A 144,179-nucleotide genomic window follows, 5' to 3' on the forward strand; every position below is an offset into this window, starting at 1 on the left:
TGGGAGGTAGCTCCCAGACTGAGGCACAGTAAAGTTTATTAAACACATCAGCTGGTTTGCAGCAGACCATTACTGAAATGCTATATTCCAGCAATGAGAGATCAACAAATAGGCCTGGGAAATAACAAGCAAGAGGACTTTGGTCTTTTAAACCAGAGAGCATTATGCAAACGTCGTAGGAGGAATTTATCAAATCTCTTACAACAACTGAGGGGCTCTATATTTAACTTTGCGAGAGCACTTCGGAGAAGTATTGGCTGTGGTTTCCAATTTGGCTCTGAGAGCAGTCTGGTGGCTGCGAGGCAAACTTCTGGAGTCCCCGGTTAACTAAAATGAAACAGCTGCAGAGTGTGACACACTGAGAGCGGTGGGCCGTAAGGAGGAGGAGTTTTCATGAATGAAGCCAGTGGGAGGGGGAGGAGAGAGGAAGCGAGCTCTGGGCCGAGCACTACTACGTAGGTGTGTCATTAAAGGGGTTTGGGGGGCGTACAAAGCATGGGTGTGGACTCAGACATGGGTCATATAAGTTCAGTTTGATTCATAGTATAAGAGAGGAAACGGTGTTGTTGTTTACACTGGCTCAGGGTGCACAGCAACCCACTGTGTAATTTGTAGTGTAGTTTGCACAGATCTGCCCCCAGGGAGCCATGAGAGGCCGTCCTACATCGGCTGTTCCCCCACTGCCAGAGCCCTGCGTGTCCCAACACTGCACCGCCGACAGAGACAGAACAGAGCACCACTTGGACCACGCAAAGGGATATTAAAGTCTGATGCTGAAATTAAATTTCAGAGTCTGACTTTAGATGAACTTCCAAAGCTATCTAGCAGCCCTCTTGCACTCGGTGCCAGAACAATATCTGTATAATTAATAACCACAGGAAGAAAGAGAGAGAAATACACTTTCCAAGGCCAAACCAGAGCCATGTGTATGATGGTATGGAGCGCACACACATTGTTTGGCTTGGTGAGACAAAAGAAAATGCACTATAAAATACTTTCTGCTGAATCTGTGGAAAATTGCAGAGAGAAGCAACACGTTCTTTGCGTCTACCTGTCCAATCAGCGCCAGGAAGCTGGGCAGGGACGGCATCCAGCTGGTATTAGGGTGTGAGTCACAATCACAACACAATATGGTCATTGTCCAGTATACTTGTTCTCTATTATTACATATGCACAGACCTTTCTAGTCCAATAATTTGTAGAAATTAAAAGTCACAATGTGGAAACGGACAACTATCCATCCTGTATCTCACATGTACAGTACTTTTTTTACTTATCCTTCATTAGCCTTCATCTTATAGTTTTATACACCAAAACCACATTATTATATATTAAAATATAGTTTTTAACCAAGCAGGAAGCTGGCAAGCCATTTTTTTTTACACCTTCTGATTCCTGTAAATAAACAGCTTCTCTCTGAGATGGAGCCAACATTCTGTTTTAGTCCTATAATGCAGGTCTTCGGCGATGGTTACATCTGCATAACATATGCCAACGGTATTTTACAGTGGTGTGAGTGCATAGCTTACATTTCTAGGATGGGTGGTCTCAGTGGTATTTTAAACCATTATTTTTATTAACCCTGGCATTCTTTGCACCCCGCTTGATCCCTTTTTCCTCCTTAATTTCTGTTTTTAAGCATCTTGTTGTTTAACTCGCCTGCGTGTTTTTCTTGTTGCTTCTAACCATTTTTAAATGTCAAGAATAATAACGCCTGAATTAAACTTTGTCAACCCAGCCGTGTTTTACCCCGTGCCGAGATGCTTGTGCTGTTCTTGTTGGTGTGTGGCTGTCTGTCTCTCTACCCTCCTCATGCTCTCTTGATCAATATGGTGAGCCAGTGGTCATCATCATTGGGAACTGACACACACGAGTGCATGTGTATGTACACGCTCGCTCACGTGCACACACACGCCGTGGCCTTTTAAACCTCTGTGGCTCCCAGAGTAAGCAATGGCACATAACCCATAGAGCACATAATCCATCCGGCTTTGATGAATGGATTTAACATCCATTTTCAGACCCATACAATGCCCCTGTATGAATTTTATCAGCGTACAGTGACAAATAGCAGTTCTGTTCTCGACTAAGAGCCCTCATTGTTCCTCGGACTAAGAGGCATGCAGATGTCACCGCCTCGGCCAGGCTCCCCAGAGTGACTTGTTTGGAAAAAATAAATGTAACGGGCTGTAGTCTGACATCATTGTCTCAACAATATAAATGCCTATTTTGTCAGCACATAATCGGTATAAATGTATGACTTGATACTATTTTGCCGGAGAATAATATCCAGGCTGTGTCCGCCGTGGGGGGTTTAATTGTGCATGTGCTGTTGCTTTTTCACAGCCACAGGTCTCATGAAATAACATTTCTGCATTTTCTTTAAATAAAAGGCGTTAAGAATATGTCTTTGCTTGAGTGATTCAATCTTACATGCAGAATTATTACAGCTCCCGAAGAAAATCCGAAGCAAGAGCATGTGAACATTTAGTTGGCATCCTCTCAGGATTCATTTGGAAAATTGCAGAGTTGAAGCACCGTCTTTACTGTTACCATACCCAGAGTCTGTTGACTGTAATATCAGTAGGCTATAAAGCACTGATCAGGATGGCATGACTGGCTCCCGGATCTGGGTGTCCTGGCACTGAATAATGCAGCTTTTTCCTCTGAGGCCCTGTATCCTTTAGGCCCTGTCATTGAAGATGCCCTCTCATCTCATCTCTCACTGACACATGGAAATGTTCCCCAAGTAAGAGTTTACATCATTCTGAGAGGCTCGGCGATGAGGTTTTTACAATGGTAAACGGCCTGGCCTAAGTGGCGAGCATCTCCCTCTGAGTATGTCTCCTGAGCGTCCTCCTAATGACTCAGAAAATATGCACGCCGCTCCATTTATGGGCAGTAAAAACAGCCATGCAGCCGCATGCTAACAGACTGTGAAGAGCGCCATAAAAAACGGTCTCTGTCATATTCACTTACAGCATAGTGCAGACTGGCAGCTCAACTGGCTATCATAACATCCAGGAGGACTGTCACTGAGCTCGGCTCTACCTCTCTGCCCATCACGAGCAGCCAAACATGAAGTAAAACAGCAGGCGTGCCCTCCCCTGCTACAGAGGGTGACATGAACTAGCAGCCCCGCACATAGGAAGTGACATAAACAAGCAGGCCCCAGAGAGGAGGGCCATCAGTGGCGATGATGAGCGACTCTCTGGATGCTCCTTGACATGCGTGGCTGCAGCAGTGAGCGGGCGAGGGGAGCAGAGGAGGGAGGCAGCGGGTGTAGGGGTGTAGGGGTGGGGGGCGGGTGTCATAGGGGGCATACGGTAGAACTGTGCGCACAACTGCATTATCCGCCTGATTTAGTTATGACAGCTGGTGCCCAAGAGGAACGCAGCAGTAGGGGATAGGATCGCCCAGGCTGCAGACAAATGATGATGAAGAGATCACTTTAAAGAACAATCTCCATAATATTTCATGCTCGCTCGGCAGCTCCCAAGCAGCCCGGGCTGCAAGGCTAACTGCTCTATCAATTGATTTGATTCACTGCCGGAGCTACTCCTCGCACATAGTATTTCAAATAAATGACACAGCAGATAGGAATGATATCTACATCAATATTAACCCTGAAAAGAACTAATGGATGCCGGCTGCAATTTGCGCTGCATCCTGAGTAATGCATGGGCGGCAGAAGGCAGGTGATGGAAGAGTTATAATTCAGGCTTTCCCTGCCTCCCCCGAAGGCACAAGAGGATACAATTTGACCTACACCCACCCCACCCAACACAAATATACAAGCTACATCTTTCCTCCTCCCTGGGCAACCATTTGTTTTTGTATTTATAAAGCACATTATGGCAGACTACGCTAAACTAAACCATCTCTCAGGCTTGTGGAACACAAAAGCAGTTTATCAGATAAATCACCCTTGACCAGTTAGCTATTAGAGCAGCCAGGAAGTGGAGCCCGGGCACGTATGGTGCTTATAATGATAGCACAGTTGCCTTTTATTAATGCGTGGACATGATGCATGCTCCTAGTGTTGCAGTGGTTTAACATGGCTCAGCACTCTTTAACCTGATCCCACTTACTAACCTGCTGCATTATGAATTCAGATCAGGTACACGGATAGATATACAGATTATACCCGATAAAAAGACTGCAGTGGCTTTCCATACAGGGGGTCATGACAGGAGACGGAGGCCTAAAGCGTGGTATAGTTCATCTTTTGAATTGTATCATATAAAGAAATAAAGATGTTCCTCTCAGCGTAGCAGGTTAACAATTGTAATGGATTCATTTATCAGAGTTTTTTTTTATTCCCACTGTCAATAAACTGCATTTTAAGAAGCACACAGACAAGACGTACATGTTACATCTCAAATTATTTTGGTCAGTTGGTCGAGTGTTTTATTCCTCACTGTGAGATACATTTGGGTGGCGACACTTGTCTAAAGGTGCTGCCAGGACATTCATTAGCCTGGATGATGTTCACTGAGTAGCTACTGATCACTCCCGTCCCTGATATCTGACCCCTGCCCTAGTAAGAAGAGAGCTCAACCACACACATACACACACACTTACACACAGACAGTGAGAGGTTTGTGGCTTGCCGATAAGGTGGTGATTAATCACAGTGCTGATGAGAGTGTGTAGGGTTTCCATCAGTGATGCTTAATGAATGTCATAATAATACGAGCATCTCTGTTTGCTCAGGTCAGCGAGTGTTGTGTTGTGTGTGTGTGTGTATGGAGGCTGAGCTTTATGTGCATTTGGGATAGGGGGGTGGAGGAGGGGAGGCTGCGCCTTAGCCGAGACCCCCACCGCTGAGCAGTCTGCTAATGAGTCCACCAGAGACCCACCCAATACCTTTGATTGTGATGCCATGGAAGAGAGGGGAGCAGTGCAATCTTTAGCTGGATTAAGTATCTCTTAAGGAGATCTACTTTCAGCCACAAAGTTATCAACCCTTGAGTGTGTATTAATTAGGCCTATTGCAGAGGCGAAGCGGACGAATTTTCAGTATTCCCTCTACTCTCCTGCAGACATGCATGCGCACGCCAGCGTGCATGTACAGCAAAGAGTGGTCTAATAGCCTCTTGCAGACGTTCACTCCCACACAAACACAAGCCTCTGGTGCTGTTAAACAGTGCAGCGTATATCATACGGAGGGAACGCTAACATGTTTAAAGTGAAGCCTACACCTCAGTCTACATCTAACAGCATGTTGTTGCACTTTTTAATTTGACACCCCATTACATCCTCATCTAAATGCTACATCCACACATCTGCATGCATGTTATGGTATTGTATACATCATCCTGTTCTCATTAGTAGGGCTTTTGATATGAAGTGATGCATTATCTATGTACCGGGCAACAGTTGATTAACTGTGGGCCGGTAATATGTTTAGCCCCACTTAGAGCAGCCTGGCTTTGATGTAAGTACATATTTCCTGGTGAAGGGGTTGTTATAATTTCAAACATTCACTGACTCATCATACAGAGGGCCGACATTGTTGCGGTTCACTTGCTACTTTTTATCTCTTACATGTGTTTCCTGGACTTGTAATCCACTATTTTCCTCATCCCTGCAAGTCATCAAGGAAACGTCTGTTAACGGGCCTGCAGGTATATTGTTTACCTTCATATCCTGTATGGCTAAAGCCCTTCTGATATGCTCAAAGACGGTATTGCATGAAGCATTGATATTCAATCCAGTTGCACTCAGCCCCCGCCCCCAATCTCCATCATAACCCGGATGTTTAAGAAGCATGTCCAACTGGTATGTTTTGACTTGGTTTAAGTGGTGTTTAATGACAGTGGACTGGCTGGTCTGTTCCGGAGCTGCGTTAAGAGTTTCTAATCAAGCGTTCTGCTCCATCAATAATGCAACGCCTTGGATCCCACGGAGGACTTAATTGTGGGTGTAGGGTCTGATAGGGAGAGCCTTGGCTAGGGGTGTCTAGTTGCACTCTTTAATTAGAGACCCCCATCATGTCAAGAGCAGGAGCCCTGGGTGTTTACTATGCAGCAACATGGCCAGCAATACTTTGGCAAGAAACCTACTGTAACCCTGCCATCATCTACTGCTCATAGAGTGTATACTGGGAGAGAGAGAGAGAGAGAGAGAGAGAGAGAGAGAGGAAAGGATGAAGATAGTCTACACATTTTGTCTGGTTAGTTATGGGCTTATGTTTTCATTGGTGAGGCTATGGAATTTTGTTGTACAAAACTGGTTGTTTATAATGACACTGTGGATTTTTATCCCACTCAAAGTCAGAATTAAATTGTATCAAGTAGCCTAAATATGTATCTCGTGACATGAGCAACACCCAAGTGATGATCAGCTGGACATTGGGAGAGAGAGCAGCCTAATTAAGGAAATCAGACACACTATCTTATGTCATGTTGGGCTGAAGAATACAAGTTAACATAGGAAGCTCCAAGTATTACACTGGTGATACAATTTATCGAATAGTCATCAGAAAATGTTGCAGTAAGTCTAATTTGACTGTTTAATATTCTTTATATTCAAACTAGCACTGAGATGAAAATATCATCTCTTTGTTTATCTGACTTCTCTAACCCATGATGAAAGGAAACATTTTTAAATCTTCCTAAAACCACCCCCAACACTTTACCCCTTCCATTAAACGTGGCAACATTGCAATGTGACACTGCGATTAAAACAAAACAGAAAGTCGGCCATTAAAAGTATTTTGAAGAGAAGTTCAAGTAAAGAAGAAGAATCTCTTCAAGAATCCCTGAGACAGTTGGAGATATATTATTAGTTAAGTCATTTTCAAATATTAGAATGTTTGTATTGGTAATAGTATACGTTATAAAATAATGTAATTAAAAGTAAAAACAGTACATTCATTCAAATTAATGTTTGGTATTATATTATTTGGTAGCAAGTCTGAGACAGTCAATTCGTTATGCATAAAGTATGGATAAATAAAGTAAAAAGTACCTTCCCAGTGACAAGTACTTGTTCATTGGAGTGACTATCATGTTTGTTCATTTAGTATTCTTGAAGAGTCGGCTTCGATAAACTGAGTAAATGAGAGGGAAAAAAAATACACATTTTAGGTAACGATAAAAATATAACAACAAAAATGTTCCAAAACGCAATTTCTCGGATATCGCTCCTTCCGTGGGTATTAGTCCCCTGATGTGTTTTCCTGTCAGTCATGGTTATTAGAGCAATTAACGATAAGAGGCAAATATTCCACTTCTGGAGTCTCAGCTTCATGTTTTTTATAAAATCAATATGCCCCCTGGCCCTTATCTTCCATCCTAAAGAAAAATGACAGAACAAATTTGGTGTATGATGGATGATGGTGCCTTTATGTGGCTCATGTAATGGAGCTGATGATAAGGAGTTGAGTGGACTTCCAATTAGGAAGCTTCTTCTATAGCGATTATGGATTAGTGTGTTGTTTGAAATGGTGACCATTGAATTGAGTGACAGAAAAAATGGGAGCAAAATGGGGGCAATGGGTTGAGTCTGTCTCTTTTAATATGTCCGACACTGAAACGTGACCTGATTTTAGCCGACCTGAAGTGCTGGTGAAATGCGGGGATGTATGCTTTTCTCAGTGAGAAAAATAAAACTACATATTACATAATTTGTGTCATGTAAGGCCTCCCAAATCCTCTCACATTTGACCTGGGGGCTGTAGACGCTGTGATCCATCTTAATGGTTGTAAGCTGTAAAGTGGTCAAGATGGAGAGCTGCAGAAGGAGATATCTTTCAGTGTCTAATCATTCTATCAAGCCACGACGTGCTTTGTGTTTGTGGGGCGTCGGAGGTGGAGGGAGACCCCGGCCATCAGGTGTCACACTCAGCGCCAATGAATGGACAATGGCTATCCATCAATCTTCCATGCCGGCTTGTCTTGCGGCCTGAAACCAACTACAATGTCCATCTCAAAGCAATTTTATCCCTTCAGTTGACTCATTCATCAGCCTGACCTCATTTGCAATCCAGGCTGGTTCGCTGAAGAGAGAAGGGTTGGATTCAAAAGAGAGGATGGGTGCAAAATATGGAAGTTGAGGGAACCACCAACCAGTTGTCCAAAATGTAGCTTGGAGCACAGTGACAGTCTTTATCTAAGTACCATGGTGGCTCATTTATTTCATTGAGCATGGATTGTTTATCAGTCAGCCCGAACAGACATGTATTTGAGTAGCTGGAGGGACGTTTAGAGGGGTTTCTATTCAGCGACGCTGTAGCACAACCATGTACATCGCCTTCAGCCAACTGACCTCGTCGGGTCATCAGGACTTAAGTAAGAGTGAAAGTCGCTTTAAATGGAGCAGGGCTCCCAGGGACACAGCCTTAGCTGAGCAGCTGCTGCCGGCCGTTGACTATTACTTTTCCAGGGGCTGACTTTGATGTTTTAACAATCCATACATATTGATTCAGACTGATAATAAACAATTTGATTAGCCTCTTTCTATAGGCTGTCATTTCAATCACTTTCAGAGCTCCGATGGAGTGGAAGTGAGGGGCTGTGGACGGAGGGAGGGATGAGGGGAGGGCAACATGGAGACGGAGAGACAGAGAGAGAAGGCAAAGCTGAAAGAGAGGGTGAAGGGCTACAGCCCCCTCCTCAGACAGAAAAAGGAATCCAGCCCTGATTAGGCCTCTGCCTTTGGTGAATTGGACAAGACAGCTGAGCTGCCAGGTTATTAACTCCCTCAGAAAATTCTCAACCCTCTCTCAGGCCGGCCTGAATACTGCGATCTGGATCGATAAGCAATCTCCGGTGTGTACCAAATGCCTGCTGGATTCATTTGTCTCCCAGCACCCTCTCCCTCCGCTGGACAATACACCTGCACAACTGAGCCCCCCTCTTGCCTCTCCTCTTCCCTCCCTTCTCTCCTGAGTGTTGTTCTCCCTCCTCTCCCTCTTTCTTCTCCCCCCCTCCCTCCTTCCTCACCTCTCTCACGTTCACTCACTGGAGTCTCTGTCACTTTTTAAATAATGACCCTGGGGCTGAAGGAACAACTGCCTACCTCTATTTCATCATGGTGAGACCCTCTCCTGCAGGCCTGGGTGACCAAGCTGTCTAGGGGAGAGAGTGCGGGGGGAGAGAGACTGAAAGAGAGAGAGACGAGCAGTAGAGGGGGGTTGCCCACGGCGATGGGGAAGGTGGGGGCCACAGCAGCATCATGACTGACAGCACAGATGTCACCATCAGAGCTCAATCTAAGCATATAAATGACCAGCCCATGGCAACTTTATAGTAAACATGAAAACATACAAAGTAGCTGTTGTTATGGTTGATATCATACAGACAGAATACACATCTGGCAGGTACTCGTTATGTGATGCCGTGCATTAAGAGTCAGCCAAGCTTCCTGTCTATTTGTCTATTATTGAGCTGTTTTGTGCTGCCAGTGTGGGAGTTTCTTGATTCTAGTGAGAATATGTAGCTCCTCTGAGAAAAGCTCTGAGCACTGTGCTGAGAACTGAAACGCGTTAATGTGCTGAGGTTCAGAGTTGCCAATATTGTCCATTTCCATCACACATTTAGTTCTCAGAGAAAGAAGCTCTGAGACTGAGCTCATACACGGAGGAGCTCTCTTACACTCAAAGCGAGCCATTCTTTGTGTCGGAGAAAAGATGGATTTACATAGTGATTGTGTTTGCTGATTTGGCAAAGCTTCAGCTGATAACTTTTAGTGATTAGCTGAGGCATTGATCTCCCGGATGGATTTATTGATGGGGGTGGGTGTCTGAAGGTGGGGGTTGAGTTGGTGGGAGAGGAGGAGGTGATATGAGAAAACAGTGGGAAGCCAAGCGAGGTGGACAGTGGATGAGCTTGATGTTACCTGCCTTTACTTGTTGGCAGGGTTTTCCCCCCCAAAGGACTTAAAAGCCATGCTGTTTCTCATATAGCTCATTTCTGTGGTTTGTCTTTTGCTATTGTCTTTCTATTGTCTCTGTGTGGCTGCAGTATTGCGACCCCAGAGGGAATTGTCTGTCAGCATACAATAAAGGCAAGGCCTGCGACCGAGGACTCTTTCTCATGGCTAATTGTCAGAGACTATGCACGCCACTGAGAAAAACGCAGCCTATGAAGGATAAACCTGGCGGATGTTTAGATTTTCTTATCACTGTAATCGCTCAGCAAAATCAAACTGGAGCTGCGGAGATGCTTATAAGCAGAGCGACAGAGAAAAACAGTGAGGGAAATGCAGTTATTAAAAGGAGCTCTGTAAATATTTGAGAGGACTTTACTGTAGCGAAGAGAAAAACACTCATCGCACAGGCTGCCCGTCAGTAAGCAGGGATGTAAGATAGACCAAACAGGAAGTCCCCCCCCCCCCCCCAAAAAAAATGGGAGTTTTTAATTAGTCAAGATGGCTTACTCATCAGGGGAAAAAAGACAAAAACATTATGAAACAAAACAAAAGATTACAGGCTATGAGATCATCAAAGACAATTTGAAATAAAAAAAATTGGTCTGATAACATGCTCTTTTGATTGGTATAATTGCAGTCCTTCATAGCCACAGCATTATCCCTGTCATGTGATGAGTCTGATTCCCGAGTAAGCCCCTTTCATCTACTATTGTTCTGAAATGTACAAACTGGTGCTGTCAGTGAATAGAGCCAGCTTTGTACCTTTATCAGACATTTTAAACTAGTTTAACCTCCTCTGTAACTCTATCCCAGCAAGCACTTTTTTCATTAGCGTTCGTTTCCCCCTTTCTTTTCAAGGTCGTGTGTAATGTGGAATCTATAAAATTCTCAATGAAGAAGTTATTTGAATTCTTAGATTTTAATGACTGAGCTTAAAAATTCCCATTTGAGACCTGCAGTTTTAAAATGATCCTCCAATGTGTATGTCAGCAGATGGAATTACTGAGGGTAATGACTCTCACGCCATGCCTCTCTGTCTGTCTGTCTTTCTCTCTAACACACGTGCAGTACGCACACACACTCTCTCCCCTACATTTTCTGGAAAATGTATTTATTGCCAATAATCTTCGAACTCTCTGCTTTAGTCTTCTTTCAAAGGTGTGTTGTTTGATTCTTTTGAGCAGTTCATTAAGTTTCTCATTAAATATCAGGCAGTAAAACTTATTTTTTGCTTTTCTTTCAATGGCAGACTTAGATTACTGATAAAAATGTTGGATATTATCTTTAAAAAAATTATTAAAATCAAAAGGAAGTATAAGTAAATGCTGCAATTGGTGAATGTCGTGTGCTCTTCTGCCAGGTGCTGAGAGTCTTGATCCTTGTGGGTGCACTGGATGAGGAAAACTCTCTCCCTCATTGTCCCCCTCCTGACAGTGACGGTAATGCGTGAGTAGGTGAGCCGCCCTCAGGCCTCTGTACATCCACGTCCACCTCAATATAAATCAGCACTTGTCATCACAGGCTCATATCACACGCACTGATCCCACGTCCCCTCCACAAGCGTGCAGATTCCTCATTGTTGTTCGATACCATCCGAGACGCCAGTGGCCAGAGCATTAAACCTGTCCAGTCTCACCGGCGGTGTCTCCCTCTCTGTGTCGCTTTGTTTTCTCCCTCCGAGACCTGTAGGTGCTCCCGCACGGTGAAGCTAAACAGATGTGACTGCATTAGATTCAGCCCGGACAGCAGCACACCTCTGCTGCCCTGAATGCATTCTATAATTATCCGCCACACCTTGTAACAGGAAGTCAGCTCATGTCAAAAGTGCAAGCGAAAGCTAGGGTCACTGTCAGGAAAATGAGCCTGATCGTGACAAGAGCCAAAGCAGCTGCAGAGGAGTGAAATAAGATTTAAATAGTGCTGCTGCAAACATGCAGTCTGAATGCAACATTCGCATCATTTCTGCCACCGAATGATGCATTTGTATTGTAAATTAATCGATCAGATCATTGCATGTGATTCTGATTCGTAGTGTTGCTATCATACACTATTGATAGTTCGTGATAGCTCTGATCAATCTATTCTTTACCCGCATCAGAAACGTGACATCACGGCAGAATGTGAAGATTTTATTGAACGCAAATGTAACATCCATGCTAGTTCCTCCAAGAGGCTGTACTTAGACGCAGCAATGCTAAACGAGCAAAATGCTAACACCAGCCTGCACAAATGCTCCCAATGATAATGCATTGATGTGAATGCATGTGCATTCCAGCTTAGTTGAGCATGTTTCATGACCATTCATACAATAGATGTTGAGATGTTTCACTCAAAATCACATAAAAACCACAATGTCAACCTTATGGTGGCTCGAGAGGAAGAGTCAGGGGATCATCATTGGGATCCGTGTTCTGTGTACAAAATGAAAGGTCATTCCATCCAATGATTGTTGAGACATTTCAGTTCATACCATCCCTAACTACGTCATTACGGTTAAAACAGATTTGGTAAAACTCTGGTCGTCATGGTGCAATGCACAATGCATGTGAGTACAGTTACACTATTGACTAAAAGAGATCAGTCAGATGCCCTGGGACTGTTAATACCCAACGTCCGCCAGTGAGAAGCATCCATTTGGACATTTACTGCGCTGTATGGATTGAATTGATTTGAATAAAGTTAATTTCAAATTAAAGACCCAATACATTCAATAAATTATAGTCTGTTGTACGTAAGTGCTGCATTAATGAATATCATCAAGAATTAGAATGAATTTGATGCCTCAGCGATTATTTGACGGATAAGGAGCCGCGGCCTTGGCCTGGATTCATCCAGCCACTCTGATTGTGGCCACTGATTGATTTTTAAGTTAGGAAGAGGCAATCAGTAAATACCATCCAATCAGAGGCCAAGAACATAGAAAAGATTAGACAATTTGAGGTAATCAATGAAAATATTCTCTGATTTGTAGCCGCTCAATTACGGCCATATATCAGGCATCAGAGTGTGCAACTTATCCGCAGTAAAACAAAGGCCAGCGACAGGCAAACTATAAGAGATGAATTAAAGTCCAAGGGAGGAAGTGCCGACTGGCGTGGTAATGAGACAGAATTACAGGCCACAGATTCCTCCCTGCTTCCCTTGCAGAGGCTGTCAACAACTAATGGGCTGCAGCGAGAGCTGCTATCCGTCATCCTGCTTCCTGTCCACATATTTACTCACTTATTTATCGCCTTGATGCAATATCATCATTTTTTATGTTTAACGCCCTCCACTCCCATCCGACACAGACTCATTCTTCAGAGGACAGGATATGGGTAAAGACAGGATGTTGCCCTTAGTTAGTCAACCTTAATTAGCATTAGAAATAAGGCAATCTCAGATTCTGGAACTGCGTCTTGATGAACAAATGTGATACTGTATCAAATTGGGCAACTTCTTTTTTTTGGTTTCCAGCAAGGTGAGAGGTTTTCTTTTCATCATACTTGTATCTGGCATCGAGATATCAGAACAAGCAGCCTTGTGGCTAGAGGCATCAAAGTCTGACTCGATCATCGTAAGGTGCTCTGGTTAAGTCTATGTTGCAGAACTGTAGACAGTCAACTCCTCATGAATCTCTGACCGCTTGTCTTCATGGAGGATGTTCCCACTTAGGACGCTGGAGCTTCATGCCGTCTTGGCAGGGAGTCGAAGCCCCCGTGCTCCGCCTTAATGGACTGACTAGACAGATGATCATGACAGCGACCCATGCAAGTGCTTTTGATTCTATCATCCGCCGTGAGGTCGGGGCTGCTTTATCAGAGGAATTACCTAAAGTGCCTTTTATTTCATCATCCAGAATGTCAACAAGACGCCATTCTTTTAATTTATACACACCCCAAATAATCACAGCTTCATACATCACACAACTGCCTCTGAGAAATCATTGTTAGGAGACTAGGTTTGACTCTGCACCTGGGTGCAGAGTCATTAACCCACGCCATGGTTTGAGAGCAAGGTCATTATAGAACGCTCCTGCAACGTTTGTCTGAGAGCAGCTTTTGTTACTTGACCCTCTACTTTATAAGACTATCTACACAGACAGAAGCGTGCATCAATACACTCATTTCCTTCTCCCCTGGGCAGCTACGAAGAGTCAAAGAAAGTATTGTTCAACGATAACCCACCTCTTAATAGTTAACTAAATTATAAAGACTCTTTTCTCAAGATGTATTTCCTTAAGTGCAGCTCGTCAAGGGTTCCTTCCTTGAAAGGCTATGGTATAAGACAGGAAATATATTATCTGCAAATAATGATTTCCTGTCGCCCGCTTAGAATAGCACGTTGGTGTTTGCAATAGGTGTGATATGTTTTCATCCGTGTAAAAGTACACAAAATGTGCCTAAAAAAATAAAGAAATCCAATTAGAACTAACACTTAATTACTTTAAATTGATTCCAACGCAAATAAAATTGCGGCTGCCGTCATACCAGATTCAACTCTCCTATTATTTCTATGAAGAACCGGGCCGGACATTGACTCGAATATATCAATCTGCTTGAAGTCTGACATGCAACATCACAAGATGTTCTAATGTCCAGCCAGATTAATGGCACATGACATTAACAAAGGTTAATGGCAATAAAATATACTGTACCTCTAAAAGTGTTAACTTGTGGAATGAGGTTCTTAGCCCGCTATAGTGACGCTATAGCGTGCTGCAGGATTGAGTCCAAACATTTGCAATGAGTTAGCATATTTGCACTTCCGATGACCACAATATAAAAATACGTAACTAAATACCCCTACCATGAATTTTTAAGCGTTTTAAAAAAGGCCGTTGCTCAAGCTCATGCAACTGTGTTGTAGTAGTTCATTTTTTAAGTATATCATGCAGAACAAGACGTGAAAGAAACTTGTGTCAAACTCCAATGGAAGAATCCCATTGGTCTTTCGTAGAGGGAACCTGAGCGAAGCTACCTTGACCTACAAAGAGAGGTCATCCCTTCAGCACCCTGTAGCTCCTGCAGTTTGTGATTATGTGATTTATTATTATATACCTCCCCTTCCACTTGATTTTAGCCTGTGCAAATGTTTTCCCAGGCGCAATCCTGCTCCTTTCATATGAGTGTATCATATGAGTGACAAGTTACCGTTTCATGGCAGTTCTGTTTTACAAAGTCAGCAAACAGATTTTGAGTGAGCTTTACCTCACCACAGTACTGTGTAAGGACGATATGGGAGAAGGCTGTTTGGGGCTGCTCATTTGGGAAATTACATTTGAATCGGAAGTGGGGTATTGCTCCTCATCTAAAATGAGTTACTTTGAGAGGAAAAAATAGAATCAGAACACATTGTTTTCACTTGATACACATAGTTTTGCAGGATGACATTGAAGAGGCGTACTCACAAATATACAAGGAACAAAGGACCTCACATATAGTGCAGACGGATAGTGCAAAAAAAACCCTATGACGTGAATTAATCATGTTGGGGGAGGCATGTGCTGGTACAGTACTGACTCCTCTGACTTTGCTTACCCTTGGAAAGCTTTCGGCGCCCTATGATCCAACATCTGAAGAGCTGATAAAAACCCTTCAGTTGCCTCAAAGCAGCTGCGAGGCTTAACATTGTCAAAAAGGGTTTTTTATTTCCCTACCGTTTCGACCTCCTGTGTATATTTTATTGAGCTGTTCTCATCCCACAGCGGTGCGCGGCAGCTATAAGCTGCCGCAAAATGTATTTCGAAGCTCATTAACACAGGATGTGCATGCTTGGAACATGTAGCATCTTTTTTCAGAGACACTTGTGAAAGAGTGCGAAGGCGATGGCGAGGAGCTCAGAAATCGTTGTTTTTTGATATTCAGTGAGCTTTTCATCTTTTTTTTTTTTTGCTGCAACACCACATGAGAGGATTAGGGAAGTTAATGAATTATCCTCACAGGAGCCAAGACAGTATGTGCAAGCTGCACTATCCCACGTCTCATAACATGGGGCTGTTTGAATTTATTGAACTGAGGGCTGACTTTTTCCCACACTAATCTGACCCATTTCAAGTTTATACCCAGTCCCTTTGTAATTGAGATGACAATGTGAAAGTATTTGTAATCTTTGTAAGTCAGAAATATCATTAAACTTAACTGAGAGTGAAGGTCGACTGTCCATAATGTCCTCACTACCTACTCTACAAGATGCTAGATATCAACAACCGTTTCTGTGATCAAATCAAGGCCTTAATGTGTGTGTGTGTGTGTGTGTGTGTGTGTGTGTGTGTGTTAGTGGGGTCTACGGACGAAGCATCCCCTGGGCAGCTAATGTTGGAGATGGTATGCTCCTGAACTTCCGTTAAGTGAAAACAGTCCACAAACGTGAAATATCACTTTAAGATGTTGCCTCTCGCCATTGCCGTCTGTTTGCTCAACCCCCAGAGGCGGCCCAGTATCAAATGCACCAGCACAAATGATAATAACACAGCAAGACCTTTCTATTTTTCCAAATTAGGTTGAGCCTCAGATCTGGTGCCCTTGAGGCCGGCACAGAGGCTCTAATTCTTCCCTGAAGATGTTTCTCTGCAGTTTTCTATCATATAAAGCAAATATCCAAAATGTGATTTGAATCCTGGAAAAAATTAAAGCTGAAGGGCGCCAGAAGGAGGAACAGTGACAACACACCAGCTCACTCGCCTTTCTTTTACAGGCATCGATTGAGTCCGTTTAGCTCACCGTCAGATGGCTACACTGCGAAGCAAACCCGGGAGAGGCTGTGCCCAGAGTCACTGAGCAGCAGACCAAACTGCCCCAGGGGTTAATTGAAGTCCCTCAAGTGACTCAAGTGCCCTCTCTTTAATGGGTCAACCCATAAAATGTTGGATTTCTGAATAGCAATGGGGAAAAATGTATCCTCTTATGGGCCTTTTTTCTCAACGTTCATGTCCTTGAGCGAAGGACTCGGATGTGGCCGGACTTAAAAACACTTCACTTCAGAACTTGAATAACAAAAGAAACATCTTGAACAGGGTTAGACTGATAATTATATGGCTGTGACGCGTTTCCTGTGAATTATGTTTTCTTTTTTGTTACCACAAGTATCTCTGTAATAAGGCCAAGTGGATGGTGCTTAGCTAAAGGTTGGGCAGCCTGGGAAAATCATGGTGAAACTTGACCTGGACTACTTTTGGCCCCAAAGGACTATTTTAACCATTTAGGTCTCATGTTGGTTCGCTTCCTATTTGAGACTAAAATGAGTCAGAATGTGATTAGCCTAGCTTAGCATTAAGATTGGAACCATTCTTAGGTTGCTAATAAGCTAGAAAAGAACTAATCTGCATCTGTCCAAAGTTTAAAAGTGGGCGACCGGCATCTCTAATGCTCCCCAATTGCATCTCACTTGTTTTATTCATTCACAAACAGAAATGTAAAATCACGTTTGTGGGTTCACATTTTGCTTTGCTCAAAGAAACCTCCACATTTTTGAGGAGGTCGCCTTAAAATGCCGCATAGGCGATACCACAGAAATCTTATTCTTATTAATCTTAATCTTATTCTTTTAGCTTTTTAGCTTTGTGTTGCTGCATTAGCTTGATGTTTTTACGATGAAGCATTTCAAGAGCACTCATTTCTCTGATGCAGGTTATTAGATTCCATTCCATTCTCCAAAACGTTTATCCTATTTAGGGTTGAGGGGGCGCTGGAGCCGACCCCAGCTGACATTGGGTGAAGGCAGGGTTCACCCTGGACAGGTCGTCAGTTTATCTCAGGACACACATAGAGACAGACAACCATTCACGCTCACATTCCCACCTATGGGTAATCTAGAGTCTCCAATTAACCTGAGCTACAAGTCTTTGGACTCTGGGAGGAAGCCGGAGAACCCGGAGGGAACCCACGTTGCCACGGGGAGAACGTGCAAACTCCACACAGAAGGACTTGCTGTGAGGTGACAGTGATAGCCACCGTGCACTACTGGTTATTGAATTACTAACAATATTTGTATTTGTCACAAACAAATACTGAACAAGCATATTTTTTCTTATTTATTTGTCTTCAAGCTTAAATTTATAAAGATGAATGTCAATATAACTTTTCACCCAAATGTGTAATGTATACATATTACATAATCATTAATAGTATAACTTTTAATAATCAACTTTTTTTAGCCCATGACATAGAACACCAAGGGTTGAACATGTTTGATCCTATGACTGTCTGATGTTATTATAGCCTTCTGTTATATAATTACACCTTTAAAAAACATCAATGCATACCAGTCACAACGACTGTTACAGTCCAACTGTAACATGACCAGCGGATCTCAGCGCTGTGCGCAGAAACAATTTTAATGGCAGTGCTACGTAAAAAAGCAGTGGAAGAAAGTTTTGCCATTTCTTCCCGCTCTGGCAGTGCTTCACGCTGTACATTATGTTGTAAAACTGTAACTTCCGACAAACAGCTGTTTTTTCCCCTGCTTCCTGCTTCCAGTTTTTCTTCAATGGCAACCTAAGCTAATCACTTCTTCACTCTATTTCTGAGGTGAACGCACAGACATGCGAGTGGTATCACTTATCTCATCTAACATCCAGAAAGAAAGGGAAACGTTTCTTTAAGATCTACAATCAAGGTGTTCATGAGCGAGGAGCTGATCCTTCAGCTGTTCCAATGGAGAGAAAAATAGAAGATTATGTTACTACTCCACAAGCCATGAAAGTATACGCACACATATATTAATGTGAAGAAAGTGTTACTGGAACACATCACATGTGCTTAGTTACACTGAATAAATATGGTTAAAAAAATACAAAAGGAGAGGTTGATAGTGTTCAATAAGGAAGCCTATAGCTTTGCAGTGTCGACACAGTCTCCAGAGCTCCACCATCTATCAGTTTCAATCAACGGCGATTCCCTTTTGCTACATTGAATCAGAGGTATCTGCAAATGAAATCTTAAATCTTTAAAAACTAATTTACTTAATGTCTTACCATTCCAGATTAAAAGCTCTGTCTGCAATTATATTAGGCCAGTGATTACCAAGTCCCATGATTTACTCTGCGACTCTGGAGGGAGCGTGTGCATTTGTTTGTACTTGTGTATTTGTGTATTTCTTATGTACCTATTCATGCAAGTTAAGCATTGTTTGTGTGTGTGTGTGTGTGTGTGTGTGTGTGTGTTTGGTGGGGTCAGAGATGACTTTATTGGACTGCGTTGAGAATGCCTTCCTTGCATCCCTGTCATTTGTTGGAAGATAATGTTGCCATCGATTCGTAAAAAATGCTTGAAAATGAAATGAGAGTCTCTCATCCCACTTAATCAAGAGAGCCTATTGATCAGGTTTCTAATGAAGGATCATTTAGATAGGGTGGGGAAGAACAGGCCGGCGTATCATATCATGTCAAGGAGAAATAGGATGTCTTTATCTGAAGATTCTCGGATATCAGTAAAAGCGAGCCTTCCATATCTTTATAATGGAAACCTGCTCCGCTGTCTCATTATCTAATGTTCTCCGCTGAAAAGGATATTCCAAATATATTATACAATGGAAATACTTTCTGCATCGTGCCCTTGATTTGCCCATCTAAATAGCAGCAAAGTCCCTCATTTTTTCTGTGTTAAGGTTTCATTAGATCTCAAAATCAATACGATAGCAGTGCTTTTTTTACATTTCGCATTTTTAAAGAATTACATTAGAAACCCTCTAAATCAGTATGATTGACGGTATATGTTACCTTCCTATTTTTCCTGATTATCTCCAAATGCTTTAGAACATAGCTCACAGCCAGGATATATCTTTACGCGTTGATGTGATTGGTATGTTTTAACGACACAAAGTCAATACAATAAAAGTTATGGGCTCATACTGTACCTGTAGGCCTGGACTGAAGACTTCCTGCCAGTGTGATTAGCATGTGGTGTATTTAGCGCTATTTCTTTTATTTTTTATATCTTGGACTTAATGAGTAATGAAAGTTTGTACGGATATGTTTGACATGTTTGTACAGATGGTTTTCCTTTTGCTGGCTTTAAAATGGCAACCACAATTAGACTTTTCATTCTAGCCGTTGCAGAGTTTGTCTGATTTTAGGGTGACATCGTGATTTCTTTGGGAACAATTTACAACTAGTAGTAAGATGGGTCAGTTCAGTGAGATATTTATGGGGGTCAAAGGTCAGCAGTTAGGCTTGTCCTCCGAAGTGCCCCCAAAACAACACATGTGACAAAGCCTTGTTGTAGTAGAAATATGACAGGAGAAAAGGGGGAATTCAGGTGACATTACCATTAGGATGAGGTAGGGAGAGATGAAGGGATGAACTCTAATCATTCTGCCGTCATCCTGCCAATAGGGACGTCAGATCAGAAAACACTTACATGTTGTTATTCAGGGTTTGGCCAAAGTAGCTAGAGGGCATGAAGTAAAGGAACCATGACACTGAGGGAAGTGAGTGATGTCCGTCTCACAAAAGACGGTTATGGACTCACCTCTTTTTTTGTTTGTTTCTAAGGGCCTCTCACATGTCCTTGTATCCCCGCAGTTAGCACTCTTGCGTAAAGTTTAAATCCGTAATGCACTTCCCGTAAAGGCAGAAAGTGTCATTCACACCTAATGGCGGCGTGTTAAAACACAGAGAGCGCAGCCTCCAGGGGTCCATATACTACACAGAGTGCATTGACCACTGGGACTGCATCCAGAAGGGCACTGTGTTGTGATCAAAAGACAGCAGTGGTGCTAGCGCGGATGGGAGACCAGTATCAGCTCTCATTATGGCTGCGAGATATCCATTTGAGGATTTTTTTATATGTGTATCCTATTAGGCAGTTTAAGTGCTTTTTGATAATTGTGCTTTGTACTTTTACAGCACTTCAGTCTATTCCCAGTTCAATTTACTCTTTTATCGGACGTTTGAAATATTGATCTCTGACAGATAAAAGCAAACACCATAATCTCACTCGGGTGAGCTGGTGAGTGAGTGAGAGCGCAGTGCGAGAGGAATACACCGGGGACAGGTCGCCCCTCCAACCCCTCACTCGCTTTTATTACCTTTATTCGTCAACAGAATTTGCTTACTGCTCTGGGATGTTTATGTAAAGCACCTGCACACTGATGGGTGGTTGATATGACCATATCTCCCAGTGCCTCCCCAAGCCCACCCGTCTCCTCCCCTTTCATCAACCCCCCCCCCATGACATTTTGCAAAATGCAGCGCAGGGGCTCCCGAGGTGCTTCTGATGATTGCCGCTGCTTAAACTGCTGTCATTGCTGTCAGGATAACAGTGATTTATCTCCATAGCACTTTATGGAAGTTAGTGTTTTCTGTTAACCTGAGCGCTGAAATGCTGCTTGGTGCTGGCTTGCAGTCACATTAACCTGAATCAATCACGTCTTGATTTTTCCATAAAAGAAAAACCCTCTGTAAATAACACTGGAGCGATTGGCGCATTGAATACACTAAGCCCAATAGCAGCCCCGCTGAGCTTTGTTTGATGCGCGGATATCATTGTTACCTGTTTCCAATATCCTTGTGCCAACGCAGGGATTTGATGCTTTCACTTGTGCGTATCATTTTTTTTCAAATGAGGCAGCTGTTAATACCAGTATTGTCAAGAGACACCAACTAAACCTACGGTGGGAGGCAGAGAACCATTAAAACCCCAAAGTTTGAAATCACAATCTTGCTGAGGTGAAACAATAATGCACTCTGATTGTGTATGAAGCAGTATATTCTTGGGTGTGAGCTGAATCTGTTCAGTTTTAGATGGCAGGTTCCTCTTGAGATAATAGAAGGCGCTGTTTTGATGTTTAAAGCATTGCTAATCTCCTAAAGCCTTAGGCTACTCATCCCACTGCATATTTGCAGGCCTGTCAGTTTGAGTGGGGATGCAAGAAGATGGTCCTCCGAGCAAATGAATTTTGTAAAACTTTTGCCTGTTTTTCGTTGCTTTTTTTTTTTAGCTTTGCAGACACTATTTGAGATTTACTGCAAACATTTGACCACCGGCCTGGTGTATTGACTGCGTTTGACAAGCGTAATCCTTTTCTTCTTTCCAGTCACTTCCATTCTGCGATCAATCAGAGCATCAATGCCCTGTAGACTGCTATGAAGTGCAGACGCAGTGTTCGATCATGAGCCAGGCACCTTGTGGACTTTCACTATAATATAGTGATTGATTCATCTTCAAAGATATCGTAAGTGGTTGGCTGGGCACGGTATATAATGCCTTTTGTTGACTGCAGCCTTTCCTCTTTACCCAGCTTGCAATCCTTTAAAACAGCAACACAAGCACACACATCAAAACTCAACCCAAGACAAATACACTGCTTTTTGATGTGATGCATTGCCGCTCGCCCCTTGAATTTTTCTTGCGGGACAGAACTTTGGTTTGAAAAATGATGAATTCTCAAGTAGCGTACAAACAGAAGATGTTCTTTGGATTTTACCATTACTTTCCTGTTGGAAAATTGAAAATTTCAACCTGAATCGCAATTGAAAATTGTTCCAGATTATTCTGGCAGTAACCCTGTACTTTAAGGGAAAGTTTCAGTAGACCTATACTTTGGATAAACACAGAATAACGCCAAATAATAGACATTGAAGTTTCGGTGCAGACCAGGCGAAACCCATAGGTCTGCAGTAGCTTTTATGTCCATTTGAGCTGGTGTGTGTTCAGGTCGGTTTCCCTATTTTAGCTGTGATACTCTTGATCCCCACCGTGACCTGTAGTTTAATGCCACATTCATTTCACCAGAAACCAAAAAAGGTGCTATCACTATGTATCTTTTTTCACCTATGGTCAGCCAAGTGAGAAATGAGGACGGGGGATATATTTTCTAGCATCATCCTGAGGGCAAAGGGTCACAAACCTGCTCTTTGTCATCTAATATCAACACGATCAGCACATTAGAAAAGCTCAATCCTGAGGAAATGAACACAGCATTGAGCTCACACAATACAGCCATAACAGTGAACACTTGTTCTCTTACTGATATGTTCATGTTCGTCTGGAAGAGGTGTATTGGGGGTGGGGATGTGGGTGGGAGAACCGTTGCATTGCAGAAGTATTAAAGGAAGTGTAGTAATTACAGCCCAGGCAATGTCAGTGACCTCTAGATTGCACTATCTTGTCTCCTTTGTGCCTGCCGTTGCAGCCCGCCTCATTGAGTGAAATTGTATCTTTTCACTTTGGCTCTCTCAAAAAAAATGTGCATGGTATTGGGAGCCAGTGAGGCATGATGTTTTTTTGCCTTTTCTCCACCTCCTTCTCTCTCCAGCCTCCCCCAGCTGCCCCTCTCCTCCATCCCCACTGTCTTACTGGGAGGTATTTCATGAACAGCTGGGTCCCGGGAGAGGAGAGGTTAGTGGAAGAGGCGCGCTGTGTATAATTCAATGATGATCAGGTGTGTGTGTGCGTGTGTGCGTGTGTGTGCGTGTGTGTGTGTGTGTGTGCGTGTGTGTGTGTGTGCTTGCGTGTGTGTGTGGCCCTCCCCCTCTATTGGCAGGTGTCAGGTGACGGGCAGGCCATGTCACTGGCTGTCAGCTGGCTCTCTATTGGAGCAGTCACACTGTTCACAGCATTACCATAAGCTGATGAAGAACACTCAAGCCCGTCTCAGCACACACACTTCGGTCTGCAGCTCACAAGGGAGATTCGGACCATGTCACCTCCAAAGCAGATGAATCTGAACACCCATCTTTTTTTTTTTTTTGCTCCCTTTTGGGCTGGATGCATTTTGCAAATATTGGCATCATATTTTAGTATGAAAACCTGAAGTTATGTCAGACAGCTGCCAAAGTATACAATATTTCATCAATACAGCTGCACATTTACATTTGTTCACAGCTTTGTTTTCGTGATCGGTATTCTTGTTCAAATACCCTTTTTTTTTTTTTTTTACTTAGATACAGAAAGCAAAATCCAAATAAATAACTAATGTCTTGTTTTGCTCGAACAAAAGATAAAGTAAGTAATCACAGAGAGAATCTGGGACAACGGAACAAACCCGCTGAGAGAACAATTAGTCGATTAGTTGATTGACAGTAAATTAGCATAGATCTGTTTTGATGATACATTTTTTAAAGCATTTTTAAAACAAAAGCTGCCGATTATTTTTCTTATTTACTCATTTCAAACTTGTTATCTTTGTGTTTTGGACTTAAACTAAACAAGGAGATGAACGTAAAGAACAACAGTTTTTACCTCAAATGTTTCACATCTAGTGTGTATGATCTGGCAGATTCTACCAGCGAGGATGCAAATTACAACCAACTGAACTGAGAACTACGGCGGCCGACGTGAAAATGTGGAAACAGTGTTCGGTTTGTCTTTACTGGGCTACGGGACAAACAAGGGGGCCGGTTGCATGTAGATAGAAATGGCTCATTGTAAGCTATCGAAAACACAACAATGCTTATTGTCAGGTTATTATAACCTAAAGGAAGCATACTTATTAACATGATATTACATTTTTGACAATAGATCCCCCTAAATGCTACGCACCTTTCTTTCAAAATCACGTGTTAACAAATCTGTACGTGTCACACACATACAGTGAGGACAATTTAGAAATGTACCTGCATTTTTAAATGTATCAGAAAATGCACCATTTCAAATGTGTTTCAAATAAAAATGTGTTTAAAGCTAATGAACACTATGAAATATAATGTTAACGAGCAAGCTGTCTAAAATTCTGTACAATATCCAAAATTGTACATTTGATATGGGAATTTTCTTACGTAAACAAATGTCCTTAAAGGTTTCATTTCAGATATATCCTTCCTGACTCTTTGACCCTCCGTTTAACACAAGTTAGCCTCCAAAATGTGCTCACTAAACCCCACATGCTTGATTATCTTGTGTAAACACTGAGCCAATCCGCCGGTTACCAAGGCCGGTAATAGGCAGATTGGTTCAGAGGGGGTTCAAAGATGGTCCCGCATTAGTGCTACCTTTAGCATGCTAATTGCTATTCTTCTCCTCAGTGGGGATCCTGTTTGAGATGGAGGACCATGTGAACTGCGCTTGATCCCTATCCGCTTAACTGTCAACATGCCCGGACACGGGGAGGAGAGGAGAGCTGACACCGACACTAGTCAGGGATCTAAAAACACAACTCCTTTCCTTTCATTTTTCCTTTTCTCTCAGAAAGATGTTATCTTATCAGCTCCATTGGTCTTGAGAGCCGGTCCTCCATCGCCTCGTGCTGAAATAACCACCAACGAATAGGTTCAAACACAAACATGCAACATGATACTGTAAAATAAATATGAATCTACTGACCTTATGCACTGATTTTATCTTTTATGGTGAGTGCGAATTTCATTCGCTTTGTAGGAGAAGTTAGAATATCTATATTGCGATCAACATACAAAATAGCCTTGCTTCGGACAACTTGTAGTCTAAAGCTTCACAAAATGTTCCATTTTCTAAATACACAAAAGCTTATGTAGTCCATTAAAGCTTTCTAAACATCCACCGTGGTCTGTTTGTAGCAGGAGCACAATCCCTCTCCAAGAATGATTAATGCCTCTAAAAGGAAACCAGACACTTTTGAGGCTAAATGGCACACACAAAAAAAGAATTTGTTAAAGTTTTAAAAGGGGCATGGCTAGTGGCAGCTCTGATCGATTGCATTAGCTGTGACAAAATACATAAAAAAGGGAATCAATGCTAATAAAGTGAGCTCAGCGTTGCAAAGAAAGCCTCTTCCTCCTCCATTCACCTCCAGATCCCTTGTCTTGCTTGTCCAGTCATATGCGAGACATGGTTGACTATCAGTGACACACGGTCCAGGTCAGGGATCACATCTATTAACAATTATTAATGGCCAAGGTTCCAGCAAAACAGCAGCCATTGAAAATGAAAAGGGACACAAATACAAAACTAAAGTCACTCTTCACTGTGAATATAAACGTTCCTTTTCGTATTCTACGACACCATTACACATGGTTTTTTACCAATCTGATAATTCTATACCATTTCTATACTATAAAAGAGGCAAGGTAACAATTTAATTGTGCAGTATATGAAGTATAGTGTACCGGTAAATGGCGTGCAAAGTGATGAACATGTTTGTCATGTTGTTTTTTTCCGATGCTAACCACTGGGACTCCACTCTACATAGCTGCGCTGACGTCTCCCTCTCTTAAGTCTCAAGCACATGTTAAACTGACTGCATGACTGTGTTCTCAAAAAATCTTGAAAAAGCTAGTTTGCCTGGGAAAGCACACACTGGTTGTATGCGTCCAAATAGTGAAACAGGAATCCCAGAAATGGTCATGTTGGTAGTAGGAATCAAGAAATGGAAGCTTGCTCTGTTTTTGTTCTAATTAAATAATGAATGTGGATACATTAGATAGTGTATTAGTGTAAAAGTAACTGTAAAGTTATGGAACATAATGACATATTCCATATGAAGTATACCATGCTATATGGTTCATTGTGTTATTTGTTTAATGTTTGTTGTCACTGCAGTTCACTGAAATATTAAAAGTCTTATGTAACCTCGTTGTTTTGTATCTAGTTTACATGTGCATAGTGCAGGCCAACCAGGATCTACACAGAGGTCAAGTTACGCAAGACCTGTTTGATTTAATCTACGTTCATGGAATAAATGTTCATGGAAATTGAATGAACTCTACTTGTGACTTTGTTTAACCCGAGATTTTATTCACGTTACAAGACTCAGACATACATTGTTAGCATGTGAACCGTAAAACTTGTTATACCTTCAGCTTCCTTTTGCATAAATATAGATTCAACTCATTCATTATATTCTAATGTATAAGCACATATGAAAGGCATTCACATTACAATGTGGAGTACAGCCACGAAAAAATCAACAACAAAAAGTTTTAAAAGTGTACTGAAATCGATCCAAAAGGATCTGACCTTAAATTATTACCCTTGAACTTTGAAATCTCTTATGTTTGACATGTTTTCTGATAATAAAGGAACAAAAAAGAAAAAGAAAACTGCAACTCCACTGGTGTATGTAGTCTACCTTATGATAACAACAGGATGTATTACAGCTCAGTCTGGAAGCACCATATTCAATGTTCATCCTTATGAACATAGCTTTATATGCGTGAGTGTGTGTCATTACCACATAAAAGCATATACATACTGGCTGTGTTTGTGTATTCATGTGAGCTCTGTCTGATCACAGCTTGTGATCCGGAGCACAGCGCCCCACAGTGGACAAACCTGGAACAGTGTCCCAGCGCTTCCACCCTCCTCTAGATGCATGTTCCTCTTCTCCGAGGTGGACATCACATTTACATAAAGGTGCGACCCCTTTTCCGCCTGTGATCATCAACACTGTTTATCGTTTGATCAGCTATGATTGATGCTCTGTTAATACAAATTTAACTTAGCGTATTTTCCATGCCAAGGGACCCATGAAGAGGTTCAATTACAGAGCAATCTCATTAATTCGAGAGCTTATTACGGGGAGAGGGGACAGCGGGCTTCTTTTTATTTATTTTTAATTCTGGAATGCAGATGTGTAAGGGACATAATTAGTAGATAAGAGTCCTAATTGGATCCTGCTGTGTGGCTGCAGAGGGTGTAGCCCTCTCTATGTTTTACAAGTTCCACGGTGTGGAAGAACACTTTTTTATAACCTGCTCGCACACACGCACCATCCGTCACCCACAATGTGTGTGTGTGTGTGTGTGTGTGTGTGCGCGTGTGTGTGTGGGTGGGGGGGAGTCCTCCACATTATTGTTTGCAAAAGGTCGCCGCTGCAGCCGTATGACACTTGACCAACTTTGCCTTTTGGTTTTATATGTGTTGAAGTAGTTGTTTGCATATGCATATCATTTGCATTTAATGGTAGTGTAATTTGCTTTTATCAGACGACTAGTTGATCAAGTTTAGTTAGATGAGCAAAGTAATAGAAAACCGCAGTACAGAGTCAAGTGGACATGTTTTTTTGGTTGACAAAGAATGCAGGGTGAAAACATCAAAAGCTCCTGTGCCCCTGCTTCACGGCACTGTTGTAACGTTTTTATGACTCAGGTTCTTTTACCCTGGCCATTTCTCCATGGCCGTGTAAAACGTCAGAGAGGTGGAGGGCTCCACAGATGCATATCAAAAGGCCGACCACCCCCTGCTCTGGCACAAATAGCCGGCTTCATTGCCCTTGTTAGATGGCCGTGTTATTAAAGCATGTCTGTCTCTCGGCCTCTGCAGAGGGATCTTAGCCAATGCAGAGCAACCGCCCTCGTCTTAGGGCAGATACAAGTCTGACGGCACTCGTCACGGTGGTCCACCCACTTCTGTAACTCCCTCATTCACCTCCCTTCTGCAAGGAGTGTGTGCTGTGCGGCAGACTGACGGCTCAGGCCCAGCAGTGGCACAGCAGGACAGGGAGGCAGGAGCGGGGAGGGAGGAGGCGGCAGCTGGGTGTGGAGAGGGGGGGCGTGTAACCCCAGCTCTGGGGTGGCGGATCTCCCCCAGCTGTGCCCATCTGAGGGGAAAAGCGGCCCAGAGGAAGCTCCATTAGTTCCAGGGACGGCCCGGGCCCTGAGTGGCCGTTGGCAGCACCAGAGCAGAAACATACTCTCCTTCTCTTCCAGCATCGGCGACCCTCCACACTCAATTACTTCTCCGGGAAAGAGGTCCATGGACAATGAACACCTCTGGAGCACTGATTTATAGTTAACACAAGTTTCTTCTTATTCTCAGTGAAATAAGCTTTTGGAAAAAAAAGTGCATTGGAATTGTACTTGAGTCTTGCTTACGCGATGGCCAAGGCCCTGAAAGCCATTTACTGCATGTTTCTCTTTGATGTAGGCCGCTGACTGTGAACTGTGTCACGCTAGGACTTTGTTCCAAGTACTGTATCACTGAAAAAGCAATCAGTCGAGGAAGTCTTACCACATGTCATTTCTGTGGAAGCTGAACCGAATGTATCTGATGACCGTGTCCTGTCTTCTACAGTGCAACACCTGTGAAATGAAGCTGATCCAGTATCAGTATAAATTAAGTGCGAAGAAGAATATTATGTTTTCTAAGCATTTGAACTGCTGGAGAACAAAAGTTCTTTGGCACACTTTTAGAAAGAAGTATTGTGTTAACATCAAAGTCAGACATGCTCTCAGGAGCTCCTACCCACACTGAGTGTTTCAACAGAGGTTGATTCATTCACATCTGGGTGTTTCTTTGGCCAAAATGAATCAGAAAATGTCTGTATTTTGGGAGCTGAGATGTCTCATTTCATCCCCTTTAGAACAGCGAGGGAGGAAAAAGAAACACAGAAAGGCCCAATTGGCAAACGAGGACCTCGGTTGACTACTAACCCATATCTCTGTTACAAATGTAGTTTATCTCTCACACCCCCAGCCTTTACAGTGAGGCCACTTCCCCCATAAAAATGGACAAGGACACAGATTTGTGTCTGCTCTGTGGCCTGTCTGTGACTCACAACAGCTTTTATCTCACATCTATCTGTTCACCCGGAGATGTTGTTGCAGTATTTTACATGTGACACTGTCATACGAGAACATGTTTTCTTCATGCTAAATATCATATGTTCGCTGCATCACTTCAAGCCTGATGTTGACGATTTATTCCTGTTTTTCTTCTGAGGAGAAACACTAGAAGTCTGTGTGTGTGCAGCGGGACATGATGAATTGTTTCAGTTATTTACATACATCCAACATTATGTCCGTATGATAAACTTCTCGGTTTTCAAGGGTCAGATTTTTGTTTTTTTAAACGTCTATCCTTGTGTTTCTTTGAAGGTAGAACATGTTAGCCATCTCCCCCATCTTCTTGGTTTTATTTGTCTGTTGCTCCTTTTTTTTGTGTGTGTGCAATGGATACCAACTACTTTGGCTTTGTTTTCTGTGTCTCCACGCAAACTCGGTTTGTGTGTGTTTGTTTATGTGTCTCGTAAGTCTTGGCCAAGCAATCTTAGCCTGGGTGCCTGCTGTGCTGTCTGTCATTCTTGCTTCCATTGACATTCAGACTGAGCAGCTGTGCGTCTTCATGTTTTTCAATTAGACGTCACTTCAACCCCCCTGTTTGGAATTTAAAGGGCTCACTTTCCTTGTTTTCACCCTGGCAACATATAGGGAATAGAAATCCGTAATGTGAAGGTATAGATAGCAAGATAGCAATATAGATGCATACTTTTTTCTCATGACCTTTCACTTTAATCAGAACTTGTGATGTTTGTTTGTCTGTGTGTGTGTGTGTGTGTGGGAAGACACAGAGGGAAACGAGATTGAGGTACACATGAATGACTGAAGGGCTCTGTGGTAGTAGAAATCAAAAGCACGTGGATTTTATTTTGACAGGGGAAAAAAAAACGCTTTCTGTTTGAACATTTCTGAGAAGGAAGTGGCAGCAGATAATCAGAGAACATCAAACTCCTCTCAACAGGTGCTCCTTCTCGGCGCTGGGGAAAAGGTCGAGCACCCCAGAAGTGGGACTAAATAACCAAAAAGGCTTGCGTGTTTTCCAATCACAACAGATGTGTCATTTACGTCCCCGTCACTAGGCGTGACCTGGACCCAGACTGAGCCCCGAGGAGACACGCTATTGATCCGCACATCCAAGAAAGCCAGCTGCCATTAAAGCCATGACAGTGGAACTGTACGGCATCGATCGGTAGCGCCGGGACCCCACCATATTATTTATAGAGGAGAGCTCCATCCACTACTCTCTTATGTCTGATAATTGATGGCAAGTGGGGCCTTGCTTCCTACCCTGACCCCGACAAACTGAAAGTCAGATGGATTACATCTAACACAATTATGATTGATATTATCAGATTACGCCGTGCACGACAAGTCATGCTGGGCGAGCCGAGCTGAGGTCGTCACTCTTTCGGGTTGTCTCACTTAATTCCTCCTGTGGGATAAAAAAGTGCGGCAGTGGTGAAGAGGTGAAGGTGCATGTGGTTGTGTACAATATTGCGGCGATAAGTAATGAGTTGGTGCGCATGTTAGAGGTCCCAATGAGCAAAATAAAGCTCAGGAATAGAACCTCATCAGCTTTTGAACTTAAGGATGGAGATCCCCATATCTTCCATATCCATGAAGTAATTCACAAGATTCATGTTACTACTGATAGTTTCCACCTGGTTTGAAGGCTGCGAGGCGATAACGGCTGCAGAAGGAGTGAATATATTCTCTGCTCGACTCAAGTAAATGAATAGGTTTGCTGAACTCTAAGTTGGTGCATTCCCTTATTGATTTATTCCCACCACATTCATATGAACTTCCCGAGCTTGTCCATGCTCATTCGCCTGACTGTGAAACCTCTATTGTAGGGAAGGTGGGCTCAAAGTGCCAGAGAGTGACAGCAGGAACCAGCACAGACCCCTCCTGTCCCATCAATGACCAGCATACAGCTCTCAATCCATTTCTTTATATGTTATTATTATGTGGTTTACTTGCATTTTTCCTCTAATCCAATTACTCCAGTTGACTATAATGCAATTAAGACATGGTTTATTATTCAATTAAAGGGCATCTCTCTCTCCCGCAAACATGCAATGCTTGCCCTTAAAGGCCGTCTTTATGGTTCAGAAGTTTCTGCGTTCTGTGGAGATCATCGTGATCGGGAATTGAATTAACGTGACAGAAAGGGTAGCTCGCTACGAGACTTAAATTGTAACGACAAGCTAGTTAAAATTAATTTTCCGCTCTGATTGGATTTAATGTTATCATCATTGCTTCACAGATATGTCCGTTCTTCATTCATATTGGAGACAGAGAGAGAGAGAGAAAAAAAACATAAATCTCACAAATTGGTTCCCGTCTCTTCTTGTTAAAGTGATGTAGATTTATGGCTCGGCCGCAGCACAAGGTCTCAACCGCTTTCCTCTCCTTACCAACGTCAGCTTCATAAATATACCAACAACAGTGTTTCATTCTCCAACAGTCACAGCAATTGCACCAAATTAAATTAAATCTGCATCTGCCTGCTGATGATTTTTATGTCCAATTCATTAGCAAAACTAACATTCTCATTAGATACTGAGAGTGGATGTGTTGCTCGGTGGAGCACTTGACGAAATGCCTGCTGAGTGTTTTAGTAGGAAATATGTTTGATATTGTAATCAGCACTTGGCTTCCCACTTATGAACTCATGGTTGTGTGTCTTTTTGTAATTATACATCTGTAATTCCCCACTAAGGAGCCGGTTTAGATGTACGGGTTAAGGCGAATGGCTGTGTTTACATCAGGGTTAATGTTAAGAGGAGGCATATGGCAGTGAGGGTTAGTGTTATGTAATGTGCTAAATTAATATCCTCGGCTAATGGTAGGCTACAGTATAGTTAGTCAAATGTGAGATGTTTTGTGCATGAATGTTTGCAGAGTATATGTGTGAATAGTTCCAATGAGGCAGCAGAAGACTTGGAGTTCCCTCCATCAGTGTGAAGAAGTGGAGGAGGAGGTGAGGAGGAGCAGTCTGGCTGGCTTACTCCTGCTGGTCTGGTCCGACAGCTGAGCCAAGTGTGTTTTAACACCTGGAGTCCCGGCTAGGCCCTTTCCATACACCACACTATAATGACTACGAGGAGCTCAACAGAGGCAACTCACCTGATGAAAAAGAGGGGGGCCGGGGGGGGGACAACTTGAGATATCGAGTGTCAGCCAAACACAAAAATGGGCCATTCAAAGGCTGGTGTGTATTACACTACGGGTTGTCTCCATCATCTTAATTTAATGGCCTCTCCTCATTTGTGATATTTCATTTCATTTTACACTTCAGCAAAGAGGGGAGGTCCGATATGTATGGTCAACATATGGCACATATTAGATTACTCATATGTGTTTTGTTTTGGCAGTATCATCTTTCTCATTCAATGGCTTCATGCAACATATGTTCTCTCCTATTCCTCATATCACACCAGCTATTGAAGTCGATCTGGTATCTGATTCCAGCTATTATAGTACCAAATATCTGCATAAAGGCTCACTAAGCTCCGGGTAAACTAACAGGTGTGTTTCCATAAAAAAAAAAAAAGAAAAGTTGTTTCTGAAGTTGCTATGAACATCTTTCATCAGCTGCAAACACATTTGTGTAACATTTTCGAGCAATCAGGCTCATTAAACTGGGGAGGGGGGGGTCTGTGCTTCAAGAGCAGTTGTTGATGGAGAAAATTGTCCAAAACAGCTTATCAAACCAGTTGCAATCAACAGCCATGCTAGAGGCATGTTAAAATGGTGAATGCAGATGCTAGGCGCTGTTGGCAAGTGTTGCTGTAGGAGTGATTTCAGAGAATTTTCCCCGAATTATAATTTTTTTCTTTGCTAAAAACAATGTTGTTCCAGACCCGTCTTAACAGTCCTGAGCTCCTTTCAGACATGCAACCAGTTACATTAATAGGAGGGCAATCAAATCACTGTAATAAGTAGATAAAGAAGAAATTCTTCACATATCAGATCAACCTGGGGCAACAGTTAAAAAATATCTTTGTACAACCATAGTAATAATCTGCTCATCTAACAAAGTACAGCATGTGAGCTAATAGGCAACAAATATGAGGCCCAACTTAACGTCCAGTCGATTGTAAATATGCTAAAAAGCAATTTGATGGAGTCCTATCTAAAATGGTCTGCCACCCTTCCCAAGAGGGCAAAAACATGTTGCCTTGATTTGATCAAATTGGTTCTTAAAATTTACGTTATCGTTATAATAAGTAGCCGCTAAATGCATGAACCGACTTCCTTAAGTTTATATTCTGGTGGAAATGTAACTTTTTGTACCTCCCTTTGAGAAACAACCGTGATGACGAAACTCAAATCATTTTGATAACGAATGATTAATCTAATTTTTTTTGCATGTAGGTGACGTATAGTTTTACAACTTTTTTTTTACATGCTGAGACTTATTTTTTCAAAATATTAACATTACTCTTTATGCTGTGTTTTTTTGTGATAAACTGCTCCATAACTTTTTCATGACATTTGCATGGAATACAGTACTGACTTTTTTCATATTATAGTGATATTATATACAATTACATGTTATGACTACTTTACTATAACTTTTTTATGGCATTTTGTGACCGCCCATACGTTTACATTTTAACCACATGCAATTCTTTGACTTTGAGAACCTATACTATGTTTTTATATATATATATATATATATATATATATATATATATATATATATATATATATATATATATATACGTATATCTGCTATATGTCATGAAAAGTTCATAAGCCTTCATGTTATAAAATCATGAAAATGTGAATACAAATATATAATATAATGATTATGTATTATTCTTAATTATACTATATACATAATCTAAAAAATTATATTATAGTATGACATAAAGTCACAAAAAGTCTTAGTATTGTAAAGTCATAAAAACTCATTATATATTAAGTAATAAAAATGTCATATTATGTCATAAAAGTCATTAAAATAAATAATATAGTCATGTAAAATCATAAAAGTCACAGTATTGCTCGTCGTAAGATAAGTCAGCAGTTCACAACCATGCATTTTGATTATTAGTTGTCTGAATCTTAACAAACCCAACTGACATTTACAAATCAGTGAATCTTGGCAGCAGACTGCAACTCTCTCTGTCACAATGCAATGAAGCAACAGGAGAGACGGAGCACTGGAAATACTGGCCTAACGCTTTGCTGAAGGGAGAAAAGTGACATCATCCTGGACACCACTAGACACCACGAGCTTCCTGTTTTTTTTTTTCCCCCTCACCAAACATAAAGGCAGTTTGTCTCTCTAGTGGTGGCCAGTCTTTGTATCTCCCCTCAGAAACAGGAAATCCATGCTGAAGGCGTGCTGTTGCTCTCAAAAAAAAAAAAGTGATGACAGCAGAGAAAACCCTTTTAACAACCCAAACAAAACCGCAGAGTGTCCTGGTTCTGGTTCTCCCTTTCCTCGCACGGAAGCCCCACACCGCACGCCAGAGCTCGGACTGCAGGTCGAAGGTGGCTGCAAAGCCCCGCGGCGGGCTGTCCGCTGTCGGAGGCCGCGCTGGGGTCTGAGCTGAAGGAGTTTGTGGTGACCCTGCAGGATTTTGTCCGATTCCTTATGAAATCCAACCTGACATGCATTAAGAATAACTTCATCAAAATAGCCAATCTTCTTGCTGATGGGCTTGTTTACTTATGTAGGTCATATTGAGGCATCAGTATTACCTGTTGAAGTTCCTCACAGTAACTTGAAATATTGGCAGATTGCGAATTTCTATTCAGACTTGTTTTTTTACCTTTAGTGAGAAATAACATAACGTTGCTGTGATGAGATTTATTTTTCTTCCACCATGTTCGGTGTGGCATCCTGAATGAATCATCAATTGTATCGTGTCACTGTCTTTATCTAAATTGTATTATAAAGTCAAAACGCAGCACAATACATCTTCAGCAGAGCTATCACTGCAAGTAATTGAACATATCAGTTCACAGAAGCTAATAAGACTTAGTTTTTTGTAATGTAGGAATTGTACATTGACAAACGGACTGCATTTATTTCTTCCTACGCTGCTTATTATCAGTAACTTGTAATATAAATATGCAAATTTGCTGCTTGAACTTTACAATCCTTCTTTGAGGCTATTCATCTCTTTTAAAGTGTTCATTTACATGTGGAGAGCCCCCATGCATCAAGCCGTGTCATTTTGAAAGCAAATATTAATCAATTTTGCATTGTGGATTGCCCTGGAGCAGTGTGTAATACATGCACTGTCTTCGCCGGGATGGATGTATGCAGATGCTTCTCCACTCTAACTTCAGATGATAACTGTGGAGAGGTCGAGGCCTCTGCATCACCAGGCGTTTATCACATTGGATGCACACATGACCTGCCATGCCCCACAATGGGGCCTCATTCTTTATATCTTTATTTACTGAGAAGGGCAGTTTTTGCTCACACTGGGTTGTGGCCATTACCAGCGATTATCGCTGGTAACCTAGAGGATCATTTACTTTTCCTGATTGCTTTAGAAATACACAATGAAATACTCCTTTTTAAAGTTATAGATGTGACCTTTCTAATGGATGATTACAATGAATGTGCAGAGCCAGCTGGCATGTTGGCTTCCTGGCAGTGGCACATGTGTTAACTGATGCTGAATCATCCATATTGTCTAACACTGGCACTGGCTGTTTAGTTCGTAATACCTACTGAGCCACTCATGATAAACTTTCATAAACAGGCTAAAGTTTGTCCGAGTCATGTAAACTGTCTGTTTCTGCCGACACGGTCTGTTAATGTTAATACCAGTCAGAACTCATTAACCTCACTCCACTGGGCCACAGCATTGCTATTCACTTTCAACAGGATGCGACATCAGTTTCACTTGAGCGTAATGCATTGGAATAATACTGGGATCTCTTGTGCTCAGGCTCATAGCCCATGTCATTTTCTCCTCGGCATCATAATGTTGCACTAATGAGCTCCCAATGTTGTGTCATGTTTTCATATGGCGGACACTGCTAATCGGCTGGTGATGGGGAGACTGTCTGTGGCCTTGTTGTTGTAGATGGATTCAAGTTTTCATGGTATGTGTGTGTGTATATATATAGAAAATATATACACATACATATATATACATACATACAGTACATATATATATTTATATACATATATATATATACTGTATATATAAATATATATTCATGTAGCCTATACATATATATATACACACACAGATATGCATATGTATATGCATGTATATAAACCTTTTTAACTATGTTTAAAAGCAAATATCTCCAAAACTTATCACAATCCTATCAGCCTCAGCTGTACTTTGTGTTTTGTGCTAACTAGGTAATGTTAGCATCATAGACTGTACCTACATAGGTCAGCATGCTAACGAAGATGGTTAACAGTACCCTTGCTATACATCTGTATGTTAGCCTTGTGATTGTGAGCATGTTAGCATGCTGACCTTGTGAGGAGGTTACCATGCTGATGTTGTGAGCATGTTAGCATGCTGACATTGTGAGCATGTTACCATGCTGATGTTGTGAGCATGTTAGCATGCTGACATTGTGAACATGCTGACGTTGTGAGCATGTTAGCATGCTGACGTTGTGAGCATGTTAGCATGCTGACGTTAGAATGTAAAGCTCCAGAGCGCCAGGGTACCGCCTCACTGAGCTGCTAGCATGGCGACTCTTATTATACAACCAAACATGTTCCTTCCAATTAGTTACGTCCAGAAAGAATATAATCCAAGGTAAAAAAGTATATGTGTTGTTTATTCAGTAGCCTACCTGTGTGACAAAGCAGACAGAAAGAAATCATACACACAGTTGCGTCGTATATTCCGCCAATGAAAGTGCTTCATGATGATGTTTTATTTTGCCTCTGTGTGAATGCAGCCAGGTCTTACAGAGCCGCCTTGACAAGCCATCATACTGACTAATACCACATGAGACCAAGCTGCTGGTTTCTGGGAGACGTGTAACAAACCTTACCAAGCAGTTTGACAGGCTGGAACAACAATCCTGATAAAGCCACGCTAGCAACTAAGTAAAACCGGAGCATACAGCAAATACAGCAGCCTGCCCCCATTTCCCTAAGGGCTCCCTCCTACTCAATAGCGTCAGACACGACAGACAAATGATGATAAAGTGATCCTGTCATGACTTTGACAGGCACGACAGACATCAGCGGGGCTGGCCCATGCAATAACGCCAGTCAACCAGGCTCTCGCTCAAAAGCACAGCGTTGAGACACGCGTTTCATCTGCAACAATGCGGTCAAAGTAAACGCCTACGCTCACAGTCATGCTCCTAATTATTGCCAACAGCTTGTTAATAAATAAAGGCATATTGCTCCTGTCAGATCACTAGCACATGCCCCTTTTTGTAGATTTCAGATAAACAAACATGCATTTCATGCAATAGGGTTTGAAAGGTTTTTTTATGTAGGGTTATGAATTTTGTTCTTTATATTTGAAAACTGAAAATTAAGCGCAAGTAAAGTAAAACCAAGGATTTATTCTTGGTTGTGTTTTTTTTTTTGCTCAATACAAATCTGTGTTTAGCACTTTAAATCAGCTGTGAAACCTACTCATCATTTTAAACTAATGTCAGTTGAGGATAGCTTATTTCTTGTGGGTAATTTATTTTATTTTGGGGCTGTATTGAATTAAAAAAACTATTCAGGTATAATAATAAAAGTATGGCTGTTTTGTCTTCCCTGTGCATTATTCTTTTTTCTCAAAATAAAGAAATGACCTTGGACACATTTAAAACAAAGGAAGTGAAAAAACTTCAGTATCAGTGCCAGACATTTTGAGGTCAGCCAAAAGCATGTTTGTGTAGAATTAAATTGTATTGTTTATTGTTTTGCTAAATACTAGGTATTCCTTGGCTTTAATGAATGATACATATACTCACACTCATGTAACTATTTGTATTATGTGTCAGACTTTCCCTTTTCATTTTTCTTCCACCTCATACATCATACTGTGGTGATTCTGGGAAGCCAACAACCACAAACCAAACCAAAGAGTTTCTGAGCATGGAAATATGTTTTTGGTATTGCTCACAACATGGAAATACAAGAAATGAAAAAGTATTTTTGCTCCTATAGGGGTCCAATCACTGTCTTACTTGGTCTGCCGGCATGATTTTAAAGCACCAGAAAGGAACATATTTGATTTGAAGAAGCTCAGCAAACGAGGCCACGACGAGAGTGGTAGAGCCAAAAGGTCAAGCATGTAATATCAAGGAGACAGCGCACTTGTCTCCAGAGCACAATAGTCATTTCAACATTCACCATCCATTTCTCTGTTAATTATAGTCATATTGCTGTATTGAAGTCCAGCGTTCCTTAACATATTCGTTGTTTTGAGCTGCTTTTGTCTCAGGTAATGGAATGTCAGTTTGGTGTGATGCCCGCGTGTTGCAGAGTGTTGATCAAAGTGACCTCTGCACCCCTCTGCTCTTGTAAATCAATACACATAGTCAACGGGAGCTGACAGAGGCAGGCACAACATATAATAAATGACAATTCACCATCACAATGGCACGAGCATATCTGACAACTACAGCTCATGGCAGTAATTTCCATGTGATGCCAAGCTGTTATGTTCAAAGTGGGATTCATTTGCCAGGACTGTCTCACACAGATGCTGATATTACAAGGCTGACTTGTAAGCACCTCATCCCCCAGTCATACGTTCCCACTGAAGCTGTCCCAGCCAAGTGCTGACAGAGGCAATGGCATTACAGTTGTATCTTTTTTATTGTTGTTGTCTGTCAAAGGGAGCTTATATTGAAAGCAATTTTCCTCTTAAGGGAACAAATTGTTCGCAGAAAATTGTAACTGCCATCGCTTGGAGATGATTGGCTGCATCTTTTTGGTGTTGGCAGCCAAGAATGGAAGGATTTCATATGCGGGAGGGGAGGGGAAGAAAATAAATAAATGTTTAAAAAAAAGGAGCAGTGCATTCCAAAAGATGTGTTGTGAAAAATGAGTGTGACAATTCACACGCTCCGGAAGATGAAAATGGCTGCTGTTTTGCCAGGTGGAGGGGAAATAGAAAGTTGTTGTGTGACGTGCAAAGAGGTGGAGGCAATGTGTTGAGAGATGCATGTTTTATTATAGTCTACACCGTGGGCCTATCAGAAAACCTGAGAACCGGCCATTTCCCTTCATGTTTTGCAGCTTTGTAAGGATCAAGAGGATTTGTTCCTGCTGGCAGCTTGCCCGTCACCTGAAACAGCCAAAAGCCAACTAAAGAAAAGGGACTTCTGTGTTGTGGCCTCGTCGACCACAATTGATGCCAATTGTCAAATGTCTGCTACTCGAGTTAAAAAACAATTCGTGAAATGTCACATGCATAACTCTGACAGGTGTTTCATCGACTCTGATTCTATCCCAACCGTTGCATACTGTTCTTACCAGTCACATAGTCTGCCAGATTTACTGTATAATGGATTGATTAGCTACCCTTTGTCCATAACTACATCATTATGTTGACTTCTCTATGAATACGTGCCTTGTATTAGAGTACACATAGGATGGAACATATCGTCCTCTGTATGAAATGCCACTGGGATGTCACGCAGCAGGCCCGTTGTTTACACAATATTTGAAATATATACTAAACTTTGCAAAACTAAAAAAGCAAAACTGTAAGTCGTCCTTAAGTCTCCTAGTTGTTTCTGCACCCTCTCTGTCTCCAGTAAGCATCCCCTTCCTTCACGACTAACCAGCAGGTCCTTGCAGCTGCTGCTAATTACCCAGATCCTGACATTTCTCTTACTATGGACATAATGAATTATGAAAGTGTCAGACCAAGCCCAACCTCCCTCTGCATACACATACATACACATGCACACTATCCCACACCTCCCAATAAACCTATTTGCTTTGGGGCTGGCTTGCCCCATCCATTAGTTGTTATTGTTTTCTCTAAACATGACATTGATTCAATTTACCACCAATCAATTTCAAATGGTTCTGACATTCAGATATGACCTTATAGCCAGGCAGACCAAGAACTATGATTAGAATTAAACTTTTGTTAATGAGGTGATTTCTCTTCACACGGGGGGGCATGTGACACGATCCAACAGGAATGGTCAGTAAAAATTAGATCAATTATTGCAACCGAAAACGCTTTAACTCGATTACCCTATACACCCACTCGTTTGTGTAATTAATAACCGCCGCTCAGCTGCAGAGAGCAGTTTATTAATAACAGTCTATATCTGTGCTCCTTAATGAAACGGCAGGGGCCAGGCCATCCGTTCTGCAGGTAATGTCATAATCAATGGTGCCCAACACATGTTAATTACCATAGTTATTAATTGTTACAGTTGGATTTGAATGCTACATGCTGTCAGCTCCTTTGTGCTGCTATGTATGGCAATCAGTGGATTGAAAATGGCAAATCTAATTAGCCATTCAGCGAGCAGGCTGGGAATCCAAATGAGACGGTATCAGCCCTGACAGCTGGCAACCGAGGCGCCGCTCACACTGGGTCGTGAACAAAACCAGCATTATCCACTGCCCCGGGAACAACAGGAAAAGGCATGTATCGCAAACTAATAAATACATTCACAGCAGCGGCCTGCCATATCACACAATGGTCTAATGAAATGCCTGCTTGATGCCTTTGTTTGGGTACAAGGAGTATTTATGCATCTATCTGTACAGGCTGCACATCGCCCGTCCAGCAGGCAGCAGTCATTTTCCAGAGGGTTTCTGCACCAAGTGCTAGAAATATTCAGTGGTGTATTAATGACATGGTCATGTGGGAAAAGGTCAAATGTTTTCTTTCCATTTTTTATTCACTAATTTCCTGAATAATTACCATATACTGTATGTATTCAAATGTTTAACCATTGGATGTAATGACAACAACAAAAGTTTAACCATTGGATTTAATGTCAAATAACATCCATTAAAGTTCATGACGTAAGACAATATAATATCAAAGAATAATGTCTCCACGCTGACAAACTATAGCCTAATGTGTGAGTTTTTCGTTATTTATAAATTGTTCATGTATCCTGTTTTAGAATACCTCTGAAAGTTAAAAGAAGAAAAAAAATACAAAACTTTCAGAAGAATAGGATAATAAGATCCTCACAGTTGCTATGAACATATCTGTTCAATCTGGCCATGTGTCGCTTTGAGACAGGAAATTGCAATGGAGATTATAAAAAGGTCTTTGAACAGGACAAATGTTACTTAGGCAAATAATCATTTAGTACTCATTTCAGTGGAAAGAGAACAATGTTTAGTGTCCCAGGCCAGTCTCTGTAATGGTTTCATCTGGAATTGGTATTTCTGGGCAGAATTGTCCTTCAACTTTTAGAGGAAATGACAGTATGTACAGTAAGTACTGGATGTTACCACAGAGGTCATGGGCCTTGCAGTGTTAAGGACATCAGAGTGGCTGACGGTCCCACTGGTAGACGGTCACAGATCCACTTACCACTGGTCCCTGTGCAGCCTGCAGAGAGCATTAGTTTAAATCTGCAATCACTTTTGGTGCATTGGGGGTCGCATTGACATATCATGTTTTAAGTTGAAAAGAGTAAACACTTATTAAACATCCAGCTGTTATGGAGCATCATTATAATTTATTTTTGAGTCACTCTGTGTCCACATGACAAATACAAGTCCAGTAGTCACTCTCATTTAGCTCCGTTTCTGGTCTCGAGCCACTCCTGAGGGAAATATCTGTCTCTTTAGCTGCTAAATGCTCCACCAGCTAGTCTCTAACTGTGTCTGTTGGCTATTTTGTGCTGATCGGGTAGTGTACAGTAGCTTTTTATAGCTTTTTCGCTGCAAAGAGCTGCGGCCAAAAATGACGCTATGAGAGCTGTGAGAATGAACCAAAAGAGTAAAGTTGTAGGCCCGACACCATTGATTAAAACTGCAATAAAATAAAGGATGAGTAGGTGGCTACATAAGCCCGTTATGCTAACCTGATGACCACTATCATTCATCATTTTTGGAAACCCATCAACCATGTTCAATGTTGGTATTTCCCGATGACACAACCACGCAAACTCAGCAATTTAAAGTTCTTCTACTTTAGAGTAGTCTTCGAAAAAACAGAGTTTTTGTTGGTCGAAAACACACACACACACACACACACACGCACACGCACACACACACACAGCAGCTTGTGGCTCCATCCAGAGAGCACCTGTAAATAATGCAGTGTTAAAAGTGGCAGCCAGGAGAGAATTAGAGGGGGAACAGGTGGATGGACCCACCCCCACCACACACACACTCACACACACGCTCACACACACACCTTCCATTCACCAAACCCACCACGACGCACTGTCATGCCAAGTCTCACTGTCAGCTTCGCCATCCGCAGTCTTAACACCACAGGTGCTGAGCTCCAGCATGGCAGGCCCAGGGGGGCCGCCGGCCTTTCCTCTCGCTATACTCAAAGCAGTGATGGGCAATAAAAACACTTCACACCTTAAGTGAAAGATACGACTTTAAATATTTTACACACATTCTGCATATGCAATTTATGCACACCTGGCTCTTAGGAGCAACAACATCTGGTAGCTGTTGCTTTAGAGGCAATTAATTCTTCATCCAAGCGGCCACGGTCCTTTCTGAAAATGTGGGAGGAGAACTTATACTAGTACAAATGTAAAGATTACAATACAGTTTCAGTAGCATTGATACCCACTGGTGAAAAAAAGATGTCAAAAGCTTTGGGTGTTAATACTCATTTTACATTTGAACACATCAGAAAGAATCAGAATTTGGATTTTAATGTATAATTTTATAAATGATTAAAAAAAAACCTTGTCTAACTAGGTCTAACATATGAATGCAAATGGCATACAAAAAGGGAGGAGAAAAAAAAGTTGATTAAATATGAATTTATGTTTTAGACATAATAGAATATTTTTTTAATAATGTTTTGGATCTGCTAAAAACTGGAAGCCTGCACTCACTGATTTGAAAAAGTAAGAAACCACAAGGGCAAGAGTTTTGTCTTTTAAAGCTGGTTTTGTGTCCTGATACAAGCCAGAGGCACTCATGACTCTCGACTGATGAATTGAACAGGTAGATAGGCTAAAGGTCTGGCTGGGTGTAATCCTGGAGGGACACGTGTCCACGGAAAGAAAACCGATCAAGATAATTATGAAAGACGACGGTCTGGTGGAACTTGAAGAAAAAACTCCAAACTAATATTTTAAGATAGCTTACAGTGACTGAGTAACTGCTGAGTTAACACTTTTGGCTATAAACATTTAGGTTGATTACACTACTTTGACTTCATCACAAGGTGACCTTTGAAGACAGTAAATAAAACTGGTTATCATGATGGAGTTAAAACAACACCTAAGTGGTATATTGAGTTAGGACTGATTGGCTTAAAACCATTCATGCTCCACTCTTTTTCATCTTTAGTGCCGGAAATCACCGCTTTCCTGTTGTCTTAATGGCCTCAGACATCTACCTTGCTTCTGCACTGATAGGATTCCTTTGTTTATTGCCGTCTTTTCCCATGGGAATGAACGTAGATTTGGAGTTCAGTGCTTAGTGAGAACTGTCCTGCATTCTCATACTGAATAACAACAAGGGGACACAATTATTACCCTATTACTATGTTTACTATGACCATAGTGCCACCAAGGCCTGTGTCTATGGCATGGATGTGAGAACCACAGCAATGAAATCTTGACAAGGTTGTAAAAGAACAAAACAGTCCTCTGACAGTGGCAAAGAACAGGGAAGTCAGACAGGGAAGTATCCATGTTTTGAGAGAATTTTAAAGTTTAAGGTCAAGTAGGTAAAAGGGACTTCTTGTTTTGGATGGAAATTATTGAAACTCTCCACAGAATAGGTTAAGTCGTAATGTACTTCCTGTCTTCCATTTGTTTGGGTTTGCCTCCTATTTGGGTGAAAGGAGAACAGAAACCTGCAGTGCAGGTGAGGGCAAACTACTGTAATACTGTTTCCTGTTAGTTTGTTAGGTGGGTGGGGTTAAGGTGTTGGATGGACACTGGTTGTGCTGGCTGTTTATCATAAACACAGCCTAGCCCAGAGAGGTCCATCTGCTTTGATTTTATTTAGTGATTCCCCCCAGGGGCCCTGAGCTGGAGCGAGAATAACAATACTTGAGCCCATCTGTTCCTGTAGAACCAACCCCGGCTAAATTACCACACGCTACGAGCGGCTGGCATATGCTGTGGCATAAAGCTACAAGAGGGCATTGTGTGCCAGCTGTTCTGTTGACAAATACTTATCTGGCACTTCTGAAGTCAGCTTGCTAAGCTGGTTTCAAGTTTGACTAAAAAATAAACGAGGTAAGGTGTGGAATAGGGGTTCCTGTGGGGGAGATGCATGTATAATACATGCCGATTTATCTCGGGGTATCGTTTTGTCAGAGATTGTCTGGGGAATTGGGTCACTGAATGTGGACTTAATCTGAACATATAGGCCAGATAGAAGAATAAAGCCAACCAAGTGATCAAAAACAGACGATACTTATTGTAATCTTTCTCATCTTCCTGTCGGCACAACAAGCCGCGATCATATTGTTGTTGCATGTTTACCAAGCGGCGATGATCACTGTGTCAGAAGCCGAAATTGGGCTTGATCATGGTAATCCTATCAGAAAAGAATCAGATCGCTGAAGGAGTGCTAGGTTTTACAAGGTTTTACTGCTTAAGCCTCCAGAGACTCCCAGAAAAGTATACAATGATAGTAATAATAACCATAATAAGCAAAGGTCTGAATGTCTGTATATCTTGAAGATATACAGACATTGCTTCATCATGCCGCTCTGCCACTCAGAACCAGTAGAAAGCACAGAAATATCCTTCACTCCATCGTGTGTTGCCATTTTTTCGCTGAAGATGACAACACACAGTTTTTGTTTTTATTATTTTATAGTATAAATAATGTGAGAGTTTCAACTCAACCAGCAAAGGCACAACACTGAGTCTTGCTGTAAGGCATGAGACAGGTCTGTGCTATACTAACCATACAAAGCTTCCAACATCTATTAGAGTAAATTCATGCACGTAACAGAACATTTTACATCAGAGATAGACGCAGCGGTCAGGTTTCTGTACGTGTTGCTGCTTCTTTCAGTTTTTTGAGGTTAGTTGAAAGCACCCTTTTTTAGCAGCATTGAGAGCAGAAATCCAGAAAGAAAAAAAGCATTCTGCATATCTACTTTCTGGAGGGAGTTATCTCAAATATCCAACATCCATTTGGAAACGCTTTGGGAGGTCTTCAGTTTTTTTCTCAAGTGTATTTCAGTAGCAACAAGACAGTAATTCAGCAGCAGTAAAAGATGGACGCCAACCCAATGCATGTACACTCATAACAGCCAAACAACCAGTATAAAAAGAAATGTGCATGAAAACAAAGTTAAAAAAAAAAAAGCCAAATTCATTAAAAATGATTTAAAAGCCTTATTTCTGGGTTGCTAGATGTAGGTCTACAATCTTTAAAAAAAAGTTACCTAATAAGTTTGTGGCACCTCTGGCCACACATAACAAGTGATGTCATGATGTACTGACAGTTCTACATCACCTTCAGCTGGTGTTAAGTTGCTATTCAACATATTTCAAATGGGACGATTCTTTCCTTTTGTGTGCTGCTGATTGAATCCCTCACAGCCACTTGACGAAGTGAAAGTCACTTAATGTCACAAGTGAATGGGAATGGGAGCTATTTTGGTTGCCTCTAAACGGCTCACAGCTCATGGTGCCAACAGTGCAAACAATGGCGTCAGAGCTCACAGTGTTTACCTGAAGGGGAACCGGAGGGTCGGTGCCACGCTTCTGCGGTGACGGCATCATCAACTGTAACCACCGCGGGACGGCAGTGCAGAGCGGCTGCCTCAACCTCACCTGTGGGGCACACGCATGTGCATGAACATGCACTAAGAGCCAGCCGGCCCGGCTAGGACAACAAAGCAAGGAGGAGCTTGAATAACAACACACACACACACACACACACACACACACAGACAGACATTACTCCAATATAAATGTACCAAGCTAATATTAGTTTGCTGCTATATTAATGTTCAGAATATTGTATACAGTTCCTTTAATGTCCAAGCAATATATTGCATGTAGAAATTGAGCATCCCACTGAAAGAGGTGGTTTCTGACGTTAACTACTCTCCACGGTGGCCTTCTACCCTGCCTACATTTCTCAATTTCCCCCTTACCGAATGTTTTTCTCGTGACTAAATGTTTGTGACAGGGAGAAAACTCCCAAATCCCCTTCCATCTCCAGCCCGGAGCATCTGCAAGAGACCTCCCTCCCGTCCTCGATGCTATGGCTATCATGACATCACTGAGAACATGCTGCGTATACCCTTAAAAATGGGCTTTATTTTGTTAACATTTACAGGAACATCACTGACATTAATTTTCCACCCGTTACATATGTCTATACTGTACAGATGGGACAGAAAAAAAAACAACTTCAAAATCCCATCCTCTGTTGTGAGACTTCTCTCAAAGAGAACGAGGCTCTAGTCAGTGACACGCTTCAGCAGTTCACACAGGAAGTCCCCGACAGGATCCCTGGACAGTGGAAACGACCGCAGAGCAACATGGAAGCTGTCAGCTGGACCCGAAACAAAGAAAACGCCATTTCACACTTGTTTTTACAACTGAATCCATGATTAAGTTGTGATTTAGGAAAAAAATAAAAATATATATATATATATATATATATAATGCCGATGCCAACATGTGCAGTTTCTTGCTTTAATCCAATGTGTTGTGATGTATAAAAAGAAACTACTTTGTGTCTCAATCCACGGTATGCTTTATGTATTCTTCAAAATTGGAATACGATGGAATCAGGGAATTTGTAAATAATTAATTTAAATGGTTTTCTTTAAATACGTATACATGGTCCCCCAAGGTTTCCAGCCTTGTGCTTCATTCATCACCCATCCTTCGTTAACTCCACACTGTTCAACGTGTCACTATTAACATTCAGTGGTTGCTATGAGACGGCGTAAACGACAATAACTCACTTCAATATACTGAGAAAGAGGAGAAGGAGCCCACACACACACATACAAGTATTATCAACCCTGTTTTCATTTTCTCAAAAAAGGGACAACACAGGAGTTTGTAATATGATTAGAATACAATAAATAAGATTTGATCACAATTGTTTTGTTATCTAGTGCATGGCTGGAAACATTGCATGTCACATCTTCATGGAAGGCAGCGAGAGTCAATACTTGCCATGACGGGCAGAGAAAAAAGGCTTCGTAAACACAAAATATAATTTAGATTAAGTCTTAAAAAAAAAACACTGCACGTGAAATTCTTCACATCACACTCTCTTACTTTAAAAGATAACCGCCAGACTTTTCCAGTATTTCACCTCATTGACCCCGTGAATGCACGGAGTGCTCCACCAGCCAGCTTTACAACAGGAGCCATTGTACAAGTCTCCCTCCATGCATTTATCTGGCATCTACTCTGCATTAGCGATGCAGAGCGCTCTTTACAGCTCCAGAGGAGAAGCACATTTGTATTCTGTAACACAAAACTCTGATGTCTCCCAACCAACAAATTAGCACTCACTGTGACTTCCAATGGGAGAAAGAAAAGAAGGAAGAAAGAAGAGCAAAACCTAAATGTTTCCTGATAGGTCCACTTGGGGATGGAGCAAAAGTGCAGCATTGGTTGAGCAAGTATGCAGTAAAACGTGAGACTTTTACAATGGCTACATCCGTTTCTGCAAAATATACTGTAAAGACATTTACACAGCGTGATGGGGAAATATGCAAACCGGTTCACAGAGAGCTGAATACTCTGGTTAATGTGACAGCACAGAAGGATGACATCTATACCGTTGATGTTACTACCTGGAGAAATCTATGCTACTAAGAGATTTTTTACAGAAGTTTTTAAGAACAGTACACACACATGTTGGATGAGGATTTGCACACTGCGTCGCTTCCTTATTGTCGCATTATGGAAAGCTCCCGTCTTTTACAGTGATTAAGAATAGCAGGACTCCTCTTTTCTTAAGGTAAATGAGGTGGCCAGGGTCCTCCCACTAGCTCATCTTGTTTTTGTTGCACATGTTTTGTCAGCCGCAGCGATGCGAGCAAGCCCTCCCCCGTCCATCTTCTCCCACTCGCTCCCTGAACAGGGAGTGAATCTTTGTAAGGCCTGCGTTTGCTTCATCATCCACCACCGATGCTCAGCTGTGAGACACAGGGAAGCTACATGAAGAACACGACACTTCAACTGATGCACAGTGCAAATAGGCTTCTCCCCCTCTCTTCCCTCTCTCCAGCCTCCAGAGATGGGCAGGCATCGAGGAGCGGCAGGGTGGAGAGGGTTAACTCTGGACAGCACCCCTGCTGGCAGGCAGCCTTTCTTCTTTTAGTTTGTTTTTTTAATTTTTGTCCTTTCTGGGAATCTCCTGCCCTTGGGGAGGTGGTGTGGCTTAGGGGCAGGGGAGGGGGGGGGGGGGGGGGGGGGGGGGGGTAGAGGATTCTACTTGTACAGGCTCATGGTCGAGCTCTGGTACATGCACATGTACGCATCACACAGCAGGCGTCGGGCCTGGCCCTGGATGCTCTTGGGATCCAGGGTGTGCAGCTCCTCCGGGGTCATTTTCAGGTAGGCCTCCACCTCCGGACAGGGGGACACCTGGGGGATGTTGAAACCGTTCTGCCCTCCTGCAAAGCCACACACACCATCGTTAGAAACAATGTGATCATTTGGAGCAGCGAAGCCTTAGTCCCATCATATTCACAACTTATTATTTGTGTTTGGAATACTAAATTACTAGGAGTTAAAGCATCCGGTCACATCAAACAGTGACCTAGAACTTACAAATGGCAGATATGAATGTAAAATACTTTAAACTTATTCTTTCCAGGATTCATTATGTTGTTTTATTAAAAAAATTACAAACTTTAATGTTTTGGCCAAAATAAAATAAACCACCCATTAGACGTAAAACTATTCAATCAATCAATCAGTTAGTCCACAAAACTATTTTTATTTTCACCAAAAAAAATCCAGTAGCTCCAATAGTGAACTTTTCAATAGAGAGTGTTTGCAACTTTTCTTTTCTTGGAAAAAAAACATTTCACTGATCAAACAATGAATCCATTAATTGTAAAAACTAATGTGCAAAATAATTTGGAAGGAACATATTCTATAGTAGTAGCCTTAAAATAAATGTTACTAAAGATTGGAGCTCAATTTATTAGAGTTATACTTGTTACTACCAGTAAAAAAAAAAAGAAGAAAAAAAGTAACTGGTTTGGCTTCTCAGTACATTTCTCACTCGCTGACTATAAGGTTTCTGGAGCAAGCTGCCTGATGATTGGATGTCCATCACAACTGTGTCCATATTCACATGCTAATTGCTCTGTGTGTATATGTGTGTAGGTCTTTTATTTGACTCTTTTTTATGGTCAGGTGTATGTTAGTGTACACTACTGTATTCTTTTATGTTATTATGATGCCCAGATTCATACCTATATTTTTGTAAAGCGCTTTGAATTTATGTGTAATAAAATGTGTTATGCCATGTGTTATATATAAAATGGTAAATACAATTGCCATTGCTATTATAAAAAGGCGCTGTGGCAGTCATATCTGATATTACAGGAAGAATAAATACTTGCATTGTATCTCAAAGTCTTACAGTACAAAACATAACTTTGGTTCAAACTACAAATGTAAAGTAATTGCACGAGTACGTGGATTTTTCTTTTTTGCATCGTGATTAATTAGCTTAGTGTTTCTGAGGCCATATAATGCCATCTTCTTTCACCAGTGTTTGCACACAAAAAAAACAATTCCCTGTAAAAAAATCCTGCACCTCATTTCACGGAGCAGTTTGATGCCATAACAAAAGGCCGTGACACCTACCATCGCGATCAGCCATGCTGTCGAAGAAGAGCCAGGCGGAATCCGCGCTGCCGTACTTCACGAAGGCCACGTAGTGACTGGTTTCGATGCACAGCACGGCAAACAGCTCCATCCTCTGGCGGGGGAAACTGCCCTGCCGCCCCGTACCGTCTTGCAGCTCCTTGGGGACGGACAGTTTGCCGTGCCGATGGGCTTTCCTCCTCGGGTGGAGGTGGACCTAAAATCAGCACGAGCAGGTACACACCATCACATACAATTATTAAAGATGACAGGAAATAAAAGTACATTTGAGCATTCGTACTGCCAGATGAGCAATTAAAATAGAAATCCAAGAATATTTCAATATATGGCAAGTGAAATGACGGGACCATGCGTTACAATCTACTGAAGAAGCCACTCTTGTGCTACAGCACTTGAGACTGCACTGAGACAGATTGATTCCTTTGGATTTGGCGCCACCAAATGGATGAACCAGACCCACACTTTGCCACTTAGTTTTTGTTGGTGTTGCAATAATGGCCTTCGTTGATTACCTGCGTATTGCACTTTTCACAGAACTGTTTAATCTTGCCCGCCGTGATATCCCCGTCCTCATAACAGTCTCGACACTCGTAGAGAGCCAGGCCTCCGCATATACGACATTCCCTTGGAGCTGGATAATAAAAAAAAAAACACAAATATTTATTCCGCCTGACGCACTGCACAAAAGTTATTTCTCAAGTTTTGGAAACAAGAAAAGAAAAGAGAGAAAGAAAAAAAAAGGTTCCTTCCATCTTAGTTGAGTAGCAGTGACAACTCAGCGGGATTTCATTACCAAATGCCACGCAGCCATGAAACGCCATCGATCGGCAAGAACACATCACACTGGGAAAAAAATTACTAGCCACAACTCACTGTCTTCAAGAAGGTCTGTGATGTCTAACTCTAATGAGGGGAAAATCTTGTTGAACATTTTGAAGTCCTTGCCAAAGCGGGGCATCTGGATGATAAGGCAGGAGGGAGCCTGGCGGTCAGGAAACACAGAGACAGAGAAAACTTATGTGGTCATCAACAAAGCAGCATGGACTATTAAGCAGCGCTGCACGCAGGAACTGAAATCACAACTCATGTGTGGAAGAGTCTACACTTTGTACTTAACATATAACTTATTACAGACCCGAGCAAGTATGTCTGTGAAAGTGAATAAAGATGAAAAACTCTTTTTTTAAAGTTAACATTTCTTTTCTAGGGTAATTAAAAGGTAAGTAAATGGGGATTTTAAAAAATCGTACGTTTCGGTACCTCCATACCTAGGACATACAACTACTCTGTGTGATCTATGTTCTACATTTCTTGTTTGAATGTGGAACCTGCTTTTGATCCAGAAAGTGCATTTCTAGGATTGCTGTTATCTTAGGACACACAGTCCTGTAATGTAGCGCCTCATTTCTGGAGCTGTGCGGTCGGTAGCGCCGGCTGACAGGCTGGAAGACAGGACATGGAAATAGACACGCTGTGTGGAGCTCCTCTTTACAGCACTGGCTCTGAATTGTAAATTAATGGAGTTATATAGGAATGTAATTTGTTGTTTATTAATGCATTTCATGTCAGTGAAAACCAGAAAGATTAGGCGATTGCTGATTGGGAAACTTTTAAATAAACTGTAGATCACTGCACGAGCCGTGGCAGATGACACTACATTTGTTTACCTAAAAAACATTTTGTTCTCCTCATCAACATTGAAACAACCAAAAGACTTACGGTCTAATTTAATAAACTTTGATTTAGGAACAAGAACAACTATAGCTATGTACCCTGATACAAACTAGGATTGTGTATTAACACAGGGGGGAGCCATTGCTCACACTGGACACACTAAAAGTACCTTAATGGGTATTTTCAGACGATTAGTTTTAGTACAGTTGCAGTACAAAATTACACAATGATGAAATAGTGCATGAAAACCAATCTTTCTACCTAACTCAAGCTCATCGATTAGTTTAAACAAAAAGAAATTCACCTCCGCAAACTTGAGGTCGCTGTTGATGAAAGACCACTCCAGGAGCTGCTGGATGGTGGGAACTCCCACCTTGTCCTTCTTGTCCATGAAGATCTGGTAGAAGTAACAGTCCTGGACCTTCTGTCCTGCTGACCTGGAAAACAAGTCGTATTCAATCTTCCTCTCTCAGGACACAAAAAAATAATAATAGGACAACTGTAATCTGTGCAGATATTAAAAGGATTTCCTGTTGTGCCAACAATAGATATACTTTTTTCTTCTTCTATTGAAAGCAGTTAAATGTTGACATCAAACTGCTTGATGATCAAAAGTTTAACTTGACATTTAATAAAAACATGTTCCGTCTCCTGTGCCTGATAAACTGTAAAGAGAGACTCAGCACTGCATACATTTACTTCTAATCCAGGTACATGTTTCAGATTAGTCGTGTGACATGACGTGGCTTTACAATGCAGTGAGTTGGTCACTATTTGGCTTTGGTATGAAAGCATTACTATAGAAATACTACTGCATAACCCAATCATACAGGAGACCAAATTATGTTCATCTGAATTCCAAAGAGCATAAAACATGACTATTAAAAAGGGAGTTTTCATATCGTGACCAAAATCACTACAGTTAAACCACTTTGCCCACACAGTCTGCAGAAATGAACCATTTTCGCAAATCTACATACTGACGACTTCTGTGGTTTAGCAGCAGTGATGTGTTTGGAACTGCGTCTGCAGAGTGTCATGTGCATGTCAAACGAATGGTTCCTGTGTGAGAAGTAACCTGCATTACAAAACTATCTTTTGCTCGGTAAAAGTTTATTTGTGCCTTTACGCACAAAAAGAATCCAAAGAGATTTTTTTTTTTTGCCAAAAAGGCAACTGACCCTTACCTTAGCTTCAGCAACGGATCCACCCTCAGTATGTGATGGAAGAGGATATTAAGGAACTCCTCAGGATCTGCAACACAAGATGTGCTTCAATGAGATGTGAGGCAACGTTCCTGTGTCAATGCTGCCATCTAGTGGAGACTGTTAAACCTGAGAAGTCGATGACGTGAATGTAAGCCGATTCCTCATTTCTTGTGTCTTGCAGCAGTATAATATATTAGGTTCTTAAAAGCTGGTTTTATCCTCAAAAAAGGTATTTCATCAGTATAGCCGCTTATTCAAGAATAGGTCACATCATAACAATTCTGATTCTCAACACCAGTACAAAGAAGTTGAAACAATCGTCATGCTAGTGAGTCAAATTCATGACAATGAGCAGGAAGAGGAATGAGAAACTGTTGAAAGACCAATTAATAACGTATCTGTCCCATTCTCCCCACCTTTTTCTTCAGATGTAAACCCAGAGGCAGCCTCTACTTTCTCCAGGATCCTCCTCAGCTTCATCACTTTAGTAGCACAGACGTACCCGTGTCTGCAGGACAAAGAACGCACCGGTGACAAGCTGGCAAACTGGTCACGTTTGGTCTCGTCACATTTTGCATCAGATGTTACATTCAAGGTTTGATGATGAAGTAAATAATGCAATTTATAATATTCCGGTATTTATTCATTAATTTATCTGATTTGTAAACTCAGATTTAAAAAGGTCCGGCAGCAACTTAAGCATTCGTGTCTTGATCATCTTTAGCTTCCTGTGAATAATCGAGTCAAAAACACAATCCATAACACAGGAGATGAGAACACCGAGTCAAAACCTACAGAGCGAGTCATGGGGATGTGTGCAATACACCACTCGGACTTACATGCGCAGGGGGTTGACTATCTCTGTGCGTAACAGCTCTTGGGTCTCTCTGTAATACTCCACATCTGTCTTTGAGCGAGGTCTCAGCAGAACCGTGTCCAGTACAGAGCTGAAGGAGAACAGACTGCGGAGCACAATGTACAACACAGAATTCATTCATAACTGATATGTGTGTTTCTTTTATCATATCTATGTAAGGTAAATTATATATTTACCATGATCTTTGGCTGACACAGATATTGTAAAAATGTATATGATGGACATAATGACGTTTGTTCGATTACATTTGTATATATTGTATGGTTGATAAAAAAAAAAAAACTTTCTACTCGTGAAATACTTTCCCATAGAATCTAACTTGACTTGGAAGTGTTTTTTATCACTTAAAATTAAAGGAAAAATGTTAAACTCCAAACTGGTCGAAGTATTCTCAAAGCATGGGATCTCCTGTAGTTTGGGGAAGAAGTTTTAGTCGACTGCTTTGCTCAACGGTCCTGTGGCAGAAACAGATGTGCCACTATCCAGCAAAATGCTCACAGCAGGAACACACAACTCCTGATAGAGCCGGTGGGCAAAGTCAAAACAGTTGACTAATAAGCTTCTGCCTCTGGGCAAACAGCACTGCTGGCTGAAGAAGCACCATATAGTCAATCAATATGACTGAAGTCCAGAGACGTTAATACAACATGGCATACACTGTAGCTGATAAAGTATTAACTGTGAAAGAGTACTGACCAGAAGAGGGTAGAATCCAGGTAGCAGGAGTTGTAGTGGCCCTGGATGCCTTTCTTTTTTCCTACCATGACATCCAGACCATCATTCTCTGTGCGGGGAGGAGTGTTCTCGTGTACTACCTCACTTAAATACCCTCCAAATGCTGCATAAACACACAGTAAAAGTGTAAAGCTTTTTGGAGATAAGAGTATAATAATTTGGTGCATCGCCTTAATTATCCCAGTTCTACGGACTCACCGATGGAGTTGCACCGCTCGATGGGGTTGGAGGAGTGATGCAGCGACGGGAAGCGGGAGTCGGGCCGGCAGCACTTGAGCTTAACGAACAGGGCCTTTTTGGGGGGGCAGGTGAAGTACCGCGTACCTTTAAAGGTGCCGTCAGTGCAACCGGGGCACTCTTCCTCCTGGAGGAGGAGATGAAGATCACGTCATCGAATCAATTACTGACAAGTAATGTGGTAAAAACAAACAAACATAGGTTTTCATTTATTCAGTCTTTTTCTAAATAACTTGGGACTGCCTGGTGCGATATTTATTGTAATCGACTTAATAGTGACTGGCTGCTTATTGACAAATATGCTGCATTTTACTCCCCATGTGCACATAAATATTCGTAAAAATGAAGTTCAACATTTTGGGCTGTGACTCTCTGACTGAGACTTATTGTCACCATGAGGCTGCCAGGCAACCAGCACAGTATAGAGGAAATCACTGTGCCCGGATAATTACACCCCCGTGAAATACATTTTTATATAATTTTTACGCTTCTTCTTTTTTTTGTAGGGATTAAGCAAACAAGGTAAAATTATATTCAGTGAGCTTTAGGTTCCAGTAGGCAAATACTTTCAAATACAGCAAGGCAAGCTGTTTCCATGTTTAGTCTTTATGCTAAGCTACCCGGCTGCAGCTTTATATTTCACGGATATTAGAGCATTAAAAGATATTTTTAAGATGACTCTCTGCAAGAAAGTAAATGAGCATATTTCCTAAAAATGTCAAACTACATTTTTCACAAAATGTTCTTTAAATGAATCAAGCAACGTTGGTGGTAAATTTGTTTTTACCTGAACAGTTATGACATGTTACATAATCAACATGGTCCAAAATATCCTTCCCAGCTCATCAACCAGAGACATGCAATACATGTGTGCGTGATCAAAACGAGCTCTTTGTCCCCACGTACCGATACTGAAAACTAGATCAGACTTCAAAGTCTACTAAGTGTTGCCTTACCAGCTCTAGCCCAGCCAAAGGCTCCAGCAGGCCAGGAGGAAGGCCCACCCACCGGATGACACCACACAGAGGGGGGTTCTCCTTCACCTCCACCAGAGAGCCCACCTCCAGACCGGGCTGTCCTCGGGGAGGCGTCGACGGATGCGGTGAGGGAGGGGCAACAGGTGACGGGGGCTCGGGCTGCTCCCCCATCACCGACTGGACGGAAAGGGAGAGAGGCCCATGGCTCATGTTGTCAATGGGCCCGGTCTTCCTGTTCAGGCTGAAGGGCAGAGAGTGGAACTTGTTGTCACTGGACAGTGAGGCAGAAGGCGGGGCTCTGGAGGGCGGGGAGGACTGGTTGAAGTCAGGGGGCGTGTCAGTAAGTGACTTGGCGGGGTCCTCCCCAACTGCAGGAGAGAAACCAGAAACCAAAACTTATTGTACATTTAAGAGTAAAAACACACCATAATGAAGGCTGTCTTCACTATTGGTCATATAAGAGTAACTAAACATCAAGTGTGATACCTGGTTTAATAAGTCAAGGAAGAAAGCAACCTGCACACTGGAGGTATTTGGCTCCACAGAGATCAGTTTTCATAAATGTCAACCGTAAAGCGCTTTGATATTTTGTACCGAAACTATCTCAGCGTCTTGGGACATTTTGAACTGTCATGACAGACGGCATGAATTCTTGAATAAAGTGGCATACCCCCCTTTCAGATATATATATATATATATATATATATATATATATATATATATGCTGAAATATTCCACCACTGAGACAACCATAGGAGTTTGTAGTCTCATAATCAGGAAGAAAAATAACCCAAAGTGTGAAGTGACCCTGAGGAAATGATACTTACAATAGTGATACATTCAGAGGAAGCGTAAGCAGTTGTGAAAATGGCACGTCAGCCATTTATGACTGACCCCTACTATTTTCTGCCTTTCGTATTGAAATACTTTTGACAGACACTCAAGTAATCGGTTTGCCTGGAGAGGCAACACCGGTTATTTAACATGCTAGAATTTGACATGATGCTGACGTGCATCTCTGTACATTTTGGTTGATTTGTGATGCCTCCAGAACGTGACCAGAAACTGAATATTGAGTTAATATCCAGAAAGATGTGTATATTTAAATCAGTCGGTGAAGGTGGCGTTTTAGGAAGCGTATCAGATTTTTCACAACTGACACGCAATGGTGATGACATGAGCAATGGGGGTCGAACGTGTGTCCTGTGAATGAAAATACCAAAACAATGACACAATGTGCTGAATGAAATCGGTGAATGAGTCCCAACACTATAAATAACGGCTTTTACTAATGCGCTGGCTTGCAAACAGCCTCACGCAGAAAGGTTCATCTTAAAAAGGCAATCTGCAGCCCCAGACAACAACCAGTTAAGGAGTTATTTGCAGCACTGAGCATTATTAAAAGCCTTAGGGCGACACCACTTACTCCATGCAGGTGGACTATCACATTAAAATGGTAATGAAGGACAAGACTAGTGGGAAGGTTTTCATAGCAAGCTACTGCAACAAACTACTAATTGTTTTTCCACAAGCCATGTTTGGGGCATCCATTTTATTTGATCCCAGAATGGAGTAATTACAGTGCATAACCTACATATACACACACACAGTGATGGAACTCCATTTCTCCCACCTGGTAAAGAAGTTAAAAACAAAAAAAAAGGCTATGTAGCTCAAGGTTTCTTGTGATTATGGCGGTGCAATATCAGAACTATGAGATATTTCAATATCAGGAAGCAGTCAACTCCTGGACAAATAATATGCAGTGGAGACACTACAGTATGAAAAAAACCTTATAATGTTACCTTGTACTAGATTAGAAATGCAATAGAGTACAAGTATTAAAGCTACAGTTGGTAACATCTACACAAATAACTTTTCATTATATTTTGCTCAAACTGTCACTATATCCTGACAGTATATAGATGTATAGGTACATGAGACAGAATCTGTGAAAACATTCCTTTCCTGACATGATCTGCCTCATGGACTACGAACTGGATATAGAGACAGTTTAAGCAAACAGGATAACAAAAAAGAAGTTATTTTTATAAAAAAAAGTGACCAACTGCAGTTTGAATGTAAATGTTAAACATTTAAGAATACGTTTCTCAATTTGAGATATTAGGAGAAACTCATCATTGTTACTATTGTCATTCATTTTATGAGAAACCTTGAGTCATACAAGTACAAAACGATTCCCAAAACTCACTTGATGATCAAAAAAACAATGTGTACATTTTTAGCAGGTGGGAGAAATAGGTTCCCATAAATTACTTTACCAATTGCTACTTTTGAAGGACACATCTATTTATTGCAACCCACAGTACCAGAATACATACGTCTTCTAGTACAGGGCAGGAATGGGACCCCAGATCCACCAATGTTAGTAAATCAAAAGTATATAGATTAAGGCGTGCCTTAGTGAAACAGAGTAGTTTGTAGCTTGTTGAAAACAGGAGCTTGCCGGTAAGATGGTTGACATCCCATGAGTCCCCCGTGTTTTACCTTCATCAATGTACCATGTGCTTTTGGATTTGGACTGGGTGGGGGGATCAACAGTGCTGCCATTTAAAGTATAGTAAAATTCAGACTTGCTTCTACTGCCACACTGATGACCTAATCCTGTAAATAACACAAGTACATGACAAAAACACACAGATAAGCATGTGTGTGTGTGTGTGTGTGTGTGTGTGTGTGTGTGTGTGTGTTTGAGAGCAGACCAATCGTAGAAAAGAAATTAATTTAAAAAAGGGAAATTAATCAACAACTGCATAAAAGAAACACAAAAAGAGACAATAAAAGCGATAAAGGTAGCAACACATTCCCTTCACATCAAATCGAAGCAGCTGCGACGGGAGTTTCTTGTAAAAAAGAAAAGAAAATGGAGTTAAGCATGTCCTTTGTTATTATTATCTTTTTAAAGAAGTTTTCCAGCAAAAGTGTTTTTCTGTTGTTATTCTTAGCTTCGCTTGCCTAAATATTTTAAAGTTTGATAAAAAAAAACTTTTTTTGTTTTGTTTATAGAGTTGTCAAACAAAAGACTTTGTCACCTCCAACAGGAAATAGCATCAGAGGAATAATTAGAAGTAGAAAATCAAAATTTGTCTTTTTAATATTTGTAGAATCTCAACCAACAATTTTGATGGAAAGCACCCTAAAGAATGATCATCATACCAATCAGTTACGTGTGTATCGTGACAGCAGTGCAGTACCTTTGCTCTTTGGTTTGCTTTGGCCAGAGGACGTTTTGTCACTGTTGGTGCCTCTGGGGGCAAAACTGTGCTTTTGCAGCCGTTGGTCCTGCATGGAATATTCTGCAAAGCCCAGAAATGCATCCACATTAGAGGCACAACACACTTATCAGCCTACGTTAAAATACCAAATGTCATCCACAGCCCACTTGCAATGTGTGTATGAGTGTATGTTCCCCTTAATGGTTTTAAATTGGTCATTGCAGTCATTTTAAATAACCACCAAGCAGTATAAAGACTCTATATTAGTTTCCCTAACTTCAAGAAACTTTTAACGTATGACACGTTTCACAGATGTGTTGCTTATGGAAGGTTCAAAAAGAGCTTGAATTGAACTGCACACTAACATAAGTTTGACGATATGTATTTCTCACTGGACTGTCTAGTATCGGAAGCATGTCAAATAAGGAACAAATGAATAACAAATTATGTTCAGGGTATATTTGAAAGTAGCTCTAATGAGTGACAGCAATGTAGTCTGTATAGAGTGCAAAAAAGAAAGTCTTTCGAAGGGAAATGAGAAATTTGCAAAATAAAGTAACTTCAAGATTTAGTCAGAGAGGCGACAGTAGCACACATAAACAAATCAATATGCCAATGTGGGGAACAAAGGGCCCGAGTATCTCACTTGGCTTTCAAAACAAGTGAAACATCAACACAAAAGGCTCTCTGTTCCCGCTGCAAGCAAAACACAAACTCAGAACGCTCGGAGGGAGCTCAGAGCTGGTCCAAGAGCAGCACAGCTGAATCACGGTTTGACGACATACACATGGCCCAAACACAGGGACGAATACGAGGCGACTCACCTGGCATTACGTCACAGATGGGGACGAGTCGAGTGTGCTCCAAACTGGCAAAATTACACAGCAACTTCCCGTCAAACATACCATCCCAGTCCCCGATAGGATTGTCCTGAAAGAGTTGGAGACGTGAGAACCGTAGAACTCTGCCAGGCGTTCTTCATCTCTGCAAAGCTGACCAGGTGCCACGCGTGCTTCTTGCCCCTACTATCTTCTCGGAGCATAAAGACGTCTTATCGCTCTAAAAATTATGCTCGAGCTGGATCCTCTGTGGTGTTATGATCCAAACTGCTCATCTCCTCTTCTCCACCCCCAAAAAACAGCAAATCTTCCAAATCTTCCGTTTTCTCTGCAAGCCCAACCACACTATTCTCCTTCTTCACTTTGGATTCCGAGACTCTGCTCCAGCGAGATAATCTACGACAAGCATGAGGCCGGTGCCACTAGCTAGAGAAGGCAGGGCGAGGCTGGACGCAGAGTGAGGCAGAGCAGTGGGCTCTCCTCAGCTGCCTGCTGGCCCCTTGCCATGCTGTTGGGTCATACAGCACTAAGTCTTTACCTCACTCCCCGCGTGACTGCCTTGCCTTTGTGTGGGTGGCTCAGATGCACCGAGTGGGCTGCCGCTGCCGCTGCTGCTGCTGCTAACGATCAGCAGTCAAATGCCTCAGTTATGTGTTTCAATCTCTCTATGACTACAATACCTCGCCCGCCTGACAACAGTAGTCATAGATACCAGCTACTGTGATCCGAGGAAACAAGACACGTTCCCTCAACATACAAACAAGCGGTCATAAGAAAAACAAAGACACTCGACTGAGTCGGGGACAGTTCAAAATAAATAAACTGCAACAAAGATGGCAGAGCATCCGTTCGTGATTGAAACATCATCTCACTTCATTATAAACAGCTACTGAAATGTAACGCTGACCACGTCAGAACATGTTGATAATTAGATGAAATTAAACACGAAACTAGCATTAAATTAGGCATGTAAGAAAATATCACAATTTTATGTTATAATTATTTTATAATCTCAACATGGTGGCCTTTAAAATAAACGATCAAAGTGAAAGTTAGAGGCCATGCACATGACATGAGAAATCAAGTTAAGTTTAACTTGAATGTGTATAATTAGGATTTGTTTAAAGATGAGCCTTGAATGCCAGGGACCAGCAGTGAACTGTATATAAAAGAGAAGTTGGACATTTTGGGAAATCAATTTTTACTTTCCTAGCTCATCAATTTACATGTATCAAACACCTATAAGTCAAAATCGAATTGCCATTTTACAAGGGTTCATAAGACGGACTGTTTCTTGGTCGGTACAAGTTGCGGGGCAATTAATTCAATCCACAAAGTCAAGGAAACAAGTCATATTGTCAGGGAGTAAATTGATTTAGAACTTCTTTGCATTCATTTCCTAGAAAGTAGCCGGAATCTTAGATTGTGTGCATTTGCCTATTATTTTTTTCAGTTAACCTGCTGATTATTTTTAGACATACAGTTGTGGATACAATAACTCTCGACTATTTAGAAAGAACATTACTCACCATGTCAACTCCCACATAGTAGCCCAGGCTCTCATTGCCCGGCAGCAGGTCACAAAAGATGATGGTGCCTCTCTCTGGCCCGTCCCTGGTCTGCACCAGGACCCTGGAGTTGATCTCCAGTGGAGGGAAGTCCTGGTCCTCTTCCACCAGATTGACGTGGTCCACCTCTAGCTCACCCAAGGCTTCGTCATCATCATCCTCCCAGAGTTCGAGCTTGTCCAGAGCCACAAACACACCACACTCATCCTCACAGCGGAAGAGTTGTCGGCCCTGGTAGGAGCCCTCCGTGAAGCCCTGGCCCCGGCCCTCCTCCTGGGAGACGGAAGTAAAGGAAGGATGATGGGACAAGTGTACAGAGTGAGACAGAACCGGAGCAAGAGGAATGAGCAACTTATTGTCATAAAAAGTAGAGCAGGTAGCGAGGCTGCTTACTCAGCAGTTTTCACTGAAGGGAAGTAAGCATCATAGAGCTGCGAGCGCATAAGATCGATTACTGCAGCAGGAATATGACTTGACATGACAAAAAGTTCTAGCACAGATGCAGGATGCTCCTCGCTATATATATATATATATATATATATATATATATATATATATATATATATATATATATATATATATATATATATATATATATATATATATATATATAGATAGAAGTGAGGCACAATGTATTGTGCCTCGCTTCTCACATGCTAATTAGATATGGGTTTGACTCATCATAGGGGCATGAAAATCTGAATTGCATCTGAAGCATTGTGCAAACTGAGGCCTGAGCTACGGTCTGAAGGTTTGATCTCCATCAGCCCACTCAAGACGACGCCAGCTGGACTCAGTAGAATAAAAACAACATTGTTCTGCAATAAGCAGCCCTTTGTATTGTGTAACTTGCTGTACATATGGTAGAGAATGAATAGCATGACATCAAATAATCAGATTTAGTGTTGAGATTAAAAGTAATAAATAACAAAAGTTTGCCCTTGTGTTGGTAAAAATACTACTGCTTTGCTTCAGCCGTCTCTAAAATAACATGTAACCCGTCTCTATCTTTAAAGCTTAAGAAAGGGCAGACATTAAGAATACACTTTGCAGACAATAACCAAAGAATGTTGACATCTGACAGTCCAACATGTACACCATTTAATCCTGCAGTTTCAGCAAGTCAAAACCAAATGGGATACACAAAGTGTCGAGATGTGACATTGTCATTGCAAATGTCACACAACTGTGAATATTTAACATTTCCTTCTACCTCGGAAGCACTGCCTTGTGCTCTGTACAAACAGCGCCAAACAGTCACCAAAATAGCTTTACAATAGTCAGCAGAAACTTTGATTTGTTGCAGGGTCCCAGTTGCACACACTACTGCACACATGAACGTGGAGACGCATACATTTGTGTGCACAATCTAAATGAATACACCTGGTTTTACTCTTTGCATTGTTTCTCCTATGTATGTTGATACTAAAGTGTATTGAGCTTAAAATAGCAAACTCATAATCCAGCAACTGAATGGTGTTGCTCACAAAATCTCATAGTTCTGTCCATCGTATTTATTAAGAACAAGAGTACAAACACTTCATTACATCGCAATTGCGATGAGCACTTTAACTTAATGAAGGCCATGGTACATCTCTTCTTAATAAATAAAGACAGTGTGTGTTTTGATTTGCTGTACTGTGGTTCTGATGCGGCTTTAAGCGTTACAAGCAAATCAGCTGGTTTCCAGATGCTCTCAATAGCCACATCCTGGCTGTTTCTTTTGTACTTTTCCTATAGAAAAAGTATTCACAGTTGCAGTGATGTTTAGTTGCAATTCTGCTTTTGGTTTCACATCTGTATGTATTCTTTTCAAGTTGAAACTGACTTTCTTGATGAGATGTCTCATTTGTACTGTGCGGCTTAAACAATGTCTCAAGACTCAAATGTATATTCCTACCGTAGTAGAGCTCTCTTGAAAAAAAAAAAAATCACAGAGGAAAGAAAGAATAGCTACGTCAATCTCTAAAAACACAAAAGACAAGTAAGTTCTCACCAGCAGCTCCACTCCAAACCAGATTCCAGAGAGGGCTCTGTCAGGGAGCAGCGGGCCCTTGAAGCGAACCACACCAGGCAGAGGTTCATCCCCTGAGCGCAGCTGGACGCGCACCTTCGAACCACAGTCAATATCGCGGACCCGCTCTAGCCTTGACTTGTTGCAGAGGAGGGCATACCGCTCCTCACAGTTAGTGATGGGGAACAGCAGCTCAGCCAGCTTCTCGTCCAGCTCCAAGACGTCCCGCTCGTCCAGGCTCAGCACCACGTTGGTCTGGTCCAGGATGCGGAGACTTTTTTTGCCCTTGCATGGGGGCAGTGTTCTCCCCAGGCTGTTGCGCTCCTGGCAGGCCTGACCAAGACTGCCACGGGGGATCCTCAGGGTCTTCTGGGGAGGCTTCTCCACCGTACACTCCTTTATGACCATGTAGAAGCGCCAGTCCTCCCTGTAGCCCCCACTGGGCTTCTCCTGGCTCCACAGGGCAGAGCTCATGGCTGCATGCTAGGCAGGAGGTCCAACATCAAGGCAAGCTTGACCTGTAGGAAGAAACAACAAATGACCACTTAAAAATTAAATAATAACAATTCAAGGAGGAGACACATACAATTGAATGATGAGTGAAGGATGTTTTCATTCTTTTATTTGATCATTTCAAAATACAATATGTCACAGACTTTGACGTAAATAATTCATTCATTAATCAAATGAAGACGTTGAAATAAACTAACCATGATGGAACATTTGGTAACAATCTTAATTGCTTTAAGGTGAGGGGAAATGATGAATTGTTCTGTGAACAATAGATTGAGATCTGAAATGTAACTTTGAGTCTTACGTAGACGATTACTGCTCTTTAATCAAAATAGACGTGGATTTCTGTGAGAAATGTAATAGCTCATGATGTGCACTCTCTATCTGCTGGCCAGTCATCCCTGTTGTTTTAGCAGATCCTCGTGTGACACATTTGAATATTCAAATATTCAGTTTGACATTTCGAACACACAGGGCGAGACTCAAATACCAGACAACTGGATTTCCCCTGATGACACCTCAGAAATGATCAACCACCACAGTCCAGAACACACTTTCATTCTGTCATTTGTTTCAAGCATGACAGTGCTGCCAACTCGGTTATCATATTGTTGTTTTCAATACATGTTGTAATATCAGCAGAAACATGATAGATAAAGGTGATATTGTTCTGGCTGACGCCGTTCAGCGCCCGCAAGCAGGTAACTAGACAATTGAAAGGGATTTCAACCTGGTGCTGCCATTCATTGCAGCCCGTCCGCTGATGTGACGGCCACACAGATTACAACTGTGTTTATGCCAGTTTCACCATCCCTGACAGCCGTATGGCGACACGTTTTTCGTTCACATTTTGCCTGACAACCAAAGCAGCGGGGTGTCATCTCCACGCAGAAGCTGTCACTCACAGGCCCTTTAAGAGAGGGAAGTAGCTAACGAACCGCCAGCCAAAGAGCCATGAAAATAGTCATTCGCGTTCAATACCGACGACGCCGACACTTACCTTTGATACGCGTCAGCTCAGTTAGAGAACACAGGAGACTGTCATCTCAGGTGTCCATCTCATTGAGACACAGGCCTCTGGAAACGAGCTAGATTCCTCCCGTAATAACCTCTGATTAGCTGAATGGCTAGCTAATGCGAGCGTCCAAAACCAGCCAAGTATCACGGTAAAGTTGGCCTCGCGAGCCGAGCGATGGCGAGCGGGCTGGCAGAGGACTGCCAACCTCGACGGTATGCTGTCAGCATTTAGATATATCTGCTCTCCATGTGAAATACGTGAAATAATACAGTGTATCGCTACGGCTACGAGGTATATTATTTACAGGAGACGACCTCACGAAACATAATGTGGGACGTCATACGCTCCCTGGCACGCATTGGTCGGTCCTTTTCGGTTCCAAGCGCTGATTGGCTGTTCGTTACGTTTGTAAACCCGCTTCTGTGGGGTTTTCCCATGAATGGCAGAACACATAGTTAGGTTGAAGTGTAGCTCTCAGGGCAGACGATGCAGTCTCTGGCCAGGTAGTGGTGGAAGTATTTAATGTGGAATATATATATATATATATATATATATATATATATATATATATATATATATATATATCTATATATATATATATTTTCTTTATATATGTTTTTTTTTCCTTTTAAAAACTTGAAATATATTTAAAACAAGAAACTTATTGGCAGCAACATGTATCCTATTTATAATCAAAGTAAATGTGCTCAATATGCAGAATTGGCCTCTTTTAGAGTATAATACATTATATAATGCATGCATTTTTATATTATTGGATTTGAGGTAATAATGCATTCATATGTACGAAGCATTTCAATGTTGCAGCTGGCTCAAGAAGAGCTATTAGCCACTGCTCAATATACTGTTGGGACGGATGTCATATTTTCTCAGAAGATCATATGTTTTGGATGAACATATTCATCTGAAACTAGTAACTATAGCTGTACATCTATGTATGTATATATAGTGCAATAAGATGTAGATAATATGTAGTGATGTAGAAGTATAATTTAGCATAAAATCTAAATAAATGCAAGTCTTTCTCAAAACTGTACTGAAGTATTGTGAATATGTGTAATATGACTAATATCATGTGTAATATGACCACCACTGACTACAGGAAACTTATTTTCTTATGTTTGTTTTTAGACAAAAAAACTTTATTATTATTATCGTTAGTAGTAGTAACGATACTAGTAATAGTGGTGATGTGGTTTTATGTAATCACAACCTACACATATAAATAAAACCTGAGACAAAGGTTAGATGATTTTGTGTATTTGGATTAACCAAAAAAGTGGCATTTTATTTCTGAAAGCAGAAAACCAAGGTCCACTTCAGCAAACACATTTTTCATATAAATATTTCTTACAATAAATAGAAAAAGCTCTTAAAGCAATACACAGTCCAAAAAACATCACCAAATCAGAAGATCAGTCTTGATTCCCGTTGTGTCAGCTCCTCCACCTCCTCCAAACTGAGGTCGTTGTTTATCAACCTGTCGTGTAATAGGAAGGGACAGAATCATTTCATGACAATGTCATGAATTGATTTTTGTGGTTGAGTAACCACAAAAGAAAGGGTGGGAACGTTACTCACCATACTGATTTCACATGAGTATTGTGTTCTAGGGCTTGAATCAAACATTCCACCCCTGTTCTGGTTATGCAGTTCTTGGTCAACCTTATACCGGAAATAAAAGGGTGGAGCGATGAGTGCTAAAAAAATAAGCTATGGATATAAATTGGTTCCTTGTCAGTACCAGTATAACTTGTTGCCAACCCTTACCAAAGCTCCTCCAGTGACGTGCTGTTCTTGATAATGTTGGAGAGGGCGCGTGCTCCTTCACTACCTACACCATTGCCAACCAGACTGCATTTCATAAAATTAGAATTGTATTCAGGTTAAGTATTATACAGCTGCAGTAAGACACCTGTATTGCTTTTAACTAAAAAGGTTCAAATGTGTCAATGTTGTACTTACATAAACATATTGTTATATGCAATTGTGGTCATTATGCAGCTACACAGAAGTCGGACATATCTGAATATGTTCACATGTGTAATACATTGTCAACACTATCTTAAATAAACCCACGGTTCCAATATTCAAAGCAAATATTACCTAAGCCACACCAGAGACGTGCTGCTCTCGAGAGCACTGGCCAGGGCCACTGCTCCTGCATCTCCGATCTTGTTGCCCCAAAGCCTGGGAATACAAAGAAAGGTTAGTAAATAGAAATGCACCACCAATAAAAGTATGGAAGACGTTTACCCTAAATACGCCAGTGAATGGTTGTGTTTCAGTCCCTCTGCCAGCTGCTTTGCTCCTTCTTCTGTTATGTTATTGTTGCCAAGCCTGAGAAGAAGTAAAGCGGTTGATTTGCTATTCATTACAAGCTTCACAGACTTTGTGCGTATCATCGTAGTTCCATTTTAGTGTCACATCTGATGAGTGCTGCAGAAAATACTGCATGTGCTGACCTAAGAGCAAGGAAATCCTGCTTGGTCTTCAGAAGATGAGAAAAGTGCTGTGTGCAAGCATCAGTTAGCTTGTTGTTGAAAAGCCTAGAGACAAACAAACTGATTATGAAAGGTAATTGATCAAACGTAATTTGGGACGTGTGATAGCGTTATTAATCATTTAGACAACACTGACTTACGCAATTTTCCGGAAGCTGTCACACTGGATAACTTTGGCGAGCAGTTTGCGAATTCCCTCATCTGTAATGTTATTATTTCTGAGGCTGATAATGGAAGAATATACATGAGCATAACATGTGTGTTTTGCCTTTTAGTTGTGCAAGCTTTATCCACCATAATGAAGAGATGGAAGGAATCATGTAATCTGTTCATACTCACTACAGGGAATTGCAAATGTGCATGCAGGGAAGGAGCTGCTCCACTCCAACATCACCCACAGAGTTGTTGTCAAGCTGGAGGCCAATAGGATTCCTCAAATGCTGGAGCACATAGGCTAGAGCAGTGCACTCTACAGGACCGATGTTACAGTAGGTCAGTTTCAGGTGGTCCACCTCCAGCTTACTCATGGCATCTTTAGCAATCGTGCTCTCCTGCATTTCATAGATGCATTTGATCAGCCAGACGAAGCCTGGCATTGCATGCATGCTCTTCTTCTCCCCCTCTACAGGTGGAGAGATAGACTTAAAGTGTTTATGCATGCCTTTGGACAGGCACCTCACCACCTGTCTGACCCTCTTCTCCATCACGGCACTGGGGCAGCAGTGGAGCCACAGGCTCAGATGGCGCTGGGACAATAGTCCAGACACAAAGGTGGCTGTGATTTGCAGATTTGGTGTTTCCGATGATGTAGCTTCCCCCTTAAAAGCCTGCTCCTGTTGGTTAGTGGAAGGCAGGCAGGCCCCGAAGCATGTGCTGCTCCTCAGACCTGTGGCTCTCCTGTTGGGAGGCTCAAAGAGCTTCGGGATAGTTGAACGGTCAGTGTTATTTGACAAAACAATGTGCAGAGCAGCAAAGAAGCATTGCGTAATCACATGAAGAAATTCAAAGCGTTTACTGTGGGTTGAGGACATATCTTTGCTTTGTATGAGGAAGCCCATGCAGATATCCTTCTCAGTTACACCACATGCCTCAAGGTCTGTACCTGAGAAGATGTAACAGCTTGTTCCTATTCCCTCAAAGGCAAGCTGCCCGAGATGCAAGGCTGTGTTTAAGTTCTCCTGAAGCCAACCTGACCCCGTGGTGCTCTTAAGGGGGCTTTGGTGCTGGAAAAAGTGCTGTAAGATCATAAGGTAAACGTCTGTGATTGTTTGTGGGCCGCCTTCTCCACAACCTAGCAGCTCCTTGTGGCACTGTGAGACAATCCAGCAGAAGACAGGACTATGGCACAGTCCAAGTAAAGCAGTGTTTTTCTGTAGGGATTCCAAAACTTTAGCAGCCACAGTGGGGTCACGGTGATGCTTGTGCACAAAACAGTCAATCCCACTTGGGGAAAAGCCTTGCAGGATGACCTCCTTGCGGAGGTGTTTCTTCAATGCAGGGCCCACTGCCTCTGGGCGACTCGTCACCACTTTCCGCACACCCTTCATGAGGGAACCCTGGATCAAGCTGAACAATAGTATGTGAACAGGTGCTCGCTGAGTGGGGCAGCAGAGCCAGTGCTCATCTGAAAAGCCCTGCTTGAGCTCATCCAGGCCATCGAAAGTGAAGAGGATGAGATGTGGGTGGTCCAGGATGAACTGGAAAATCTCCTCCTGCTCCCTGTCTGGCCAGCAGCAGTGCTGAAACAGCAATTCCTGGACAGACAGCTCCTGCCGCTCTGAATTCAACCTGCGACAGCTGAATGGAAACAGAAGGAGGAAGTCCTGAAGGGCGGTGCCCCGAGCCCAAAGCAAGTGCAGCCTCTGGAGTAAGGTGCTCTTCCCACCGCCCGCATCCCCAGACACTAGCACTGTGTCGGCCTCCGCGTTCACTGTACCCGCTGTGCCAACTATGTCCTCCAGGCCCAAAGGTCCATGGACATCTTTGCAGTTATGAGCCAGTTCCAGCTGGCCGTCAGTGTAGATGTCATCCAGAGACATGTGGCTGGTCCCTCCATAAGAACTGAGGAAGCAGGACTGCGCAGACATAGAACTGCTGAGCTTCTTCTGGTACTTTAAGACCTCTGTGACAAAAAGCATACTGTATGTTACACATGAGATAAACTGCAATAAATACATATTGCAAAGGTATACTATTTGTATCTATATATATTCCGTAACTCTGAATGGTGGTGTGCCGACAGCTCTTTTCAAATTTTTTCTCAACCCTGTTTTATATTTGGAGCTCTGCCATTTTGGTGTTTTGAAAGGAAGTGCGTATATTTGAATATTTATATTAAGCTTGTCTATAAATATGTGGTTATGTTATGAGGTTCAGTGTGTCTGTCTGCACGCATTACGGATGATGACATACCTTTGGGAGGAGTCCAATTCTCCTGATTTAGCAGAGATCCAGATTCCTGTTTTTGCTGAACGTACTGCAGTACAACCTTCGCTGCTGGTTCACCTTTTGATCTGACATTGTCAAGCAAACGCCTTGCCTGATTGACATACAAGTGGCAACAGATTCATTATTAAAGGAATAGTTCTACATTTTGGGAAATACCAGTATTTGCTTTCTTCGGTTAAAGTTTGGTATGCTAAGTACAAAGCTAGCACCAGCAGGCAGATAGTTTAGCTTAGCATAAGGACTGGAAACAGCTAGCCTGTCCAAAAGGAAGAAGGGTCCACCTACGAGCTCCTCTAAAGTTACCTCATTAACATGTTGAATCTCTGCATAACCCCGAGTCTAAAGAAGACACCATGCTGTGTTATAGGGGGTTATGTGATAGACTATTTATTGGTGGCGTATAACTTTCTGAAAAAGACTTGTGACTGGTGACCTTTAAAAATATTTGTTCTAAGCTAAGCAAACAGGCTGCTGGTGCTAGACTAATATTTACTGTGCACATAAAAGAGAGCATTCATTAAAGTGATTGAGCGAAATTCAAACTGTCCATTTAGATTGAGCAACCACAACAATAACAACAACAACAACAACAACAACAACAACACATACACTGCAGGTAAGCTGAGGAATATTAACATAAATAAACCAGCAACAGCTTAAATTCCTGTATAACATCCCAAGTTGCCAATAATAAAAATAAAAAAGGGAATGCAAAAACTAAGCACCAGTTTTAATTCCAAGCAAATTGAAAAGGTAAAGAAACACTACAGGAAGTCGGTTTCCCAGTGGGCTTGTCACGTGATACCTGCTGAGAGGGGGTGTGTATCGGCAGCCTCACGTCGTCGCAGTCCGCGGAGGTGAAGTGTCCGCACGCGACCAGAGCTCTCAGTGCATCCTCAATGCAGCCTTGGAGCTCGCGGACCAGACTCGGTCTTTGAGCCAGAAGAGTTTGAGTAGATGTGCGCTGGTGTTCTTCTTCTTCTTCTTCTTTCTCCTCCACATGTGAACAGCGTCCTGGAACTGAGAAGCCAACTCTCTGCCCTTCCGGCAGCACGTGCGTGAGAGCGGCACAGAAGAGCGCACAGGTGTCGGAGCCCTTCGTGTGAACCAGGTCGAGCAGCTGTCTGGCGTTGGTATACAGAGCCCGGCCCGGTACCTGTATGTTCTGGTAGTCCTCGATGATGAGCTCCCCTCGGGACAGCAGAATGTCCAGCACCTGCTCCAGATGTTCAGCCGACCCGCTGCTGCACAGCGCGTGCAGGATCTCGGCCCGTTGTCTCAGCACGAGCTCCTGGACCAACATGCTTGTTGCATGCCAGCGTCCACTCTGGGTCGTCCAACCCGTTCTGCTGCTTTCAGTTTCACAAACTGGCACGGGGAACGCCCACACCTACGTCACCATGCCCCGAGGTCATCCACTCAGGTGTCGCCCACCTCAGGGTCAGGATCCTTACTGACAACACTGGTTGTTGATGTTGATTCATACGCACTGAAAAAAAAGTTGTGTGCGTGTTAATGTTGCGCAATCAAAACAAAACAGGAACACCTGAACATTAAAAAAAGAAAATCCCAAACAAAACATTTACAAAAACACAAGAGGATGATCAAACGGCCCTCAACCGCAAAAGCAAAGTAACCTTTTGCGATTGTAATATTATCCCTCACAGTAGACTTTCTACAACTCTCTTCCCTCCATCTGTCAATCAAGCCGAATCACTGCACTGCTTTGGACTTCCTCATAACGCAACTGAAAGCAAAACCCTGCGCTGCTACCAAGTGGAGCTGCGCAGTGTTCCTGTCAAATGGAAACTGCATCTAAATGAGATGCAACTGCCACAGAACTGCGATACAATGGGCGACAGTTAATGACTTCCCATATAGAAGAACAACTATAACAATTTCACAGGTTGAATATAGTTTTCCACATGCCAACTGTTCACTGGGGCGTGATGGCCTTTCCACATCCTCTTGCATTTAGAGGCTACCATGAAAGAGGAATTATACTTTTTTTTAAATAAAAAGCAGAAGCAGTGGATCTATTCACGGTTCATTTGACACGTTTACGAGAAAAAACCCCAGAATTAGACTTAGGGAAAACTGCAGGTCCGTGCTGGTAGTTCCTCTATGGTTGCAATTTGCTCATGTAACCACTTGGTGGAACTATTGCATAAATAAAACAACCAGACTTTTTCGAGAGGCTGGTACTTTTAAAAAATCTATTTCCCCTTTTGTCACATTTTTTTCCTTCATTTTTAAATGTCAGAAGCTGTGCTTTACCTATATCACCTCTCTTTGTGCTGATCATCTTCATTTTCACTGGTTTAATTGGACATCCTTCGTTGATTAGAAGCTGGCATGAGCGGGTCTTAATGGTGTGTTGGAAATAAATGCACAGTATGATAATCTTCTGCAGTGTTATAAGAGCAATAATATTGTAGAGACTGGGAACCTGCAGCCTAGCCAGCATGCTGTGTATGTGATGTAAACTTCAAAAAGTGCATATAAAACACTGCCCTGGAAACAGCTCGTGAATGTCTCATACTCCCCTTGCATTCTTTGATGTCAACATTTAAATACGTTCAAAAATGACTTTTTGGACAGTCAGATGATTTGTCATTACTGTTATTATAGTACCATGATTCATTTATTGTGTTTCTTCAGGCAGTCCTTTGGGTACATCTTCAAACACACGACGGCAGACGGACTGGAATAAGACTTTCTAAAGTGAGCTTCTTTTTTTCCATTCTTCTACTTCCTCTTGTCTAAGAAAGAGGCAACTCCACCAAGGGGAGTGCAACGCAGAGTGCTCTCTGTCAGGTATCCTATGGGAAGCTCTAACATGGAGTTGTGCCATCCAAATCACAGTAGGGGGTCCAGGGGAGTTTGGCTGGATAAGAAGGAAGGTAAGAAATTGTCAATAAAGAGAATAAAGACATAGTCCCCAAAGACATCTCTGAGTTTTTCTATCATCAGTTGCAACATACAGTACATCTCCTTTTGAAAAGGGAAATATGTTACGTGGCTCCAACTTCTGTCATTTGGACTATATAACCTTCTGGATTACTAATGAAGAGACTGAGAAACACAGTATATATAAATATATGAAATAATGATATATGAGGATTACGGAAATTAGTTTGAATAAGATGAGTTGGACAGGGATCAGATGTATGTGTCACATATCCTGATATTGATTTGGCAGCAAAACAATGTTTTTGCATTGTAACGGCAAAGGGTCAAGGGTCAAGGGTCAGAGGCTGCAGTTCCTGTTCAATATGTGCTGAGCCTGGATTGAAGACTGACTTGTTAATAGGCATCATACCTCATGTTTTTTGAGGTTGTTTTTGGTTTATTCTCAAGACAGATTTCAACATCTGGCAAAATAAATATTTTTGTGTTCTCCCACATAATTTTTTTCCACCATATAAACGCAGATAGGTTGACTTAAACTTGGCGTGGAAGATCTTCTCCTCAGATTGCAGTTTCCTGAGCCCTAAAGCCAAGTATCGCTCCATATGGAGTTTCCTCAACTCTGTGTACTCTGCTGCCCGCCACTAAACAACATTTTCCACCAGTTTTAAACTGTATGTCAATAAATAATGCTGGATGCAACCATCTCCCATAGCAGAGATAGAATACGTTGGCTCCAGTCATTTCATTGCTGTGCATTCACATGTGGTGAGCTCAGCGTTCAGCCAGGTGCACTGACGTACAGTCTGAGCATCCGTTGGTTAGCCAGAGACACAGAACTCCCAGAAGCAGGTCAGCACCTCACTGATCTGCTTCAGGGAGTTCTGTCAAATCTACAGGCAAGTTATTGAGCATAACCAATCGTCCTCATGCTCAGAAGTTATGTATTTATCTTTTGATAATGCAAATTTGGGCAAAGAAAGAGTGCACAGCCATGATAAAATGTACACGGTAAACAGAATAACACAATTTAAAGATGTAATCATGATTTTCCTATGTAAGCAAAATTACAAACGACAACAAAACAGAGTAAATACATTTTTTATCAACAGTTTGTATGATATCTTATGAAACACGCGTTTTCCTACAACAGTCTTATCCAGCAACAGTCTTATCCAAAATAAACGTATTTCTTTACATGAAACAACTTTGTTAGTTTAGGCAAAGTTTATATTGAGGAAAAAGGTTATTGTTTGGGTCAAAATAACTGCAGAAGTGCCGTTACTGTTACGCGACAAAGACATCAATGTCTTCTCGCAAGAGACGGGGAATGAACAGCGGTCATGGGAGAAAGATCGGGATTGTTTGTCCCATCCAGCTTAATTCTAACTTCAGCTATTTGCATCACGTTAGGAAGGGATCTTTACAGCAACAGTATGTAAAGCCAAGGAGGAAGAGAGATTACACCCACCTGCAATTTAAATTTTGTTTTAGGAAAACACTTATATAACCACGTACTCGTTAATTTGTTCATTCGAAAAACAAATGTTTTGCATACAGCATAGGACAGGCAACTAGGAATTCAATATTCATTATTTAGAAATGTAGTTTGCACTGCTTTCAGAGATTTCTCCAGAACAAAACACAGTTAGGATTCCACAGTAACACATTTGGATATAAGAGTCAGTGAGTTAACGTGGGGATTGACAACGTTTTTACTATTAAATTACTCCAAAGGCACACACTTGTTGGACTTTATTTGTTTTGAATGGTTCTATGATACATATATGGGTAGCTACAACTTCAACATCATATTTGATTGAATTGACATGTATAGCTTCCACTAAGCAAACAGCAGGGAGGATTATCAGTGCCCGGACAAATGATGCAACTAAAAGGATCTGTCCAGGGATTTCCCTTGTGTAGACTTTATACAAATATTGAGAGCTTCATATTTACTACCAGCGTGTTATAAATATACCAAGAACCATGACAACCACTTTACCACATGGTGTCAAGTAAGTTATATACCTGTAATCTCCAATTCCTCTGAGACAGAGGAGTGACAAATATAGGTGGAATACCTCTTTTCATTGATGGAGACATTAACATCAAGAGGATCCCTATGCAGTACTATAAAAATGAAGACATTCAAGCCTCATATAGACTCACACGCTGGAAGGATTAGTGTACAATGAAGGCTTCCTGAAGCCGGAAATGTAGGCATTCAACAGAGGAAGTGGATGGCATCACGCACGTGTGCATGAACATGCATGTGTGTGTGTGTGTGTTTGTGTGTGCGTGTCAATCAGGATTTAATTGACGGGAAGATTAAAGCTCACATCTGAGAGCTCACCCCTTTTTTTTTTTCAAGGGCGGCCAAGTTGAAGGAGTCTGGTCTCCAGCGTCGGCCCGGGGTTCGGGGTGCTGCGCTCAAGGTTAGCGCAGGCACCCCGCTGGGCGCCCGCTGTCTGAGACGGGTCCTACTTGTTGGACATTCATTATCAAACTCTGTTTGCTCCTTTCATCTGCAGCTCTCTGCAGCACTCATCGTAAACTACAGAGGCACCTTGCAGCTTGACATCTCTCCATTCACTCTGTACCTTAAACAGCATGCTGCCACATCAAAGAGCCGCGGCTGCCTTTGATGTTGCAAAAAAGAAAGAGCTCCAACGATCTGCTAAAAACCAATGCAACTTTCTGGAGCCTTGTTTTATTCTCTTGCTATCTGGAGAAGTCTGGAGTCAGCCTCTAGAAGTCCAGAGAGCTGCTTTGTGATCTGGAAAAGTTGAACTGTGCTCTTTGCAAAAAATGAAGTGAATGAACAACTTGAAGAGGGGGTCCACGACTTTTCACATGGGGTTTTTTCAGCATTAAACGCCCTGCGGTGCGTGCCACATGTTATAAAGTTGAAGGGCGCTGTCATAAAGTGTCAGGTTTAAAGTGAATGTTAAATGGCCAGACAACGGCAAACATCCATCACTGTCGACTATAACTATTTATGAGACAGAGGGTCAACATTTAGACCTTCAGCATTTCATATTCGAACAAATTACCACTCCTAGGAGTGGACAGTCATGTTATGAATCAATGGATATCCATGCCCTTCAATGTTGTTGTTGGATATCACATGGACACAAATACATAACCAACAACATCCTCAGTGTGTAGGTTTTTGTATATACTTTAGCATCCAGTGCATGGTAACACAACATCCTTGACAATGAGAGTGCATGTACTGTCTTCAAACTATCTAAAAGTACTCCACTTAAAAACAATTTCTTTTTATACCCAGTATTTTTGCCTTTATCCTAAAAAGGAGCCGTCTTTTCTGCTTTGCTTTTCCCAGTCGTTTGATGACACAGCACGATAAGAAATCTCTCCCTCACACAAATGAACCCTTTGTGTCATTAATCTAAGGGAGCATTAAAAAAAAAGAAAATAGGTAAAACCTCAAATTGATGATTGTCGCTTGTATTGATTGCATTGTGGATCATTTTTACTTCATATTGTTGTTCCATTCCTTTGCTTTGTTTGTGTTTTGAGGGGTTTCCTTTCTAATGTTTAACACATACAGTATGGGGAGGGTGATATTAATAGTGTAAGCAGTGCACTGATCATGAAAAGCAAAATTAAGGAGCAACTGATGAATAACGTGTCCCCCGCTAAAGCCCCGGCCACCTCTGCATCGGAGCGGAACAAAGGAGCCTCTTTCTCCAGTGGCAGCTTGGTGATTATAGGGTGGATTTAATCCTGCTAATTATAATTTCATCAGATATAACAAAGGAGCCGTCTATAATTAAAAGTGACATTTGATGCAGTCGGCTCGAGGGGTCCGGCACACTGAACTTTGTCAGCCTGTTTCCTAATTGAATGAACTTGACAATAATTGAAGTGTTTTATTTTTGCCCTTCTTTCCACACATAAAAGACTTCCATGCCAATTAGCGTTAATTCTCCCGTTCCCCTCTTTCTTTTCATGCACTTGAGGAGGCAGGAACCTGCATATTCCAATCATTTGCATTATCCAAAGTGAATCTACTTTGAAGTTGTGAGATTCTGTAAAAAAAAAAAAAAAAAAGGATCCACTTATCCCACATGAAAAAAATGTTCAAAGCTCATAAATTCACTGGAACAGATGTACATTATCATTGGATTTGCCTTTTTTCTCTCTCTTTGCTTCTGTATTGGTAATAGACTACCTCATGTCCTTCTCATCTTCAGTGTTTAGCATCTTGCCTTTACAGAAGCTCGCACCCCGCTGTGCCGATCCACACTTCAAAGCTCTGTGCCTATCTGCTGGAAACAAAGCCCACTGAACATATTATGGCAGCCTCTCATTTCCCTATATTTAAGTCAATATCATTGCTTTCTTTTTGACAGTGGCAACAAAGGGATTGGGTTTATTTCTACACAAAAAGACCATTCCCTGAAACCCATGTCTCCCAACAACACCAAGACAACATCAGGAAGGGTTTAGCCGATCATAGTCCCTACTAATGTTGAATTCTTCTGTGACAGTCATCAATTTATTAGCTCTAAATACAGAAAAGCCACAGATGGGACCATTATTCTCTGACTGAAATGACATCTAATGACATATTACATGACTGGTCGCATTTACTTTGGCTGCTGGATGCTGGATATTCTGACGTAGTCAACGATCTTTACGAGTCAAATTTTTGGGCCCAATGTTATCATGTGACGGACCCAGAAGTTGAAATTCAACGGTTTGGCTTATTGAAAATTGTCTTGATAGACCGATGCTGTTCCTGCAAGCCCCCGGGAGCAGCATCTGTAAATCACGGGATGTTTCTTTGGATACGGACACCTAAATAGACTTTACTAATAACCAAATCCAGATATGTTCACCCGAGGCGGAGCACTTGGGATGCGGGGGTTAAAGGAAATGCGGGCGCTCTTGCCTCCTGGGCCCATGGATGCAGGAGATTCAAGTAATTTTACACCCAGGAAGTTGAACCTTTTGGGCTTCATGTAAGCAACTTTTACAGGAATGAATGAGTCCCGTATAATAACAGTACAGAGTTGGTAACATAATATAAATGATAAATCCTCTTAGGCGCTGGTAGTTATTAGAGTAAGTGAATGAATATGTCGTCTTAAACACCTCTGTGCTGTCTCAGAGAGCATTGCTCCCCTTACTGCTGCTCTTTATTATCTTCAGTGTATTGCGTACAGCCCTCTGGAGGATGATTCTCACAGTAATGGCTCACTGTAATCGTTGTGGGTACTGTTCATCTATAAAAGATCACGTACCCTTTGCTCAGACAGTAGTTTCCCAACGTTGTAAGATGGTGGCCTTTGTTCACTTTGTTGAGAATTAAGGAATCCATCAACACCTAAAGATCCTTTGACTTTTTTTGATATTGGACTCCTATTGGAGCTTTATAGATAAAGATATAGAAGATAACAGACGGAAAGTGAACCTTCCACTGTACACCGTTTGTAATAAATGTGTTATAAAGTAGCGAGTGGAGATCATCTTTCTCCAAAACTCCAAAGCAAACTTAAGCCCGAGCTTGTAGAACATGTTCTACCAGCCCTGCCTCTTTTGACCTGAAACACGTATGAAGCGTCCCGACCCAAAGAGACACAGTGCTGTCATTTCAAAAGGCGTGAATGCATTATCCAACCGTTACTCTGCACCGGAGAAGAAAATCTCCGTGAACACCAAGGCTATTACCAACATGTGTGAAGAGTTGAAAGGAGTGCAGATCAAAGTCAAAGTAAGTCTCATGCCAGGCTCCAGAGGAGAGAGGATGCAGGAGGATACAGTCATGTCCCCTCTGGCTATACAGCATGTGAAACGTGCAAGAAGTTTTGGACCATGTATATATATATATTTTTTTTTAAAGATCACTAACAAAGAGCCTTGATTCATAACTAAAATCTACATTTCAAAACACAGTCCTAACTTTTAAATGGTTTCTGTTTGCCGGGCTCGTGGTTTATTAAGAACTTTAATCTCATGAAGTGCCTTTCCCTTAAAACATAAGGTTCGGACTATAGCTCCAAATTGTGTTTTCTTTCCCTGAAGACTATGAAACTCAGCTGTCATGGCTTTCATTAGTTATGGCAAATATAGCAAAGCAGTTTTCATGCAGAGCAAGCAGGGAATTTACTCGATTTGCCAAGTTTCTTTTTGAGTGATGCTCACTTGTGCACGCCTTAAATAATTTTCAATTCTTTTCTTTTCTCCATCTACTTTTATCAATACTAACAAAATACTTTTGGTGAACAAGCAATGAAGCTGACCATGATGTGGTTGCCCACATAATTATATTCATAAATGTATTCATGAATGAATTCATCCATAACATTCTAAGAACTTTAATGGTTCAGGAATATCAAGATGTTTAAGATACTAGCTAACCACAGATATGTTTTCTTCGGGGGCGCTTTAGTGCATCTAAAGCCTATATATAGATAGAAGGGCCACGTCATACTTTTAAAGGGTTCTGCATTTTAGATATTTGTCGTAGACATCCATGTTAATTCAAACCCCAGCAGAAAATTCGTAAAATGGTCAATGGATTTTTAAAGTTTTTTGGCAAAGAAAAATTAGTAATTCAGGTAATTTTTTTTTCTTTCTAAAAAGGACAATGTGTGCCCAACAGAGTGTATTTGTTTGACCATATATTTTAAAATACTTCTGTAAGAAAAATAGAAAATGTAGTAAAATATGCGTAAATTCGCTGTCATAATTGTAACGGATTACTTCACACTTCTGATATGGATGCTTTTGATAGCTGAAATGAGTAAAGCAGCTGTAATAATAACCCCCGTAAGGATAGAAACCATTTGTAACGATGATACAAGTACACCGCCTTGCTTACACAAATAGCCGCGTTCGTGAGAGGGAAGCGTATCACGTTGCCAAGAGGCCGCCGCTCTGTGGTCGCCCCGACCGGAGATAAGCTGCTAAGCTGCAGATGAAAGTGTGTGTGCACGTAGAGAGCGTGGCGTGGCGAGCAGCTGTGGTCAGACAGATTTGGGAGCCCTGTGTGACACCGCGGTGACGACACAGTGGAGTTCACCACGCATGCACACGGTCACTTCCTGTTGCCATTCGCGTCAATCCGGCCGACTTCTTCGAAAAGTTAAAAAGGAACATAAAAGTAGATAAAAAAGGAAAAGACGGACACCACCCACCCACCAAAAAAAATGCAAATGCATTGGAGATGAATTATTTTCATTGGCAAATTAAATCAGAATGTTCTGGTTTTTGAGAGTTGACATCCAAACAAACCCGGTGTCATCTAGTTGTGATCCTGAAGGCCTCGTATGGCCACTCAGCCTCTCTGTGGATCCGCATGTTTGTGGAGAAATATAGATATGGATGGATGGTTGGGCCCATCTATTTGACGTTTTGTAACAAATTACAAATGGACAATATTGGATGAAAGCGCCTACCTAAATTGATAAAGCAAAGATCATGATTATGTTGCAGCCACATGCCTTGAAAAAAAGAGTTAAACCACACACACCCACACACACACGCCGATGAAGGAGCGCTCTATTCTCTGGTGTCTGTCGACAACTTTGTCACAGACACCAGAAAAATTAATTACTGTATGAAGGCAGATTGATCTTTTCATTTAACTCTCAGCATGAACGCAAAAATGTTCATTTCCAAAAATGAAAAAAGGTCCACATGGTAGTTGCTTTGTTTTTTTTATAACGCACTGCAAATGTTGTGTTGTAGCACAAATACAGTAGATGACATGCTAATATCTTTAACTGGTATATTTTTGAAGGCATATATATATATATATGTTATTATAAATACACGTGTGCTGCGCAGATTTGCACAATAAAAAGGTAAAATAAAGTGACCCCAGAAGTCAGTGAGTTTATAAAGGAACAGGTTCATACTTTAATAAAAGGGTGTTTTTCCCCCCTTGGCACAGATCTGCTATCAAATAAATAAAGCAATTAATCAAATACAATCTATATAAACTAAACAAGGTAATGAAAAACCATCAGGAGGGAGGGAAAGGAGAGAAACAGCGAGTGCTAAACAACTTTCTTTTAAAACAAACACCAAGTGAACGCGTGTCAGCGTGCGGAGCGACAGACGGACAGATAGCTCCTCCTCCCTGCTGGCGGATATGAGATCGAACAGGTTTGTAATCATAAATAAGCCTTATTTTCTTTCTACATGATGCTGGTTTATCATTTCTGCAGTCCACTAATATATATATATATATATATATATATATATATATATATATATATATATATATATATATATATATATACACACACACACAGACACACATCAGAGTTTAAGAAGAATGTTGATACATGGATGTTAAAAAGCGAAATTAGTGGTGCAATACATATTAGAATAACATGGAGGGGTGGCTCTTTATACAGAGGATGATGGATGTGGAGGTTTGTGTGACACGCTTTGAAAACATTGGTTTTCGAAACCATGACCATTTGAAAAAAAAAAAAAGATTAAAAAAAAGGTTTCTAAAAAGTGGATTCCCCAGAGCATCTGGTAAAGACTGTGACACAAAACCCAGAGGAAGAAAAACTGCTTTCCCAACTCTCACCAAATACTTTAGAGGTGCTCTTGCACAAGGCAGTTGCTCCAGTGATGCTGCTTTGAAGACTGCAGTGTGCAAGTGCATTTGTAGTGGCTGGCTTTCTGATGCGAGCCTTTCACCCCAAATTCCTTCAGAAGCCCTCGCTCGTCGTGTCCAATCGGACCACCCTGCAGGAGGACCGGCGTGCTATCCGCTCACACAGCCAGACGGCCGTTTCCACAGCACTTATTACATTTGGAGAGTCACGCTGGTCTCAACACCGGTTCGGCTGAGGGGGAAACCACCGACAAAAGAGTTACAGTCGTATGTTGTGCAGGAACAGCACTGTGGAGGTGAGGAAGCCGAGGTATGGAGCACAGCTGTGATTCCACCCCCCGTACAACACCATTTTCCACTGCCGGGTCCCATGGGAGAACCCGACCGACTGGTGCCTCCGTTAAAGGACGGCCCGCAGCTGTGGCAGCACACCGCGAGGCTGAGGGCGAGACTGGCATTCACGGCATTCTTGCTCATCCCTGACACACGCACACGCTTAACGGCGGAGGAAAACAATCAAACATGGTGGATACAGTTTGACGGCTTGTTGGCCTTGGGGTCTGGTTCACATAATCCAGTTTCATTTTCTCTGTATGGATGAGGTTGCCTTTGAGCTCGGCATCCAAGTACAAAAAGGACTATGCGGGCGAAAGGCCAGGTCCATGTGATCCTGGGATGTGCTCGTGACGAATAAAGAGGGATAGTTGACTGCTATCCTGGAGGGAGAACCAACGAGGTGGTTCAGCAGCTCACATGTTGCTGGCAGAAACATCTGCATTTCTTTCTTACTTTTTTTGTACCATGGCAGCCCGAAGAGCATCATGGGATGGAAACGGACTATCGGAGAGCAACCGTGGTGAGTTATGGGTGTAGTGGAGACTGGTGGCCGAGCCCAGTGTTATCCAGCACCAGAGGAATGAGACAGCTGAAAGAGCCCTCGCCCCGCCGCAACACAAACAGAGCCTTGTTGGCTGAGCACTGAGGCCACATGGCGGTACGGTGAAAGACCTGCCGACAGCTGGGGGACGGGAAGATGAAAAGGAAACAGAGGGGGCAGCCGTGTGACCCCCACTGCGTGGGGGGGCCAGGCCCGAAGGCTGGATGACGTAGACGCTGAAGAGTTGGGGGGGAAAGTGCTACCCTGAAAGTCTGGAAACAGAAGTCCAAAAAGAAAAAAGGCTCCAAAGTGTAAACACGTGAAACTGCAATGCAGGAGGTGAAAAATGACATGCACACTGTGCAATTATATTTCCCTGGATAAATAACACCAACAACAACACAAATCCGTAAAAGGCCAAACTTGATACTGATGAATGAATACGCCAACCTCTAACTGGCTCTGTTTCAATTATGCATATATGCATTAAAAAGGCCTGGCGATTGCTGTTTCAGGGAAACTACACTGCCACTTTTAAGAAATCCAGATGTTTCAGTTTCTAATTCACCTCTATGGGGAACCCACACACTAGCACTTAATACACAACACGATCAGCATGGTGTTTGTGTACGTTTCCACGGTATCAGCATGAAGGAGCGTGCGTTCTGTAAAACACCATGTGTTTTTGGGAGAGTTGGGTTTTTAGTCATTCAGGCATAAGTATCAGATCTTGCGTATGAAATCACATGGTGAGAAAGTTGAAAGGGAGAGAGAGAGTGAGACAGAGAGAGAGATACAGTTGTACATTTTCTACTCAAAATGGGGCTCCTATGGTCTTAATAAAATGCGGTTGTGAAGGAAAACAAAACATAAAAGCTATGGATAGTGAATACAAAGATATCACATTATCAATAAAGCTTATAAGATTGATAACAATATATACCTTATGTACAGTCAATGTTAGTCAATAAAAGTAAGAAGCTGTTTGACACTGCAGATTATGACACTATTTTCTTTTCTTTCAAAAAAAAGTTTCTAAGTAATTTGAAAATAACCTCTGAATGCTTAGTCACCATTACATCATAATTAACAATTAGGATAAAATTAGAGGTAGCAGCGGATTTGGGATCTCTGTTCTTTTTTTTCTTCTTCCTTTGTAACGTTTCAAAATGTTTCCTTCCCATTTTTGCTTACGTGGCATTGCGTTGCTTGAATCAGAAACTTCATTTTCATCTTCAAAAACCTGCCTGACCGCTTTAAATACTCACGCACCCATGAGCGCACTTCAAGTGGTTTTCAACAGACACCAGTGTCGTGACACTCACATACACACACACACACACACACACACACACACACACACACACACGCACACGCTATGCCCGGCTCTACTATCACCTGTATTCTTTCATATATTTTTGTCTTTACATCACAGTCTTTTCTTCCTTTTTCCTTAAAAACCTTTTGGGTCTGGAAGGTTCATGGTGCTGGATTAGAGCCTCAGAGTTCACCAGGTAGCGGACGACAGGGTCGGGGGCGAGAGGATCTTCGGGGTTGTTTATCAAATCGTCCCATTGTGCCTCCTCTCTGGCCCCAGCTGTGATCCTCAGTCCTACTGTGGTCGTAAATCACTGTCCTGCTGCATACCCAAGCTTTTGTTTGTACGACCAACTTCTTTATAACACTGATTAATAACCTCTCAGCACTGGGACACCCCTCCCATGATCCTCCTCTCCTGCCAATGTCCCGCGTCTACTACAAAGGCACTGCATGTAGAGTAGCCTGGCAGCTGACGAGGAAGCTCACTGCAGTCGGTGTCTGCCTGCGGAAATTCAGGACTGGTAAAAGTGGTGGTAGTGGTGATGGTGTTCATGGTGGTGGTGATGCTCATGCCGCTGCACCATTTGTGCCAGCCCCCCCTCGTACAGCAGCACACTGGGCAGGTCCCGCACCTGCTCCTTCTCCACCACTGGTCCCGGAGCCAGAGAGCCTAAGGCCCTGTAGCCCTGGCTTTCCTTGGACCGCTGCTTGTGCTTGCGGTAGGGGGCTGTGGACTGGTGAGGGGGGGTCTGGCTGGGTAGCGCCGTGGGAGGAGGGACCCCTCGGCTCCGCATCACCCTGCCACCGATCTGCGCAGGAGGTGTGCGGCTGTGGGTCTTGGGAGAACGGAGGGCATGTTTCCCCGAGTCTTGGCCTCGCGTGCGGGCCGGGTGGAGGCTGACGGGCGCAACAGTGTCCACAACAGTCTGTAAGCGGCGGTGGTGGGAGTGGGCGTGGCCATTTTCTGGTTCATGGGAGCGAGAGCGAGTCTGGTTGGATGGGCGGGTCTGAGGCTCCGCTTTCGTCGGCTCTGGCGCAGGCGCTGCGAGGGAGAACGGCACAGGTATTAATTTCAACTGAGAAAGCAGAATAAATGACAAACTGCTAGGTTGAAGATAAACAAAAATGCACTAAATACTCTAGGTGGAAAAAAGGAAGAAAAATAACCCACTCCCTGCAAATGATGGTGCCAACAGCCCACTAATGAAGATCTAGTTGGAAAAAAAAAAAGCTCCACAATAAGATTCTGGAAGCTTTACTTCAGGTTCTTTCATGCGGGTGACCCTGACTCAATGTGACAGAGAGCAGATCTCTGTTAGCACTTTTCAAACAGGACCAACATTAAAATAATCACTTGTCATCGCTGACCGTCAGATCAAGGCTGCTGCTTATTAGACCTAATATTTCCCTTCACAACTGCCCTTTATGTTGATGGGCTGTAGCCTTGAACACTTGATGTATTGTGCTTGCCTGAGCCCAGATGTTTGTACTGGCTGGAAGTTCCACCTAATGGCTCCAAGCAGGTGCCGCAGTAATGAGGGCCCCTGGATGCAGCTTCAAATAAGGGCCACGGCCTGCGCTTCTCCCTCCCCTCTCCCCCTCTAAATCCCTGGCCCCGGTCCACTCACCGGCTCCGAAGCGGGATGTGTAGTTTTCGATGCCTGCCAGGTCCAAGTAGTGGTTCCTGCGTTCCAGGTTCTCATCCACGCAGTGGCGCTGGCAGCCAGGCTGGGTGGGGTGGTCACTGTGGTGGCGCCTGTGGACACAAGCGGCACATTAGGTAGCAGTTTGGTAAAGAGGGGTTCAGTATGGTCGTGTATGGAGAAAGTAAAACAAGTGTTCCTTATGATCGGGCCGTAAGCACAGTAATTGTTAGAGAAGTGAGAAGGAAATCTCAGGTTTAAACCTTAACTGGGAGGATTTGAAAAGTGCAGACTCTCCCTTCCACTGTTCGCTCCCCGTCAGTACAGTGGAGGTACTTTTGGGCAAAAGCTAATTAAAGAGTAGAGGACAACTGCAGCTCCCAAGTGTGAATCCTTCCTCTTAACAACCACTGCCCCTCGCACACTTTGAACGAGAACGTTTTCTCTTTAAAAAAAGTGAATGTAATAATCAGTGATATAATGAAAAAACATGAATTTCATATTCTCCTCCTCCTCCTTGTAGACACCACGAGCTTCAACAATAGAGACTGGCTTGTTCAGGGGAGGTGGGGCTTTTTACCTGAGGAGTGCTCGAGTCTTCTTGTCCGCACTCTTGGGGTCTTCTATGCACTTGTCGTTTTTCTCCCTGGGGTGGGACATGTCTGTGTATGAAAGACACAAGGCTATTATCAAAGAGAGCGACACACAGCAGCCACACACACACACACACACACACACACACACACACACACGACAACAGTCACACAAGCCTCTGAAGAAAGCAACCTTTGTTTTGGGGTTTTACTTTGAAGATCTATAGAAAAGGAAAACAACAATGCTTCATTTATTCTATTTTCAACTCCCAGCTTCTTATAAGGAATGGAATGAAGAAAAAAAAAAAACATGCAGACTTCAGAAATTGTTTATTAAGGACTCGAGATCTGATGCGGTTTCAAATTAGCATGAAGGCAACCGGCGATATTTTCAAAGCTTGCTCTGTTTGAATCTCTTGACGGATATTTATAGCCGGAACAATAGGACGCAAACACACAGGAATATATACTTTTTGAGATATTTTTCCCTGACTACTAGTTTACCAAGTCGTCAGTGAGAAAAGTTAAGTCGAACGTAGCTATATTTTCCCGGCAGCTCTGAGAAGGGGGGAGGGGGGAGGAGGAAGAGAGGCGAGAAGAGAGGAAAAGAGGGAACTTTGGAGAAAAGAAAAATGGCTGCGGTTATCAAAAGGACTCGGCACATCTCTTAAGGTTTCTTTCAGAGTATTTGAAGGCGCTGAGGGAGGGGGCCCTCTCTTAGCTCTGTCACTCCCCCCATCATTAAAAATGAACCCCATTGAGTGGGAGAGATGGAGCGACGCCGACACGGCGAGGAACAAAGCTCCGACAGGCCTGAAGCAGCCGCCTTTCTGCATGACAACAAACACATCTCTGGGTGAGCTGACAGCAGGCAACACAAGGGAGACCCCAAAACGCCCTCTCTTCCCCCCGCCCCGCCCACCGCGTTAACGCCAGCTTTACCTGCCGCACCCTGTGTGCAACTCCTCCACCGCTGGCTGGAGTCGGGAGCCACCGACAGCTTGACCCGCAATGTCTTGCTGCTGCTGGGAGAATGGTTGACGGAGGCGTCCACGACCTCATAGATGGTGTGGAGCAGGCTGGTGATGTCCTGCAGGACAGAGGAGGTGGGGGCGATTTTACACACGACATCCATTTCAGGAGGGATGATAATCATTTGATCAACGTGTATTAAAATCAGAAAATCAAGAAAATAGGGCACGTAGAAGACTATTTGTATCACTCTAGTGTTTGAATTCAACACTCTGCAGATTTGTGCATTAACACTCTGCATCATAAGTGTCATGCTAGCTAGGAATTTAAAGAAGTGACTCAGTGAACAGAGAAAACTCACTGATCTCAGTTGTTTTAGTTCAGCTTTCCAAGTTGAAGCCATCAGACAAGTTATAAATTCATGAAAAGAAACGTCTTGGCAGCAGCAGGAGGCTGCCTGAGATGGCAGGCCTGGTGCGAGTCGTGTCCCGGCTGTGTGAGCGCTACACTTTCTCTATTTAATTCCTCGGTGTCTCTTAAATGACTGAGATTACGTCTGCATAGCGAGCAACTCCTGTCGCCACCTTCCAAATAAATGCACAAAAGCATGTGTACATAAACTCAACCACACCTAAGCACACATTCGCATAAAAAAAAAAAGGGGGGATGCCACGCCGATTTCAGAAAGAGGTAAGGGGCCATTGGACAGCTTCATTTGCACATGAAGTAATTCAGTCTCTCGTGGCGGTTTATATTTTTTTGCACTGATGAGTGTTTTTGTGCACCATACTGAGATAATGATGGGTGCTAAATCTTTTCAGAGCAAACCATAATCCTAATTGTCCTTTAAAAGTGCCACGAGTAGTGATGTGAAATGACTCGTACAGTATCTCAAAGCTCATTAGTGTTTTACTCTGGATGGCAACACAGTTTCAACATAAGAGCACCTTTGACAGAACTGCTGAGAATTAAGTCGACGCCACACAAAGAGACTCCAACGGCACCATTTTCACTCACTATATCTATCGCACTTTGAATCAGAAGAAAAAAGGACTACTATGAATTCTTCAGGGACCGGTTCCACATACTGGTTTCAGACACAGACGCACTGTAAGAAAAAAAAGTCAAATGAAATAAAATAAAAGCTTCCCGTGTCGTTTTTGGTTTCCTTCTCTTTTTTTATTTGCGTGAAGGAATAAAAAAAATAAAAAAAAGAAGAAAAGTTGCAGAAGAAAGCTTTTCTCTCCCCCTTCCAACCGCCGTCTGCCGTCTCATGAGCCACGGAGCCACAGGCAATGCCAAAAAAAACTGCACAGCCAACCGCACTGAGGACAGCTCAAGTCTCTTTGCGCCGTTTCAAGTCGTTCTCAAAAAAACACGGCCCATTCTGGATGTTCCCTCAGATCTGTGCCAGGCAGACGCAAGCCACAAGGCACCTCGCAGGAGCGGAGACAGGCAGACGTCGCTGGATTTGGTTGTGAGCAGTGAGATTGATTGAGTATGGGGACTTCTATCCTCTTTTTTTAGGGGAGGGGGGGCATACCAAAATAGAGGAGAATTAAAAATTTACAGGGAACTTATGGCCAAAAGGGTTGGGTGGTGGGGGGGTTGTCGCAGTAAGCTGCTGACCAGAAGAATTTAGCAACTATTAAAATGCCTATTAAGAAATGATTGAGTCATATTGTTTACATTTTGTTAATGCCAGATCATTTACTAAATGTAATGTCTTAAAAGCCTAATTGTACAGTTCAATATTTTTTTTAAGGAATTCTTACTACAACTATTCTGTGGCGTTTGAGGAATTTGTTTGTTTATTACATCTTTTTATGAGTTCATTCATTCATAAAAGTTTGTGTTCCCCCCCCCCCCCCTCCCCCCAGGTAAATCAAGATTATTACCTCTCTGGTGACTTTGCCATTGTTGTCAAAGTCGTAGAGGGTGAAGGTCCACTCCTGTCGGTTATCCTCCTCGACGGAGACAGCACACTCCAACTCCTTAAAACAGAGCAGCACACAACTATCAGTGTCATCCGGCATGCACATGCGTGCGAATGAGTTGCCATTGGCCTAGTTTCATCCAGAGGGGAGGTAATAAACGTCCTGTTCGGTATCGACACTCACTTCAAACTGGAGCTGTTTCTGTGGCCCTGCGGGGGATTGGCTGCCCCTCTCCTGCATCTTCTGCTGCACACAGCAGCTGTCGGTCTTCTCTGGGGGTAAAGCCACTGCAGTCACACAAACACACGTACACACACACACACGCACACACACACAAAGAGACACACACAAAGATAAAAGAGAGAGCCTGAGGATGGAAACGTTGGGTGCAGTCATAACCTGAGGATATGTCGTTGCCTTCAAGTGTTCCTTGTAAGCTCCGACTTCCGAGTTTGGCAGCTGCAATTAAGATGTGTCGCATGTTCAAGTGCTCCTGGCTGGAAATAATCCCACACAGCCAAACTCCTCAGTTTTTGTCTCACTGCTTTTATTCTGAAATTTTTTGTAAAAAAAAAAAAAAACTATGCTTGTTAAGTATACTACAAGATATCTTCTCATGACAGCACAGGCTATGTTGTGTTTAGCAGAAGTAATGCACACAGAGTATCACCAACATGAAATGATGCAACTTGCAATTCAGAGCTTGTAGTTAAAATGTTGTTTGGTTGCACTGAGCTAGTTGGGTGTATTTATGGTATTTGTGATAATTCTCAAAAAAGGTAGCAGAATATGTAAGCACACTTTGGCACTCGCAATTAAAAATGTGCTCTTTGGACCCTATTGGACCTAAATTGGTCTTTAAGTTGCCTCTACCAGTCCTGAAAACACACGCGTGGCAACAGCTTTGGGTTATTTTGCACGGTTTTTATGTCAGGTAGCGAGATCCTTATTGCATCATTCCAGAGAGCCAAAGTACCGTTGAAACAAAACACTGATATCAAGACTGGAACTGAAACCCAAGATGTCAGTCCAATAGAAACCGGAAAACATTTTGAAACTGTGACAGAATTATTTCTCCAATGGCAACAGCTCTTCCATCAACCGCAAATGAAATAACAGTTTTTCAGCTCTTAGCTGCAGTATATATTTAACCCAAGGGGGTTCACACTGAGCAGTGGTGTCAAAACATTAAAAGACTGAATGACATAACATGTCTTAAACGTGAGAGAATATTCGGATATAAACGGCGGATCAGAAACATTATGTGAACATGAAAAGGCCCACGGGGCACCCATGGGAGCTTTAAGGAATGACATTCACTGTAAATTACCATCCAGACATGCAGTAAAGGCAGAAAGTCCAGCGGGAGAACTAATCCGTCATATGCACTTAAGCTGATGGCCAGATCCACCTGTGTGGAACATGACAACATTTACTGTTCCATACAAGTCAATGATTGTTTCCTTGTACTACAATTTACGCCACCGATTTCCCAGACAGGATTCAAACGGAGAATGTCCCGGTGACAAATGTTAATACTCCTTTTAACACTAAATCAAGGAGCCTAAAGACGGAAAGTGCGCATCGACGCCGGGCTTTTCACATGTTCCTCTATATAGGCTGAGAGAATCACGAAAACTAGGTCACACGGGGGTTAATTCAACATTATGTTAACATCTGTGGCCACAGTTAATGGTGTTTTTTTGGGGGAGAGGGTTACACTGTATTGTAAGATAGTCCACCCTGGGGTACATATATAACACGACTGTCCCTGTCTGGTTGGATATTTTAGTTTCAGCGTTGGATGCTGGCCCAGACCTCATGCTACCAGATATCCTTCTCCGCTTTGAAATCCAGAATTTGTTTGATACATGAGACCGCAGGAAACACACGACATGTAAACTGAGATTTGGGCGGCTCATTCACGAGGCTCTAGGAGTTCATCCTCAAACCTGAGATATATATATATATATATATATATGTTTTTTTGTAGAGGCTTGTCACAGCCAGCCCCTACTCAGCCCCTTTTAGCTCTAGTCATTTCATTTCGCTTTGCATGAGCATCAGCTCCACTCTCCCTCATCCAATCACAGTCCTGTGGGCCGCCAGACACACCCATAAACCCACACAGATCACACCCCTTTCTCTCTCCCTCTACCCCCTCCCCTGCTCCTCTCCACTCTGCCACACTTTGAAGTTCTGTTCTCAAACCTTTTGGAAGCAGATCAGACCGGCAGTAAAACAGAATCACTAATTAATTAAGCCAAGTCAAATCTGAAACACTGTTTGTTTGCTCGCCAACGCAGCAGACACAACAGACCAATTTCTTTCCTCCCGATCCAAAGCAGATCAAAGCGGACCCGTCTCATCCCTGGGTAGGGGGAAAATGCCAGAAATGAAAGGCATCATCCCAGGGAGCTTTTATCAACTTTTTTGAGAGGAGCAGCATTTGGGGTCCCGCTGTTTGATCATCCGAGGTGCTCAAAGGGAACATTGTGTGCGAGGGCAAATCTGTTCCGTAGCAGGCTCAATATGGTGGTGAGATGCTTATCTCGGAGCTAATGAAATGCCGGGAGGAGTAACAGTAATCTGCTATCACCCTCCTCTCTCTCCCCCCTCCACCACCACCACAGACATAAGCCGACTCTTTATGAGAGTAGCTGAGCCAGGGCATTGGCTGCACATCAGATCTGAGGGGCAAGACGAGGGCAGCCGAGGCAGGCACCCTCCAAGCCAAGCCTGTTTTTACAGCAGCCATGCAATACACACACACACACACAAACTAAGGCAGGTCTGATCCAATCACTCCCAGCTTAGCTAGGCGGCTGTAGTGCACGTAACTGGGCCTGTCCACCTCCTCATACATTGGGACAGCTCAGTGCTGGGCACTAAAGGGATTTTGGGATGGCCTTCGAGGTGATTGCGACATTGTCTCGTCTTTCAGAGGCCACCACTGAAGTACCCATTGGCAAGGCACTTAATCATCCAGCGGTCTTGTTCAGCCACTAGACTGTGCTGGATAGCGCACGTGTGAACCAATCTAAATCTGAAACAAGGTGCTGATGGAGAGTTTCTTCAGCAAACTTTTTCCCTGGTTAACAAAAGGTTAAAAGAACTTAATAAAAAGCCCATGTAGGATATTCTTCTTGCACGCTGGCAGTAAAGATGTAAAGTAACCTAAAGACACTTTCATCATCCTCCCTCCTTTGTAATTTTTGCAGGCAAGTTCTTTTTAAAAAAAATACCTGGTACTTCCTTAAAGCCAGAGGAAAGAAGGCTTTTATGTGTGTTGGTTGTCTTATCTCTTCTCATTTTATCATGTGCTCCCATTTTCACCTAACTTGTCCTTGTTACACGTATGGACAACGGATAAATGTATAAAACCTTTCTTTTACCAAAAACATGTGATTATGAATGAATGACATCACTACAGCGATGGAGTCTTATTTATGAAAGACGAGCCTTTTGAGCTGCAAAAGGAATAATCAACCACAAATGTCTTTATTTTGGTACAAGTGGGCCTGAGGTACAGAATGGCCGGTCATTACAAACTAAACTGAAGATCTGTTCCGTTCAAAACATTTTTTACTAGAGGACATTAACGCAGTAGCTTCCTTTTTGGGAGACAACATACATATCTTAGAAACAGCCTGCTGTTGTGACTAAAAAAAAACATCAGTTGATTAACCTCAACTACTAAAATCTACACTGTAAAGTATGGCAAGCAAAGCTTTGTCCCATTCTCCCTGTCTGAGACCTCATTCTAGCCCACTTCAAAGTTCTGGTATTGTCGTATTTCACCACCCACAAACATGACAGTTGCCTCTCCGTGCTAGCTCACACCGAAGGAGTTTCTAATTTAAACATGATGTATTGAATTCTTTAGATGTCTGTTATGGAAAGATCCACCCAAAAGTCGGTATGAGTATTTTTTTATTGAAGCCTTCGTCTTTTGAGTCACTGAGAATGAACGGAGCAGCGTGTTCCAATTAGCAACATCTGTCTGGAAGGGAGGACAACCTTGGTCCAATGATTGCAACTAATTTCGTACTCCAATTATCAGTTGTGTTATCTCGTGTCTCTCTACTTAAGTCTATTATGCAGTAAAGCAGAGCTGAAATAAAAGTGATTTGATCCCGTCTTTAAATGGGAGGGGGAGACTTTCTCCTGAAGAAAAAAACATGAAGGAATTGAGGCACTTTGCACTGGGGGAGGTGCGGATGAAAGCTGGAGGAGGTGGAGAGGCGGGAGGGAAAGTAAAGAGGACCTCATCAGCACATTGTTGGGGCTTAGAGAATGGGTGTGGAGCAGAGGGGAGCGACTGTAAAAAAAAAAAAAAGAACCACACAAGTATATGGAGGGCTATTACAAAGTGTTTTTTTTGTTGCGGGTTTTCATTCAAATCTAAATAAAAGGGGATGAACATCAGTGGAGCTGGTGTAGCCTTCGGTGATGGTCCTACCTTGCAAACGGTAGTGTTCATCGCCGATCCTCTCCGCACGTGCTTCATCCATGGCATTCTAGAAAGAGAAATACACAGAACCAGACACATAAATCACTGTTTCAAGTCATATGGGATAGCTGGAGAAGTATCATATTTTTGTCACATAAAAACAACCATCTTTAACGATGCAAATCCACAGCGCACTTTCCAACACACGGTGACATGCCCGAATCAAAATTACAGCGTTTATACATCTATATATGAACAAAGTTTGACAACCGTGCTCTGAGCTTAGACAGCAGCGGAAAGTTTAGGAGGACGGTAATTGCAGGACTGAAGCAAACGGAGCATTAAGACTGGCAGTCAGAATTATTGTGACTATGAAGAAAGCGTCTAAATCGCAGCCGTCGGCCCTGCAGGATTCTGAGAAGAGGGCTGGTAGTAGGGCTATTTCGGTGGCGGGCTATCATTGCAGCGATGCGTTCAGAGATTTGTTTTTATCCAGGACTGTTTTCACCCGCGCCCCCTCTCCTGGCAGCCCCGTCTGTTAGCGCATACCACAGAGGCTGGAGGGACATGCGATCCCCGGGCTTCACTGTGGAAAAGTCCGACTCAGGTATCCATGTAGCATTGCAGTCACCTGGTCCAAAAACCATTACTCGGGGGGTTGAGAAAGGCATGTACATGCACACATCCGTTTGCACAAAGTCCAACACACACACACACACACACACGGCATAATTTCAAAGTTTTTCAATAAAAAGAGTATTTGTCCGCCTATCAATCTAGATAACTCGCTAACAGACTCTGCTGAGAGATTCCTACTAAAAAGGAGATGATTAACCGTAACAATAAATAATTAACTTCATACAATCCTTGGATATGAGTGTAAGAGCATGTGTGTTTACTGTGCACATGCTGCTGTGTTCATATGTGTGTGTGTGTGTGTGTGTGTGTGTCAGTGGCAAGGCTGTCAGCGTGAGAGAGGATTTCTGTGTAATCCAGAGAGGTAGAAGGTCAGATGGTGTGATCCTACCCTCCTCAGACTAGTGCTGGTCGGGCTGCAGCGCTGTGGGTGGCCTCAGGAAGAGAATACAGCGAACCCACAAGACTAACTGGCTGGCTGTCAGACTGATGCCCCAAAGCAGGCACCCGGGAGGAACCGGGAGGAACCGGTGTTTGTGGTTTGCATCACGACCCTGGTCCTGAGCTGCTTTTAATGTGGTCCGCTCAGCTTTGGTATGATAAAAAGGGAAAATCTGTAGTTTCTATGATGATTGCAGGATGACATTATGCTTGCTGTATGCAGGCAAATTAAGGGTGTAAATACAATATAAACCGCCTAATAGCCCAGCGTGTTTTTGACGAGGTAAACAATAAAGAGATGTATTGTTTATGCGATTGCATTAATTATCAGGAAGAAACAATTTGCCAGCTAAAATCAGGCGCTTTGGCTTTCCTTTTTTTTTAAAATGTAAACTGTGTCACGGTATGATGATAGAAAATATAATTTATTTTAGCATTTACATTGATATGGTTGAATTTTAATTACAATAAATAAAATACTACTGTCTACTGGTAGATGTCTAGTAGTCTCCGTTCAGCTGTTGTAGAGTTGTGTGAATTGTACTCAAGTGCGCTTAACAATTCAACCTGCATTGGAACCATTCACACGAGACGCTGTCACAGGTTAATTATGGGTTGTCACCGTTAGCAGAGACTAGAGTCTGCCGCACAGTTATATATTTCACTGCTAAACCATAGAATTATTCAGAATGACATCCCATAATTACGCGGCAAAGTTTCTGTAAGTTTAATTTAGTTTGTCAGTTCTGTCCATACACGCTCATCCTCTCCGTCTCAAATTGAACTCCGGTCAGGAGGATGGCCCTGAAGGATGGTCGGTTGCAGCGCGTTGATCCATTCAGATGGATCAGAGACACGGGACGGGGTATGACCCGTAACGATCAGGAATAAGGTATCACACTGTGGTCACGTCAACACTGGCCTCTGTTTCCACATCGCCTCGCAGAAAAAAATACAATCCACATTCCTCCAATTGCCCACACGTAAAGACACATACACACAACCCACCCTCCACACACACACACACACGATACAGCAGCTCGACTTTTTTTTCCCCTGCTTTTTTGATGAATGATCCAAAATTATTGAGGGGTTAACCAGGAACGTGAGAAAGAGAGGGACGAGGAATGTGCTAATTGGTTGTTGTCTGTGGTGATGGATGGGAGTCGTATTATTAGTGCGTGCTAGGGTTACTCTGGGATTGGCTCTGGTCCTTGTGAAAAACAAAAATATGCCATGTTTTTTTTATGTCAGTCAGACGCACAACAAAAAACTAAGTCTGCGTGTGTTTCATAAACATAAAGGGAATATTCGTTTGAGTCTTTGTTCTCAGCTGCTATGCCTAACTCGCCATGATAATCACCATGCTCATCCTTACAATCTGTCGTGATGCAGCCTCTAAAGAGCACTTCCAGACTGACTGACCCAAAGACACTACCACTTTTGAGCTGAGCTTTTTAGATACAAAAAAAAAGTAGTTCTAAAAATAAGGAGTGTTTGCTTCAGAGTTTCCTGTGTTCCCACCAGCCAATTAGTTACACGAACAATGAGGCACATTTCTCTGCCCTGCTACAGAGAAAGAAGATTTAAAAATGACAGAAGTAACATTTCTGGCCACAATATTCAGAACTACAAGAAAGTGGCCGAGTAGGTATGGTGGGGTTAATCTCTTTAACACCACCAGTAACTTGAATGACACTTTACAGTTCTGTCAGTCCCACTAACGACGGCTTGACGGGACTCCTGGTCATATTACCGAGATGCCTCTGCCCCTTCTCTTCAGCGAGGTCTTCGCTCCACCTCGTTTGAGTCAGTAAATGACCAAGCAATCTCCTTTATGTGTTTTGTTGCCGTTACAAACACTGGGTATACATCTTCCATCTTCCTTTGAGCTTCATCTCTTTTGTCTCACAGACGCCACCAAAATATACTAAAGCCTGTTGTAAAGATTGTTTTGCGAAAACCAACTGGGCTTTTTCGACCAAAAAAAAAAAAAAGGTGAAAAACATAACAAAGCATCTCGTTTTGAAAAAGCATTACATATTGTAAAATGTTCTTCAATAAACCAAACTGAAGGCTGCATAAAAAGCAAATTGGAAGACAATATTAAACAGACATCAAAAGGTATCAGAGGTATATACACTGAAGAATACGCAACAGTATAGTAACTGAATGTACAAGCTGGTGTTGGACAAGATAGTAAGTCAGTCCACTTTGTTAAGCCAAAGAGGATAAAAGCTTGAACTATTTTGATTTGAAATGAAAGAGCTCAAAGTGGATTTGGCTAAAACTGCAATGCTGGTTATCCCCCTCCAAAGTGATTTCTCCACTAATGAGTAAAAGACGAGGCTCAACTGATGCAACATTTGCAAACACTTAGTCAATCTGAAAACCGGGTCTCATCAACTTCTAGCACACATGGCATACGTGCAAATGATTATTGATACAGTAACCACAAAAGAGCCATACAGCTTTTACAATTAAATGTTTTTAGAGCACCAACATGCAATATTGGTCCTCTAAAATGTATCGCGAAATGATTAATCACGTTATACGTTGACAGTTGCCGAGTTTGCACATGTGTAGCCGCTCGAGGTCCAAAACTGTTGTGTCACTTCTCCGCATCTGTGCAGGTCAGAGGTCAGTGCTGGCTTCAGGGCACAAACTAAGCATCTTTCTACTGCACCTGGGACCGGCTAAAACAGGTTTCCAGACGTGACATTAAATGTTCTGTGGAGACCACTGGATAGAGTGTTCTGCTTTTAACAGCAGCCAGGTCCTTCATAGTTTCTTTATGGCTTTTAGGACAAGGGATTGTGCGGCCCCTGTGTGTTTTAAACTCGTTCGAGCCCCTCCACGTATCGTGATTTATTACCGGGCTGTAACACAGAACACAGTGTGCCTGCACCATTACAGCATCCCATCTGCATTACTCGCCGACCTGAAGGCCTGTTTGGTTTGGCCACTGGAACTAGTTTGAGAAACCTCATTAATGCCCACTTCATGAATTTGGATATACCACAGACAGATTAGCATTTATAAGAATAATAATATTGACTGAACAAACACTTTAACAAGTTGTTTTTTTAAGAATGGTGACCAACCTTCTCCCCTCCGCATGTTTTCCTTACTGACGAAGATGTCAGCTCTAAAACATTACAACGAGGAATGCTCCAGGCTTTTGATTGATTATTGTCAACTACAGAAAATTCAGTGTCAATAATAGTTTACACTCCATTATAGTGCAACCATAATGAAGAGTGATGCAGGAGGCAGCACTTGGACTGCGTTACTCCAGAACACTTTTATCTATAATAATTTCTATGGTTTTCACAAACTTTCAAAAAGCATTAGACGATTTACCTCAACATTAGAACAACATCGCTGTTAAACTTAGATGAATGGGCAATGCAATTAACATAGCAAACTGCTCTTTCTTGTGGTCTAATTTGGTGTTGCCAAAGTAATATATGCAGCCCTAAGATTGGGTGAGTGGGCATGAAATGATACAGTGACTAAAATAAAAGTTATCCTACTAACAAATATGCATAGTCACTCACCAACATGCATTGAGGATGGAAAAGAAGAAGCCTTGACTTAACGTCAACATTATTACGTGAAAACGCCACATTGCTGTGAACACGGTTCATTTTCATCTCGGCTCACAAGCCCTGAAAAAGGAGCCGACCTAACCGACGTAAAAATCAGCCGTCAGCAGTTTGAATGGCTAAATTTTCTTAAAAAAAGAAATAGTGTGATAATGTTAAACCACCCAACTTTCCCCATGCCTGCTAACCTCGATCTGCATGAATGAATGAATGCTTTTACCATTGTGCATTTCACGCTTCATATTGTATGGTGATGAAACAGCGCAAGAGAGTAAGTGAAAAGGAGAGCGAGCGAACGCCGACACCGAGCACACTTGGCGAGATAAGGCAGAAAGTAGCCTCGAGCGTCATCTTTACTCTGGCACTGCAGACATGGACCCACTGGGCCAATTTTATTTCTCCTGCTACGAGTGTGTGTCTGAAAGCAAAAGGGTACATTAAAGTGAAAGTAATATGTACTTGTATGTGATTGTAGGAAAGCCCCGCAAGGCCTCTTGGCCTCTCCGCTGTCTGCCTCCGCGACCCACCACACAGGCTGACAATTTATGCGGCCAACGACAGCTCCCCCTGATCGCGCGCCAGGGCTCAGTGGGGGCAGGCCTCTCGAGCAACGGCAGTGCTACTGGCACTCCATCAAAACCGGGGGAAAAATCTCATTAGGACTGTGCCTGGGTGCCTCCTGCTCTGTACCCAAACCCATCGCAAGAGAAAACACCTTCAGGAGCATGAAGTTGGGGGGGGGGGAGAAACACGCATGAAAAAAGACCATTTAGCAAAGTGGGCTCGACAGGCAAAGTGACGGAGATGAGGTTGAATGTGGGAATATGTGCTCCGTGCCTCTGACTCTCTCCCCCCCCCCCCCCCGCCCCCGGGCCTCCGCAAACGGCTGAGGTCGCTGACATTCACATAAAAGCCACCCAACACTGGAGAGTGTGAAACAGAGCACGACAGAAAGCAAGACGTGATTATTCACACTCGTGCCATACTTATCACAGTGATAACACACAGTGGACTACGGGTCGGGTCAAATCATTAAAGACAAAAAAAAAGGGACTGTTCTCGTACCAGGCATGTTCAGACACACTTAACTTGTCATCATGTCTTTGTACATTGCTGCACTTGGGCGAACAAAATGATTGTGACGGATTCCGTCTCGGCTGGATAACGGCCATCAGCTGAGGTCTATGAATTACTAATGGCAAAAACAGCTGTATAGCATGGGCCTTTTCAAAATCTCTAGTGCGCACACGCAGTCCCCATGTTGAAAACCGAGAAGTAAAACATCAACAAAAAGAAAAGCTTGTATGAGTTTTTAGAGCTGCAAATTAGCTTATAGGTGTAGTGTTACTTGCAGAGGACCTCAAGAGAGGAAATACCCGTCCCTCTCCACCAACCCAAAGAGTAAACTGAGATACACCGGAGGCAGTTTCAAAGGACCGAGCACGACTTTTGGAATCTGGAGCAGTGCCTATCCTGCAATGTGCGGTACGTGTGGTGTTGGTGCTGCAGGAGGAGGGAAATGGGGGGGGTGGTGGGGGGGAACGAACCACCAGTCATCCGTAACAGTCTAAACCTGGGTCCAGTTGTTGGGTTTTTTTCCGCAGTTCTTCACGCTGGAGTGCTCCTCACCTTCCTCTTTCAAAGCCCCGCGTAGCAGTAAAACATGACGCCCTGAGATGGAGCCAAGATAGAGAGTGTTGATGTGAGGTAGTGAAGCGCTGCTCTGCCTCGAGTAAGGCTTCAAAGGGGATCGGTTTTCACACATGAAATAAAGATCTCAGATAATCATATAGCATAGCAAAGCTGACGCGAGACGGTGCCATTTATGGAGGGAGGGGAGACGAGGCCAATTTTCATACAACACCTACAGACTGAGAGCCTCTGCAAATTAATCGCTCTGCATTTCTTTATAGCCAAACAAGATAAATCACTTCTCTCTTCTTTTTTTTTTTACACTGAGACTATCAGGCTCATCATCACACGATGCGTTGAGGTAGCATCATGAATTTGCTCTGGTAGAACACATGCTAGGGTCTTCTGAAATGCCAGAGCTTTGCAAAGAAAACTAGCAAAAAGTGGGTCGGCAGTGCCAAAGTCAGATCGGCTGTGTTTTACAATGCAATTTATGGCTTTGATAAGAAACTCAATGCCTTTCCAGAGGTCACAGTCTGTCAATTATTTGATGTTGAGCCCTTCACATGCACTATTAACAAAACATAAGCTATATGGTGGATGCTTTTAGTCTAGGGCACACATTTTATTTTTCCGAACAAATTACACTGAGATTAGCAGCATTAGTTCACTATGCAAAAAAAAAAAAAAAGGGTCATTAAGTGGTTAAAACCGTCGACTTTAAAAACCACATATAGGCCCCAAATGGACATTAAAGCTTCCTCCTCTGACACTTAACTACTTTGTTTGCCTTGATTTTCCACCATCTCCAGAGAAAGGGCAACACTTAAGTTGAGTTGACAACAAAACTGGATAAATAATTGGACAAGTAAGTCATTTAACTTTGCCAACTGAAGAGGACTAACGTGTAATTTGACGTCTTGGAGGGAACATCAAAGACAGACACCTTCTCTCCAGACACCCCTCGGTCACGGCACACCCTCTTCTCTCCCTGCACCCCAGGAAGGAAATTATAGCCGCGGAGTCAGAATCCATCACCAGGCGGGTCGGAGGAAGCTGCTCTATGATTAAAAGTGTGCATGGTCAGCAATGCCGAGACTGGAGGGGTTTGAGCAGACAGTACATGCCAGAGGGCTTACCGTGTTAGCTGTAGTTCATCACACAGGTCATGCAGAGAGACACACACACACACACACACACACACACACACACACACACACACACACACACACACACACACACACACACACACACACACACACACACACACACACACACACACACACACACACACACACACACACACACACACACACACACACACACACACACACACACACACACACACACACACACACCTTATACTTTGTGTACTATATATTCAGTCGAATGATTCTGTATGTCAGTTCAAATTAACTCCGACATTGCCAGATAAGAGGTTGCGAGGACGCTCGCACGTGTACAATCATGTGGACGAGTGGATTTTTGCACACGTGTTGTTTGCCATCTAATTTCTTTATTTTTGATGCCTTTCTTTTGCCGAGCCATAGCGAACAGCTACCAGCCGTCTCTCCACATCAGATTAACATTGCAAACACTGCTGGTCACATTACCTCACCCACATCAAAGGCTGCCTCCTGAAAGGCTCAGTGGAATATTAGGAAAGATTTACAGCCTTCATCTCTTCGCTTCAGAAACATGCTGATCTGAAGTAATCTCCCTCCCCCTTCTCCCTTTTTGTGTTTTATGTGTGAAGTTGGCCAACACTTTAATGACCCATTTACAAAACTTTTACACCTGCAAAGATAAGCTTTTACAACTCAGCCAGCCCCTCGGGCACTAAACCCTACCTGTAACTCAAGGTAACAGCCTTTATTAGCTTTTGCAAAATATGTAACTGCAGCAATTAACATGTATCGCACTGTTTATCTCAGAGGAGGCAAGGTGTCAAGACCACGACTTTGCCGTACGATCACCCCTCCAGCAATTCAGAGGCACCTGGAGATGAGAGGGCTTTCCTTTTCGACAAGCACAACATTGGGCCTCGATCACAAATATTCTCTTCTCTTACCTTCTTTGTGAACACTACATGTGATGCACAAAAAGTGGTGTGAGTGCCAGTAATTAGCAATAGTTTGCAAGCCCAGTAGCTGTGCACACCGCTCTGTACTCTTCTAAATGAGACCAATACTATTACCGCTGCCACATGCTAATTATCGTCATCCTGACTCACTGCCTTCTTCTCGAGCTCCAAGGTAACCGCGCTCAAAAGCAACACAGGCCCGGCATTACGGTAACATGTGAGCCGACTCAACCACCTCTGTTTTTGTCCTTTAGTTTCCTTGGGCGTCACGAGATTTAACAGGGAACCTGAGCTAGAGGTGATTTTGTAAAACACATTCTCCACCAGCCGATGAACTCCACTTTGGGACCTAGCATTCCCAGGAGGAAGCCATGGTTCAGAAAGGAATGGAGACAGCCTGTCAACTTGGCCTTGATTTACCGATGGTCCCCGCCTGCCAAGAGCAACAAATCCCAACATCATGGCCCGCTGAATTCAGAGTGAAGCTCAGGTCCAAAGAATGAGAAACGAGGCCGGAGAGAAAGAGAAGGGGGAGTCATGTGCAAAACGACACACCTCATCTCCAAAAGCATGTACGGTTAGTACAGTAACAGGATATTGCAACCTTCATGAACAAAATGAGTTCCTCTGGAACCTTTAAAGTTTGTGGGCAAAAAGGACAGAGCCGTCCTGCTGAGGTGGCATGAGCTCACGGAGTGCGAGTGTGTGTCTCAATCGTTACTGCAAAAAAGGATGGATTATACATTTTAGACTAGTTGGCAACATGCCAGACATGTTGTGTTTAACAGCGAGTGTGCGGCACTGTGTCTAGAGGGTCTTAGTAATTAGTCAAAGCTCTCTTTGAGGAGAGACAGTCTTTTAGTCGTCTGGGTGGCTTCTGACGCCAGTCTCAAGTGCTGCAAAGTGTGGGAGGAACAAGGTTTTAGCCAGGAAGTCTACCTCGAGGGCAGCTAGAAAGTGACAGTCACTTAAGTCTTCAACCGCAGCCAAATGAGAAGAAACACCTCTGCAACCCGTCATGTGAGAAGTTACAAGGAAATAGTGAGATCTTTGATTCAAGTGTATTTCAAAATTCGGAAGATTACATTACCGACAAAAAATGTGCTCACTTTTAAGTTACTTTAGAGAGAAGACAGTAGATTTTAACAAATCCTCAAGTTCAAACCTTTTCTTTTGGAATAGAACATTTTCAAGTTCAGATTTAAAACGTCTTCTCTTTAATGTGTTTTTTATTATCCTGATCCAGCCAGGACATGTTAGATTACCAACTGAAATGCACTAATGTTTTTATTCATATTACTATCTGATCTACTGAACCGGTTATGCGAGTTGTCAGGGTTGCATTGCGATTGCAATTCTGTAGTCTGAATGTGATCTAGCCACTACACACTACTGAAGGAGTAACACACTGTAGATGAGAAGACGTCATAAAAGCTTCGACATTTTACAATTCCTCCAACATCTATAGCAACCAGCCCATTTTATTTGGCCGACTGTGGGTCAGTGGTTACCAGGTTCGTCTTTCAATCACAGGTTTGATCCCCGCTCACGGCCCGCCCTAGTCGATGTGTCCTTGAGCAAGACACTTAACCCTGAATTGCTCCATGTAGCTGTATCTCCGGTGTATGATTGCAACACGACTGTAAGTCCCTTTGGATGAAAGCGTCAGCTAAATGAAATGTAATGTAATCATTGCAATCAACAGCAGAGCCCCGTGTGTTAGGTGGCGGTTAGGAAAACCTCTGACGTGTGCATGTTGACCAGATGTAACTACCCTCAACACCAAGGAGGCCATTCCTCCTCTCTACACACACACACACACACACACACACACACACACACACACACACATCCATACCACATAGCACACACACACACACACACACACACACACACACAGCATGTTTGAAGCAGACATCTTGCCAGCCACAAGCCACTACCTTTTAAACAGCCCTCACATCTGACCTTTTAACTGCAGTTACCCCAAATCTCTGTAATTACACAGTGTGTTTCAACTTTGCAAGTAAACATCGCAGCAGAAATAGACACTTCAACTACTATATACAAGCTCGATGGTGCCAAGGGGACGGTTTCTATTCATAGCCGACTGGAATTAGTGGCTGGTGTCGCTGATCACCATAATGAATTTGCAGCAACGTAAGTAACTCAGTCGCAAACAGCAAAAAAAAAAAAAAGAAAGGTGCTCATACATCAATTAAAGAAACATAAAGAATACTCACAAATCAGAAAACGAAAAAAAAAACGTAATGAAAAAGCTCCGGTTGGTTTCACAGCTTGTGTCTTGAATAGAAGTGAAATAATCTTCATACAGCAGCACTGATATGGTACAAGATTTATGACATTCATGAGCAGTAGTTCTCAACCATTTTTGAGTCGCGACCCCCGTTTTCCCTCTCCCACTCACCCGCTGGAAATCCCCCGACAGAAACGAGCGTGGACGCATTGACTTTCCCCAAACACCGATACAGGCGATGTAATGCAAAAACCCTTCCCTCTACCCAATTTTCTTTTTAATCTGCCATTTTTCTTCTTTTTTTTCCCTTCTCCAAAACCATCATCCCACAAGGAAATTATCTTGCGACCGAGAATGACTTACAAAACCATTGTGCAAGGATGTTGATTTTTCAAACTGGGTGGGGGAGCGATGGGTTTGACGGACAGGGCCAATGTTGCTTTGGGGAGCACGGGGTTTGCCTGCTTCCCTGATAATCTACAGGGTGAGGTCCTCTTCAGGTTACGGTACCTGTGGAGCATAAACACATCAGGGGAGGACAGCTTTCCTTTCAGCGGGGCCGCTCCTCTGTTTAGCTTTCCCTCCACCAAAAACATCCCCCAAGACAATCCAGACCTGCTCCAGCCCTGGCGCCACAGGAAGAGCTGAAGTGCCCTGGAACCTCCGTCTGTGAGAGGCACAATGCTCTCCCAACTCTGTTTACCTAAATACACTTCCTCCATTCGCCCGGCCTCAGGTGGCCTTAGAGCCCCGGCTCTCAAACACGAGGAGGATGAATACAACAGCTGGGCTACATGGACGCGGTGTAGTCCATCGCTGGTGTTTCCCGACGACCAGTTTGTAAGAAAAACAAGTGGAAGGGAATCACGCTGGGGCTGAGTGTCTGTTCGCAGTGATAAATGTATTCACATATTAGGATAAACAAATGGGTAATGTGCCTGTGCGCTTCGTGGCCCACGAGCGTATGCATGCACGATTCTGTGCATGCGCGCACTCTCATGAGAGCTCGATAGCGGTTTTATGCAGATGTTGATCACATTCCTATTCGAGAGCCACTTTGAGTGCTCAGTCAAATTATTCAGCACTTACTGCACGGGCCAGAGCGCAACCCGCAGGGGGGACCTGATAAACAAACAAGAGAGAATTAATCGGGGTTTAAACACTTAAACACCCACTTCAGCAGATCCTTTTAAGTGGGTGATTAAAAATGGGCAGAGGAGCTCAGCGCCACCACAGGAGTCCCAGTCACCGAGAGTTTCTACCAGTCGCCCACACACACACACACACACACACACACACACACACACACACACACACACACACACACACACACACACACACACACACACACACACACACACACACACACACACACACACACACACACACACACACACACACACACACACACACACACACACACACACACACACACACACACACACACACACACACACACACACACACACACACACACACACACACACACACACACACACACACACACACACACACACACACACACACACACACACACACACACACACACACACACACACACAGCCCTGTCAATCCCGAACCTATAACCAACATGTTCTTGCATTCAGAAGTATGGTCAGCATTTTTGGGGGGGATGGAGCAATAACACAAAATAATGTATTTCTGTTTGCATTTACTGCAGACTGAGTCGGACATATACATAAGTCATAGACTATGAAACACTATTAATTTCTGTTCCCCCTCACTCCTCAACACTTCTCCCTTTTCACAGAGTCATTCAGACAATTATTAATCGCTGCTTTATATTTCGTTGAGTTAGGTCAAGGGCTCGGTATTGGGCATGTTGGCTCACTGGGACACTTTTGGGAAGTGATCCATTGTTAATGTTATAAGATACAGAAGTAAAAATGAGAAATAGCTCAGTAATAAGCCGAATCGATATGAGTGCGAGTATCGATAAAATCCTAACGATACCCTTCCCTAGTGACGGCTGTGTAAACATACAAAATGGTGCCCAAGGGCATGTGTGATATATTTTTACATTTACCAATGCGTAGTTTCAGTGCAACAAAAGACGTTCTCTTTGGTGAAGTTTGAAATAATAAAAAAAGCATGATAACTGAAATGTGGATTTTTTTATTTTAAGTTATAGATATTTTGTTTTGGGAATATGGCTGAAACCACACAAAGGTCATAAACATCTTATGAAAACCTATTCTTGACTTTTGCACACGTGATAATCAAATCTACCTGAATATCTCACATTAATCCTTTGATAGAATTATATGAAAAGTAAGTGCCTCGTTGTAAAAGTCTTAGATCTACTACAACTAACCATTATCTTGCTCTCCTTTCTACCTTAATATTTCAAGATTATATTTTTTTGAAAAAGAACACATTCCCAAAGCTTTTCAAAAAGGCATCAGCATGTCTAAGGCATACGCACACGCGCGCACATCAAAGGTCGAAGATATGCAAGCATTACCGGCAAAGATGATGGTGTCAGATAAATGAACTCTAGATTCAGATGGACTAGTGCAGTGCCCGTTTGAAGACCTTTGCCTCTGGATGTGCCACTCGCAGTGTTGACAAGAACCGCTCATCGCCTCCAGGGAAGTGAAGAAGAGTTTGGTTGTAAAGGTAGTATATCCATTCATCCAGCAGCACAGGTTAACTGCAGTCAATGAACCGCGGCCTGAAAAGGCCCTCTGTGGACGCGACGCTCGACTCCGTCTGCAGAGCCCTGAAGCCGTTTAGTCAAAGCGGTGCGTGTCCAAATCACTTTAATGTCGACACTGCGCATCCTTGGCACACACACACACACACACACACACACACACACACACACACACACACACACACACACACACACACACACACACACACACACACACACACACACACACACACACACACACACACACACACACACACACACACACACACACACACACACACACACACACACACACACACACACACACACACACACACACACACACACACACACACACACACACACACACACACACACACACACACACACACACACACACACACACACACACCTCAGGGTATCACACTAGTTGTACTTGACACTCGACACGTGCTTATCTGTCGCAAGCCATTTCAAATCGGAGTCCACTATCAAAGCAAAAAGCAGAACTAAATAGCCAAACATCCTAAAAATATAACCATTTCTTAGAATTGTAAAATGAATGCCATCCTCAAGTGTGGAATAAATCCTGGCAGCCTTAATGCATCTGTGAAGGGGCGGTGAGAGACACTTTGATCAACAGCTTTCCGTATACCAAGCATATATTTGGGGAAACAAAGCAAAATCTCAGCCGCTAATCCTCGGAGATTTAGAGCACATTCCCCCAGAATCCTTTGATCTCTGGAGTGCATCCGGACAGCTGACTCCAGACTGCACACTTGCATGCTCATGCGTGAACAGATTTACACATACGTGAGCGTCATTTCCTTCATACCATTAAGATGACAAGTGACGTGATTTTACGCATTTGAAACGGCATTCCATGATCAAATCGGGAAAAAAAAAATGGTATGTGATGTGTAACGGCCATTGTGAAAGACATGGGAGAATGGAGAGGAGATGCTTGAGCACAAAAAAGGAGAAAAGAGGATAAACCTGATCAAGTGACTAAATGCCACCGGGGCTTTACCTTCCTCTAGTCTAAACCAGTCATTCTTTCACAGAAAACCTTTCCGGAAGGCACCATAAGAAACCGAGAGTTGTCCGCTCTGCTTTGTCACACAAGGAGAATCTCCTCCAGCTTTAAGTAATCTAGGTGACACATGACGCCGGATGCGACATTAAAGCCAGCTGCACAACCTCGAACCTCCCAGTCCCCCAGCTATACGTTGACGTCAGCCCCAAGACCTCCACGCCACCTTCTCATGGGAAAAATCAAAAACAATCACAGAGCCCCCTCTATGGCCAGGTGCTACCCCTCCTCCCCATATAGGCCGAGGCTTTTCTTCTCTTTAGTGTGTGGCTCCAAACTTTTTCTCCCAGCCTCTTCAAAGAGCAACAACAGGCCCCCGGTCCCTTGGGAGCACAGAGGGGGTAGACCCCGGTGGGAGAGGGGGCATACGTCACACAGCACGCACAAGAGGCCAGCCGGTGGGAAAAGAAAACGCACAGGGAGAGGACAGAAAGAAGGCGAGAAAGAGGAAGAGGAGTCTGCATTTGAAAGGTGCTTTCAGCTTCTAGAACAAGGGCCCTCGCTTTGTGGAAACGACAAGGAGAGGAAAAGCACAACAGCAGAAGCGAGAGACGAATGGGGCACAAACCGTGCCATGTCTTTTATCAGACTTGGAGGCCGAGGGAATGCGGTTAAAAGCTTTAGGCCTACTTCCAAAAAGAAACCTTTCTACTTTAAAAAAAAAAAAAAAAAGAAGGAAATCAAAGGGCTAGCAACCAACTGTGAGACAAGGGGATGGGGGGGGCAGACGTTTCACTGCGATTCACTTTTGAGTTCCATTCTGTCGTCAGACGTACCTTTGCCTTTTAGTCTACGCTTCCAAACAAGTTGAGCTGAGACTCAGTTTGGAGAAAAAAAAAAAAGATATGAGCTTGGGAATTGTGAGAGCAGCAGCCTCACAGAGGGAAGGGCCTCACAGCAGAGGAGGGGCCATCAGTGTCACTGCTGACACTTCACTGCATGGCCCACTACAAATTCTGTCTCATTTCATCAGCCACAACCAACACAGGGCCACAGGGTGAACGCAAGAAACAGATGGAGACCAGGAGGGGAAAGAGGAGGGGAGGGGAGAACCAGAGGAAGGGGGAGGGGGGATTTTAAGAAAAAAAAAAAAGAAGAAAGAAAAAAAAAGGAGAACCGTGGGTGGAATGAGATTTTTTGGTATTTTTAGTTACTATGAAATGCTACAAACTTAATGAACTTTTATTTCATCCGATGCCAAGAGAAGCAATACGTAAACTTATCCATGTGACCTGGATCTCATGGCTGTGTACAGCATGGTGTGTTGAGACACACAGACCCACCTGCCCACCTGCCCACACCACTCACTCACTCACCGTCTGCCAAGCTCAAACGAGCTCCATCTGACTGCAGGACTCGTGAATGGGTGTGGAGTCGGCATGGAGACGTCATTAAGATCTCAAGTGCATCATTATGTCTCAATCTATCCGTGCATGCTCGACCGCCATTTCGATTTGAAAAACCACCAATGAAGAACTGCCGCCGATGTGAGCGGCTCCTCAAAACGATGACTGGTATGAAAACGGCGTTGATGCAACAGGGAATATGGTTTGGAAAAGATCAGATCAAAAGAATTCCAAGCGTGGACCTCCTGCTGTTGGCACCCGACCCACATTCTCCTGGACCCTGATTCAGCTGGGAGGGGTGCTTAAAGAACAGAGGCTATAAATAACTGTCTCACCAGGTATTCTATACAATATAGCCAGCTTTAAAAGCTAAGAGAGTTGACTCACATTCTCTCAAGAAAGAAGTTAGCTTCTGTTTCTGTTTGAAAGCACCTTGAGGTCGGGTTTTTAAACTTCTTTAAGACTTCTGATACAGTTAAAGCATGTTAATGTTGTCTTGAAAGACGAGTCATTTAAATAACACCAATTCAACATTTGAGATCATTTAGATTAGATAGAATGTATGAGCTTTAGAGGATATTTTTGAAGAAAAAGTTGTGCGGAAATTGAGAAAAGAAACCAAATGATGATTATGTATGCGTTTCATGTACAAACATACATAATGCATATATATGTATACATATATTATATAGACTCAACGTGGTATTGTCCCATTAAAAGTCAAAGTATAAATGCCAAAGTCCTGGTTATTTGAGATTGTGGCAATGTCAAAAGCCCCGTGTGTGTGAACAATGCTCCTCTACCTTCTGTGCATTGCTTATTCAAACCATGACGAGAAACGTGTTGAAATACGTTCCTTTACAGTTACAGCTAGAAGCAAACAAAAGGTTTAAACTTTAATATTAAATTAATTATTTTGGATTCTCTTTATTATCACAAAACAAAAGAGAAACGTATATACATATTGATGGTGGAAACGTCTTTCTTCTTTTATTCATTTTCATTCATTAGGCACCCAGACTTGAATTATTTATAGAATCTAAGCTTCACTAACAATTTTTTTACCAAAACAGCAAACTCTTTCAGCGGGGGCTCCTGTTCCATCCCGGGCCCCACACACACACACACAAACAAAAAGGGATATTTCTATAAAATTTGTTTTTGTGGTAATATTGTGTGGTAATTGCATGGTAGTAATGTGGTTTTAAATGCTCAAATTGCCATAAGCTTATGAAGCCCACTCAACACATGAGCAACGGTGGAAAAGGTGTGGCTTTTCTGCTGCAACAGCGTCCACATGCTCTCCAAAATAAACACAGTTGCTTCTCAATGAGAGATCTCCAAAGAATGGTCGGGGGACCAAAGCATGAAGTGAGGGGGATCCTGTAACTATATGAAGATGTTTATTGTGGCTTTGGGCCCTTGTCACGATTAGTAACTTTGAGACCACGTAAAGCCAGTTCCACCCTCCCAACACATGTACTACACTCAATAACTTGCACGTCACATTAAATTAGCACTCGTGAAATGACCTCCAGCCCTCTCATCACTAACTCAACGTGCAGCACCACAGCCGCCCTTCAGGCAAAGCAAAGATATTAAAAAAAACTTGCTGCAGAAGACAAAACAATGATGGACTTTGGACCCAACATTGGACGAGAATCAGTAGATATTGCTGCTGCTTTGAACTTCAAGTTTGACACATGCAAATAAATCCACATACCAACAGCTCATCCCCCACCCCAAAAAACATGTTTCTTGCTTGCATTATAATCTCTTTAAATGCTTAACATGGTCTTTACACAATAAGTGTTGCATGGTGTATGAGGAGGGAAAGAGAAGGGGAAATAAATAAATAAGTGTTTATTTCAACAAGCAACTACATGCTAATGATGATGGGATTCTATTTTTTTTTTTTTTTTTTTTAATATCGGTGAGCAACTTAAGGAACTGTCATCTATTTTGAAAAGAAAGTTGTGCCATAAACATCACAACAGAGTGCTACAATAGGCGGTCTGATTTGTTCAAATGCGGCTGCATCTGATGGATAGATGCAAGTGTCTGAATGGAGGCTGAAGGAACTGATTTTCCTTCTCCCCCCCCCCTCTCCTTGATGGGCTCCAGTTCCTCAAACACGCTGCCTTTGAGGACGGTCTCACTAACCAAAGAGGCTTAAGTCTCCTCTGAAGCAATTCCAAAGGATTTCCCCACTTGACAACAACAGCACAGTGTTTACGGCAATGCCAAAATACAAAACAAGCATGACCTCCCAACATTTTCTCACCAGCTTTTACAATCCACACTTGTCACCAGACTGTCACACTGCAATGCTTTCAACTCGGGATTGAGCTCTTGTTCCCCCCCCCCCCCCCCCCCCCCCCCCCCCCAAAAAAAAAACAAAAACAACCTCAGTGCATTTATGGAACAAAGATCTCTTCCCACATGAGCGGAGGCGAGGCAACATTCAGTCTGTCACATGGAAACAGGAACACAAGGAGGTAAGACGAGGTGTCTTGTGGTTCACGTCAAGGGAGGGACCTTGTGTGTTTCCCAGTTATGTGTATATATTAAAGTGTGTCCACTGATTGGCAGACGTTGCATATTTTTTTTTTCACTGTATGGAATCCAGAAACTTCTAAATATCTGCAGCCATCGTGAATAGAAATCCACCCTGGCCACCGATATTTAAAAAGCGTGTCCACCAACAAAGCTTTAGTAAAGTTTGACGAGACTTTGAGAGCATCAGAAGGGCAAAGGACAGACTAAACGTCGCCTCATATACAACCAGACGTATTCGGTGAAAAGCTTTGAAGCGCAAAGCGTCGTCCTAGAGGAGTGCGACGCGCGCAGGCGCCGCGAGGACACACTTTAACAAGCGTCTCTATCACGCTACTTCACTATAAATACGTGAACCTCGTGGACGGGCTCGTACTCACCCGTGTAGTCAAACCGCAGCTATTCTTGTGATGACAGTCCTGTTGCTCGAGGCGAGAGCTCGTGCAATAGTACTTCTGCTTCACGAGCCAGTCGTCGATGCCCTTTCTCGCCAAACAGGCATTGACTACGAAACTGTCGCCTGAAACAAAGAAGCGCAACCATTAGCAGCCACAAACTGTAATTGCTCGCGAGGCACTCATGTTTTCCATAAGCGGTCCCATCTTCAAAGGAGTCGGGACTTGCGAAAAAAAATATGTATTTTCTTTTCTGCTGTTTACAAACCGAGACTTTATTTAAATGTGTTCATTTAATAAAAATGTTTTTTTTTTTTTTAAAAAGGAACAAAACAAATTAAGCGCGCTTACCTTCTGGACTCTCCCTCGGTTTACAAATAGCGGCTTTGAGAGAAAGAAAGTCAGAAGACAATGAATAGTGTTACTAGAAAGTATCGCAGGACCAGAAGAAGAAGTAGTAGTACAGCTGTGATTTCTCTTAGGAATAAAGAAACCTTACCATGTTTCGAGTGCAGTTTACCCATTTCTATGCATCGGGTTGGAGTTGAAAACCATCAGAAGAATATAATCCAGAGGAAGAAAAAAAAAAAAAAAAAAAGAAGAAGAAGAAGAAGAAAACCGGCTACGATATCCAGAGAGCGGAGCGTCGGTAGAGACCGAGAGCAGACTGAGCTGTGCTCAGTACAGGACCGTGTGACTGGAGAGCCGAGCGAGGCTTTGATCCAGAGCGCCGCGGCTGACAAGAGACACACAGGACTACTCGCGATTTCCGGTCGACGCTTTCAGAATAAAACGCGTAACCGACTCCATAGGCTTTTCACGCAATAATGATTAGCTAAACAAAAAATACGGATCTATTTAAAATAAGTTGTGTCTACTATGTTATTAGCCATGTACAACAGGAAACAAGAAAATATAGTTGTTTTTTTTTAAGTTGGCCATTCTCGCATGCAGTTGAACAAACATTTTCCCACTTCATGTCAATTATACATTTTAATATGAAAATGAGCAACTTCCGGTTGCCTTTTTCTGACTCGCTTAATGCAGCTCGTTTAGCGATCTCTTCAAAACTCAGATTAGTCACAAAAAAAAACTTAATTTCAATCGGCGAAAGATCAGAATTTACTCCTAAACTCACACTGCAAGCAAGTGCGAGTAAAGGCACTCAGTATTATACATTGTTCCCACAACTGGGGTCTGGGGGCTTCCGCAGCTTCCTGCAGTGCTCTCAGGACCCAAGCAGGTTTGGGACCAACCACCTCAGCTCAAGTCAATCCAAATATACAACATGTAGTTTTTGCCGTCTATTATTTGAGAGCAAATCAGAAACGAAGGCTACTAGTAAGATGCCATACGTTTGTCTCAATGAAGCTTGATTGATTTATTATCTAAAATCACAAAGTATAAGCTAGTCTCTTCCATTATTAAGAAAGAATAAACAAACCTTGATGGAGCATGCCAGCTTCAAATTAAATGCATTTTTGGATCCTCTCTTGTCCTATAAAGTTAATTTTAGTAATAAACCGCACCAGAAATGATGCTCTCAGCAACAACACCGTATCACAATGTCTTCTCTGGTCAGTGTGCGTCAGTCTTTGACATGAGAGAAAAGTTTACAAATGGCAGTGTTATTATACTGAGGCAGCTGATGAAAACAGGCTAAGATTCTTTTGAAGTCTTAAATTATATAATAAAAAGACAGAGAGGCCACTGTGCCGTGTGTTATGCTAGTGGCTCAATTTGACAGTAACACACACACTGTGGGCTCAGAAATTCTTAAGAGAAACCACATCAGTGTTTGATCGTTATCAATGCACCATCCAAACATGAATCAAGTTCAAGAATTGTTGTGACTGTTGAATGGTCCCCGGCAGCATTGTTCCTTTTCATTAAAATGCAGTCAACACTAACCCTCAAAGAGAAACCATGGTTAGTGCAAAAAACCCGCATAAGAAATGTGTTGTTGTACAAGAAACAAGAACAAAACACTGATGCACATGTATTACATTACAGTGCATCTTCAAAAAAATCGGTGAACTTAAGTGCATTTAAATAATACACTCGGCAAAACATTTTGATCAAAAGTTCTTCTGAGGGTTGTCAGCTGGTGCAGGTTGGTGATATTGCTTGAAAGGTATTGTGTGTCTGTTATCAACCAAGTTGAAAAAAACACGCCATTTTGTTTTCTAATTGCTGAATGTCTAATTTTAGATCAAACCCCTTCTCTTGTCATTTCTGTGTTGTGATGGTTTTTTCCTCTTATATTTAAAAACAGCAGATTAAAAGGCTTTGTTCAGTTTTAAGACATAATCTGACATCTTAACATCTGTAAAAAGCTGCTTAAATGGCAAAATATATCACAATCTTTAGGAGATGGCTACCACGAGGTGGTATTGGCCTCCAACATTTTAGTTTACTGGCCTGGTTTTCCTACCCTCTATACATATGCCTCCAACACTTGGTTAGTAAACAAAGTTATATGCTCGCCATAGGCTAAGCAACACTGTGGACGCGCAACTGTATATCCAGCCGGAGCCTTCATACACTTCAATACTTTAATACACCAACTACCTGCAGAGGAAGTCCTATAAATTCCTGCACATACTTATGCTGCCGATAGCCAACGGTGACATATGCAAATATAACAGAGTTGGGAAAAAATGTAATCAGGCCCCAATTTTCAAGGGAAGGACTTTCACGTCTTTAGGAATACACTGGACACATGTCTCTGATGCAGCCCTCCAGTTGCATTTCTTCTAGACAGTGGTTTCCGCATCCTGCCTCCATCGTCACATGTTGCACCAGGAGGAATCGTGCTCCCCTTTGAACTAGTCTACCACAGACACACAGATGAGCTTGTTATTATAGCAACTCGCCTGAATTTGGTGGGAAAGAAGGCCTGTCCCTCTGACACACTTCCTGTCCTTTGAAGAGGCCAACGGAGAGATGGCTTTGCGGGCCCTATTTCCAAGCTTCGCCTTTGATGCCTGCGAGAGAGGAGGTGGCGGGGATTTAAAGCAAGAGTTTCATCTCATGGACGTGAACCCCTAAACCTCCAATCAATCCCCATTATCGCGGGATGCAGTTATTTTAGCTTGACACCTCATCAAATCAGAGAGAAAAAAATGGGGTCAATATTTTGCTCTTATTAAAGCATTCGTCAAATCCAATGGAAATCTGTCTCTCGATTTCTGGTGTGTTTCTTATTTTATGGTGGAAAAAAGCTTGATAGAACAAAAGCTACATTCTTTAGGCACCTGCCTGATTGATGTAGGTATTTATTGAGCTGGGGGAGCTCCTACCTTGGTGGCCAACTATAGCTCATTCCACCATAAAACTCGCCATTCTCCCTGGAAACAGGCATAATGGGGGGCATTCAGACGGTTAGATTCGGGGGGATCTAACGGTTTGTCTGTGTTTATGTCCCTGTAACAATGTTAGGGGCCTGATGCATGAAGAGCCCACCGGAGGGAATGATGCCTGGTGGTGAGGTGGGGGATGTGAAGCATGTAGCGGGAGAGAGGAGCAGCTGCCGGGCGCTTAAAGCTCAAACATGTGACTGTTGCCTTTATCTTGAGGAACAAAAGGGCAACAATGTTATAAAGGGCAGAAGACAATCGTCACTGAAGTACAGTGTTGATTCCTGCAGCGGTAGTGACCTCAGACCATTGTGGTGGCCCAGCGTGTGATGTGTCACGCGAGGAGGGAAATACAGACTGGCATGCGTTTACCATTCTGCACACTGAAAGCAATGGAAATGACCTGGATTCACCATATTTCTGGACACATTGGTGTATTTCAGGCGTTTACAGCAATAGCTTACTTTACATTACACACTTTCTTAGTGTCTACGTGGAGTAAAATTCAATGTCAAAGCAGATGCAACCGTATACTGCTAATAACATAACACCTTTGATGTATTTATAGAAACTAACTAACAGACAGCAGCTCCTTCCTTTGAGAGCATTCGCCGCCCCACAAGACCATTAGCACATTTTATGTGGCAGTGCATACGAGAGAAATGATATGCACGCACACACACACGACAGGCGCAAAAAAAGATGTGGTTTAAAAATTTGACATCAGAAAATTGTAAGATGCGCATATTTACAGTGAAAATTCATCACAATAACAAGTTTATTGTGTGTAGGATTGTGCAATTTTAATAAAATAAAGCATATGCATTATTATCAAACAACGGACGTGTATTAGTTCTGATTATAATGTTTTGGAGGACGCGTTCCACACATACGCAGTAGATCATATGCTGCCACGTGTAGCGTAGTGGCCGCGCAGCATATTTCAGACAAGGCCGCACAGTCGAGACAAAGTGGCGGCACACAGACGTACGCAGACGCGTACATCCTCTGATGATGAAATATACGTCACGCTGATCCTAGCAGGCCCTGATGCGGACAGTTAAAATTCTGCTTTGCAGCACTTCAAAGCTTGTTTTGATCTTCTTCATTTGTTTTGTCGTATTAGCACCAAAAAAAAAGAAAAATCATAAAACTGCACAACATTACTTTGAAGGCAGTGAGACTACAATATGTGCAAACACCAGAGATATTATCTTAATAAAGATAGCTGATCCCGTACTTTATATTATTGGTGTGTAGTGTAAAATAGGAGAATCCCACTTAAAGATTCCTTTTAATCTCAACAGCGGCACATAAAACACTCGTAAAAGGCCCTTAAGCCCACCGCCGCTTCCTTTTTTGCAAAATATGTCAACACTAAAACTGAACAGAGCAAGTGATGAACAGCAAATAAACACACACTTGTGCAGACTTTCAGGCGCGCCACTGAATGACTGTTAATTTTTCTAAGGTCCAAATTTAGGCCTAAATCAATACTTTCTGCTTCTGTACTTCTCTTTACTATCTGCACTCGGCACTGGCTGCTTTTCTGAAGCGGCGGGGGTGTAGCCCCATCCAGAACGAGGACACAATTAGTGTATTCAGCCGAAAACAGTGGGGTTCCCCCTTTGATGTGGGGATCAAATGAAGGAGCTGTGTGTTTTTGTCCAAAATGACAGGCTTGCCAGGTTTACTAATGGGTAGCTAATAGAAAGAGAGGTTTATGATGCTCATTAATTACACAGTCTGTCATGTGTTGGAAGGGTAGAATAGAGGAGATATGGGGAAAAGAAGGGGAGTTGGGTGCAGCAGAGGAAGCAGAGAGAGAGGAGAGTGGGGGTGGTGGTAAAAAAGAGGGATGGGTGTGCTCTGAAAGGGGGAAAATTGGAAGAGTGGAGTGAAAGAGCGAGAGCAGGGAGATCTCCTAAGAGATCCACACAAAACCTGAGTTGATGGAAAGCGAGAGAGAGGAAGAAGAAGAAGAAGAAGAAGAAGAGAAAGAGAGGAACAGGAGGAGATAAAATAATCCTTTCCCAAGATAAGAGCAGTCACCAAGACAGGAGCTTCAAAGAGCAGGAGACACTCTCATGGGAGCATGCCGTAAACCTTTTCCTCATCTTCAGAGGGAAATTCAGTCCCTGATCCAAACACGCCCAAGCTCTCAGCACCCACCACCCTGCAGGTGTCCGAGGCCCGGCGACTCCTGGGGGTGGCGCGCACACTTCCAAGCAACGCTGCCTTTGAACTGCTTTGAGTCACGCGGAGTGGCGATGGTGATCTGCGCACAAGGTGCAAATGTGAATAGTTAATGAAGAGAGAAGAAGAAGAAGAAAAAAATCAGAGCCCGTCACTCCCACCACAGGGGAGACTAGTGATCTCTGCTATCAGCTTCAACCAGCACAACTCCTACGAACCCTTTTGCAGACGCAGTTTGTCATTTCAAGCTGAGCCGCTAACAATGCCCTCGCCAACAGTAGCCTGTCCTTTTGTGAGAAGAGTGGAGGTGTGACTTGTGGGATGTCGCTCGCGGACGCAAACGGTGAGTTTAGGGTAAACGAGGCTGTCGTTAACACTGAGACCGTCCAGTGACCTGTGAGAGACCAGGCTGCTCTCGTCCCCACAGGGCCGGGCACCAGTGGGGCCACTCAGCCAGACAAGGTTTATTTAGCTAAGCTGCGAGTCTCCCACACATAGAGGCCCACACTGCCATGGAATTCATTATCCTGGGCCGTTAACGGGCCCCTGGTGTTTTGAATAGTTTCAGCAGGCTTTGAAATTGCACTCTCTGCTTGGGTTCAATCGCAGAGGCCATGATCAAATTGCACTGAGTGTTATATCATCTTCAGGGAATACTGCTTGAGACACAAGGCTGAGGTCCACACAGGAAAACAATGGCAGGCTAATACCCAAATATTTAGCAGCACGTTCCACAGCGAGGAGGCCAGTTTCAGAATAACAGGGCTATGGCTTGGCGCGGTGAGCCTCTGGGCTCTTGTTGCAGAAAGGCTTCCTGTCCGTAAAACCTGTGACCTTTCACCCACAGATCCACAGGAAAACAAGCAGGGCAATTTCTCTTTTTCTTTTTTGTGTGCGTGTGTGTGTGTGTGTGTGTGTGTGTGTGTGTGTGTGTGTGTGTGTGTGTGTGTGTGTGTGTGTGTGTGCATAAGTCAGCTGTAAAATAGCCACCACCAATTTGATCCGACTCCATTGTCACAGATTTATGTTGAATATTTCCCATAAAACAGGTCAAAGTTAGTCCCTTGTTGTAAATTAAGATATCTCACAATGGAAGCCTCCAAGGTCCCTTGTCCCGTTGCTGTGTCCTCCAGTGCAACAGTCAATGCAATCTGAATCTTTGCAAAAGTTATAAACACTGCCGAATGACTAGAATAGATTCTTTGTCCAATATCTACACTTGGTCAGCGGTGAAAAACGGTCTGGCTAAATACAACAAAAGCTGAAAAGCTTTCAAACGGTGACTCTCAAAGATGGAGCAATAAAGCAGCATTAGTGTAACCTCCATGGAGGAAACCGTGGGGCTTCTGTAATTACTGAAGCTGTCACATAAGAAAGATACTTTTTACGCAACAACGTCAGTGTGAGAAAGATACCTCGGAGGTGCATGCAGCTTTAAAATGTGTCAAGGTAGATTGTGTACTAACCTATTTCACTAATTAAGAGTTTCAGCCCTGGAAGGAACAAGAAATTAAAGTTGCAACAATTTATGTAAGAACTTCATTGTGTTATTCCGGCATTAATGAACTTAACACTGCGGCTATGACTTCTCCACATAATCAAGTACACTTAAAGGCTCATGCATTCACTGATCTTGCTGAACAGAAAAATACATCACACGTATTTCTGAACAGAGGTATTCCAAAGAGCATTTCACAACATGCCGTTCTGACGTTGTTCTTTTAACGCATTTATTTAAAACTAAATCTTGTAAAGCATATGATTTATCCAGACAAACGCTACAGAGTGCTGTCAGCAGAAACAGGCATGCCTCAAGCAGCATTGTAAAGCAAGTACTTAAAATAAATTTTTCCACAACAATAAAACATTTCTGAGTTGGCTCATCGCCACCCGCACAGAATTATGCCTGTAGCTGCTTGGCAAGAAAACAGCGAAGACATTTCAGAAGAAAGGCCGTAAAAGCAACACTAATTCTTTACTGGCTGGTTTTTACCTCTATAAAATGTTTCAACGACTGTACCTTACAATGAACAAATAAATAATAAAGCATATTGATTCCTTTTATAGCACACATTCTGGCACAAGGAAAACTAGTTCAAGTGCCAACGCTTGGATATGGTCCGACTTCAAGTTTTCATCTCTCAGCAGGATTATATCTTTCAAAGCATTCATGGTTTCAATCATGTATGCGCTCTGATGTACAAATTATGTTTACCATGTTCATGTCATACCAACTTTCTTGCAAAGAGTTTGTAAAGCTTGTAAAGCGGTTGCAAATGTGCTGAGTGGAACTTTACACTGGGCTGAAAATCACAGTTTCAATTCTGCTTCAGTGAGAAGTGGAAGAAGAGCTATGTTGCTGTAGCCAATCCCTCCAAGCTAGCCTCAATTGGGGATTTATTTGGGTTGTATTATTTTTTTTTAATTCGCGGTTACAAGGAAATATCCGCACGCTGTCATGTTTCTGGGCCACTTGTGGTCAGCGGCAAACAAATGGCGAACACAACATTGGCATATCATCAACTTTTAAGTTGGTATTGCAAACAGAAAATCTTCAATGGGTTTTTAGAGGTTTTTCTGCTGAAAACAACCGCCTGCTGAGGCTGGAAATGGCACGATGAGAGCCGTGAGTGGATACAAAACAATGAACTTGTGGACAGCCAAACAAAATGAGCAGAAAACTCACTGTAACGCTCCGTAAAAAAACACGGGAAGCAGCAGGTTCAGGTGATAATTCTCTGTAGATTCATGACCGACACCTGTCACATTGTCAATTGACATTGTAATCACGGAAAAAAAAACACAGATCATAGCAACTCTTAACTTTTGCATAACTATTATTATGTGAGTGTGTCAGCTGTGTCTTGTTGTTTCACTCTCATTGGGTATGCTCGGGCTGTTCGTGTGTACAGTTTCCAATGACACACATGGACGGTGTCCTCCACAGGAGGAAACTGCTGCTTCCTCCAGGAGCTGATCAAACACTCTCCAACCGAACTGACTCTTCACAGCTCGGCCCACAGATGTCTGCCTCCAAGGGTTTGCGTGTCTACTGCCTACTTTGTAAACAGGACAGATTTTCCATCCACAGTTTAAAAAGCTGGCTGGACCTGACAGTGCACATGCCTTGCGAAGACACTGCCCTCTTTCCTACACAATGGAGACCAAGGTCAGCTGTTCTTCAAATAGACCACCATCAAAGACAATAAATTCTGCCTGCGCGACTAAATTGCCATCCACAAACTCCTTTCATCATGAGAGTTGGCAGTACTTGCAGGGTCACAAAATCTAATTCAAATAAGAATTACTAATAAGGAATACTCAATAGCTCAAGGAGAGATACGGCTGTAGGTGATAGCACATAGCTACCGAAAACCCCAACAAAACTCTGAAAGAAGCCTACTTGTGTCAGAAATGATTAGGTATTCCAAATACTTCATCTTCTCTAAACAACCTGTTCATTTTGTCATTAAAAAGTAATGTTTTGCATTGTTACATCTATAAGTGTAGCCTCATTAAGTATTGTAAAATATGTACAAAGATGTTCTGTGCATTGTTGCCTTGTGTGGCTGCGAGAGGGCCTTTGGCTGAGAAGAGGGGGCAGTCATCCAGTGATGCGTTACGTGAGATGCTTTTCAAACAGTGGGTGAACTGACCCCTGAAGCCGGGTCGCCGGAGGATGCCCCGATGTCCAGCGAGGCTCCACCCTCTCCTGTGAGAGGGGGCAGTTGGCTCTCCACAATAAGACAATTCATCTCTGTAATGAAGTCGTGTTCCCAGAGAGAAAGGCCGGCCGGATGGATGTCTGGCGGTCCAACGACTGGCTCTGAAAGAGGGGGAGGGGGTTAAGGTAGAGGGAGAGGGGGTGGAGGGTCCATAGAGGCCAGTGATGTCATCCTGCCGGAGGTTGCGCCATTCGATGCCGACTGTTACGAGGAGGAACATTTTGAGTGGAATAGAAAGTGGATCCAGTGACTTTTAAACCTTTCACAACTGTTATATAATCATGAACTACAGCATTTCATTTAATAAAAAAAAATCTTAACCATCCTGTGATTGATTGTTTCCATTGCATGGATGGCAAAATAAAACAAGCAGCAGAGAAGGAGGAGCCCTCCTTTTCTGCCGTGAGAGCAAGGACATAGAGCGTAATGACAGATAAGACAAAGAGATCTGCTAGAAGTTTGAAATGAGTCAAGTCTGGCCAAAAGAAATCTGTTGCTAGAGCTGAATGGGCTGCAAATGTGCATTTATGCATGAAAACCACAACAAATGTTGAGAAAATCAAGACTATAGTGTAAATGTGGAAACTTCTCAGAAACTGTACCATGCTATGTGTATACCCCCCAATCCTCCACTGGCCCCAGTAGTTTTATGTTCCACCCATCAACAGAAAGAAAGTGCATTTTAGGAACACTGTAAAGTTTTAATTCAAAGAGGTGATTACAGTTGGAGAAAATGAAATTCTCACATGGTCAAACTATTGTAAAAATTGCAAATGAAGAGATTGGACCGAATACAGATCCTGATTAAACATCTTAACTTCTAAAATGATTTTTGCAGGGTTGTCAGACTTTGACAAAGGCATGTGCTCTCTTGAGTGCTCTCTAGTTCTCAGATGTTTCGTATTGATGGAGAGAGCAGGTTCACATTGGTCTCCCTTTGCATGTTGGGAAACATCTGGGGAGCGTGTGGATCACATCACAATTCTCAATGTCAGTGACCTTCACAATCACCTGTTAAAACATTGCGTGTGCCAGCTACTTGATACATACTCACATTACACCTCAGTGACTCTTATCAGGGCTGAGGCGTCGCACTTTCATTGGCTGTGGTTTACACATTTCAAATACTTGGGTGGTCCCGCTTGTGTGTTCAGCGTGTTTAGCACATAGCTAAATGAACTATGATGTATATACAGAGAGTGGGAATGGACTTTATTCATGTCAAGATAATCATCCAAATAAGACAATATTAAAAAGGTTTTGAGCTGAATTTGAATATGTGTGTAGGTTTGCGAGGCGATAATGTTATTCATATCAGCTTTGGCTGCATATGATGCGCATGACTATTTTGTATAATGCGATATTATGTCAGTGAAATTCCAACCAATTAATACAATGAATACATTTTTACATTGTTGGTTGATCAACTAGGCACTTTTTCTTTTCTCCATCTTTGCATCTCGTTGCACTAGCTGTTTGTTAGTTTCAACCAATGTAGGTCTTTATATTTAGCTACACTAGCACTACATTTAAAAAGGCACAATGAGAAGGTTTTTCATTTTTTACTGAAAAGCAATGTAGGTCCTCATAGAACAATGATATCTAACAATCATCACTGATGACCCAGAAGTGTGTGGCGGTGAAGATACCCTGCCCTCTTCCTTTAATCTCTCTTTTTTTCAATGTGCTTTGTTCAGGATGTTTCTTGGGATCAACCTTTATATAAATGTACCTTAGACTAAGTGTGGACCAAGTGTGAACAAAAATGTAATAGTCATTTAATGCTCATTTTGAAGAAAACAAAGATCTTAATAACCTGCATTTGTCACGGGAGAAGGGCAAGAATAGGACCCAAACGCCGACAAATAAGGAACAAAAGGAAACTTTAAATCTTTCAGCAAAAATCCAACAAGTACTACCTCACCCCCGTGATCTATGGTGATCCTAACAGGACGAACTGACAAAGGGGAAAGACACAAACAGGGATTAAATACACAGGGCTGGTGCAGGTGATCGGACACAGGAGGAAACAATCAGGGACATGGCAGACAATCACAAGGACAGGAAGAGGAGGGAAAAAGAGGACACGAGAGACAAGGACTTCACAATAAAACAGGAAACACAAAACAAACTACAGATCCTGAAAGCATTACCCATTCAGTAGTCGACTTATCTCAAATTCAAACATCAAAGTGCCCACATAGGATAATTGTTTGTACCATACATAATGACATTTACCGGACATGTACAGTATCTATCTGTATTTAGTAAAAAACACAAACTTGAATTTGATAAACTTTGTATTTTTGAGTTTAACTGATTAGCTTTCGAGGATGTTCTTTGGGCTGTGCCAACCAACAGTTTAACATGTATTATTATCTCATTCTTTGGAATGAAACAGAACTGTATCTACTCATTTATCTACTTGTTTATTTTGGGGTTGAAAAGTTGCTACGATACACCTGCAAGACAGACACACTGAGGACATAACTGATCAGGTACAAATCACTCTTAATAGTCCAATCGGTAATATTTATCTCCCAAAGATTTGAACTGATTCTCAAAAATACATAAAGCGCTTCCCTTCAATTCTTTTAGTTTTCAATTACGGGGCGATTCTGTATTTTACGGGACGGTTGGCTGGCGTTTTTTAAATGTTAATGGTTCAACCCAAATAATAAAATAGCTTGTTGTTACTAAGAACTTGGGAAGGACTTTGCAAACAAACTATAAAGTATGTCAAGCTTATATGGCAACATCTCAACAACATGGTATCTTTGTTGTTTCTACTCTACTATATCAGACTTTGATTCTTGATGACTGCGAGTAGACCTCTGACCTTAAAATGGTAGTGCAGCGTAATCCAAGATCAGACATGTTTTCTCAGCACAAAGTGCACATTTTCCTCCATCTATAAAAGCAGAAATGCTTTTGAAAAGTTGATAAATGACTCAGGATAAATTTGTGAGGGTGAAAAGATGTTGATGCCGAACCAAAAATGGCAATAAAAAAAAATCTGAAAAGTTTACATGCGTCTGGCCTCTCTGTATTTTATGGCCTCCGATGTACTTGGAAAACCAAGAGGTTCAAATACAAGTCAGTCAGATTTTTTATTCTCACACACATTTAGTGGGAATGAGAGACAGCCAATGTTAGATTCCTATTCATTCTCATTGGGCTGCTGCACATCCAGTCCACATCCATAACACTGCCTCTGATAATATCCTCTAAACCCAGGTGATGGATTATGTTGAACCAAAGCGTTGTCAGAGGATCACACGCGGACCCCCACCTTGCCAGGCCCTGCTGCCGAGCAACGTCACCGGACTGTTTTCTCAAGGTCTCAGGTTGTCCCTCTCGGTATCATAACAGTTTGAAGTCTTTTCTGCGGAGGAGTTTTGCGAGGCCGTAATTGGGAGCAGATGAGGAGGCCCTGCATGCCTCCATGGTGATGTCAGACCTGGTGGAGGGAAATGCACGGCGGGATGGGGGTGGGGGCTGGAGAAGGAGAAGGAGGAGGGCGGGAGGGGAGGGGGGCGGCGTGCGGTGAGCCAGAATGTCTCAGAGGCGGCCGACTCTCGGCGGGTCTACAGGTGGGCAGACTGGCAGCAACACCACAGCGAAACGCAGCCAAAGAGCTCACACAGCTATCAAATGTGGAGAAAACAAAATCCCTCATGAAACATCTTCAGAGTAAAAGTTAATGGGACTGGTATTTCTTTTCTCACAAAACATGAAGGTAAAAAAAAAATGAATATTATAGCATCTTAATCTCGTTCTGGAAACCGAAGAAAGGGTTTCTTTGTAACACGAGGCATTCTAATGTGCTGCACAATGTTTTCATCATCCATTATCTAATCAAAGAGACTTGTGAAGCCATTCTTTTTTCATTTTAAGCATTAGTGTGGCTGCTTTTTGTTGGGCTCAGCTTGTTGAGATTCTGTGATCTGAAATGTAAATTCGTTAAGGACTTTGCTCTTATCCTGGTACACACAAACTGTGCCCACCTAGTGCTGCCCTGACCCATTTCGCTGCATGCAGGACATTTGCATGAAAGGAGTGAAACTCAATGCCAAAATAAACATCAATTAAAGCTGTCAAACACCACCAAAAACAGCTGCAGCTTTGAACAGCTCGACCAGCAGGCTTCAAAAGCAAGCCGTCTTTAAAGGGCTGCCTCGCATGTATGAAAGGCCAGGCTGGAATTAGCACGGCATAGGTTAAAACAGAAATTACCTCTGAAAATGAACTGAGGTGAGATCATCTCAGCAAGTCCCCATGTCATTTAACATTCATTAAAAAAAGTATTCAGACAATACAGCCACAGATATTGATGCTACAACAACAAAAGCAAATTAAAAATGCATGTGCAAATCTTTTGTTTGTGTTGAGATCAGACTCTTGACACACATACAATGCTTGTTGTTAATTTCAAGTGGAGAAAAATCAACAAGAAAGTGAGCACAGCAGAGTTTTGTTGGCTTTTTGCAGCTGTAGAAAGAAAAGAAGCGCCTCCAATACAACTAAAGGTGGCCGGGCAGACAGGCCTTCAGGAGGAGCGGAAAGCAAACAGGTATTTGTTCTCTCCTGGCGATTCTGCTGAGAGCGCGGCAGCGATTTGTCGATACAGGTTTTTGTCTGATTATAATCTATTATGGCTCCTCTCCTCTTGTCCATTTGCTCATACAGAGCTCCCATTGAGTAACTGCCACGGCTCATTACTGCTTCAATACCAAACAATTTTCGCCTGGACTGGCTGGATTAGGTTGTTCCTGGAGTCTCGCCTCTCTTCCACAAAGCTCACAACGGCGGTGAGAGAGGCGAGGGCTACTGTTGACCTTTACCAAGAGCGAGGCGAGGTGAAGGACATTTCATGTCAGGGAAATGAAAGCCCAAAAGAACAATAAAATAAATCTATCTTTTAAAGTTAGATTTGAGCTAAATGATAACACACTGCATTAAGAACAACTAAGGCTTAAGGTAATGTCATTAGTTTTGCATGTGCTCGGTCAAAAGCTATTGGACTTTTTTTTTTTTCTGTATGTTATAACTCTACATCTGCAAAAAGCAAACAAAACTGTAGCGATCACTTGAAAAAGAACCTTTTTTTAAATTATTTTTTTCCCCTCCACTTCCGATTAAATGAAGCAATGTATGACTCTAAGAGCATTCGTATATCCTAAAAAAATATATATTTGCTATGCAAAGATATAGTGGAGTAATGTCTACCTGAGCAGAGAATATAGTCAATCCACCCCTGTGTGTGTGTTGTTATCCGTTTGTGCACGTGAGCGTGCCCCGCTGGCTGTTTCACGGCCGCCGCTCTGCACTGCTCTCAGACGGCGGTTACAGCTAATAACGCCATACCGACAAAACAACGACATCACCCCCCCACATTATCTACGGGCAGCCGTCTCAGGCATCGCCTTGTTGAGAGCCATTGAGAGGCAATCGGAAAGCTCACAATAAAGCTGCACATGCATTTTTTTAAATATTGCATTGGTTTTGGAGTACTGATTTCTTTCACTCTCTTCTTTAATGATACTTTTTTAATGAATGGTAAATGACAGACACCTACTAGTCAGCGGATCACCGCAGGTATACGATGTGTGCATGTCCTGACAATCCATTGCACATTTAATCCATTTAATTGATATAGTGCTTTTCTAGATACTCAAAGACACTTTACATTATACACAGCTACGGGGAGCAATGCAGGGTTAAGTGTCTTGCTCAAGGACACATCGACTAGGGTGGGGATTGAACTGCCAACCCCTTGATTGAAAGACGGGCATGCTAACCACTGACCCATAGTCGCCCCACATTTCATTCAAAACCACAAATGTCAACTTTATAGTGGTGCTGCAGGAAGAGTTATTACGCTTCATAAATTGCATGAATTGCAATTTTGAGTGCATTGACTGTTCCCATCTGTCTTTGGTCTAACCTTTAAAATGATGCCCCTGTACTGTTTGTTATTGTGTTCAAAAGTATCTCTTCCAAATGAAAGCAGACTGTGTCTGCAGTAAGTCCTCTCAGAAGTGTGCAATAAAATACTTCCCACTTAAAAGTTCAGACCATCACATACTTGAGCACATTCATATTCCTAAAGAGCGAAACAAACGTTGGATTCTTTGCTGTATTTCATATGAAAAGTAAAGCAAAGGAGGCAGACGTTTCTCCAAACACTGAAAAGGTAAACACATTTCCACATTGCTACACGTAGAGTCCAGCGCCAACCAAATTACCAAATGAACACTGAGTCGGTGGAACGTCGGAGGAGAAGAAATAAAAGCTTTGCACACCGCTTTGATCTGACGTCTTTGAGAGGAATCTTCTTGGCAAAATGTTAATCTACCCTCTACATTGCAGATTACTCCCCCCCCCCTACCCCCTTCAAAATGTGACTGTTCTCAGATGGTCAAGGTAATTTTGACCCACTTAGGCGGCTTTGATCCGAAACCCCTTTTACCAGATCTTCCATAGAAGAGTTCAAACTGATTTTGTCATTGCCGACCACAGCCCTCCGCTAAGATCCAGAGTCGAAGCTAAAGCTCTTCCAAGCTGCCAGAGTTGCTGACAGCCAGCGGAGTTGAAAGCACTTTCTAATGCTGACGATCAGTGCGAGTGACTTGCTGCTAATTTGTTGCGCGCCCACTTTTTTTGAGAGGCGGTTTGGAAGAAGGGGGGGGGGGGAGGAGGGGAGGCTTGTCTCATACTTTGGGACAGGTCTTTATTGCCTTTGTAGAAAACGGTGACGTTTATTTTAAATGATCTTGTTTTCTCTTGTATTCATTTGGCTTTTGTCGAAGGCTATTCCAGTGGCTCTCCTCTTCACGTCTATCTCTCCTCGTGATTCCGGCTGCTCAGGTTCTGAGGCGGTGGATCGGCTCGGGGGGGGGGGGGGGGGGGGGGGGGTTGTGACGGTACCCCCGCAGTAACTGCGTGGGGTCAGCGAGCAAAGCAGCGTCACAAAAGGAACATAATGTGATCGTAGAGTCAGATAACGAGACGGAGACGCAAGAGAGTGTTGGGAGAAGTGTTCACGGACTCTTCAGAAGTGATCTCGAGGCCTCTTCGCTTGCAGACCTGTTCTCCGTCAGCGCATGGTCTCCGCTCAAACCTCTTTTCAGGAATGTTTACTTTACTCAGAAACCAGAAAAGTAAAAGCTTTACACTTCAGCTTCACACTTACATGATGTATGTTGTCATCCTTCGTTGTTGATGCACTCGTCACCTTTTCCCCCACTTAGTTGATACCACTGAAGTACCAGTTTGAGCTTAAGGAGCCATTATACTTGCCGTGGAAACAAGGCAGTAAAGTGGCGCTTTGGCATCGGGCTCAGCAGTATGACGGAACTATACGGACCGGTCTAGACTACGTAGATTACAATGATTCTGCATCATTTTTAAGCCCTCATAATATATATATTTTTTTAGGCTTGGTTTGCTGGGCTTGTTTCGAGGCTTGTCAGTTTGGCAGCAGGTAACACAACAAGCAACAAGGGCAACATGCTGCGTGTAGAGTTGAAAGGCAGTTTACTATGTCAGGATCAGTCTTATGATGGTCAGTAACAGGCAGGCAGGCAGGGTGGGAAGGAAAACATCTCAGAAAATCAGCAGGTACACATTTCCAACTTGCAGTCAGACCAGGCGGGGTTTCCCCACAGGCCGAGTCGACCTCCACGGCAGCAACCAACAATTTAGAGACAGCAGTCACAGGCTCACTTAGAATAAAGAAACTCCTTTTCTAAAATTCTGAATATCGTTGTACAGCTGGCGAAATCATGCCGCACTTTCAAATGACTTTCCTCAATGATTTGGGTGAAAACGGGGACACAAAGAGGGGACCAGGCAGGTAAGCTAACAGATGGCTTGAATGCAAGGCAACGTAGTCAATCTAACCACACACACATGGACCCTCTATGGCTCTCGAAGAAGGACAAAGGACTATATTGACATTTTAAAAAGTAGGCCGGCATTTATTTGGCATTCAATTTATGACTCAACAAGTCCCCACTAATTACATGGAAACATCTTTGACACAGTACAGTAGCTTTTTGTTCAGTTTTATCTCTGCCACAACATGCGCTTTGGCTGTAAAATGATGTTTTTTCAAAAGAGAGACATGTAAAAACTGGCTAAAACAGTTAGAAAATAAGCTATTTCAGCTACACTTTTGGAGTGTAAAATTTCTTTCTCCAATCTATAAATATACTCCAGTGGAGAGTGAGATGTTTGCCGGGGAAGGGAGTAACTGAGCAGGATGTGCAGCCCATAATCTACTGTAAGCAGTTAATCTAAAAAGGTTTATGATTGCATGCAGTGCTTTATAATAATGCTTTAAATTACAGGCAGCTAATTGTGCAGTAATGACAGTATACAATTGTTGTAGAACTGGAGGGACTGGAAAGTACTTTGCCGCATGAAGATGAAAATACACTCTTCTACCCGTAAGTGGAACTATCACGCAATTTTGAAAACTTGACAACTCTACACACAATTCCTGTTGCAACATTGGAACAATTTGATTTCTATGAATGTTTTCATCTGTTTATTCTCTAGACAACATTTGTAAAGTGTAACGTCATATCACTACGAGAGAGAATGGATCTATATCACAAACACATGATAGAAATGGCCATGCCTGGTGTACGGTACCGACAGTTGTGAAATACTGACCATGTACGGTGTCCCCATAGTAATAGTGTCATCGCTCTATTGTCCCTGGTTTACTGCTGCTGTATATCTTGTATATGTTGCATTAAATATAACTGAGTGTCTCCATGACTCATGAAAGTCCTAGTGAAATGGAAGTTAGAGCGTCTGTATGGTGACGTATGACCCAGTGAAACGCAATATTTGAGCTCTGTATAGTTACAAGAGGGATATTATTGAAATTGGGGACAAAAAGCGGGTTTTTAAATTGCTAGGTAATGGCTTAGAAAAGCACACTGAATACTTTGTTTTACAGGAAGAAAAGATTATTGGATTTTGATATATAACTACAAGGAAATTGATTGTTTTGTAATTGTTATTTGCAAACGGTGCACGATGTGAACGAGTATGTAAACAGAAACAAACAAACAAGAAAGCCTTCGAAGGATTCATGCCGAAACGGTTCAGAGTTAGTTTGTTGTTTAGGTCTCACGTGACTATGCCATTACAGTAAAGCCATTTTAATTGTGAGTGCCTTGAGGTGAGAAAAAAAGGTGTGTATGTACATAGCACTTTCTGCTAACAAGCCCAGAATGCAATGCATCGCATTTAATAGATGCAAATGTTACAGCCATGCAACACTACACTTGATTTATAAGTCTAAAATTCAAATGTGCTGCACTGTGGCGCCTCTAATGAGTAAACGAGGGAGTGATTCCAGGCACAGCTATACATTTATTTGTTAACTTGCCTTCAATCGAGCTTTCTGAGAAGAGATCTAATCAGCCCATAAAAGTAAAAATACATGGACAATAGCTCTCTAGGGGCTTAAAGAACAAATGTCTGCACATTAAGTCCAATGCTAACTTTCAGTCAAACAGCAGAAACCAAAGTAAGTGGAAGGAAAAGTAGATATATTTCCCATTACCCCAAGAGTGCACCGGCCTCAATAATTTAATGGGATGATTTAATGATATATGGGCCTTTTTCACTCTGGCCATGTTGGCTTGTTTTAGCAAGCAAAGCACATTTGTATGGTGCACCCTCAAAACTGGAAATAACAATAAAGGTGCTCAGACACAATGCCTCGCCTCCGGCAGCTTTATTGAGTGTGTGTGTTATTATCAAAACTAAATATCACAGAAAGTGCATTTTCTGAGGTTAACGTTCCAATTGAATTATGTTATTTTCTTTCACAAGTAAACAGGTAAGTATTGTCATTTCCCACTTTTTCTCAAACAGGGAAATGAAAATGTAACATGTAAGTACTTGTGAAGTTGGCCAATGAATCATTAAACAAACTTAAAGTATCAAACCTTGATGTTGTGCAACTAGGCAACACTACAGACCATCTTGTGATGGGATAACACCGGCCGCAAAGTCCAGTGGCTCATGGCCCCTTCCCCACTTCCTACCACCCTACTTCCAGTGCGTGAAGTCGGGGGACCAATGGCCCTCTATGCCTTCCTCTTGCTTGGACCACACCCACCTTTGAACTTCACACCCCTAAAGCTTCATGACTGCATCTTACACGCGGTGACAAAATCTGTCGACAGACAATAATATATATATACTGAAAAACGGCCGCTACAGTACACGTCTCCAACACCACATTTTAACATGATCACTCACACACGGATCACAAACTGAAATCAATGTTATGTATACCATTAGGAGACATTTACCTCTTCCATTGTTTTTTATTTCTTGTTCCTAATCACGCACAGTTACTGAAGAAAACAACACACAAACACCAGAGCAATTATTCATACACAGATAGTTAAAGTTTACCACCTACATTAGCATTAGCAACCTCATACTCTGTATGCGAGTGATACTGAGCCAAACAATGTGTGTTGCACATTTGCTGGCCACATGCCACTCTGGGAACAGAGTAGCTGCTGAATGGTAAACCAATTAATGATCTAAAAGTCAAACATATTGCTGCCACATTCACGAAACACAAACAAAACAACTGAGCCAACGTATTAAAAAGTTCAAGAGCATAAATACTTATTTCGTAACAAAAAAAAGAAGAGAGTTCAATTAAGATGCTCGTGGGGCAGTTCCCCCTTCCGGCCTCTCCAGGCATGACTAATCAATCACAAGCGTCATCTCTCTCAAAAAAGAAAAGTAGATAATACATTGACCTTCAACGTTTTTTGAACTTATTATTTTTCTTTGTTTGCATGTGATTTTGTAGACCTATTAATAAATGAAATCCCTTTTGCTCCTATAAACCATTTTATTTCTTATTGAATTTAAATCAATGTTCAGCTTCCTGATCAAATCCATTCATGGTGTAACAGTCCTGTGTATCATTTACTTTATTTGCTCATCTTTGTTGTCCTCGTCCCTAGCAGTCTTTTCTGTGTACATCAAGAGATAAACAAAAGACTGAGAAAAAATCCTTGTATGCGCACTCATACTCGGCACATAAGTCTACTTCTGATAACCCCTTTTCTTTTCATGTGTCAAATGAACCATAAGATAAACTAGCACTAACTTATGTACATGCATTTATATGTGCCAGGTTTATTGTATTTGTTTTCAAGTTCCTCATCACCACCGCTGCCTCTCTCGTCCACTTTACAATCTACTCTATTACTTTGTGAAATCGACAACCAATAAACAACCAATTTCACTTCAAAGAATTTGGTTAATGCAGCTGTTTACCTTCATTTAAATGATCTGCACAAAGTAACAGACGTGAAACTGAAGATGTATCTGGTCCCACTATTGTCAGCTTGGACAAACAAGAACCCAATACCACAACAGCGTGGGTTTTCCCACGACGTTCCCATGAGTGGGACCTGCGCTTTTTCCTTGGGAGTGGAATGTTTCCAAGATCTCAATGTCGAGAATGAACAAGGCTTTTAACTTCCACTCGAAAATGCAAGAAATCTGCTAAGACTTTGTTTCTCCCCTGGGTCACATTTGCACATTTGTGGCAAATGAAAAACCATTTGCTGTGCGTTTCACTGTGCTCTGGAATGGAGCCCTAATGGTAATTAATTGATTCCTAGCACTCTGTGGCAATTACTACAGTTCTTGGGAGATATGAAAGAGACTGCCAACATGTTCTGCATTAACAGCATAACCTTCATTTGGACACAAAGCAGAATGTGTGATGTTGTACCACAGGGACTGCAAATTTAAGGGGAAAGAAATGTGTTATATAAATTGTTATTAAGGGCATTTGGGGCTCATAATTCCATCTGCTAATGTCAAGACAAAAGAAACAAAGCTTAGGGTCCTTTATTTTACAGAGGTTGCTCAATGTCAAAACTCCAAAGACAGACGATTGGAGTGTAAAGAAGTGTCCGTTTAACATCACTCTTTTATTCAAAAAGGAAGTAAAAAAACTTTAAAAGCTGTTTTATGCTAATGTCAAGCTTAATTGGCATTAGAAAAAATTGCTCTGGCATACGGAGGGCGCTCCAAGATTAGCCAGAAGAGAAAGAGCAAGATAAAGCCTTCAAAAGGCCTATTTCAGAGGAATTATAGCATCCTTTGAACATCATCCAAGTTTTAAATACATTAAAAGCCTGTTGGCATACATGTAAATTAAGCGGTACCAAAGCGTTCCAAAGAATTCATGGTGAATCAGACCAAGGGTGTGAGGATAAAATGCAGGGGAAACGTGTCCCAGAGGGAGACGGGGAGGAATTCTGCCATCTCCCACAAGCCTCTCTGCTCACCCTTTCTTCTCCATGTCCATTCTGCTGCAGGCCAAGTGGCTTAACTTAGATGAAAAGAACAACAGCTAGGAGCTCCCTTGGCAGCAGAGCCCTCGCGCTGTCCAAAGTGCCAGTGATGGAGCATTGTGTACAGCACATACAAAAGCCTGTTTAGCAGTACTAAGCAGAGCACCAGGGATTCCTCTTATTCCTCTGGCCGGCTGGCCAAACACTGGCACAGCTGGGTCAGGGTAGGCCTGGGTGCAGGAATGTCTATTCTTCACTGTCCTGAACATCATGTATGGCGAACAGATAGAAGAGTGAGTCCTGTGTGCTGCCTCGCGAGATTACGCTTACCATCATGTGTGCAGATGCACCGCTTATACCCCTTGTACTCACCGTGTTCCTGCAGGTACGGAAGGTGGAAATATTGAGCAATTCATGCCAAACCTCAGGTAACTAGAAATCTATCCAGCTGCACAACTATCCTTTATGATTGATACATAATAAAGCAGTGCAATGCAACAGGTGTATGCTTTGTTTTAACTTTAAAACAGTCATGTGTATTTAGATATTCGACTTTTAAAACCATCTTTGGATTTCAGACCTTGACAACATGAGAGGACATCAGCTGTAACAGGTCATGAGGAAATTCTGATCCTGAGTTTTTGGATAACACAGTGGGTAACCCAGTGGGTGCTGGGAAATTCAGATGATAGCTGTACTTCACAGTTTAATGTACTTTTTAGTTTTCTCACAAGGGCACAGCCTGTATTAGGACGTCAGCACGTCAGCATGTTTTGTTGCAGTCTTTATACCCTCTTATAATGATCATGTAATATCTTAATTGATTTAAACCTCAGTGCGCACCTAAATATTATACAACTTGGATAGAGCTTTTTGTTTATATTACATAATTTACATGACCAGATTAGATAACCAGAAAAGAGCCCTTACAATATAAAAGGTGGTTTTAAAACTGGAAAGCTCTAGTTGGCTGGTATTAATTAAGTGCTTCATAGGATCATTGAAAATTGTTTTGAATTAAGTACAGAAACAGTTCATCAAGATCCTAAAGACATTCAAATGTCTGTCCTTATTGGAAGACTAAACTCATCTTCAGCATTTCTTGATAATGATGTTCACCAAGGCTCAGTCCTGGGCCCTCTATTCTTTGTTATTTATATGTGTAAATGTTACAAATTGGAAACGTAATAATATTCTCTCACTGTTGTTTGTTAATAGCCAGAAACAACCAGGTGTGATTTGCACAACACTGATTATATATAATTTCTACACAATAACACTCCATCGAATGTCTCCAGATGTGCTTACAGGTCATTATGTTTGGTTGTTGTTGTTGGTGTGTTGAAACCAGTAGTCGCTAACAGTGAGGTCATCTCAATCCCACATGCATGCTAATTTCAGCAAGACAGCAGCAAATGGGCAAGTAGGTGTGAGTAAAGAAGAAAAACATTCCCTAAGTGATGTAATGGTTCTATGGATTGCAGTAAATGTGAAAGTACAGTGATTTGTATATGCATTCATTCATAGTGTTACAATTGTCAGATCTGGAGCTCTGATCTTCAACCAAAACGCAATGTTGAATTCTGTTTTTCTCAGACATGTTACTTTTACTCAATAGAACAATGACAGAGACTGAATATCCATACTTCAGTTCCAACATGATCAACGTGGTCAAGTCATCACGTCGCCAGGAGGATTTACATCTTAAGACAAACAGTGACATGAAAGCTCCAAAATCCTCAAGAGGCTGAAGCACATCATTTAAAGTTAAGAAGATTTAGATCAAAAGGTTAGAGAAGGGGAAAAAAAAAAATACACTCAAAGGACGACCCTCTGAAGAAAGAAAGAAAAAAATCGTGGCCTTCACAGTGCTAAGCTGTACAAGTTCACAGCCATGGCAGGACACAGTCTGTTCCTTCACAGCCTCAGAGAGATGAAAGGGAAGATTGTCCGCTCGCTTTGATTCAGACTTGGCCAAACGAAGTCCAAAGAATGCCTGGCAAAGTTTGTTTTCTGAAACCTCAAAGTTCCTCCAGTAGCCCCGCCTCCCCATCCTCGCTCCTGCTTTCACTCCTTCTATTTAAAGCAAGCGAGCAGGGAGAATTTGTACAGTGTTAATTACTTTAGCTTGCTGTGATGCTTCGAGCTATGCTTAGACATCGTCGTGTTGGAACACTTTGTCAACTCGACTGTTGGAGCTGATGTGACAGAGAGCGAGAAATGAAAAGCATAAAGCACCCCGAGATATCCTTCATGTGATTTGTTTAGATGAAAAATGTGGTATGCAGTGGGACCTATGGGTTACAAATGTGTGTGTGTCTGTGTGTGTGTGTGTGTGTGTGAGACGCTGAACTGTGCAATGAACATGCAAACTGTATCTTGATAGCTTATCTAAGCTAATCACCTCCTAATGGCCTAATGAATACAGATATTAGAGCCGTTATTATTTAACTCTTGCACTCTCAATGCTTGCTTCAGGCTCATGGAGAGCTTTTCAAAGATGTTAACTATTCCTTGAACAAAAAAAACACCCCAACAATGCCGCCAGAATTAAGATAACCAGACCGGTATTAACAAATGCAAAGGTCGATGAATTTAGATACATATCCAGACACTGATTGCAGGGACCAGGTGTGAATGGGGTTAAGAAGTTTAAGACCCCCAATACACACTGCAATTCAGAGGTGTATTGTGATGTTAAATGAAATGTCAGTCGTAGTACTGACAACAACAATACTAGATGCCACTCTGGAGAGGAATTCGGAGAAGCCAACATGTGTTTGACTGAACACATGTTGTGGAAAATTTGGGTTCAGTCTGGTTTGATGATGGCTCTGGAGAGAATCACACATTTCTGAGATTCCAAAGCTTTAGATCAGCCTGACAAGAGTAACTGTTTGAAATAGATCTCTCAAATAACTTTTCATGAGAAAGTGGAAAACCAAAAGGATTTGATTTCAAGTTCTCCCTCAGATGTGCAGCTCAAAGTGACTCAATGTGAAATACTTTCTGAATTAACTTCAGAGAAATTTCCAAGTAAACAATAACAGGGAACAATATTTAATCACATGCATTTGCTTGTATTCATGCATGCACATCAGAGAAGCTGCTCCCTCTGTAGTGGTGGATGATGCGAACTTCAAATGCAGATCACTTTAATTGACACAGTGCTTCATCTTCAAACTACTGTTGACAATCCGCAATTCATGAGCATAATAATTACATAAATAACACATATGAAAGGCCCATGTGGGCCTGCAGAGGGTCTGAAACAGCATTATCAGAGAGTACACAGCTCGCTGTGATCAGAGTCTCTACCGACTCGGACCGTTTGATGGAGATGCAAGGGTGAGATTACAGCACAATGGTTTTATGCTGCCTGCAGCTCTCAAATGCACATATTTGTATATATATATATATACATATAAATATAAATATATATATATATAACAAATATGTATAAACATATATATAAAAATATATATTTAATATATATATATATACAATATATTATATATACAATATATAAATATTATATATAAAAATATATATATATAACATATATATAAAAATATATATAATATATATATAATATATATATAGAAAATATATATATAGAAAATATATATATATATTGTATATATTACATATACAATATGTAAATATTATATATATAAATATATATATAACAAATATGTATAAACATATATATAAATATATATATATTTAATATATTATATATATATATATAAAATATACATATATATATACTGTATATATTATATATACAATATATAAATATAATATATATATATAAATACATTAATAAAAAAAATGATAATAATAATAAAATTAAAATTATATATATATACACAGTGGCAGAAGCAGCAGATTGTTCTGCCACTGGTGTGTGCGGACACATGTATTTCCCCGTTTTTCTGCCAAAAAAGGATGTGTTGAAAACGTGGGAGTATTTTTGAAAAGGCACGTAAGCATTGGGTTTGTCCTGTGGTATTTATATTAGCAGAAAACACCCCTCCACTCCAACTTTGGATCAAACCCTGGTCAACTTACGCTGCTCTTATATCTCCGTAAGCACACAGACGGGAACCAAAAAAGGCAAGCGGATCCACATGCTGGCTGGGCGGTGATGCTTTAGATTACCGGCCAACTAATACTCTTTACTTCCTTTTCCCCTGAAATATGGGTTCACAACCAATCTTACTCCATCTTCCTGACATGTTTGAGTTGCTAAGCAATAAACAAAAGTATGGATTCATGCTCAGACGCCTGGGCAGTGGAGGCTGAAGGAGACTTGGGACTTTACTAATGGCACGTAGAGGCAACATGTGGAGTCATTTTCTAGGGGGAATAAAAAAGAATAAACTGGCATCCCTGGTCAACATTAGGTCATCTGTCAAAGCAGTGCCCTACAATAATGGAGATAATAATGTGTATTTAACCTCTGAATGCCTCTTTTTGTTGTTTCTGTGTTTGTGGCTCCTCATTGTGAGAATAAGTCTGAATTTTCAATTGGGTCCATTTACAGTCGTGGATACCGGTTTGATTTAAATGTTTTGGAGTGATGATTGTTTGCATCATGCCGCACGACAGCCATACGGCCACTTTATGAATTATGTTAAAAGTTAGACACATACATGGCTATAAATAAATCAAAGTGAACTGGGTTCCTCTGTGTCGTTTACATTCTCCAAATAGCCCCATGGAATACTGTGTCTGTAAATATGGAGAGATAAACCTCATCCATGGATGAGCCTGCAAGGTGCCCCCCAACAACACCCGCCAGCCCGGCTCCATCGTCAAACAAGCTGCTGTAAACGGGCTCTTGTCTTTGTTTCGACCGGACAAGTCTGGCCTGAATCTGTGTTGTCTGTTTGGGACGACTGCCCAGCAGCTTCACAGTGTTTGACAGAGATCTTGGCTCTTCTCCTTCTGCCCTGCCTTCCGGTTCTGCTCTGCTGATTCTGCTCTTGTCAATTCTTCTGGTACTAATGTACTGGCAGTTGTACTTTTCTTCTTGTATGTTACAGTAAAAAAAAAGCATTTCGATTCTTGGAAGGAGCAGAAAATGTGGGACTTCACAACGTTTTAAACACAGAGGGAGATTCTACTTTTGCTTCGTTTCCACTCATTTCCTCTCAATGCTTTGTTTTAGGAACGGGCTCTGGTTTAACATAACACCGTGGGGCATTTTCTATGGACTTCAAAGGTTTACAATTTATAAAGTACTAAAACTGGATCCTTTAAGGTCAATATCAATTAATGAAATTACATTCTAGATATCCCTCACGCACATGTTCTTAATCTTTAGGAAACAAAACTATTAAAACACTGTCTACATGTTTGGAGTCATATTTGACTTGTTCAGTGTGTTTCTTGACTTTTGTGCATTGCCTGCTGGGAACGGCTCGACCCATGAGAGTCAAAAACATGTTGGTGAAAGTTTCTATTGTTCTATTACAAACCAGCAATTTAATAAAGGTCTAATTCATCTTTTTCTGAGCTGCCTTGGTGTGTACGTTGGAGTACTATGAACGTTGAATGTTTCATGCCCTCACCGAGCTGCACCTTCTTCACTGGTTTGATTACCCACAACCGCTCCTCATACTGTTGATGATTTTAAAAGAGTTACTCAAAGTTGCATTTAAAGCGTATCTCATGTAAACTATCTCCCTTCCAGGCCCCACCACATTCGTTTTGGCACATTAGAATATGAATAAAGATGACAGATCAACGTTGTCGTCATGAGACTACTGGTCAGAACAGCTCTGTTCTCACAGCATAAAGGGAGCCCAATCTCCCTACTGGCGAAGGCTGATGCTGGAAGAGGTCAAGGGCTGCTGGGAAAATGACTGCTTACATGTATATCTTCATTGGTTGAGCGGCATTGAAAACACATGCATGTGGAGCAGCACGACGGGGGGGGGGGGGCAACAGTTGATGGGAAATGAGGTGTCGTTTTGAGAAACACAAGCACAAATACCATCAAATACCGTCACGAGTATCTACTGTATCGTTTAACCGATTAGGTTGGTTTTGCACACAGATCTCCCATCATGTAATGCAGTAATTTAATTCATTGGGGCCTCTGATGAGATATTAAAAACAATGGGATTCAGTATCCGTAGTGATTTGCACACGTCAAAACATTTAATGATTTAAACATCCCCACGAGTGTCTCCTTCTTCTTTTGAAGCCTAAACCAGGACATGCAACCTAAAAATATGCTTCTGTGGAATTAGTTTCCATCTGACAAAGGTTTTAAAGCAACCACAAAGACGCCTTGACGAAGACTCATTTCACAAACAGACTTATATAAGAAAGTCCATGTTGGATATTGTATAATGAATCAAACGTCTAGCCGCTTGTCCCAGTGGGAAGCATCCATGGCTCTTCATTCCTGGTACACAAGAACATGCTCCGACTGCTCCAGTGTTGAACACATCTGTGGAGCAAAGTGCTGCCATGGCCAAACACGGCGAGGACGAGTTATTTATACTTTGCATTCATGTCATTGTTTGAAGCGAGAAAAAGGGGGATCAAGACGCTTCAGAAAGAAAGAAAACCGATTTGAAGCTCTTTTGATTAAAACACAACAACAAATTAATGATTGAACTGTGTTTATTTTTAACCCAAACGCAATGTGTCTCCCTCTCTATAGTTGCTGGCACAACCCCCTCTTTGGCAACGCGTCGACATCGTAATGACACTGTCTTCTGCAGCCTGAAACAACTGAAAAGTTTTTGCAAATGTTCCTCCTCTGAAGAGCTGCTTTGGTATTCCCAACAAAAGCCGCATTGCAGCCCTGTGGCTATGGACGCCATCCCAGCAAGTGCTATACAACACTGTTTAGCAGTGGACACAATTAATGGACTTGCCCCTTTTGCATGGGTAAAGTGATTTAAGCCATGGCAGGTGCCTCAGAGCGCAAAGAGTCGCTGCACAAAGAGCGCTGCTGTCCGGGCTTTGTAGACAGGATATCCACAGATGTGGAGCCAGACCAGATGGCATGTTCATCTGAGACAGAGGGAGAAGCTGCGGAGACAGAGGGATAGAGACACACAGAGTTGGAGGGGGACGAGGACAAGGGCCAGACACAGGCCTGCATTAAGCTATGCGAGCGTGGCCATGTGCGCCTGACATTTAGCCGGCCCCCAAACTCTCCATTGACTCACTCTGCGTAGCTCAAAACATGCCTGCGGGCCACAGAGGACAATGGCTGCCTTCTCCTTTAACCAGCATCAAAAGGGGAGATGAAAACGGCCACGCGATAGAGCGCTCGTCAGAAGTGTAAAAAACGCAAATGATATATATGAATATAGCTCTGTGGTGTGCTTCGTCCGAAGGACCTGCCCTTTTAAACAAATTGGCCTTGTTCAGCCTCGCCCACCCCCACCATTTCTTATCTGGAATATAATTTGTCTGGAGAGAATGCAAGATATGTGAAGAAATGCATGAAGTCTGGAGGAAAAAACCCTCCTCTCTTTGTTCCGTTGGTGCCTTTTTACATCTGAGTCCGTGTGGTTGCATAACAATGGGACAAAGAGAATATGAGATGAAAGTATTGGAGCGATTCAAATAACTTTGTCTGCTTGTGAAACAAAGAGACAGAGATGCAGAGAGAGAGAGAGAGAGAGAGAGAGAGAGAGAGAGAAATGGGAACGAGTGTCACCCAATTAAAAGGTTCAGCGCAGCCTGTGGTAGAGCAAGATGAGAAACTATTACCCGGCTGCAGTTACAAAGCCACGCTTATAAGGCTCTAATCTTTCAAAGTGATTAAATGCCCTGCTCTGCCCCGCAAAGGCTCATAGTGTCAACTATTACTTGTGTGTGTTTTAAAAGGTCAATTATCAGAAATAACATATCAAATTTCACCTCAATAATGGATCATGCGTGTTCAACTTTGAGGTTTGGTAGTTTGTATTATTTCATTAACGTTAATCCGGAAGAAAATCTCTTTTGGTGACACTAAACACCAAACTTTTTATCATAAGGATCTGCCCGCTTTTCACCTGTTCACATTTTAAGTCATGAATCCCAACTAGCAATTTGTACTTGTCACACACTTTATAACATAAACAATCAACATAAACCACTTAGAGGGTGTTTAATGCTTATCTAGTTATAGTCATAATCTCAGCATGAAATGGATTAAAATTAATAGACCAACATTTCAATAATACACATTCTTGCCAAGAGTTAGATGAGAAGATGGATACCACTCTCATATCCATGTATTCATAAGGACAAAAAGCTGGGAGCTGATTGGCTCGGATTAATGGCATATATACTGGAAGCAGAAGAAAAACTCAAAAACATGTTTACCAATCGACAAGTTGTGTCTCATTTATTTAATCTGTGCACAATAAAAAATCAGTTCATAGTTTTAGGGATAGTTGTGTGCTGTAGTAGACTATTTCTTCACCAACACCTGTTCTCTGGTTGCCTAGTAACCTTGCGGTGATGACAAGACACCAGGAAGTCACTGCAGCCGGAGGATGAAGAAATAATTAGAACCAGTAACTCCTTGTAAAATGACAAATATATTGTTTTACTGTATTATTTGTGTACGTATTTAGCAAACACGATACAACATGTTAATTGGTGAGATTGTGTGGCGCTTAAAGGTAGATTTTTTAAATGTTGGACAGGACCAGAGTACAATGCAGCCAAACGTGACATTGCTTACTCACAGGGCCCCTCTGGCTGTACACCTTAAATGTTGTCATAAACTCAATTTAATTTATTTGTTTTATTCAGTATAACTCAATATTTGCACGTGTGGCTATAATTTGGTTTGTGATCAGTCCATCGGCATCAATACCCTCATGAACAGGCAGGGGGATGTCGACTGAGGACCGACAGCTGGCATTATAAGATCCAGAGGATGCGATTACGAAGGAACACTTGCTTCACGTGCTGCGCAGGACTTTAGTTCCACTCTCACACATAAACCCTGCAAGTCAGTCAAAGTGACAGCGTTGGCTAAATAAAGAAACGACAAGGATGATACCACAAAGACAGCAGCAGACAGCTCAGACAGACATCTGGGGGGCTGAGAGAAAAACAAGGCCGGGCGGCCACACTGTGTTTAACAGCGGTGGCAACGTGACTGTTCCATCTCTCTCTTGACTTTAAACAGAATTCTATTGAAAGTAAGATCCATTAAATATGGAATTTCAGTCCAATTTGTCTTCAAAAGGGGTAAAAGAGCTCATTATGTGGGCTCTGCTCTTTCTCGACTATTAGAAAGAGACGTTAGTCATGCCTGCTTATCTCACAACCTTATGAGCACAGGATTAAAAGATCAAAGGCTGACTTAGGTTTAATATTATAGAATATGTAAGCTCCTTTTTTCAGATGGGCCTTGGACTGTGCCTTTTTATCCACTCCCAATGCTCTGATCAAAATGTCGAAAATTCATATTCAGTTCTTTCGCTGTCCGATGCAAAATGTATGTCCACACCTCTCATATCCAGGGTGGGGGGGAGGGGGGTGTAAGCGGGTACTGATCTATTTCAAAGTGGACCCTTTAAGACCTTGGAGTCAATTCCCCGTTGATTACACGGGCTTCAGGACTGACAGAAATAAACACTGAGCTGAGTTTCAAGAGAACTTTGAAGTGCATTAAGCTGAGAGCAGAGACGCGCTTGTTTGCCCGGGCCGGACAGCTACTTCTGACTTAATGAAAATATTCTGTAACCACTCAATTATACACTTGAAGGTTCTAGGGGTTGGAGAGTGATGCAAACACAATGGCTCACAAAAGGCCAATGTTGGGAACTTTCTGTTCCCAGTAGCTGCGGACCAGTCTAACGAGGATGTGCGTTTCTGGCACAAACTTCAGAGAGAGAAACCAGCTTTGCTGTCTGATCGCTTCATGCTCATTATTCCCCCGAGGAGAATGTTCCCCACAATAAAAGAGGACACTGACTTGTAGCAGACAGTGCACTGCAAGAAATCATGTTTCGCTATCCAGCCTTAAAATGACAATAGTCTTAAGACAAGTGAAAGATCTAACAATTTCATTTGTTTCCCGTTTAACAGTTGAATATGTTGTTTAGTGTGGCTGTATGTGACTATCTCCCCATTAGCTTTAAACAAAGCATAAAAGAACAAGCACATTACTTAACTAGCATACAATCATGACACTTCATTCAAGAAACTGCACGTGGATAAATTGCAATCATCTCACTCTTGTGTCAGAAAGAATATCATGTTTTCAGTCTCAGTCTCTGTCAACTCTACTGAGCTACACAGACAGACTGTAAGCAGTGCTTCCCCAGAGGCTAAATCTAAACTAATTTATAGTCTCGGACTTCAAGCAGCATCTAAACATTTTTTCTTTAAAAAAAAGAACGTTTGCATGCCAGTATCCACATGGTCCTTTTGATGATTTTTTTTAGTGACTGCTCC

General features: G+C 42.3%; 3 protein-coding genes across 5 annotated transcripts; all 3 read right to left on the reverse strand.

Annotated features, from left to right (window-relative positions):
* Window positions 1-46,640: 46,640 nt before the first annotated feature.
* Window positions 46,641-65,450, reverse strand: cylda (cylindromatosis (turban tumor syndrome), a). Of its 2 annotated transcripts, XM_034559954.1 has the most exons (17): window positions 65,094-65,450; window positions 63,563-64,098; window positions 61,528-61,839; window positions 59,984-60,089; window positions 59,139-59,240; window positions 58,432-58,548; window positions 55,903-56,291; window positions 54,908-55,073; window positions 54,671-54,812; window positions 53,937-54,059; window positions 53,514-53,605; window positions 53,077-53,143; window positions 52,194-52,326; window positions 51,089-51,197; window positions 50,728-50,846; window positions 50,195-50,411; window positions 46,641-48,987 (listed from the first exon to the last, which is right to left on the reverse strand). In XM_034559954.1, exons 2-17 carry the CDS (start codon window positions 64,052-64,054, stop codon window positions 48,803-48,805), a joined length of 2,871 nt encoding a protein of 956 aa, XP_034415845.1. In that variant the 5' UTR covers window positions 64,055-64,098; window positions 65,094-65,450; the 3' UTR covers window positions 46,641-48,802. The 2 variants fall into 2 exon arrangements, with proteins under 2 accessions (XP_034415845.1, XP_034415854.1); XM_034559963.1 differs by lacking the exon at window positions 58,432-58,548 and having other exon boundaries at window positions 48,793-48,987.
* A 935-nt stretch (window positions 65,451-66,385) lies between these two features.
* nod2 (nucleotide-binding oligomerization domain containing 2) lies at window positions 66,386-71,770 on the reverse strand. 2 transcript variants are annotated; one of them, XM_034529801.1, is made up of 10 exons: window positions 70,887-71,770; window positions 70,046-70,172; window positions 67,973-69,755; window positions 67,774-67,857; window positions 67,595-67,678; window positions 67,386-67,469; window positions 67,236-67,319; window positions 66,900-66,983; window positions 66,711-66,794; window positions 66,386-66,609 (listed from the first exon to the last, which is right to left on the reverse strand). In XM_034529801.1, the coding sequence occupies exons 1-10, from the start codon at window positions 71,382-71,384 to the stop codon at window positions 66,537-66,539; spliced, it is 2,985 nt and encodes a 994-aa protein (XP_034385692.1). In that variant the 5' UTR covers window positions 71,385-71,770; the 3' UTR covers window positions 66,386-66,536. The 2 variants fall into 2 exon arrangements, with proteins under 2 accessions (XP_034385692.1, XP_034385693.1); XM_034529802.1 differs by lacking the exons at window positions 66,386-66,609; window positions 66,711-66,794; window positions 66,900-66,983; ... (1 more) ...; window positions 67,595-67,678; window positions 67,774-67,857 and having other exon boundaries at window positions 67,421-67,469.
* A 12,541-nt stretch (window positions 71,771-84,311) lies between these two features.
* nkd1 (NKD inhibitor of WNT signaling pathway 1) lies at window positions 84,312-112,689 on the reverse strand. Its single transcript, XM_034529219.1, has 10 exons — window positions 112,597-112,689; window positions 112,449-112,481; window positions 112,083-112,222; window positions 93,407-93,464; window positions 89,128-89,231; window positions 88,906-89,001; window positions 86,978-87,125; window positions 86,023-86,104; window positions 85,428-85,555; window positions 84,312-84,841 (listed from the first exon to the last, which is right to left on the reverse strand). The coding sequence occupies exons 1-10, from the start codon at window positions 112,619-112,621 to the stop codon at window positions 84,312-84,314; spliced, it is 1,344 nt and encodes a 447-aa protein (XP_034385110.1). The 5' UTR covers window positions 112,622-112,689.
* Window positions 112,690-144,179: the final 31,490 nt, after the last annotated feature.

This window comes from Cyclopterus lumpus, chromosome 3, assembly GCF_009769545.1.
Source record: "Cyclopterus lumpus isolate fCycLum1 chromosome 3, fCycLum1.pri, whole genome shotgun sequence".
NCBI lineage: Eukaryota > Metazoa > Chordata > Actinopteri > Perciformes > Cyclopteridae > Cyclopterus > Cyclopterus lumpus.

Excerpts from the sequence above, each read along its gene's own strand:
- cylda (XM_034559954.1), bottom strand. The coding sequence starts at position 64,054 with ATGAGCTCTGCCCTGTGGAGCCAGGAGAAGCCCAGTGGGGGCTACAGG. Across the intron at positions 54,813-54,907 it reads CGAGCGGTGCAACTCCATCG|CATTTGGAGGGTATTTAAGT; the intron begins GTGAGTCCGTAG and ends GTGTTTATGCAG. Across the intron at positions 53,606-53,936 it reads ATAGTCAACCCCCTGCGCAT|ACACGGGTACGTCTGTGCTA; the intron begins GTAAGTCCGAGT and ends TTTGTCCTGCAG.
- nod2 (XM_034529801.1), bottom strand. The coding sequence starts at position 71,384 with ATGTTGGTCCAGGAGCTCGTGCTGAGACAACGGGCCGAGATCCTGCAC. Across the intron at positions 67,679-67,773 it reads GACAGCTTCCGGAAAATTGC|GCTTTTCAACAACAAGCTAA; the intron begins GTAAGTCAGTGT and ends GTTTGTCTCTAG. Across the intron at positions 66,984-67,235 it reads ACGTCTCTGGTGTGGCTTAG|TCTGGTTGGCAATGGTGTAG; the intron begins GTAATATTTGCT and ends TATGAAATGCAG.
- nkd1 (XM_034529219.1), bottom strand. The coding sequence starts at position 112,621 with ATGGGTAAACTGCACTCGAAACATG. Across the intron at positions 89,232-93,406 it reads TGAACACTACCGTTTGCAAG|TGGCTTTACCCCCAGAGAAG; the intron begins GTAGGACCATCA and ends GTGTGACTGCAG. Across the intron at positions 89,002-89,127 it reads AGAAACAGCTCCAGTTTGAA|GAGTTGGAGTGTGCTGTCTC; the intron begins GTGAGTGTCGAT and ends CTCTGTTTTAAG.